This window comes from Meriones unguiculatus, chromosome 1 (genome assembly GCF_030254825.1).
Source record: "Meriones unguiculatus strain TT.TT164.6M chromosome 1, Bangor_MerUng_6.1, whole genome shotgun sequence".
Lineage (NCBI taxonomy): Eukaryota > Metazoa > Chordata > Mammalia > Rodentia > Muridae > Meriones > Meriones unguiculatus.
In genome coordinates, this window is record NC_083349.1 from 155140273 (window position 1) to 155251377 (window position 111105).

Here is a 111105-nt window from a genome sequence, read left to right on the forward strand (position 1 = left end):
CCCTACTGTGGAGGAAGGGCGGGGGGGGGGGGGGGAACAAGGGCGTGTACCTGGCTGCCTTAGGTTGGGCGAAACAGATGTGTAGCAGAGAGGACTAACTGGCCCAGGGAAGGGCTCCCTCCTGATCCATGCTCCCTTCCTCACCCAGCAACCTGAGGGTTTGCAGTGTCAGCTAAGTGTCCGGGCACTGGAGTAGGCGTCGGAGTACCGGGACAAGTACCGGGACCTGCCTCCTGGGCTTCGTGGGATGGTGAGAGGGACAGGTGTCAGCACAGTCAGGTGGAAACGTGTGAGGACTTCCTGCAGCGGATAGTAGAGCTGATTGTCAGAGAAAGGAGAAGAGAGCACAGTATCCAAGGCTGAAAGGCCGTTAAGGAATGGTGCAAGTGGCTGTTCCAGATGGAGGGAGAAGCCTGGGCCATAAGCCTGCAGAGATGAGCAGCTGGTAGAGCCGGCTAGGGTTGAGACAGTAGTTTCTCCGGCTCAGCCTCCAGGTAACACCACCAGGGATCCTCACATTGACAGTGAGACCCCCAAGCTGAGTACCTGGCTGAGCTCTGTCCAAATTCCTCACATAGAAAGCTGCAAGAAAAGCAATGAATGCTTTGGGCTGTTAAGTGTGCAGTTGTTTGTTATAGGGCAACCGAAAATGAATGCAACATCCAGATCCCCGGGGACCTGGAAGCATTAACAGAGTGCTGAGCATATGCTAGGGACTCCGCTAAAGTTTTGCATGCCTTTGGTCTATTAAACCGGTGAAGTGTATTAACTTCTATTGTAGAAGTGTTCTCCTCTCAGCAGAGGTGAGTAGGCCAGCTCATGTCCATCTGCACATGGTCCCAACCAGGCAGCACAAACTATACTCTAAAAACGCCAGCCTGTGGGCCTCTCATGGAGCCTTCCTTCATTTACTGCCAGCTGGATGTGAGCAAGTGTCGTGGAGGCTCCCGAACATCACCCATCACCAGGCAGGGATGAGCCTTAAGGCATCTCAAGACTCATTCTCTGGCTCCATCTTCAGTGAAGAGTCCTACAGGGCTCAAGAAAGACCATGACTCTTTGTTACTTAGAAAAGTTTTATTTAGGGGACATCAGAGCACAGAACTAAAGCACCATTTGCCGCTGTCTACAGACACACAGCTTCTTTAGGTGGACATCGGTATAGGGTGGCAGGTACTTCCCATGGAAGCACCGAGTTCAGTGGTACAATCAGCTTTCAGATGTGTTCTTCACAAGATTCTTTTCTGACACCGTTCTCACATTTGTACTTTGTGGGACGAAAGTGAGGATGAACTTGGTGTTTAAAGTCGTTCTTCATCGGCCCAGTGTTTTTACCAAATGAAACAGAAAAAAAACAACATACATATTTTTCTTAAAAGGTTTCAGAAAAATGTAATCATTAGAAATTTAATTTAGACTCCACCCAGCAGAGGATCTAAGCAGATGCTAATACTCACAGGCAAACAGAGCGCAAGGAGTCTTACGTAAGAGTGGGGAGATAGAAGGACCCAGAAGGGAAGGAGTTCCTTAAGGAGACCAACAGACCCAACAAATCTGGGCCACGGGGGGCCTTTAGAGACTGTTGCACCAACCAAGGACCACGCATGGGGAGGACCTAGACTCCCTGCTCAGATGTAGTCAATGGGCAGCTTAGTCTCTCCCTAGTAAGGAGAGAAGGGGCTGTCTCTGATGTGGACTCTGTTGCCCAATCTTTGATCACTTCCCCCTGGTGGGGGAAGCCTTGCCAGGCCACAGAGGAAGAGGATGCAGGTGGGAGGAGGGCTCCCCCTTTTTGAGAAATAGGGGGGGGAAGGGAGAGGAAGAGATGGAGGGTAGGACCAGGAGAAGATGAGGGAGGGGGCTAAGATCAACATGTAAATAAATTACAAAAAAATAATTTAAATAAAAAAAAGAAATTTAACTTAGCTGGGCACAGTGGCTCGTGCCTTTAATCCCGGCACTAAGAAGACAGGTAGGGCCAAGCGAATCTCTGAGTTTGAGGCCAGCCTGGTCTACGAAGTGAGTTCCAGAACAGCCAGGGCTACACAGAGAAACCTTGTCTCAAAAACAAACAAAAAAAAACCCCTGTCTCAAACACACACACAGACACACATACCACCACCACCACCACCAAAACAAAAAAACTGAAGGAGAGAAATTTAACCTATCCACAGAACACCACTGTACTGAATGCCACTAAAGTGCCATTACGGCGTTTTTAAAAGACCAACTTGTTGTCAAGTGGAGCAGACTGTGTTTGTTTTTCTTCGGAACACTTACCACACTGCAGATTCCTACAGTTTTCTCCTGTGGTTGAGCAATGGAAAAAGTACCACAAGACACAAGAAACTTTGTACTTTCAGGAATCTAAGAACAATTACTGATTAAAATCTACATGCTTCGGTGACAAAGTACTTTACAGCTAAAAAGATCCAGAAACACAATATGTCTAATTTGATTCAGGCAGGAAAACCAACTTTGAATTAGCACCTATTATATTCCACAGCTGATACAATAGCATCTCTGTCAATCTTCTAAAAGAGGTTCCGATGTTCTTGTGAGAAATAAGGCCAAAATGCCAACAGCTGCCCCAAAGGAGCCATTCACCTCGGCGCCCACAGACAAACCATTAATTGGTAATTGCGCATTTTAACCACTGCTCCTTTAAGAGGTTAATTCTGCATTGCTGAGACCAGGACCTTAAGACTCTCACTTCCCCAGTCACTGCCAGACAGCCTTGAACTTACGCTGAACTCGGGAAGTGGTCACGACTCATCCCAGATCAATAGCTAAGAATCTAAGAACCGCCAGTGTGTACAGGGAAAGGCTGTCTGTAACAAGACTCTGTTCTACCAGTCAGTGCAAGGAGCCTTCCCGCTACCCTCTCTGGTGGGGGACCACATGCCTTTTAAATCAGATCCTAAATGCCAACACACTAAGGCTCCCTACTGTTTCCCTTGCTTGCTCACTCAACCCGTGTTTACAGAGCTCGTGGTGTGTCTCAGCCGCTGATTTAAGAGTTGGTGGTACAGCAGCGAATCAAGATTCCTGACCTTTGTAGATCCATTTGTGCTGCTCTGACACATAGATTAAACCAAGCAGGATGTGTATCCTGAAAGGTGCAGCCATTCTTCTTTCAGTGGGGGCTAGTCTTGGAAAGGAAATGTTTACAGATGTTTACACACGTTAAAACATACATGCAAACCAGAGAAGTGGCAGTTTCTAGCCCCTAACAGTACCACTGGAAAGCAGGGTGATGCTCCATAAGTGGTATGTTGTGCCCATCTCCCCCATGCTCCAGAGACACGGAACAGAAGGGAAGATAGGAAGAAGTTAGCCTTGTGACTCCAGGGAAAACAAGATCGATGCTGTTGCCTAGTCTCTCCAGGCCAGAGGCTGGCAACCTGAGTCTGACTCTAGCAAATGAAGGGGTGTAACGGAAAGGCAGCATTCTCTCGGAAGCATGCAAACATGACTCAATTAAGTGAACGTACAGCCAGGTCTCACACTGCAGGCAACAGCTTTCTCATGGGCCAGGTACACTTGGCTCAGCGTGGGGCTTGCTCCTTGGCAAGCACAAGCTACGACAAAATATGCATCTGTAGCTTTAAAAATAGCCTCTATCCCAAGCTTGAGGGCCTCTATGCTGGAGGAGGCCTCCAAGTGTCCCTTGGTAAAACTGCAAATGTACTAGAATTCTGCTTCCAGAAGGATCTGTGCTGCCTCTGCTGCCACACTGCTGTGTCAAACAGCAGTCCAGTAAGGAAAACAAGTCATTTGCCAAGCCTTAAAGCAAGGTCAGTGGCCCCAGAGTGGTCGTTTAGGATGTTTGTAATAAAAGGAGAAGTCCTTACAAAAGCCTTCCTGTCATCTCTCGAGAAGTGCTCCAAGGCAGCAGGTCGGCAAGGGAAGGGTTAACCTCCCAACTGCTGAGCATCAGCCCCTCAGAGTTCTAAATCCACCACGTGCCCACAGGCTGCTCCCTGGAAGGGAAGTAGAGAAGCCAGCTAGGCCCAACGGCTCAAAACCACGGATATTGCTTTATCCAAACCTCTCTAGAGAGGGTTCACGGCTGAAGATGGTCATCTGCCTCCAGGCGAACAGCAGACCCCATAAATCACCAGCCATGGAACTCAGGGCAGCAAATGGGCAGGGGGACCATACGATATGGTTCCTCCCAACACCACAGAGGGTTTCCACCTTTCTGGAAGGGTCTTTATTGTGGGCATTCTATCTTCTCTTAGTGCCTACATACGTCTTTGCTACATTTCGAGGCTCTGATGCCCTCAATATAGGACCTGCCTGCTCATACGTGCCACGGCCAGTACCAAGCGTGATGCCTGGGATGCTGTGGAGTTGTCTTGGAGCTCAGGGTGAGGATGGGAGGGTAAAGTGCAACAGGAACCCAAGCACACTTTCTGACCAGAGGATTACACACGCTTAGGCTCAGACAGTTCCTGATCTTCTAAAATAAAGTAGGAATTTTTACTGCATCAAAGTACATGTTATGGGTAGGCTACAAGAGAGATGAAGCTTTTTGAAAAAAAAAAAAAAAATCCATATCCTAAAAAAAAATATTTTAAAGGTCATTTCGAAGTTTTTTAAAAACAAAACAAAACATAAATACACATTGTGGAGAATGGTAATGGAATGTCTCAGACATGGCAATGTAAAAATATACAGGATCGGTTTCTTAGTTACCGCTTCTCAGCCATACCGTAACTCAACAGAAAGAGACATCATGGACCTGTGCCATGCAGAGCACCCAGTGCACTCCTGATACTTATGTGCGCTTTCCCACTCAGAAACCGCCATAAAATACAACAAAACTGTTTTTTCTGTACATTCCCAAAACACACACAACCACTTATGTAACATCTGACCTCACAAAAAGCAATTAGATTAGGCAAACAATTGTCCCTAAGTTTGGACAAAAGTAAAGCAGGAGCTTCCCGAGGACGTTCCTTTCAACAACACATTAAAGACGGGCAGGTCTGCAGACGAAAGAGTCTCCATTTAAAGTGTGAACACAAAACACGTGCACCTTGTCAGAATGGGGCCAGGGTTAGTGGATTCTAAGTCAGCACACATGTTTATACGGTCAGGCCCATAGCTCACACCTGGAACCCCACACCTGGGGGGCCTGAGGGAGGAAGACTGATGCCATTCTGAGGGGCAGGCTGAGCTACAAAGCGAGACCACATCACAGAGCAAAGCTGCTTATAAAGCAATGCCTGTATCTGTGCTCACCACCCATGTGTATAATTTATTCTGCAATTCTTATCAATGCTAGGATGTTCTTCTCAAATGACCTCAGTCACATAAATTAATGCGCAATTTAAAAAGTTGGGCTTAAACTTAAATAATCTGCCTCCAAATGAATGGCAAGGTTAGTGTTGTGTCCGTTCCATGTTCTGTGCACACTGAGCAGAGGAACCCTCGCTGTGTTAACGTGACTCAATAAAATCCTATCCTCCTATCTCGGGTGTCTAGACAACACCTATCAATCGCCACTACATTCAGGTTTCCCACTGGGCTGTTTCTGAAGCTTTCCTCCTGACAGTCACCATGGTATGAGCTGACACACTTCAGACTCCGCCTCCTCAGCTGGGTTCAGTGGACACTGCCTCAGCCTGCTGTCCTGGCAGAGGGCAAAGGGCAGGGAGCAGTGGTTAGAGGACAACAATTAGCTGAGGCTCACAAGTGACCGCAGAGCTTGCACGTACAAGAGCCAAGACATCAGGTCACACCCAATTTAGGACACTGCCACATGGAGGCCCGCTTCACTGGTAGGCCAGCAGTCAGTAAGGGCACACAGAGGGTATTACTAAATTATATCCTGGCATGTTTATTATTATCTCACCAAACAAAGGATCCCCAACGTGCCTGCTCTCTAGAAGCTCAGTCCAGAATGGTGTCTCTGAGGCTCTAGAACAGCCCTTCAACGAGGACTTGAACTACGCCCACTTACTCATTTCCCTACTTTGTCTTGTGGGGCGTTCCTAATCCATCCTTTCATGACACCGTTGGCCAGTCTCTGACACAGTCTCTATCAGAGACTGAGAGGACACACACCACATCAAAACCAGAAACATCTACTGAAAACCACCTACAGATCCAACAGGGGTGCGTCAGCCACAGAAGCCACAGGCTTGAAATTCCAGAGTGAAACCATTAGCATGACGAATTCAGAAGTCTCTGGCGAGAGTTCTTCTCCCCACTGTTTGCTGTTGTTTCGCTGCTCAGGTCCAAATCTGTCAAAATTAAAAGCATTATTTATAAGGGAGGAATAGTAGGGAGGACTCATACTAACCAACTGTGAGAAGGACTTCTCAGACCCATCATTTTCCCATGTCTACTTCTTAATCTAAAGTGTTAAAAGTTACATCAAGGCAAGAAGCCAATAACTCCCTCTTTTAAAGAAAGAAAGGCAGACAGTGGCCGCTCTCTTGGTTATACATGAGGCCTGCTCCATAGGAGGGAATTCACACCTGGACAGCAAGCATGGTCAAAGCCCACAGCTTTAGAGGAGGACCTACGACTGTTATTTTGCTAAACGGACATGTTGTCAAATTCCCTTCTAAATGTTTATATTCCGATCAGCTGCCCTCAGCCTTGGCCAGAGAGCCTTCCTTGGGGTGGGCAGCAGCCAATGAAGAGACACAGAACTGGTTAAAGTGCTGAGAGCTAGTAAGTGCTGCTGAGCGCTCAGTCCTAAACAGGACATCTATATCCAGGCCCAATCCCCAACTCCAGGCTCAGGAAACATCCATGAAGAGGAGCAAGGGGGCAGGGATTAAAGGCCGGCCTCTGACCATGCCATGAGACTCATGAACTCACTGCAGCCATCATCGCTACACAAGACAAAGCCTATATGGTCAGTCACAAAATATAAAAAAGATATGAAGGTGGGCATGGGATATACCGGGTGCACAGATGTATCAGAGGAAGCTGGATATGGCCAACATACACTGTAAACTGCTGGAGGAAGGTTCAACCACATTTTCAAATGCTGATTTCAGTGCCTTGTCTGGGTACTACCCTGCCATGGGCATTGTTAGGAATGTTGAATTATCCCCTGTAGCCATGTGATGAGAAGGAATGTTCCCCAATTATCCCTGATTGGCTAATAAAGATGCTGAAGCCTATGACTGGGCTGGAAAGAGGTAGGTGGAGTTTTTGGTTCTCCGGCTTGGGTTTGAGAGGGGAGAGGACAAGGGAGAAAGCAGAAGAGGTAGAGGGGAGAGGAAGATGGAGAGAAAGGAGCTGCCATAAGGCAAGATGACAATGAGCATGTGCTTGTAAGAACAGACTGATGGAGCTAAAGCTGCCCAGGAGTCATCTGATTGGCAAATGGTTGGCTTTGTGTGGGTTTTAAAGGTACTAGGATTGGAAAAGCTCAGAATCTGCAAAGCATAGTGCTTCAGCTTAATATAAATCATAGTCTCTCTGTGTCAGGCATTGGGGAACTAGCTGGTCAAATAAAACTAACAATGTAATAATTTACTGTAATGATAAATATAAAGACTAATTTATCTTTGTATAGTAAACATGCATGACATTGTCAAAGAACACATAACATATACTAGAAAGAAGGAAAGTCAGAGAAGGACAAAGAGATGACAGGTATAGAGAGGAGGACAAGACAAAGCAAGGGTACACTAGAAACAGGCTGAGTATGAGACAGCAAACCAGATACAGAGAAAGAACAACTAGAGGCGGCTGAGAGGAAGACAGGGAAAGAAAGCACAGATTCATCCTTCTTGGGAAACTTGGGATAACACCAAGTTGTCCCCGCATTCTTGCAGTCTTGGGCTCCCAAGGACAACCCTAACACAACAGTTCAGGGACAGGCAGGGTAAAGACAGATGACCCAGATGCTGAAAAGGAATGCCCCCACTCAGAGAGCCAACCTACCTTTGAAGTCTACTGGCTGCCTCCCCTGGTCCTCTCCCTTGGTCTCTAAGGACATGGGAACTTTTCCATCCATGATGTCCATCTTAATCATGCCCAGGTTAGTCAGGAGCAGCATGGGGTCGATGCCCTGCCCGTTGCTCTTAATGTTCTCCAGCACCTTTAGACACTTGTATGATTTGAGCTCGCTTATGTTCTCCTCCAGAAAAAGGTTGTAGAGGCTCAAGTCGTTGTAGCCTTCAGACTTGAAATGTAGAACATCAAAGGTGGGTAGGATTTCGTAGACTTTGAGAACATCTGTCTTCTGCCGGAATGGGACAAATAGTGTGTAGATGACCACGGGAGCCAGCAGAGCATACACAAGGAGGTTAATCAAGCTGAGCAGCTGGAAGATGCCGACGGCGATGAGCTTGCACTGGAAGTGATCGGGAATGGTGCTGTCATTTCTCAGGACGCCCGACTTGATATTGCACAGAAACTCATCTGAGAGTGAGGAGAGGCTGAAGTAATAGCTCAAGTACACACATGCTAATAGTATAACCATGAACGTCACCAGCCGGCAGCTAATGTATTTCATGATTAAATGACTAGAGTTCTTCTTTGTTTTCAAGTATTGCTCCACGATTGGGTACTTGAAGTGGCTTTCAGATATCTCCCATAGACTGAAAAACAAGGAAATAAAAATAATTCAGGCCCTTGCCAGTCTCATCAAATGTCAAAGGCATGGACATATTCAACACTGCATCACTGAAAACTCAAACCCATGAACTATAACTTCATTTGGGTACTAGTAAATAAAACAAAAACCTTTCTCCTTTTAACACTTTGAACATTTAAAATATTCTGAGTACTTTGCCTGCATGTGTGCAGTGCCCTCAGGAGTCGGAAGAGGGTGTCAGATCCCCTGGAACTGGAGCTATAGATGTCTGTTAAGCCAACACGTGGATGCTGGGAACCAGGCTCAGGTCTCTACAAGAACAGCAAGTGCCTATAACTGCTGAGTCGTCTCTCCAGGCTCCCTTTTAATATTTTAAAGACAGTCTGACTGATAAAATGTGAATTAATACTTAGTAATTTTTAGGGCAATGCCTGGTACCTACAGCTCAATGTTTGTTAACTAAATTTATCAGATCCAGAAGAGCAGCTGTTGGTTTATTATTGTTGTTTTTCAACAACAATCTCCCACTAAGAATGAAAAATAGTAAAAAATAAAAATAAAATTCAACCCAACTAGAACACATATGCTTTTCTACCAGGGAGGGTTGAGAACGTTCAGTGGACCCAAAGGGCACAGAGGGCCCTGGATCTCCTACAACAGACTGCAGTATGGTGTTTATCCATCATCTAGAAATAAAAGGGTAGAAAAACAGGCAAATAAATGCATTTAGTTAACAGTGCTGCACTCAAATACAATGTCTGAAATTGTGATGGCGAGTTTTATGTCAATCTGACATAACCTAGAGTCACTTTAAGAACGGGAACCTCAATTGAGAAAAGGCTCCCTGCCAGACTGGCCCATGGACAAGCAGCTGTTGCTTTTTTTTTTTTTTTTTTGATTGATGATTGATATGGGAGGCCCAGGTCACTGGGGGCAATGCCAGCCCTGGCCTGCTGGTCCTGGGTGCTGTAAAGAAGTGTGCTGAAGCACCCATTAAGAGAAGCCAGTAAGCAGCACGGCCCCCTGGCTTGAGCTTTAGTTCCTGCCTCGAGGTTCCTGCCCTGCTTGAGTTCTTGCCCTGATTTCTTTCAATAGTGGACTGTAATGTTGAACTGTTAGCTAAAATAAATCCTTTCTTCTTCAAGTTGCTTTTGGCCATGGTGTTTTATCAGAGTGACAAAAAACTCTAAGACAGATATATTGCAGGTATTTTTAGAAATAAGACAGCTATTGCTATTATGGTTACTACTGACAATGACAGAATCAGAGGAAGATGTGAGAAGCCAGGGCCTCCACCTGCTGAGTCCACCTCTCTCATCCTTTCTATACGGTTGGCTGCCTCAGAATCCTCCATGCTTTCCCATTATAGTAGATCAAAGCAAGCAAGCAAGACCTTTGATCTTTCCCCCTATGATAACTGCTCTTCCAAGGATGATACTGGACAGGGAAAGAACACTGACCTGAGGACAGTGTGGTCTGAAAAGAGTAGGGGTTCCTTGTCAGTTGGTGGTCGACACCCTCATTACCCTCTTCCCACTCCTGTCAATCAGCACCCTGGCCAACATAGCAGGAGAAAGGGCAGGGAACTGATCCTAGGGTGACCACAGGCAGCCCTCCGGAGTTCTTACCTTTGCCCCACATTCTCATTCACTCCTGGGGGTCCAGGTCCATCTCTCAGGTCCAAATCCCGAGCGCTCTTGGCAGCCTTGATGGCGCGGTTGTAGACTTTGTCAAGTTCTTCCATGATAAACTTCAAGTCTGAGCAGAGGTGTGGGGCGGCTGCGAAGCGCCAGAACAGCGGGGGCAGGTACAGGAGGATGGCAAACAACAGTAGGATGTAGGGGAAGAACTGCAAAGCAAGAGGCGTCGTGGTCAGCACACCCCCTCACAGCAGCAAGAACAAGCCACCATCAGCTTGCCTGGAAGCTGCTGACTGCCGGAAGCTGCACTTGTCCTCATTTCGGGGACAAATGAGCATTCCCATTCCAACCATGGTGTCCATGGTCTCGCGGACACCAGCTCGCTGCCTGCTGATGACTGCTTTTATCTGACCCAGAGCTGACCCTTTTCCATTCAATAGACACTAATTTGAAGGAACTGGTGACTGCACGTAGACAAATAGTGTTTCCTTCTAATCACAGAACAAGAAAAAAATTAATACGCTCTTCTGTCCATCAGCATGATTCCTCATCAGAGTCCCAATTAAGGAACAGGTAAATGTCAAAGTGGCCTTTGCTGTTTTTTCTCCTTTCATTTATTTCTGGTGTTAAGCTCTAGGTTTTTTTGTTTTGTTTTTTTCTTCTTCGGAATTTGGGAAAATGCCAAAGGAACATTATGAAAAATTCTGGCTTCAGTGGACTGGTAACTATACTGTAAAGCAGTTGGAAAAAGCACCTAAAACCTAGAGTGTGGAGGGAGGGAGAGACCCTCACAGCTGGAACAGACCATCACTCTACAGTTGGACAGTGCCCTGTACAGAAAAGCTTCACCACAGTGACAGAATTACAGGGAGGCACCAGGGATGGTGGACATACAGAGCAAGGCAGACGAGACTCAGTGGTTACCAGAGTGAAGAGCACCTGGAACCCAGTCCAACTAGGAGTTCGGGAACACCTTAGCACTGAGCTCTACTGAAGCGAGGCTTTGTGACTTGGGCTGAGAGGTTATGGAGCCTCTGACCCTCAGTTTCCCCCTTTGAAGTGGTCAAGTGACACAGGCGTCATGAAGATGAAACTGGATCACTTGGGAAAAGATGTCAAACATGGCTAATGCCTGGCCTGTCAAAAGCACTCGAGACCACCAGGAAATACCAACAACAGGGCCTCCTACTTTAGCCCTTCAAATGACCCACAGGCCTGTGGGGATCACTCCTGTTGAAACAGGGAAGGGAAGCTTGGAGTGGTTTCTGGCCCAGATCACAAAGCTGGCAAGTGACTCAGAATACGACCCACAAGCTACAACTCTGCATGCTCTACACAGCATTACATCACAGTGTTCCAGTTCCACAGTTCACTGTAGTGACAACAGGGTCATTCTGACTGGACACACGATCCTCTCCTTAAACATACATAGGAGTAGGCAGGAGTGCCAGACCTGTTGTAGGCATAAGGTTACTGTGTAATTCAAACGCTGATTTCATTAACACCCCCCCCCCCCAATATCTGGTTGCAATCCTTGTTCTGAGAATCTCTGGCCCCACTGTTGTGTAAACACTGCTCCCCAGTTGACCCCTGGTATGCCAATAAAGCAGCTTACAGCCAATTGCTGAGCAGGGGAAAGAATACTGGGCTGCACTTCCGGCCAGCTAGGGGAGGAAGAGTTAGAGGAGGAAATAGGGGATTCAGCATGGGCAGAGGTCCAGGAGACATCAGGAGAGACAGCTCAACAGGAAAGCTACAAAATGCAAAAGTATCTCTGAGATTTACACTGGGGGTGGCGGGAGGCAGACTAGCTTAGAGAGAGCTGCACCCTGACCTCAAGGCCTGAAAGGTGCTGGCCATCAACTTGAAGGAAGAACAGTTGAGACTTGGTTCATCCAGTGTTCCTGGGAGGAGGAGATACGCCCTCCCTTTGCCCGGCTGCAGCAGTCCGCCCAGGATGGCACCTTTGCTTGTGCCTCCCACACAGGCCACTGCTGCCGGCCGCCAAGCTGGAGATACAGGCTGGTTCCCATCAATCTCTCGGAGTCCTCAACCGGCTGTGAGCACAACTGCTGATTCTCAGTGCCCCATGGAGCCGCTCCAACAGGTAGCACGACCACCCTTTCCAACTCCTGGCTGCACCAAACTCACCAAAATGCTGGTGAGTCTCTTTCCAGAGACTCAGGGTCAATGCTTCAACACCCGGGTACCAAGACAGATGGCACTGGACACAAATGGCCTGGCAGCTGACAAATCAAGCTAAGTCTCCAACCAAGGTGTCCTGTAGACCCTGCAGGGCTTTACCCCACAAGCTGGAGGTGGGGGTTACAATTTTTTTAACACCCTCTCTCCAGAGGTCGCCTGTACCCTAGGCTAGTTATCAGCTCAACATGTAGCAGAGGATGACCTTGATCTTCTTGGCTCCACATCTCAAGGGCTGAGTACAGGCCTGATACACCAGCAGAACAACCACTTTTCCTGGGTTCCTTTTCCTTTTGGTTTTGTTTTTCTGATACAGGATCTCACTCTATAGTCCAGGCTAGCCAGGAACTTGAAGAGTCCAACCTGGTCTCAGTCTCCCTGGTGCCGAGATTAACTGGTTTACACTGCTAGCTTTGTGACCTTTCCTTATTCATTCTGTGCCTATGAATATTCTTGTTTTATTTTATTTTTTTGGGGGGGAGGGTTATTAGTGCTTCTCAAAATGCTTCTTAGGGACCTGTTTGGGAAGTTAGATCTAGGGGTAGCAGACTGATAAAATGAACTGAAAAATAAAATTTCTTTTTAAAAGACAAAACAAAGAAACCAAAACACATGGTGCACAGACATGCATGAAGCAAAAGGCATAAAATAAGTAAATTTAAAAAAAAACCAAGAAACTTTGAGTGTGAAACTGTTTGGGAAACACGGCCATGGAACATATAGTTAGCTTTAATGAGGTCATGTAAGTAGGGATAACCCCAAAACTGATGGCTGGTAAAGACAGACCATAGGAGGGAGCCCGGTGAGGGTGAAGGTCACCATCCGAGGACTGGGTGTGTGACACCTCTGTCAGCACTTTAGTCTGTGGATCAAGGAGAGAATGAATCCCCACTATGGAGTTTGTTCTGGTCTGTGGTGGTTTTTACAGACGCTCTGGGGTACACCAAATGTTAGCCTCCCCCCCCCATGCTGTGCACAGCAGGAAGCCCCTGGTGGAGAGTGCGAACAAAACAACAAAGCAGTACAGAGAGCACACAGAGGTGGAAGGCAGGGGGCCTCTGCAGCAGAGGGCAGAAATGATGGTGCTCGTGACAGAGCTGCTCAGAGCAGAGGGACACACGGGAGATGGAAAGGCAGAAGACCCCGAGGACTATAGTGGGCCTGAGACCTACACAGAGATGTGTTGGGAGGTGGGAGGCAGACCTAAAGTCAGAGACACGAGATGCCTCCAGTCAGAAGACCCTGTGGAGATGTGCAGTAACAGCTGAGAGAAAAGGGGGAGTCTGGCTTGTGACTCAGGACCTGAAAGCATAGGCAGACGAAGCCAAGAGTGTGACACTGGAGATCACCCTAGAGAATGGGAGAAGCCAGAGAGAGCACCCACACTGGGGCCCTGTGATATATCAGGGTCAGACAGAGTGAATATTGAAGAGACAGGAAGGTTAGGAAGTAGGAATCGGGCAAAATGAGAGCATCTTGCATTTAGGAACTAGAAACACAGGTGTGAAGGATGTTGGCCCTGGCTGTGGGGTGTTCCATAAAAACTCCCTTAAACAGTTCCCAGTACAGGGAATAGAGAATGGAGGCAATGAATCCTGAGCAGCCTTCAGAATGCAGACAGAAAAGACATTAAGGGGACGATAATTAGGCTTTGCGGCTGGTGGCTTCCGAGCCGTGAGTGGCACCCCAGAGTCCTGGAGAAGACAGCAAACAGAATGTCTGCATGGAAGAAGGAAAGGACTGAGCCAGGAGACACAGAGTTACAAGCAAGGGGCGAAGTTCTGCTTGGGTCTAAATGCTCCCTGTGGTATTGTGCCCTTGTCTGAGAGCACTTTAGGATGCATTCATTCCTCTCTGCTCCTGACTGTGGTTGCGATGCTCCCAGTCCTGTTACCCTGACTTCCCCACAGCGCGGGACCATAACCAGGCACTAGAACCTACACACTGACATAAACCACTTCTCCTGTAGTTTGCTTTTTGTTCAGGTAGTTTATCACAGCAACAGACATGAAACTAAAACAGACATGGATTGCAGGTCTGAGCAGACATCTCCACAATGCCCAGTGATGTGCAGGCACACGCTGTTTAAGGAACACCAGTCTAAATTGGTGGTGCCCACTGAGGACCCCAAGCCAGGCCAGCAGCATCAGAATCTTCCAGATTCTGAGAGAACACTCTCTCTCTCTCTCTCTCTCTCTCTCTCTCTCTCTCTCTCTCTCTCTCTGCATTAACCCCAATGTTAAAAGTTCCACCCCGGCAAGTGTGGCTGGGGCTCGGACCCCTGTGTTTGCACATATTCCAGGTAATGCCAGGGGCTTCTGGTGAACCCACCAACTAAGTCTCTATGACTCTGCTCTGAAAAATATTTTGCCCACTTTGTTAAGTACTTTTTTTTTATTCTGATTTTTCCTCCTTTAAGGGTTCTATTTCAAAGACAAACCCGACCAATCTTTGCCAACACGCTGAATGTGGAGAACATTCAGAAGTCGAGCAGTCTTAGAGCGCCCCCTGCTGGCTTCCTGGATGCATTCCCATGGCCGGCAAAGACTACCTGCTCTTATGGAAACCATCAGCAGTAGAAGAGCAAGGCCAGAGGAAGGGATGAGAGAAGCTAAGTCTTGTCAGCAGGAGGAACGGTACCACCAACAATGCCGGGTCCACAGTGACAGCCACTTAAACATTACACTGAAGAAGGTCTTTGGAGGGATTGGAGTCTCTTGGTTTTACTGGCTTGAACTGAGCCATATTGAAATAAACCCTCTACTCCCTCCCCACAGTGAGCACTGCACCTGCAGAACCAAGCCTGGTTCTATGCGGGGCACAAGCTGGGTGGCTGCCGAAAGCTGAGCACTGGGACCTGAGTGGACCCTGAGCTCGGTGGATGGACAGTGGCCACCGCTTCATAATCTCTATGCAGAGAACCGTAAGATGAACAATTAGAAATTAGGCACGACCAGTCACTGGATACATGTGCCACAGTGACCCACTTAGAAAAAAGTGATTTTAAAAGACTATTAGGGGTTTTGTAAGCTAAAAATCTCCCCACTACTTCTATTTAAAACTATATCAAATCATCCTTTTGCACTGTTATTTAGTATGTAGACTGTACCACTATAAAGTATTTTTACTTCAAGTTTTACATTAAATATGTTTCCACACTTTATTTTTAAAAGGTGAAAAACATTCAGTGTGGGAATACAGGAGCTATGACTACCAATCTGTGCTCAACTCGAAAAGCCGCATCTTTGTTCCTATATGAGTGGATGCTGGGAACCAGACTGAGGTCCTCTGAAGAGCAGAACAAGCTCCTAACCACTGAGCTGTCTTGGTTTCTACGCCCCGCTCACTTCTGGGACTGTCACAAACAAATCCCACACACTGAACAGCTGAGGACAATGTGAGTCTTTCCTGACAGTTCTGTAGGCCAAGATGTTTCCTCCAAAGGCCCTGGGGAGATCCTTCCTTGCCTCTCCCAGCATCCTTGGCCACAAGTGTTTCCACATTGTCTCCACTCTGTGTGTGTCTACATCCAATTTTTCTCCCCAGAGGAGGACACCTGCCATATTAGGTGAGGGCACAGTTGACTCCAGGATGGCTCCTCGTAACCCACCAACTATATCAGTAACAGACGTGTTCAAATAGTCATATTCTAAGGCACAGGGGGTTAACACATTAAGATGGCATTATTATCTTCTAGGTGACAACATTCAACCCACGGCACCACAGCCATGCAGTTCATCTTGGTCTCAATGCCCAGCATAGACCCGGCAGCACTTGGTACTGACAACCTGTTCTTTATTCCTTCAGGAAAGCCCCTCCATTGCAGCTCTGTCTTCTGTGGGTCCCTCTTATTCAACCAACTCTCCAGACTCTGTCATCGTTAGCTTTTGAATGCCAACTTGACACAGCCTTCAGTCATCTGACGGGGGTGTGGGTGGGGGAGCCGCAAATGGGAAACTGCTACTTCGTAACTGTGATTTTGCTACTGTTATACATGTAAACATCTGATATGCAGGATATCTGATATGTGACTCTCCCAAAGGGGTTGTGATCCACAGGTTGAGAACCTACTGTAGCCACTGCCTTAGTGCCTGTTAGTTCAGCACCTTCAGTGTCTTCTCTAGCTGCTCAGTCCAGGGCAGGCACAGGACTCTCACATTACACAGCCTCCCCGGACACAACCTTCCCTCCTGTTACACCCAGCTTATGGCCTCTGTGTACAAAGAAGGCACATTTTCTGAGAAGAAAAGGGCCAGGGTTTTTGTTGTTGTTTTGTTCTTTTTTTCTTTTCTGAGCATCATCATTTCCTCAGCACACACTCTTTACCCACAACACCGGCTGCCACTTCTCCACTAAATCCCTGCTGCCAGGGAATAACAAGTCCAGTAAGCCGGGCTCCACCTGAGAGCAGCTGGGGGATTTAAGGGCTCATGACTCTGTCTGCAAGCCTGTCCTTGGTTTCTGGAAAAACCACACTTTCCCTTTCCTGTCTCGCTTTCTAATTATTCTCTGGCACATTCATTCCACCAAGCGTGCGAACTCTGAGTGTTGGAGATGCCATCTGGGGCCTGCTGCTGCCAAGCATACATCCTAGCACGAGGAGAACCCTCCATTAACATCAGTTAAAAGAAAGTCCGCGTCACTGCAGCTCGAAAACCTCCCTTTGATTCTATTTCCCTGTGACAGCCTCCACATACCTCAACTCTGAGTCTGCTACCCCGGCCGAGTCTGATGGAGACTTCCTCTTGGCCTGACTTTTCTCTGGGTCTTCCTGCATTGTGGTATGTCTGCTGAATGCCGAACACCCTGCCTAAGGCAGAGCACACACCTGAGGCTCTGGATGATGTCCCCTTCCTCCCGGGAGGACTCGGCTTCGCTTTCGGCAGGCAGGCGACCCAGAGACATCATCCAAGCCCAAGTCGTCTCGGAAATGATTCAGACCAGAGCTGTAACCCCTGGGAGGGAACCCCTTACTCCCAAAGAAAGGCTTTCTAGGGTCCTAGCCATGCTCGAGTGTTGACCAGGCAGGTTTCTTCAATTTCTGTCCCCAGTCCTGAGAGCCTGACAAGAGCTCTGCTCAGACACTCAAAGCCACCACAACAAAGGAGCTCAGCACTAGAAAGAGCCGCAGCAGGTCGGCTGAGACACAGACACCCTCCTTCCTCCCTTGACTAGGAACTGGGAGTCTGCAGGCCTGGGTTCTGTTTGTGCAGCCCCAGACGAGTCTATGACCCTGGCCTTGTCTCAAGGCTTCCTCAGTGTTTCCTGTGAAAACCATCTGGAAAAAGATTTTTCTGGAGTCTTTCTTACTCCAGCGGTCTCACAGTGGCTACTGTCCCTGCCAACTCTCGCCTTAAGTAATCCCAGCTACAATCTGAGGCTCAGCCAATGCCAACCCAGAGACTGGTTAGAACCTGGCATTTCCGCAATGACGTTTTAACATGGGCGCAAACTACAGCAACATAGATTTTGATTTACAGAGCTTCTGACCCTCTGCAAGTGTGCCCACTTGTGCTGAAGGTCTTCACAAGGTGATGGACCGACGCATAAAGCCGACAAGGACCCACCCAGCACTCAGGAGGTCTTTTAAGAGAACGCTGGCTGGGTGTACAGAAGCAGTTAGAGTAGCAGAGGGTCTACAGTCAGCTCTCGTGCTGCAGAAAATACAAGTCTGCATTTTCTTCAGTAAAGGAGAGTATCAGAGGATGCAAATGTTCTGGTTGTTTTTTTATGAAAGGCAAAGAAACCAATGAATGAAGGACGGGATAAATCAGAGCCCTGTTTTTTTATGTGCAGAGAAGACCCAAGGTGGCTATCGCCACAGAGAAGACCCACATGTCACATCCTCCCTCACAGACGTCACATCCCTCCTACCAGAGAAGAATGACGGTGTCAAGTCATCACTGAAGAGTGCTCTTCTGTGCACACTGGCTAGCTCCAGCTGCAGTTTCTCAGTCTCTGGTTTCTGTATACCCCACAGTCCCCTGACCTATACCTCTTCTCTCTAATTGAACAGCCTCTTGTGTAGTATCTCTCCTTCCTTTCAGCACATGGACCTACCACAACCCATCCAAGGGCTGTGTACCCAGGATTCACAGCCAGGCTACTGGTGCGTGCTGCAGCAGCACAGTGGCCAGAAGCGACTCAACTATGTCAGTCTTCACTTCTTCTAAGTGTCAAACAAAGGCCCTGGTCAACTCTCTGCAGGGGAATTAAGGACACAAAGGAGACGAAGACGAACATGGTACCTGTCAACGAAGAGCTAAAGTTCAAAGAGCACCCATTTCTTATGTGCTCCACAAAGACGTCTGAGGGGGTCAGTGCTGAGGTTCCTCCTGTGTGGCTGACCTCACACCCTTGCATGGCTGTGGCGGAGGGACGCTGTTGCCTTACCTTGTGCAGCCACAGTGGGAGGTTCCCAGATGTACTCTGCAGGGAGCTCTTTTGCTGCACCGCTGCCCAGCAGTATGAATCCACAAAGGCAGCCTGGCGCCAGGAGAAAGAGCTTGGGGAGAAGCAGCTTATCTGGGTACCTGGGAAGCAAAGCAGAGAGTTCCAGATGAATGAAGCACTCGGGGCCTTCATTCCGCCCCACCTCCTGTCCCCACTGACTCGGACCTGAAGTGTTGCCTGTGTCAAAGCTTCCTGAACTCCACAACATCACGCACCACATGAACACAGGCATCAAAAAAATCTTGACAGTAAAAGGTTTCTGGATATGCAATGACCAAAACTTAGCAAGGCAGGAGGAGCAAGCCAGTAATAATTCCTCCATGGCCTCTGCCTCGGTTCCTGCTTCCAGATTCCTGCTCTAACTTCCATCAGTGACAGACTGTGATGTGGAAATATAAATCAAATGAACCCTTCCCTTCAAGTTGCTCTTGGTCATGTTTATCACTGTCATACAAGGCAAACCGGGAGAGTTACGAACTGCAGTGTTTTAACTAACTGTGCATACAAAGTTTTCTACTTTCATGCAAGCATAAATGGCTATATCACAAAAAAACAAAGGCCAAGTACCATCCTAGTTACACAGAGACCAAGTCAGTATACATCTTTGGGTTGAATTAAGGCAACAAGCACACCCATCCCATTAGTATGTAATTCGCTGCCGTCTTTAATAAGCGGTAAAATTATATATATATACAAGAATGGTGTTAAATAAATGTATAGTACACCTATATATTATATACCTACACACCTGGGTTCTCATAAGAGCCATGAGTGGAAAATGTTTAAGAAGTCAGATCTAGGTTGTGGAGGACCAGGGCAGAGGAGGGGATGATGGTGATGAAGGAACTAAGATGCACATCAGCACATACTAAAACTGAGCACTGTGAAGGTACATCTGGCTGGCAGTGGCCCTAACAGCAGCTTGGACTCCACTGGGGGAAAATTCTAGAAAGAAGTGAAGCTACCGTAAAAACAACAGGGAACAGCAAAAGAACCAGTCAGCATGAACAGAAATGCTGAGTTTAGGAGGCTGAAGGAGAAGGGGTGTCCCATGGGTGGGTGGAATAAAAGAGCAATTCAGTGCAGGTGTGCACAGGTGCACAGTACATGTGTGCATGTAGAGGCCAGAGGTCAACCTTAAATACTCCTCCTCACATTACTTCTTGATAGAAAGTCCTTCAATAGAACTGGGGTTCATAAACTGGACTAGGCTACCAGCCAGCAGGATCTTCTAGCCTCTATATCCCCAACAAGCATGTACCATACCTGGCCTTTTATATAGATTCTGGAAATCTATATAAAAGATAGAGTCAGATTATGCAGCAAGCACTTTCCCCAGTGAGCTTTCTCTGCAGCCCTCAGGAAAAAGGACTTTTTTTTTTTGGTCCCAAGAAAGAGAAGTGTAAAAGAACAATGACCATAGATAACTGGTGGGCCAAGCAGTAATTTTCCATTTCCTTTAAAGAAAAGGAAAAAAATGGCATAAACCAAAGGGTTACCTAAATGGTTTAGATTTAGAAGGCTAATGCCCAAGACAATGAGCCTTCCAACAGAAGATGGATGGAGTTGAGTGAGGATGAGGACAGAAGACCTAAGCCTTCCTTAGGGGTCTGTTGTAAATGTGTCCCTCTGGGAAGGGACTGGAGGATGTGACTTTCTCCACAGCGAAGTGAGAACTGCATCACTCTGCACACACGGGTGTTTTGTGTGCTGGACTCTGAATGGTAGTCACACAACTCACGTGACCTTGGGGTCCAGCAGGGCTGTGCCCCTTGTTTTTATCATGTGTTTATTGGGTTGGGGATGTGTCACAGGCATAGGAATGAGCTGCTGCTCGGTCCCCTTGCCTTCCCCCTCCTCTCTAGTCCCCCTCCAGATGAGGCACACTCTCTCCCACATCCCATGCAGTGTGAGGAGGGCCCAGGGCCTGGGCTCTGCTGCTGTATTTAAACCTCACTCTGCCATTCACTTGGGTGACTCATTGCTGGTAAACCACTTAACCTTCCAAAGCCTGGGTCTCTAATGGGGATGGCATTTACATCAACACTGCACATTGTTGTGTGGACAAGAGAGGGAGGGAGGCAGCAAAGCGGTTACAGTAGTGCCTGGTTCTCACTGGTTGCTCTGTAAGTGCCAGGAAGCAAAGGGCTGACTTTTCCAGCATCGCTTTACAGACTAAAGCACACCCATCATTGTCTCTTGTACTCTATGGAAAGGGGGCAGTGACAGCGAGGTGGACCTCCTTATACCCTAGAATATAAGAGGCCTCCAGGGCCACCTTCCCCTGGGGAGCAGATTATCCATACACTTGTATTAAGAAAAGGAAGCAGTCTGTGGTGTCAGAAGAGTAGACTTTGGAGACGGTGTTGGGTGCATGGTAAAGGCCCTGGGCACCCCATCTTCCTCAGCAGGTGACTTGACACCCAGGCATCAAGAAAGACCTTCACAGTGAGGCTTGGGAGAGACCATCACCAGCCATTGTGAAGCGTCTTACATGAGAAACAGATCTTGCCATCAAGTGAGGGTGTTAAGTATGAGTTGGAGTGGGTAAGACATTTCTGGGTGCCCCTGGCCCCTTTCTCCCATTAAACTCAAGATCTTGCATTTTATAAAACATAGAATCAGAGTGCATGGGTCTCCTCATGCTCTTCCTGCCTCAGTGGAACCCTCCCAACACCTTCACATCACTATCCACCAAGGCTAAGTGTGCAGCTACAATGGAGAAGTAGGGTGAGTAGGCCCCAGGTTCTCCTAAATCTGCTGGTAAGCTCCGTGCTTGGGAACATCTGTCCAAACACTCATGAAAACAGACAGTGCTGTTAAAAGTCCACAGAGGCCTGCCTGGCTCAGAACACATCCTCAGAACACTCATCTCCAGTATTTACGAACATTCTCCCTCAAGCAAACTGCCTCAAGCTCTATGTTGGGAGTTGGGGACCTTTCCCACGGCAGCAGCAGAAACTCTTGAAGAAGAAACACAACTAGACATTTTATAGCAAACATTTTTCAAAAGAGAAAGGAGGAAACTGTGGGCTGGAGACTGAGTACACGCCGAGGTCCTAAGGAAACAGAGAGATGACAGCAGGCAACTGGCACTCGGGAGACACCACAAGCTCCCTCAGCTGTCACCTACTCTAAGGCTCAGTCGTATGGAGAGAAGGAGCCACTTGACCTTTACCCTGGAGGGAACTAAAGCTCAAAGAGGTCCCACCACCTTTCACCATCCTTGCCTCTGGAATCCGTTATTTCAGCAACCCGCCTCTAAAGGAGTCCCCACTAGGGGCTGTTAGGAAAGCATGGCCTCAGCAGATGGTTCCCCCAAGTGGCCAGAGGTGGAAGGCTTTCCGGCAAGGGTTGAAGACATTCCAGCAAATGAAACAGATCAAGGCCCCAGTACTTGGTGTTTTCTGCCTAGCAACCGGAAAGTAACTCAAAGAAGCCCAAAGCCTGATAGAGGAGCAGCACTGGACGGGCACCCAGCATTCAGCCTACATCCCTCCCCTGGTGACGGTCTGACATCAGGGCGGTCAGCCATTGCTGTGGGCTGAGAGGCTTGGAACCTGGGTACTTGGCAAAAGGGCCCCACAAGACTCCAGCACTGTGTCAGCTGAAGGAGAGCACTGCAGTCTCGAGGGCGTGACAGCATTGTTGTGTACCCTGTGCACAGTGGGCATGCCGGGATCTGAATACACAATGTTACTACAGGCTCACGTCCCTAGCTGCTGGTACTATTTTGGGAAGCTCTGGGGTCTTGTGGAGAAGCAGGTCACTAGGGGTTGTGCCTTTGTAGGATGTATCTGGTTCTCTGCCCCTTCCAGTCTCTTTGCGCTTCCTGCCCCATGCTCCCTCAGCCGGAGGCTTTGTAGCCAAGCAGCCTTTGCAACTATGAGCCAAAATACACCCATCCTCCTTCAAGTTGTTCTGAGGGATCTGGGACACTAATTCTTTTGTTTGAGAAAGGATTACTTTAGCACACAAAGGAAAGTGAAGAGTTTCAGGTTTATGCCAAGAAGAAGAAGAACAACAACAAAACCACTTTCTGGCTGGCTGAAATGTAGCGACAGCTGTGGACTTGACACCCACACAGCTGGCAAAATAAGGCAAGATCTTGAAGAAGAAATGTGTGTTTTCTGGGGCTTCACAAAAGAAGTCTCACCTGCTAAGCAGATAACCTGAGCCACAGAGGTCCCTTTACCCCATAAAAGTGCCTCTACCTGGAGCCCAGAGCGTGAACACACCTCCTTGAAGAGCAGCCCAGGGGCCACTACCACTGCCTAGACCCACATTTACTTTGGAAGCAGCACTAGCTCATGAAAAACACAGAGTAACGTAGCCCAAGAAGCAGGCCCAGAGCACAGGGACAAACCGGGAGCCGGCTGAGGTTTCTCAGGGACATTAATGCCAGTTGGGGTTGCCTCCATCCTCCTGCTGAAGGAGAGGCTCTGGTCTACTTCTGCTACTGTCCCCTCTCTTTCTTTAGCTCATACACAATACTGACCTAGAACCAGCAGAAAGGAGCAAGGGCAAGATGAAGAGCGAGGCTGGGTTGTGTCCCATGCCTTCTGACTGACACCCATAGCTCCTCCTGGCTCCCCAAGGGAACGTAAGTTTGCTTGTTATCTGAAAATTAGAAGGCTATAGAAAACAGGCCTCCTAGTGAGCAAATGAGATGCATCAAAACCGTGAATTTAACAAAAATATAAAAACATCAATAGAGAAATCTAGTCAGCCATCGAGAACTTTGAAAAACTGTGGGATTCTAGAAGGTGTCACACCGAACAGGCCACAGGGGGCAGCAGAGGGCTGGGGAAGGACTTGTTTCTTGCTGTTAGCTTTCACCCCCATTCACCCAAGAGAAAAGAGAGACACAAAGACTTCAGGCTAGGGAGAATGGGAAGTCAGACTCCCCATTTTTACCAAAGGATGAGCAAAGAGAAGACATGGGTTACTGGATAAACCTGAGTCTGAGCTGGCAAACTGCAAAAGAGTCTGTTGAGGGGAAAGACACAAGCTGGGGCCACTGTTCTGGGAGGCACAGGAAAAACAATGTGATTATGGTCATAATGCTTATAGCTATTTTCTGCACAGTTTTAAAGTCAACAAAATGTTTTCATTTCACAAAAAATTAGTTACAATTCATTCGCTATAAATTACACACACACACACACACACACACCTATCTCCTATAAGGGATCCCAGCAGATCATAAAACAACCTTCAAAGCACTAAACTTGAAAGCAGCAGCTACCTTTTAAGGATGCCAGGAAAAAAAAAAATGGAAACCATTCTTGTAAACTCCCAAGTTCGACGCAAACAATCATAAAAAAGAACCATGAACACAGTACAGAAAAAAAAAAGATGAGTGCGCAGTTCCTGTGCTAACACATCTCAGGATGACAGAGCAGGCCTGAATCTGCTCTGAATTGGGAGCTTGGGTGCCCGCGGGGTCCTCCTTGGCCACCGGAAAGCTCAGCAAAGCTCCAAGAATCTCACAGTAACTTTTCCTTCCAATCAGGAGCCTGCTCCTCTCCTTGCACCTCTCCAGCCAACTTCTAGCCAAACCCATCTCCAGCTTCAAACACAAGACATTCTGGCAGACACAATTTGCCCACAGCTGCCTTCCCTTTCTCTGTAGGAGCTGACTCCAAAGCATGCACATATCCCATACCCAGAACAGGTGAGAAAACATAAGCACTTTTTAGCACTTTCTGCCGTGCAGATTTAAAATGGAACTGAAGTGATTTTCATGGCAATTAGATGAGGCTAACCCACCAGGACACCTCTGCACGGGCCTGGGCTGCAGAGGCACACGCCTCCGTAACAGCTGCTCTTCGCGTAGACAGGCACTGACACGTCCTGGATCCTTTGCCACCAACTGAACAAAGAGGCAAATAAATGCTCAGCAGCTTGGGGAGACGATGCTCCTTTTGAGACCCACAAACTGGACTAGGCTTAACCAGGGCAGCTGTGCCCCTACAGGGAGAAAAGCAGTATCCTGTGCCTGCTGGGAGCAGGAACCAGGAGTGGTGCCTGAGGTCACTCCCTCAGTCATCATACCAAAGAAAACTTGCATAAAACCTAACATAAACCTGACAGCCCTCCCGGGAATAAAAGTTTGTGACTGGGACCTGAGTAAAAGAAAGGCAAAAGAGAAGCTCAAGGCAAAGAAATATGAAAGATTTTTTTTTTAAGGACTGAATTATTTAAAGTGTTGTCCTCTAAGATAAACTACCTCAGATTCAAAGAATTATTTAGTAATTTGTATCACCGGCACGCAGGACTTTAAAGTGCAAAGGGTATGGTGCTGTATTCATCTCATCCCTTCTTAGATTCAACACTTCATTTTGGTTTTTTCTCCAGACCTAAAGAAAAGTTTCAAGAACATGTCAGTGGCATCCCATTCCATGCTTGGAGTTAAGCACTGCAGCCCTCAGACCTCAAGCCCGCTATCCACATCTGCGCAGCGTGTGCATTCTTCTGCAGCTGAGCCACTTGGTAGCTGCAGGTCTCTATCCCTTTTTGCCAGTACTGTGCATCTTCTAAGAACAAGGGCTTTTCGCAGTCACCAAGCTAAAGTGTGGCAACACGAACTTGAGGAAATAGGCTATCTGTACAAATGTTAGCGTTAACTACCAAGCGGGCACACTGAGGGAGGGACTGCCCAGATCACATTAGCCTGTGGGCATGTCTGGGGGTAGAGCTGTCTCATTAATGATGTAGGAGGGCCCAGTTGACTGAGGGCAGTACCTACCATTCCCTGGACGTGTGGTCCCAGGCTGTGTAAGGAAGCTAGCTGTGTGTGCATCTGGGAGCAAGCCAGTGAGCACTGCTTCTCAGAAGGTTTTTTTTCCTTCAAGACGTAAGATGGGTTCCTGCCCTGACGTTCCTTAGTGACAACTATGACCTGTGAGCTGAAATAAACCCATCCCTCTCCTAAGTTGCTTCTGGCCAGCCAGTGCTCTATCACAGCAACAGAATGGAACTAAGACAGCCTGGGACTAGAAGGGTTTCAGAGCATGTGTACAGAATTTACCAGCTAAGCTCCAAAAATCAGAATTCAGACACACTCCAAAATCTAAACTTTCCAAGCATAATGTTGACGCTCAGAAGTTTCTGATTTTAGAGCCTTTTGCCCTGCAGGTTATCAAATTAAGGTCAATCAACCCGTTTTCAGATTTCCTAAATTACTGTTTACAGCAACAACTTGCTTTTTCTCTAATCAAGACCACATGCTGCATTTAGCTGCCATGCCACCTGATGGTCCCCAGCCTGTCTGTCACCCAGCTAAGCCCAGGCTCTCCATCCAACGCCATGCCCACCTTGACTTGTGCTTGCCTGTTTTTCTGTTTTGGACTTCGGCAGCTTGGGTAGATCACAGGAAAGGGCGGGGCTTTTTCCTTAGGATGCCAGTTTGAGAAGCACAAGATGGCAGCTTCTTGTTAAATGGTGATGTCACCTATGTTCTCATCCTGGGTGCTACCTAGCTCTCACTATGGCAGAAGTGACTTCTCCCCTGTGAAATGCAAAGGGATCTGGGGGGAACCATGGAGACTAAACATTGCATCATGTACACACCATATGCCTCTTCACCTTGCTTCATTCATTACTCTTTGACTTGGAAACAGAGATCACTCACAGTTCAGGGAGGAGGGAAAAGTCACATATGAACGAGTGCACCTCCCATATCACACTGGTATCACCACCACCTCCCCAAGTACAACTGTGATGGCTTGAGTCTAAAATGTTCCCACAGGTTCATTTTAAATACTTACTCCCCAACTACTGATGCTATTTGGGGTGGTAGTAGAATCAGGGTGGGGGTGGTAATAGTAGAAATAAGCCACGAGGGTCAGGCTTCCGGACGTTACAGCCAAGGTCTCTAGTCTAGTCCAAGCCGCTCTCTGTTTCCTTGTCTACCACAGGGAAAGCTGCCACAACCATAGGGTCCCACAACAGACTAAACCTCCTTTGCGCTGGTGGACTGAGATCCCTCTGAAACCGTGAGCCAAGACAAAGCTTTCATCCTTTAAGTCATTTTTGTCAGGTAGTTTGGTCCCAGCAATATAACAGTACCTGATCCATACTGCATCCAATTAAGAAACCTGTGAATTGCTGCCATGATTTCTTCCTTACATGTGAGGCTGAGAGCATTTAGCTGAGCCAGTTGATACTTGGATAGATCATGATTCAAGCCTGAGTGTGTAGTTATATATATTCTCTCCCAACACCCTGGCATCCTAAGAATACATAACCAATAACTGGAGAGGAGAAAAAAACCAGACAGACCTGGGGCTGGATCGTGCCTGTATACTTAGACCCCATTAGAATGAAAGGTTAGCCAATGTACATGAACACATAAGAAGGCCAGAATCAACAACCCAGAAATCCAATCCTGAGCTGAGACCCAAGTTCACAAAAACAGTGTCATTTAAGCCATACAGCTAGGCTGGGCCGATGGCTCAGTGGTTAGGAGTACCTGCTGAGCAAGCATAAGGACCTGTGCTCCAATTCCCAACATCCACATAAAAAGCTGGGCATGACCACATGTGGGCCTATAACCCAGTACTATGGGGGACGGAAGGAGGAAAGCTAGGGCTTGCCTGGCTCCAGGGAATAAGGAAGAGGGTGACAGAGCTTGCCCAATCTCAAGGGAATAAGGAAGTGCTAGAGCAGAACACCTCATGTTCTCCCTTCATGTGTACTCACAGGTGTGCATAAACCACACATACACACATGCCAGAGCCAACAATATTTGTGGCTAGCAGCTGGCACACACAGATCTCATCCAAGCTCCTAGGCCTCTCTGTACAGAGCCAGAAAGGTGGTGGGAAGCGTCTGCCTGGAGCCTGCTTGATAGGAATAGAAACTGGTTTGAATGTCTCAACAGAAACAGGACATATGAGGGCCAGGCAGTAAATCCTTGCAGCAACGCAGACTGGCCAAGCTTCCAGCAGGGAAATGTGTTGGCCCTGGAATGTGTTTGCATTTTTAGAGGGTAGTCCGAGAAGCTGGCACAGACCCACAGTGGGCATGAGAAGTGGACACTGTAAAGGGGAGATGGGGGAAAGTTAAAGCTTACGAATATTGAAGAAATAGATGCTGTAAAGCCAGGGACAACTTTAGTACATGCCTTTAAGAACTAGCTGTTAGAATGGTTGTTGGGAATACAGACTTAATTTACTGGAAGCATTCTGGAAGTCCACTAAATGTGACCACGGGGATGTTAGCATACAGGGAAAAATCAGGTTAGGTAATCCCTGAAGAGAGATTTCTAGAATCACTTTTCTTTACTGTTGCTTAAAACAAACAAAAAATTTAAAAAAAAAAAAACATAAAATGATTATACTCAAGGGGCACTGAGTTTTCTTTTACTTCCTATCAAGTTATATAGCCTAACTTTTTTCATTTATAAAGTTTCATAAATTTTCTAGAGGCATGAAAGGAGTTGTCCACTGTAGGGCTAGCCACACAGTGGGCTCAGTCAGGAATTACCTTACAAGCTCTAGGACCTGAGTTTGATCTCCCAGAACACTTAGATGGTAGTCTGAGTTTGTACTCCAGTGTGGGGAAGGCAGAAACAGGATTCATGGGGCTTACTGTCCAGCCAGCTCAGTCCACTTCTCCAGTTCTAGACCAGTGAGAGAACCCACCTTGTTCTCTGGAGGAAGGGAGGGAGGGAGGGAGGGAGAGAAAGGGGGAGGAAGAAAGGAGGGAGGGAGGGAGAGAAAGGGGGAGGAAGAAAGGAGGGAGGGAAGGAGGCAGGGAAGGAAGGATGAAAAGAAGGAAGGAGGAAAGGAAGGGGAAGGAAGGAAGGAGGGAAGGAAGGAAGAAAGAAAGAACGAAAGAAAGGAGGGAGGGAAGGAAGGAAGGAAGGAAGGAAGGAAGGAAGGAAGGAAGGAAGGAAGGAAGGAAGGAAGAGTAGCTAGGGTTTTTATTTCTGTCAGCATGGAACAGGACATAGGCTTCTTGAGTCGCATGCTGTATTTTCTTCAGTGCACATATGATTAATTCCTCTGTTTAACTGATTATTCACTGGTTTTAACCTTCTAAAATTCTGCAACAAATCCACCACCACGAAGGTGGTCCTTGAGAAATGTGGACCTTATACTTAAAAATGCCTCAGCCCAATGCAAGATTCAGCAGTAGCTAAAGCCATCAGCTCTCCCTGAAAGATGCTGTCTAAACACTAGCTTTTATAATTCCTGATACAAAGAAACCTTTCTGTGGAGAAGCCCTTGAACATCTCCACTCCGTACTGAAAAAGAAAAAAAAAAAAAAAAAAAAAAAGATTATGACCATGCAAAGTAAAAAGAACCTACAATGACTGTCACCATTATGAGGACAGTGTCATGAGACTCCTACAAATCCAAGGACACAGATCACATGGGTTTCGCTAGGCAGATTCAGACACGCAAATGGCAAATGCTGTTCTCAAGGAGTCCTGATATAGAAAAGGGACTCAAGCTTGTATCCAAATAAGGTGTTACCTATGACAAGATCTTGGGCCAACACTACAGAAGCCAGAGCTTGGGGTTCCAGCCTTTCGAGGCTGCGTCTTCATGAGACATCTAAGCACTGCTAGCTCTCAGCAGGCAGCACAGGTTGGACATATCCAAAACTGAGAACAGCAAGAAGAAAAATGATGAACAGCCAAGCACCCCAGCATCTATGTGAACCACAGTTCTCCCTGGGACAGACCGGGGAATGCCTCTCCTAACTAACATCAGTGTCCTCAGGAGAGGTGCCTTCCGGTCACCTTGGACCCACCAGAGGATGTTTCTTGCTGTGGGGAACAAATACCTCAAGTGTGTTCCTACTGACTTTCTGCTCCCACAGTCACTGCAGTGCATGCACTGGGAGGAAATGGAGTTTTCCGGAGAGGAATGAAGCCTTAGGAGTGGGGAGACTGTTGGGAGCAACAGTCCTTGAACTCTCTCTGTCCAAGGCCACGGGAGGAAGAACAGCAGCCAGCGGCCAGTCCTTACTACCCAGTCACATCTCAGCAGAGCCAGGGATCCTGCTGAACACCTGAGTCTAAGTGGGAACCTGAGGGAAGCAGCAGCTGGTGGCTGCCCACGGTTCTCCAGCCCTTCGGAGCAGCTGGCTCCACCGACCACCAGGCCACTGAAAGGCTTCTGTCCTTGCCATTTGGTTCTAGCATTGAACAGGTGCTACCTTCTGGGGCGGTCAGAGGGGGAGGAGGGACAGCCTCCCAGCCAGAGCACAGCCTAGGAGAAGCTGATTAAACCAAGTATGAAGTAGATGTTAACACTGAAAGGAAATCTTTCAAAGCCATTTACTTCCTAATAAATTGTGTACAATAGTTTTACAACTACTGACACGAATGTGTCAGCTGACTAAATGTAAAAAGGAAGTAGGGCTCAGAAGTGAAAGTGCCCCCCAAATACTTTTAGCTTTAAAAAAAAATGTCTGCTGGGCAGTGGTGGCACACACCTTTAATCCCAGCACTCAGGAGGCAGAAGCAGGCACATCTCTGAGTTTGAGGCCAGCCTGGTCTACAGAGTGAGTTCTGGGCCAGCCAAGGCTACATAGAAAAACCCTGTCTCAAAAAAAAATAAATAAATAAAACCTGAACAAACAAAAAAGTTGAAGCAGGTACAGTGTCCCACACCTGTGATCTCAGCACAAGAGCGACGTAGGCAAGAGGACAGGGAATTTGAGACTGACCTAGGCTACATAAAACTGTCTCCAAAATGCCAGAAAAGAGCCAGGTGTGGTGGCGCCTGTCTGTAATCCCAGTAATTGGGAAGGCAGAGGCAGGCAGATCTCTGTGCATTGGAGGCCAGCCTGGTCTACAGAGTGAGTCCAGGACAGCCAAGGCTACATAGAGAAACCTGTCTTAGTCAATCAATCAATCAATCAATCAATGAGCCCTTAACCTGCTGACAGGAACATGGATTCTGAAGGGCTGCAGAAGTACCCCATCTGCTCTCCAAGAGTGGCCTGGCAACCTTGGAAGGGAACAGGGCCCCTTTTCAGAAGGGGGCCATGATGTTCATCTACACTAACACCACTCTGCTGTCTGCCTCTCTAATCTAGTTTCTTGTAAGTGTAGAGGAGTTTCCCGGAGGCTTGTGACAGAAGAGGGTTGAATGACAGCAGATAGCAGCTGTCATTCTGGACAGAATTCTACTAGGGGTTTATACAAACAGAAAACAATGCCACCCAAGCTTCTGAAGTTACTTTTTATAAAAATGTATTATATACCACATATACTGACAGGCAAAGGTCTTAATATTATTTAAGATAAATACTGCTTAAATTTCAAAGTTTTAATGTCTTTTAAAATGGCAATAGATATAAATCATAAACAAAAGCTTTTCTGAGACTCCCAACAAAATCCTGAGTGTTAGGCGTGCATGAGACCAGAGACTCTGAGAGCCACTGCTCCAGAGAAACGCTTGCACAAGAGCAGCACATGCAAGCTTGCCCTGAGCTGATGCACCATGACACAGCAGCTAAACGAGTGAGGAGCAGTCACCTCGAGAAAGCTCTACCCTGCTTAAGAATGTGGGCCCAGGGGGGTGGCTCAGTGGGCAAAGGCATTTGCTGCACAAGCCTGAGGACCCGAGCTGCACAGGGAGAGACTGGAGGTCAAGACAGGGAAAGCTGCCTGGATGCGGCCTAGAGTAGGAAGAGCCTGCCTGAACAAGGTGCACACACATGTACACACACACACAGGGGTTTAGTTTTCCAGTTATGGCTGGATCGTTAACAAACACACCCCAATACACAGACTAAAGCTAACTGTACAGCCTTTGGCAAACTACAGTCAACCTGATTTGTGCAGCTATTTCCTCTGGGCTGAAACCTTTCCTGCTAGAAGGAAATCGGGAGGCAAGGAAGACTCCGATCAAGTAACAAGGCCCCGCCCCAAGAACTATGAACAGTGACCCTCACAGGGAGGCATTTCTTGGAACTTCCTGCAAACTGAGCTGGTGTCCTAGGTACAGTTCTACTGCTGTGAAGAGACACCATGGCCAAAGCAACTTTTATAAAGGAAAGCTTTTCATTGGGGTCTTGCTGGCAATGTTAGAGGGTTAGTCCAGGATCATCATGGCAGGAAGCAGACAGACACAGTCCTGGAGCAGCAGCTGAGACCTTTACATCCTGACCTACAGGCAGCAGGCAGAGAGAGAGAGAGAGAGAGAGAGAGAGAGAGAGAGAGAGAGTATCTGTGTGATGGGACCTAATGTGAGGTTTTGAAATCTCAAAGGCCACTCTAAGTGACACACCTCCTAATCTTTCCCAAACAGTTCCACCAATGAGGGGGAAGGGGGAGCGCCAGGGAGCCATTGTTATTCACACACTACAGGCCAGGCTTTTGCCCCCACCTCACCCTCACCCGCCCCTCCACCCTACTTCACTGCCTTGACACACTGTGAAGAATGAATCTAAGCAGGTGGCAGGCATGCCAAGGGCATCAAGTACCAAGCTTCGGCTTCTGCACTCATGCTTCCCAAATCCCCTGACGATGATATGATATGCATTTAATTGATAAACCAGCATAAGCCGGGGAACAGGACAATCAATAAATCTACACAGAGAACAGTACAAAGAGTCCTAAGACAGATCCACCCATCCAAAGATGACTTTAGGAGAATCACTGTACATCAATGGCCTAGTCTTTGTTAGGGTTTCTATTGCTGTGATAAACACCATGACCAAAACAATCTGGGAAGGAGAGGGTTTATGCGGCTTATACGTCATCACTGTTCATTACTGAAAGAAATCGGGACAAGAACTCAAGCAAGGCAGGAACCTGAAGGCAGGAGCTAATGCAGAGGCCATGGAAGAGTACTGCTTACTGGCTTGCTCCACACAGCCTGCTTGGCCTGTTTTCTTATAGAACCCAGGACCACCAGGCCAAGTGTGGCCCTGCCCAAAATGGGCTGGGCCTCCCCACCACCAATCATTAATTAAGAAAATGTCCTATAGACTTGCCCACAACCTGATTTTATGGAGACATTTTCTCATCTATGGCTACCTCCTCTCCAATGATGTAATGTCAAGTTGGAATAAAACTAGCTAGGCTTCCTAGTAAGTGACAGTGGGGAGATAATCAATAATAGTCTTGTTATCTTACTGAAAGAACCAAACAGACCACGTGGTAAATGTGAAATAAAATCACTGAAGATGCTTAGGAAAAAAAATGGATGGTCACCTGCTATAAGGCTGAGACAGTATTCTAGCAATAATGGAGTTGAAGACATAAAATAAGTTTGGTTTTTTGTTTTTTTTTTGTTTTGTTTTGTTTTGTTTTGTTTTTGTTTGGTTAGCTGCTTTTGAGACAGTTTCTCTGTGTCACCTTGGCTGCCTTGGAACCAGGCTCTGTAGACCAGGCTGGCCTTGAACTCACAGAGAACTGTCTACCTCCACCTCTTGGGTGCTGGGATTAAAAGTGTGAGCCACCACTGCAGTTTCCTTTTTAAAGATCTGTACATTCCTTTATTTATCAATGAGTGTGTGAGGGGTTCTTTCGCGCCCATAAGGAGGTCAGAGTGCAAAAGCAGAAAAATGCATCAACATGCTGAAACTTCCAAGCCTGATACCTGACTCTGCAGGCATCAAGTCTAGACAGGACCCATGGCATGTGTTCTTATACTTGGCTAAAATACAAACTTAGGAATGCAAAGTCATTCTGGGAGATGAGTTCATCTTTCTGGAAATTGATATTGTTCTCATCTTTCCCTTCGGTTCGAAGAGAAGGGGAAATTTTTCAGAGATGATTACAAGCAAAACATATATGTCATAGCTGAAATTTGGAAAGAATTTTAGTGCATGTAACAGGGGGCTGTTCAAATGACCTATGGTTAGCCTACACTATGCTACAGAGGAAGACAGTGAGGGCTGTCAATAGTTCAGAGGTAAAGGCACTTACGCCCCAAGCCTAATGACTCAAGCCTGAAGCCCAGGACCAACCCACAAATTGTTCTCTTATCAACACACATGCACGTGGTGTGGCATGCATGTGCCCACACATGCACAGATACAGACACATTAAATAAATGTACACAAACAAAGCAACAATAATAATAATAATAATAATAAACCCAGTGAGGTGACACTTGTGTTCGGATCCCAAATTCACACTCTCCCAAATGTACCAAGTAGAGAGAACAGGTTACTAAGGCATAGCTGCTGCCTGTTTAATACATACAATGTATACATGCGGCGTCCAGAGGAGGAGGGCAAAGTGCACGGTGTCCACCACAGTTAGCTCTGCACAGTCACAGAGGACTATGAATTTACTACTTCCGCTTCACAGACACAGCCCAGGTCAAACACCAGTGCCAGAGGACCTCTCTCACCCTCTACCCCTCTTCCTGGCTCTTTGATTCTGAGTGTGACCTGAGGGTGTGCTGTTCTGGGGAAAGCTAAGTATTAGTCCAAGCTTAGACACACAGTATCAGTTAGTTATTTGCAGCAACTGAAGGGAGAGCTTTACTTGGCTCACAGTGGGATCCCTCCCCAGGGGAGGCATGGCAACAGACATCTCCACAGCAGTGGCAGCCACTAGCTATATCTCAATGGGCTGAAATCAGACAGGAGAGGGGGTAGAGCATAAACCTTAGGCCTTCCCTAAGGTGTACCCAGCACACGCTGCACAGATTGGGTGCTAGGCGAGGTAAGGGCTGGTAGAGAGGTTGGCACAGACTCCACCTTCTCCATCCCCAGTGGCACGATTTCAACTGTCTTTTGTGCAGTGGGAGAGAGGTATCCACTCCTGTCCCAGAAACAGGAAGACACACAGGGTATATACTCACACATAAGCGGATACTTGACATATCATATATGACAGTTTTTTAAGATGATGGCCTGGGTCCAACCCAGGAGGGCTTCTTTTTTTTTTAATCTTTTAGTAATTATTGACTGCATTTTATTCACTTTGTATCCTGACTGTGGTCCCCCTCCCTCTTCTTCTCCCAACCTTTTTCCATCCTTCCCTCCTTCCCTCTTTCCCTCCCTCCTTTTTCTTCTCCTATGCCAGGAGGGATTCTTTCTGGGTAAACAACAGAAACCTAAACTTTTTTTCAGAAAGCCAGTTTTTGCTTCTCCACAAAGCCGCAACCTCTCTTTCCTTTCTTAACAGTCAAAATGTGTCTAGAACAGCTGGTTAGCTCCAGAACTTCCACCCTGGTAACTATCATACAAAGTTTGCTTGCTTTGCTTTCCCACCAAGGTGCTGCTCTCTGTTGCCATAAGACAGCCCAGCAATTTGTTCTCCAGTAAACTTTTTGGTTTCTTTCTTCTTTCTTTCTTTCTTTCTTTCTTTCTTTCTTTCTTTCTCTCTCTCTCTCTCTCTCTCTCTCTCTTTCTTTCTTTCTTTCCCATGAAGAAAGTTGGGCAACTGCCCAACTGAGTTCTGAGTTCTTATGTTCAGTCCAACAATTTGTACTTGCCTGACTAAACTCTTCAAAATGTGAGCAAGGACTTGGAATTGAGCAGCATATTCCAGCCGCAACTTGCAGAGGGTCTGTACTCTGTAATTGTCATCACCATAGGGTCAGTTAGGACCAGTGAGCAGCCCCAGGTGTCTGCAAACACTACCCAAACCACCTTAACCAGATTAGATTCTCTCAGCTTCTCTAGACTACACCCCTCCTGAGAGAAACCACAACTCACAGGTAGAGTGGGCAAGGCAGGGACCCCTCTGCTCTCTTCGCACTGTAGACGTCACCAGCCCAGACGGCCTGTGTGAGCTGTAGCAGGGGCAGTGGTTAGGGGCACCACAGGATGGTGATTTTAATTAAGGCTTTCATGGACACTAGACTGCAAAGTGCAGAGAGCATTCCTGCCCACCTCCACACGGGTGGCTGCCCCCACCCTAACAAGTCTTCACACCTCTCAGCTGCGCCTCATCCTGCCTCACATGCTGGGAATCCTTCCTCAAAGCTCAACACCAACTCTTCTCGGCCCTGAAGCCCTCACTGTTCCATCTGCCTCATCCCGCAGCAGCCTTACGCGTACAGCCTTTGAACACTAGGAGCCCAGCTTGTAAAATCTTGTTTTAAGGGTGTTCCACAGCCAGCTGCTCTTCTAGGCCATCCCTGAAAGGCAGACTCTAAATGTGGCCTGTTTCTACATTCTGTTGCCAAGCACCAGCAGGTCGCACAACTGGCTCAATAAACACCTGATTGTGCCCGAGTCGGTCACCTGTCAGTCATTCAAAGAATGCTTGTAAAGTGGCTTTGATGTACTGTGCCACAGGGATGGATCAAGAAAAGACTAAGTACCTAGCAGGTGAGATAGCCGCACAAACAGGCTATGTGACAAGAGTATTCCAGACCACAGTGGGAAGGGTAGGACTAGGTCACATGGCCATGCTTGAAGCTGTCAGGTCCTGGCTGTCCTCCCCGGCAGTGTGGTGGCCAAACTGCTTGCTTCATTTAAGTGGCCCCACTACCTCTGCTTGTCTTATTTAAGGTTTCTATTGCTCCGCAAACACCATGACCAAAAGCAACTTGGGAAAGAGAGGGGTTATCAATCATGTCACTGAGGGAAACTCAGGGCAGAAAATCAGGACAGGAACCCGGAGGCAGGAACTGAAGCAGAAGCCATGGAGAAGTGCTGCTTACTGGCTTGCTCCTCTTGGGTTTCTCTTACACCCCAGGACCACCCACCCAGGGGTAGCACTGTCCAGTAACCTGGGCCCTCCCACATCAATTATCAGTCTGATGGGGGCATTTTTTTCAATAGAGGTTCCTTCTTTCCAATAACTCTAGCTTGTGCAAGTTTTCATAAAACTAACCAGCACACTGGGGTTATTATAATTTCTATTCTCATCTTTTTTTCTTTTTTTCTGGTTTGGTTTGCCCTTGATGTCACACAGTTAAACTGCACAAAATCAATCACTGATCTCCTAGGACTTCTGTTGGGTTCATCCCACACACCTGTCTTCCCCTCGAAACTCCTGAGCCCTTCAGAAGGCAAGGGAACCCACCTGAAAGTTCACCTAAGGGCCTGCCAGCCTGGTCCTCATCCTGAGGACCTCATCCCGGTCCTCATCAGAGCCTCATCCTGAAATCATACTGACGCAGGATGTCACAGGTTAGCAGACTAGAATCCAGCTGGATGGCAGACTCCACAGGCAGGGAGAGGACCATGCCTCAGCATCCTTTCCTATTCCCCACAGGGCAGAAGCAGAGCCTTGATGGCTGAGCCCACTCTCCATGGCCCCCAAGATACCTCTCACACAGCACATCCACCTGGAGCCACATAACAGACACAGGAGCCCTTCTGGTTGGGACTTTACAGCAATCATCTCCTTCCTCCCTGCTGGGCCTCTGCCCACACCGGACATCCAAGACTTGCTTCTTCAGCACAGGGACATTTCCTCCCGGGTCTTGAGGCCTGGCACTTGGTTCAGCCCACAGCTAGAAGTCAGAACTATCATCAGGACCCAAGCGACATTGTGGTTTTCCTTTCAGCAGAACTCTCCCTGCCCAAGAACCAGGAAAACCAAAAGCTCACTTCGCACCGTTCCTTCAGCAACTTTCTGCCACACTGACCCGCCATGCCCTTTCCTAACCAAGCCTTACCTCAACTCCAGTTTCCACCAGCCTGCTCATGCAGGTCTACATACACCTTTTGTGTAAGCCCACTCTCTTCTCTACACAGCCTATTAAAATCCAGGCACCAAGGAGCCTCCTATTGTTCACCCCACTCTCGGGACCCCTCATCTTCTTCCTCCACTCATCCCTCACCCACACACAAGACCTCAACTGATGCCCAGCACAGGACATTCACTTGCTCAGATCCTCCCTCTCTCCTCCCCCATCTATTACCTATGTGCCCTCATGGATACACACTGAATGCTATTGTCAGCCAGTCTGTCAATCAATAGCCTCCCAATCCCAAGTGAGTAAGCACCTGCCTTTCTGTGGTGATTTGACCCAGGCCCACATACCCTCAGCCTCTGGAGTACCCATGGAAGCCCGTGCTCGTGGCTGGCACAGCACTTCCAGCTTCCCTCCAGGAAGCAGGTAACTGTCATCTCAAAATGTTGGCAACAGGCTCACCTGGGCTTATCCACACTCCACCCACCCTGGCACAGGCATTCAGCAAGGTCCTGCCTCACCTGCAAATGCTGTTAGTTACTTGCCTGCAATTCACACACTCACTCAGGCTATGAAAGTCAGGACAGCCGGCAAATAAGACCACTCACTCATTCTGCCTCATGGTCTCGCCCCAAACACCAGACTTTGGAATCCCACATATTAAGCCGAAATGAAAATTTATGTGAAGGGGAATAGGTCATTTCCTCATCTTTCATTCATTCATAGCAAGGTCTAGATGGACCTCTCCTACTTCCAAGGGCAGATACTCTCCATCACACAAAACCCTAAGAACTCAAGTATCATTTCAAGGCAAAACAGTGAAACGGTACACTGTACGTGGAACGCTTGTCTTTACAGCGTTCCTGGAGCCACTCAGGAACTTCTTTGGTACGATATTTTATACGACTGCACAATTACTGAGGACAGCGGTAGAAAGAGCCGGGGGGTGGGGAGGCGCACGTCTAAGAGCAACAGGGCTGAATGTAAATTCCAAGCCACCAATATGGGGCGGAGGAGACAAAGGAACTGGAAGATGCCAGGTACGTCAACAGAGGTACCCAGGTCGCGCATAGGCAAATAAGGCTTCAGACACAAAATCTGGTACGGCCGGAGTGGCGAAAATATCCCGGCTGTGTGCACTGAGATCTCCTCTCAGCAGGCCCTGCCAACCCCAGACAATGCCAGCCTAGCCCAGGCTGCTCCCACGCCCCCCCGGGCCTCACCGATGGAGATCTCCTGGGCGAAGGCCAGCGAGATGAGCAGCAGAGGCAGACCCACAGCAATGCACGTGACCATCTTGTCCACCGCCAGCTCCAGCCGCAGCCCCTTGAACTTGGGTTCCGTGGGCTCCTTCAGCAAGAAGTCTGAGAACACGTATTCCGTAGCCAGGTGGGCGATGGCCATGGTCACGGCGCGCCGGGTGCAGCGGGACCAGCAGCCAAAGGCAGGCAGCTAGGACTAGGGGCCGAGTGCTCGCAGTCACCGACAGGGCGCGCGGCTTCCGCTTTCCCTTCCCGGGCTCCCGGGCGGGCCCCGCATCGCACCGCCTCGGCTGCCGCTGCGCCCACTTCGCAGGGTCCGCACGAGAGCCGCAGCTGCCTCGGACCCCCCGAAGCTACGCAGGGCGCACGAGCTCCGGAGCTCCGGCTGCAGCGATCACACCCGGGTGCTCAGCCCCCGCGCGTCCCCGGCGCGCGCGACACCAGGACTCTGGCCTCTCGGGGCGCGCAGGGCAACAACGCGCCGGGAACAAAGCACCCAGCGCCCGCTCTGCACGTTTGGCTCGGGGAACCGAGCTCTTCCGGAACCTACGCGGGAAAACCGGGTTCGGCGAGCAGTTTCCGGAAGCGCGCTGACGCGGGCGGGGGTGGGCGCGGCCGCACCGCGACCCTTGAGTCCGGACAGGGGAAGGATAGCCCCGCCCTGTCTCCCTGAGGACAGCCTCGGCCCTCCCATCCCTATGCCCTCAAGTCTTAACACATAGGATTTCTTTTTTCCCCAATCCTTTCTGCTGGCAGCCCCTTCCCCTGAGCGGGAGCTATCTATCCCCTTTCTAAGCCTCGCCCACCATTGTGTGGGCGTGGATGCAGAAGATGAACCCATCCATGTTTTGTGCACCTCTACAGGCTAGACAAGCGCTCTACCACAGCGCCACACCCCAGGATACAGTCGAGGTTCTGTAAAAACAAAACAAAAACAAGGACCAGCTGGTGCATACAAAGGTCGAGACAATCATGCGGTGTTGACCGAAAGTATGTTGTAGAGGGGGCCCTGCACCTTTCAGAGTTCTGTAATGGGGGATGGGGGATGAGAGCAGTGAGTGGTTTCCGGCCCAGCCCTTTGCGCTTTCCTCTACCTTCCTGTCCAAGGCAGTGGCCAGGGCAGCAGAGGCCTACCAACAGGTGGGCGTATGGTGTTGGGAGCTACAGAGAGCTGCTTCTGAGTACCTCAGTGGAAGTAGATAATGAGGCAATCAAAAAATGCTGGAACCATTTGCTGCAGCCGGCCTTGGAAGGTGAAGGTGCAGAGGATCCTTCTAAGGATGGTCCAAGGGCCACGGGAATCTCTCCACCAGATTAGTCCTCTAAGGGCCATAGAGACCCCCACATTCCTGCACTGGCGAAGCTCCCAGTCAGTCCTTACCGCAAACCTCAGCTGCTGTCTTCTACGTTTCCCTAACCGTTGTTGGCGCTGGCACCCTAGGTAGAAGCCTGGTATTCTATTTTTAGAGTTTCCACCACCCTTGACAGCTGCCCCAACAAATTCTGAATTTTTGTGCTTCTCTTTTCTAAATATGACAGACCTAACAGCTCCCCATCTGCACAGCTAGCAACTAGCAACCAGTTTACCCCACCACCATTTAACTGCTTACCGGAAGTTTTCCTCCAGCCCCACCCGCCCTCCACGGCCATTCTCCAAATGGCTGTGATGTGCTGGGAGATAAAAGTGGTACACAATTACATTAATTAACTTTATTCAAACGATCAATAAATGAATCTCTTTCACCTTGAGTGTTTTTTAAGTGTCCCGGTTTTCACTCCTGTCTATTCCCATCAAGGCAAGTGGTATGGGATTGGGGTAGGGCAGGATAATGGGCCTGGAAGGATGAGTCTGTTTGGGGCAGGCAGAGCTGAGATGAGTATTTTCTAGGAGCCAATAAGTCGCAATGCAGTTGCCCTTCTCTTCCTGACAAGATCAACTCATCCAACAGGGAAAATGGCCCCTTTGGGAACCTTCTCATGACCTCACCCCTAGCTGGAATGAGTCAGTCACTCTGTTGATGCTTCCCTCCCGACTCTAGCATCCAGCTCACTCTGGGGAGTTAATAGTGGGTTGCGTATCAGCTCCGTGGTCACTTAATGGACTTCTGAGGTTCCGGGTTGCGTGCGTCCAGCAGTTTTATAAACTCCCCACCATCCTGGCAGTTCTGTGCATCTGTTAGGACATCAATCAAAGATTAAACTTAATATAGAGACAGCAAAGAGCAGTTGCTGGGGACTGAGAAGAGACACCTGACACCGGTGTGGGGTCAAATATGGAAAGGCAGAGTCAGAGCATGGTCTGGACTCTTTCCAGTAGACAATAGGGAGTGTTGGGAGCGAGACAGCTTAGAGAGTTGTGCCTTAAAACACCCACCTTCCCCTGTGTGTTGAGTAGACTGGTGGGAGAGCTGAGGTGAAGTGGCTTTCAGAGTATACATGAGAATAAAGAAAACCTCAGGCCGATGCCAGACACAAATGGTATCCAAGGGCATGATAGTTGAAGGAGCCATTTTTCTTACTCAAAAAAAAGAAAAAAAAGAAAAAAAAGGAAAAAAAGAAAAAAGAAAAAGAAAAAGAAAAAAAAAAACCAAACCAAACCAAACCAAACAAACAAACAAATAACTGGCCGAGGCCACCATTCTTGGGAGAAAGCCAGAAGGTAAAAGCAGTGAGCCTAGTGCCTAGGTTTGTTTCTTGCTTGCTGTGTGACCAGGGATGTTTCACTAGAGATCCCTAAACCTCAGTCTGTCACCCAAACAAGGATGGTCATATAGGTTCTTCTCAAAGACTGTCCTTAGAATCAAATGGGATACAAGAGGAATGTCATGACACAAACTTGTAATCCCAACACTTGAGAAGGAAAGGCAGGAGGACCAGAGTTCAAGATCATCCATGACTACACAATGGATTCTGAGCAGCCTGGGCTACATGAGACCGTTCCAAATGAGGGGTCCTGAATTGTGTATACACCCTTAGCATTAACAATCTTGGGTCTCTAACAGGTCAAATGAAAGTTTAGGCAACATTGTGTGTGTGTGTGTGTGGTGTGTTTTCAAAATAGACCTTAGATTTTTATTTAAATTATGTCTGTGTAGAAAGCAGAGGTCTATGTCAGGGATGCTATTCTGTCACCTCCCACCTTATTTTTTAAGACAAAGTCTCTCTCTCTCTTTCTCTCTCTCTCTCTCTGAAGCTGGAGCTCATCAGGTCAATAAGTCAAACACAGATTCTCATGTCTGTGGGGAAATCACTTTACCAATTGAGCCATCTCCCAACCCCAGATTTCAACATGATTTTAGTTGATTTCCAGATTTTCAGAAGAAGTGGGCAAATGATTTACAGTTCTTAAATAGCCACTCTATTGCACACAAATTCTTCTCCTATTGTCATCTTGCAATAGAATTGTGTGTTGAATCCAATAATGAATGACTATGGAACCATTTGTGCATGCGTGGTGGGGGACGAACATCATATGCCTTTTGATTTTTAATGACATTGCCTTCTGATAAAAAGGAGCATTGACAAATAAATGGCATCAAGTCCTCCTTGCCCCAATCTCTCCCTAGCTACAGGGTGATCCATGGTGGGGTGTGGCCTTACAGCCAGCCTCCCAAAATTCTGTTTTGCTTGCTTGACATTCTTGGCATCTAATTACAAGATCTTTACTCTTTAATGAGAACAGTCAAAGCCAAAATAGTCAAGCTCGACAGACCAGACTGCCTGAGCTGTGTACATATTTGCATACTCATTGGAGAAATAGTTGCTAAGCAACTGCTGTGCTGTTAGGCCCAAGGACTGCATGACCATCTGCTCTGCAGGTGCAGCAACAAGCGACAGGTCAACAGTTCTCACTTCCAGGGAGCTTCCAGCCGAGCATACAGACAAAACTCAAGCAAACAGGTAAAATGATTACATCCCACGATTAATGTTACAAAGGAGAACAATGGAAACGGGACCTCTTAGAAGTAGGGACTACACTGGAGAAGGCAGTCGAGGGGGATGCATGTCTTAAGGTAAAAACCTGATAAAGGAGTGGGACGCTAGAGAGAGCAAAGAGAAGAAAATGAAAGGCACAGAGAGGAGCGTGTGCAAAGGCCCCAAGGCAAGAACTCCCAGGAGTTCTTGGAGTAGAGAATCCAAGAAGCTGAAGAGGCGGGTGTGGGCCTCCCCAGGCGGGGCCTCACAGACTGGAGTAGAGTCTGGAGCCACTGAAAGTGTATGGAAAGATGTCAGAGTACTCACCAAGAAGTGGCCTGATCAGATTTGGAAGACCACACAACAGATAGCTCTGTGGCCAGTGGATGGAAGGAATGAGAATGGCATTGTGCCGGGAGCTGTTGCAATCACCCTGCCAAACAGGACCTGTGAACCTGCAATCAAAGTCAAGACTGGAGAAAACATTTGAAATTTATTAGCGTACAGATGAACTTCAGTCCCATGGACATAGATGGCTTAAACTGTAGAGAACTGCAAGAGGATGGATAGAGTAAACTCACTTGAGACACATTTCCTCTGCCGCTCAGGAACTCTCAAGTTCAAAATGCATGTCAAGGTGTTGGTAAGGCATCTCAGAAGATCCTACAACAGGATGCATCTGGGCCCTTTCCAGTTTCTCCAGCGGCATGCCTTGCATTTCTTGGCTTGTCGTCTGTCCCCGAAGCCGGGAGGACAGTGTCTTGCATCAGTGCTTTCGTTCAGTCATGCACACCTGCCTTATACTTTATTATCTTATATTTAATATTTTATCACTTTATCTATCTTTTTTTTTTTGAGACACAGTCTGTCTGTGTAGTCCTGGCTGTTCTGGAAATCACTATATGGACCAACCTGGTCTCAAATTCACAGGGATCCTCCTGCCTCTGATTCCCAGGTGCTAGCATTAAAGTCGTGAGCCACCACACCGTACTTTACCATTTAATTTTATTGAAGTGCTGAGGATTGAATACAGAACCTTGTACATTCTAGGCAAGAGCTCTTCCACTGAGCCCCAGCCCCAGCAACTGCTTTTCTTTTATAAGTATATTTATAGTTACATTTAAGGATAGTCCAAGATAAATCTCCCTCATCAACAAGATCCTTAGCTTATCATACACCTTCAGAAACCCTTTCCAGGATCTTCTTCAGAGCTTCTGGGTGAGGGTATAGACTCTTCTGGAGCATCACTTACTATGAAAATAACAAAGGCTCAGTGAGAGAAGGGGGCTTGGCCACAAGCCTGAAAACCTGAGTACAACCCCTGGATCCATGGGTAAACAAGAGAACTGATTGCTGAGAGAATTATCTTCTGATCTCCACATGTGTGCCAGGGCACACTCACACCCTCACACCCTCACACACACATACCAATAAGGATAATAAATTTGTAATTCTTTAAAAGATGAAAGAGCAAAAGAGGGTCCAGTGTCAAGTACTGGGTGTTGCCAACATTTAAAGGTCTGGAGAGGAGCTAGCCAAAGAATGAGAAGAAATAAAAATGGAAAAAGAAGGAAGGCTGGGTAGGGAGTCATGTTGCAGAGCCAGGGAACTTAGCAGGTTGTCCAGAAGGCAGGAACTTCCCCTCAAGACTGAGAGTTAAGTTAGATAAAAGTGGAGAAGCCTCTGGAAACGGTATTGTGGATATCCTCTTGATGATACCTGGTTGGGGTGCCGGGCTGGGCTTACTGACTGGTTGGATGATTTCAAGCCATTGATGTACTTGGGGTCAGATGGTACAGGGGGCAGTGTAGAGGAATTTTAATTCAGAACACGGCTGCTCTGGCAAGAGATCACATCCAAAGACCTTCTAGGTCTGTGTGATCTGGCTGGAATACAAAAATATCTTTAATCCCAGGAGACAGAGGCAAGCAGACCTCTGAGTTCAAGGCAGGTGTGGTATGGAGAAAGTTTCATGTAAATAAAAGCTTAGATCCAGGGTGCTGGTACATGCCTTTACTCCCAAACAACGAAGATAAAGTTAGTTTGTAGAAAGAAGCATCGTGATTGGATGTTTGAGTGGCAGAAAGGTGATGAATTAGAGAAAGATTTGACAGATTAAGGTTTCCCCAACTCTCATGAAAAGACAGAGGAAAGGGAGGCTACTAAGGGGCAATACAGAAAGGAGAGGAGGCGGTTTTTACCAGCACAGTAATAGACAGGTTGCAGATGGAAAACTCAGGTGAAGACCAAATGAGCTAGAAAATGAGAAGGAGCCAGGAAATTAGAGCAGCTTGCTTGAGTTAGTTTAAGGCTAAGAAGAGCAATTCAGAGGCTGAGAGAAAAGCCAGATTGAATAAGTTAGTTGAGAGAGGAGTTTGAGCCAGAACAGCTGAGTTGAACTAGCCAGCTCACAGCTCAGTTAAAACAATAAAAGGTGAGCTTATTAAGCAGTAAGTCTCAGATGCTGAAAACATCCTAGGCCTAAGTTAGATTTTATGAAGGTTAGAAGCTTCCAGGGCTAGGCCTAGATTATCAGACAGAGGCAATAAACCTCCAAGACAACAATTGAGCCAGGTAAATAAAAGTTCCTTTTACAGACCCGGGCACAGTGGTGCACACCTGTAATCCCAGCACTCTGGGAGGCAGAGGCAGGTAGATCTCTGTGAGTTCAAGACCTGCCTGATCTACAGCCAAGGCTACACAGAGAAATCCTATCTCAAAACAACAACAACAAAGTTCCTTTGCAGGGCAGGTGTGGGCAGTTCTTTATATTCTGCCCGAAAGGGAGAGACAGAGTTATGAGTGAAGGAAGATTGCTCCTCTCTCTCTACTTTCAGTGGTGGACATGGCTGGTGATTTACTTGGATCATGGAAGGATGTGGAAGAAAAAAAGAACTCATGAAAGAGGGAATAGGAGTCTTTGAAAAAGCAAAGAGGTGAGGTTCAGAGCCAAGTGAAGACAGCCTGGCCCCACCAGGAGCGAAGCCACCCTCTCCATGATGAGAGAAGGAAACAGTGATTATCTCAGAAGAGTAAGCCAGCGTACGGGAAAGGACCACATGGCAGGGGTCCTATCATAACACGTTTGGGAGCATAGGATTTTGTTCTCTTTAATTGGTACAGTCATAATGGGTAAATATCTAAGATAGTTCTGCGTTAGCCACTGCGTACACACACCCTTTTAATGGCAGGAAATTTTGAGTGAAAACAAACAATGTAAATTGTCGCTTTAGAATATGTGAAACTTTATTAAAAAGAGAAATAGTGAAACAAAACTACTTTGTGGTTTGTTTTCATTTAAAAAAATAAACTAAGTGAAAAAGGAAGCAAAAACTTTTACAACTAAACAATTTTTTTTAACTTACTAAAGCCAAGTCCTAGATGCTCGGCACACTTATTATGCAATTATACAGCCTACCGTGTCTGAACTCCACCGAGCAGATATTTCAGTAAGCTACACAATCACACTGATAGTGGTTATCAGGCTGGAATTCAAAAGCATTTGAGTACCCTGTTTGACAAGGCGTTCAAGCAAACTACAAACAGAACTATTAGTAATTGCATCTGTTATATGTAAGGCTGCAGTTTCTGACAATTTCCCCCCACCAAGAAGATTTTGAAGAAAAAAAAAAAGCATGAAAGATCCCTTCACCAGAGTATTTATTCGGTCCTACTCGTTCACCGGGACAGTCAAGGGACCCACTGTGAAGGCAGTGGTCTAACACCACTTGTCTGGCAACAGCATCCAAGGGCAGCTTGCCCTGAGCTAAAGTAGATTTCCCAGTCTAGTATAAACAATGTTGCTTTTATCAATCTTACATCTAAGGTCTAGGCTGCCAACAGAGAGGATGCCTTGTGTTTGTGAGTCTTGACAGCTATGTTACTAATTTCCAACTCCGATTTAATGGCTTAAAAAGCACCAGGACTCTCCTGTTCTAGCTGCTCTCTCTCCTCTTGAGGCCATATCATTAAAAAGCATAGAATGCAGGATTTTAAGAGACCTTTCTCCTCCCAGTGGTCAGTTGCATTGATGTATGCCTTCTGCCATCCCTCACATGGGGAAACCATAACTTTCACAGAAGACGGAGATGTGGGGAAAATGCCCCCTAATAGAATGAAAAGTCAGGTTCAAGGTTCCAGCGGAGGCTGGGAGTCTCTGCCTTGTGGTAAGGAAGTCAAGCCTGCCCCTCCACTAATTCTAGCCCTCCCACATCCTGAAATAAAAATTCCGTAGTTCATTTTTGAAAATACAGACGTTGCCAAGGAGACAGACGGTAAAAATGTAGGATGAAGTGAATTGTAAACATTCAAGTATTTCTAGAGTTTGAATTAAAAACAGCAGCAATGAAATAAATAACCATATAACTTTGGCTTCTATTACAAACAATGCGCCGGCTCTCTACATTAAAGGGGTGGGGGCAGGAGAGCTACTGGAAGCCTGGGAAAGATTCAGGTGCTCCATTTCCATCAGCACATGCTGACTTGGACATTCCCATGGACTCCTCAGAGACTTGTTTACCCTGGAACAACTGAGAGAACAATTCCACACAGGTGTTGAGCCTCAGCGTGATTCCAGACAGACAGATGTCTGAGGCACGCCAATGTCATCTAGAAGCCCTAGGCTGAGGAAGCGTTGTTTGACTTAAAATCATGAAAACATCTTTCAGACAGTTACCCCTGAGTGATGGTCGGCAGTTCTCAATCCGGTACATTCTCCTTTTTCATGTGTTTTATACCCTGAGAATCAGTCACAGCCAGTTTTTAAAAAATAATAAATAAAGAAAAGCACATTGCTTTGGGTGACATTCCAGAGGCTCAGAAGCCTGATCTAGGATACAGTGTCAAAGTTCCCTTGGTGAACAATGCGTGGGTCCACTTTCCCTTTTAGCCACCGTGCGGCCGGTTGTGGAGCCTGACCCCTTCCTGCAGAGGAAGACCTGTGAACGGTGCACTCACAGAGCATCTGTGGGGAGCCCACAGGACTGGACTTCCCTGTAAGCCATCTGCCTCCTCACAGAGCAGAGTCTGAGGGAGAGAATCATGGTGGCAACCAGGAGGAGGAGTCCCAGGATGAAAAGGATGACCAGGGCTGCCTTGGCCCCTCTTGGCCGCAGATTCTTGCCAAAGAAATAGAGGTCTTCATTGCCGGGTTGTTCTGTAAGAAAGAAAAGTGAGGCATGAGGTACCTGCCTCTCCCCAAAGAGTGAAACACTGGGGCACTCACACAGGATTCAAAGATGTCATTACCCTTGGAAGGCACTGTGGCTGTGTGGGATCCTGCTCCGGAAGGGGACTTGGTAGAATATGGGATCCTGTTGTCTGGACAAAAAATAGATTAAGAATGAGTTGGCTGTTTATAAAAAAAGACCCTTCCATGATACATGAAAGTCATCCTTTACCTTAAGGACCCTTGACCCTTCAGTTCTGACATCTTTCTTGGATTCTTACTGGGCTATTTCACACTAGTATCAGGTACCACCCCTCCATCCTCCCAAGTTCTGCTCATCCACTGAGCTCCCTCCTTAGATTACTGCATCCTAAGCCATGGCTCATGATCCGGATTATCAAACATGCCCTCCTCCAACTGCCTCTGGCCCCTGGAACCTGCACTCGATTTCAGCACATCTTTCTCTGTTCTGATTACATAGCCACGTATTTGACTCTCTTAGTTGACTCTGAGCCCCTTAGGGTTTGTACCTGTGTTTTTCTCATGCCTCCTGTTTTCCAGGTCTACAGGAAGATTGGTGCCATGAGCTGGCATCACTGACAAACAGTACCTATGTTCCTGAGGACAGTGTAGGTGGTCTCCATGCCAGCATGAATGTGGTCAGACACGTGGCAATGCAGAAGCCACGTCCCTGGGTGATCGGCAAACAGCTCAATGGTTTGAAATGTCCCGGGAAAGAGATCATACACATCTTCTCGGTAGGACTTATCTATCTGCAAAAGTCAAAAGATCCAGTCCATGGCTTCTTTTGCTCAGCATGACAAAAAGAAAAGGAAGAGTGAAGAGACAGTAACCAGAAGGGAAATAATGAAGGGGTGGGGGTGGGTGAAATTAATGAAAGCAAGAACAAAATGTAATAGAGATGAAAAAAAGTAAAGCTGGTTTTTAGAACAGGTAGACTTGATAAACTTGTAATGACCAGTGTCTACGATGGCCTCAACAACTATTCTACCCTGATATCATAACCTTCATAGTTCCCTCCTAAGTTGTATATTCCCTGTGTGTGGAATATGTACATGGCAGTAGAGGCACTCCTTTGCAAAACAAAGCTATAAAAGACAGAGCTGATGTGTTAATTCTTCTCTCACTCTCTTTTCTCTTAGATTAGTCCGTCTGCGCTGAGCTGGCTCCCTCGTCTCACCCATGTGATGAGTAAATTAAGCCTGCAGTCAACAGATTCATACGAAAGTGAGCTTGAAGATGGATTCTTGTGGTTCTAGTCAAACCATTGACAAGTACTGGCCCAAATATCTTGATGAGGCCTCATGAGAGACACTAAAGGCAAGCCACCTAGCCCCACCCCTCCAGACTCTTGACCCAGAAAGAACTAGATGGTGTTTATTGTTTGGAGCCAATGACTGACGGAATGACTTGTTATGCAGCAGTAAAGTACTTCAAATCCCCAGACAAATTGACCAAGGGGAGGGAAGGAGAAGGGGGAGGGGCAGAGGGAAAGTCAGAAACTACAGATATTGGGGGGAAAATGAATACCACTAAGATCTTACTATGAAAAACAAATATTACAGCCAAACAGCCCTGCATTCACAGATGACAATTTATAGACTGTAAACAATTTGAAAGGATACAACAATTAAAGACCATTCAGGAAGAAATAGGTGGGGCTAGAGAGATGGAACAGTGGTCAAGACCCACCTGTTCTTGCGGAAGCTCTGAATTCAAATTTCAGCACATTTCATAGGACAGTTCACAACCATCTATGACTCTAGTTCCAGGGGATCTGGTGCCCTCCTCTGACCTCTATGGCCACCAGGCACAGCCATAGTGTACAGACATACATACAGGCAAAAACTCATACACATGAAATAATTTTTTTGAGACAGTATCTCCTTATGTAATTCTGGATGCCTTAAAAACTCACTATGTAGACCAATATGGTCTTGAACTCACAGAAATCCTCCTGCCTCTGCCTCTGGAGTACTGGGATTAAAGATGTGTACCACCACTCCTCCTGGCCCACAAAATAATTTTTTTTTTAAAGAAGTAGGTGACCTGAGCAGTACTGATTCTAAAAAAAATAAACACAGATCATATTAACATTTTCCAAGAAGACCAAATGGCTTCCCTGCCAACTTCTATCAATTATTTAAAGAAGTAAAAGCAATCCTGACCAGACTCTTCTAGAAAATGGAGGCCAAAGAACACGTTCAAAGTCCCTTTATGAACTGACTTCACTCTGATTTAAATTTTAAAAAAACGCTTATTAGTCGACTGTAAAGAAGCTGATCTCAGAAGCTGAGTGTAGAGTGGTGGTCTTCAGAGGCTAAAAGAGAAGGGGAAGCCAGAATGGAGAGTGTTCACCAGTGTTGATGCGCTGGTGGTGTCTTGTTTGGCAGGATGACTGCAGATAATGACCAGCTATTGCATACTTAAAAAGCTAGATGACAGGACTGTGGTGTTTGGAAACAGATGGTCCCACTCTGATTTGCATATTGCTCAATGTGGATATGACTGGGACTACCACACTGTACCTCAGAAATATGCATAATTTATGCTTTCATGCAACAGTTAAAATAAAGCAAAAAGGCACAACATATTTACATGCTTCAGCAAAGAAGATTTAGTGATGGCAGGTGGAAAACTCGTGAAAATGTCCAGAGTAAAGACACAGTTCAAGAGTGTGAGACACAGGCTACAGAGTAAATTGACCCGAAGGTGGGGGCGGGGCATGACACAGAAACAAAACCCCAAGCACAAGAGCTCTAATCTATTTCCTTGGGTAAGGAGACAGTGTGCCGCCTCCTCAAAAACAGCATGCTTACAAACACATTTCCCACATGGCTAGCAATTCTGCACATTTTCCCAAGGAAATAAAGACTTGAGAAAAAAAAAAATGTGTGCATCTGTTTATAATGAGTCTGACCCCGCTCGGAAGACCTCTCATGGTTCTTATTGGAAAAATTAATACTGGACTGCGTCCATACGGGGAACTGCAACTCAGCCACCAAGAGAAACAAAGCTGTGGCACATAGGAGATGCGTGTAACCCAATACCTATGCAGATCAAAACAAGCTGGGCTTGGGACAATGCAGCTTCTACGCGATGTTCAGAATACTGAAACTCTAGAGACCATCGTAATCTAAGACATTTCTTGTTTTTAATTTTTTTAGAATTTAATAATTTACTGTGTGGAGATAGGGTGTGTGTGTGTGTGTGTGTGTGTGTGTGTATGCATATAAATGCCATAGTACATGTATGAAGGTCAGAGGATTGGTTCTCCTTACACTATGGGTTCTGGGGCTCAAATTCAAATTATCAGCCTTACAGGACAAGCACCTTTGCCTGATGAGCCATCTCGAAGGCCTAAGAACAGGGATTTTTTTTTTCTTTGCACTTTGGGAGGCTGGGAGTCCAGATGAAGAGGCCTGCTCCAACAAGGAGCCTTCTTGCTGGACTGTCCTACAGCTAAAGGTACAAGGATAGAATGTGGAGGGCAAGAGGTCGTTTGTAGCCTCAGTAACATAACTGGCATCTCCTTGTCTATGAGGACTCTACCCTGAAACTGGTCACCTGCTGTCAGGCCCCACCTCCCCACAAGATGACACTAGGGATCAAGTCTCCAACCAGTGACTTTGGGGAAACACATTCAGATCATAGCAGAGACAGAAATAGAGCAGTGCTAGCCAAATGTTCAGCCTGGGCACTGGAGTGAGCTGAGGGATGATGGGAAGCTGGGGCTGGGGTGGGTGGTGATGCAGAGTCTCTGCTTTGATTGCTTGCACATTGTTAGTGATTACAAACAACCCAGGATCTTACAGTAAGTGGGATTTTATGCATTGTGAACTAAATCTTCATTTTAAACATACATATGTAGATGAACTTTTTAATGATTTTACCACTTTATTATCTAATATTTAAAATGTGTATGGAAAAAGCCACATTCTGAAAAACTGCTTAATATGTGATGCTCTAATCACGGTTGGCTAACATTTCCTGTGCTTTGAAACACAGACGTTTCAGTAGATTACTGCTGACTCCTGTATTATAGCATGGGACTGGTCCTGCTTCCTCACCCATCAGATTTGGTGATATTCCACACTGCCCTGTAGACAGTACCAGAACCTGAGATGACAGGCCATTTGGACTGTATCCCTGAACATTCATTCATCACGTCTGGGGTGAGGTATGTTCTTTAAACAGCTTGCAAGGCGAGTCAGCTGTGGAGCCGGCACTGCCCTCATGGCAGAAGGTCAAGCAGCGCCCCAGCTCTCTGGGGCAAAAATCAACATGAAGTTGTCCAAGCTGAAGCTCAGAAGATCTCCTTCACTAGCTTCAGCTGTTTTGTTAATGATTCAAAGGGAAGAGGAGAGATGGGAGGGAAGAGACAGGAAGAAGCAAATGAAAGGAGGAGGGAGGAGAAGGAGGGAGGAGAAAGGGAGGGAAGGGAAGGAAGGGAAGGGAGGGAAAAGGAGAGGAAGGAAGGAGGGGAAGAAGGAGGAAGGAGGGGAAAGGAGGGGAAGGAAGGGGAAAAGAGGGGAGGGAAAAAGGAGAAGGAAGGGGAAAGAGAGGAAGAAAGGAAGAGAAGGAAGGGAAAAGGAGGGAAAGGAAGGAGCAGGGAAAGCCCCAAACACCATGGGATCTCCTATCAGTGCTAACAACATACTCCAGGGCAGTCACAATTAATGATCAGACCACTGATGGCAAAACTCTCATCTGAAACTGGTGCATTGCAGAAATCATATGGACATAAACACTGAGAAATACACATCAGCAGAAGGGTGTGGCTACCCTGTTTTACTCTTTAGTATGAGCCCCTCATAAACCTTACAGTCAACCAAGTCCCTTCCTGTAAGACAATGCAGTCAGTCCTGATGAGACCTGATAGAATAGGATCAGATGGAAGGGGAGGAAGACCTCCCCTATCAGTGGACTGGGGGAGGGGCATGGGTGGAGAAGAGGGAGGGAGGATGGGATTGGGAGGGTAAGAGGGAGGGAGCTACAGGTGGGATACAAAGTGAATAAAGTGTAATTAATAAAAGTAAAATATTAAAAAAAGAAAGAGACGCCTTGGGCGCTCACTCGCGGTCTTGCCTGAGCTCTTCCCTCATACTTACTTTGAAGAGGAAGCTCTCTGCATGGTAGTGGATGGTGTGTATGTCCACCTCACTTCCGATTCCAAGCAAGTACCAGTTGGTCATGGTGTCTTCAGTCATTATGAGGCCCGGGAGGTTTCCAAAAATCTTTCCATTAATAGCTAAGAAGATGGAGACACAACACCCTCAGGTCAGTGGAGGACAGGCGCTGCTTACCCAAGGGGCAGAAATGATTTCAAGGTCTAGGCCACCAGCCTTCTTACAGGCCTGACTGACAGAGGGTTCCAGCCTAGCTCACATTTGCTGATAGCCTGCTACTCCAGAATTCAGACAACCAAGATAGCTTTGAATACAGGGATCTAGGAAAGGAACAGCCCAGTTTGTCTCTCAGAGCTACATCTCAAGTATCGGTGTGCCTATTCGTTTATTCCGCATGCCTCTTTTGGAAGGAGTCAGTGTGCTGGTGACAAGTCAGACCTAAATTTATTCCATTCTACACATGAGTAAACTAAGACACAAAGAATCTAGCACATGTATGTGTGTGTAAAATATATGTGTATGTAATGGGTAAACCAAATATATATATATATATATGTACATATGTACACACACATATATAGATATATAGATATATAGATAGATGTGTGTCCGGATAGATAGGTAGGTAGGTAGATAGATAGATAGATAGATAGATAGATAGATAGATAGATAGATAGATAGATGTGTGCTGAATCAATTTGACTCTGTGTCCATTGTGTTCTTAATGATTTGCTTTCTAAGAACTACAATAAGCCCAAGTGAGCTCTCTAAAAAGAGAGCTTCAGGTAGGCTGGACAGGCCTCACAATGACCTACTTCCTACTAAATTTTCACTCTGTGCATTGTGGCATAACCATGTAAGTTCCATTGCTGAAAACTGAGGACATACTAAGAAACCCCCGAAATGGGTAAGAAAGGGCATGTGAATGGGTATCCAGCCACTGTGTTCTTATCCACATAAACCTTGCTTTGTGACCCACAGCAAGGCCTATCTTTAAAGGTGCCTCTTGGTGAGAGAGTGTGGGTGTGTCCATGCAAACACATCACTCCTGCTCAAACTATCAAAAGGCAAGCCTCCTTAAACGGTACCCAATCCTGTAACATACACACATTAAAAATAAAAGTCTTGAGTGATATTTCATGCGCCAGAGAATTAAACCAAACCTTTAGTTTTGACCACGCGGAAGCTGTGATGGATTCACATTCAAACTTAGTAAGTGACAATTTGGTCTTTAAAACAAAATTACTTCACAGCTTAAAGGTCTCAGCATTCAACAATAGCTGTCCCTAAACAATTGGCCCAAAGCCACAGCAGCTAGGCTGGTTCACCCAGGAAAGGACTTTACAGGGCTTTCTCTAGGCATTCCTGGGAGGAGAGAAGGGCTCAGGGGAGTGGGGTGGGGTCCATCCAGGGGCCTGTCTCACCAATAGTCCTCCCTTTAAGCACCCTGCATACCATGCATTTTGTTGCTCTCTTCGAAATCATCAGTGTGCTTGAAACCCCGGGGATCTTTATTGAGATACTTCTTAATATTGTCATCCAGATACCACGATTCGTTCTCATCAAACACCAGGAACAACAGAGCAAATTCATAGTCAACATCACTTCGCCTTCCCTTTTCATTCAATATCCCTTCTCGGCATGTGATCAGAGGCCCCATCAAACCGCTGTATGTATCCTGAAAGGGAAATGTAGCCAAGTTCAGTGAGTGACATCCCATCTCACCTGCCACGTCCCAGTGTAGACACTGCCTCTGGTCTGGCTCATTCCACCATCAGTTGTAATTTGTATATCACAACTACTCAATGTATCTGAGATGCATAGTTGAATAAACAAATATATTTCCCATGCTTATCATATGCAAATGTTACTTTTTCAGATGATTGGTGTGCTCATCTCATAAACTCTAGAACGTTGATTCACAATATTTAATATGCCACAAAGAGGGAGGTGAAGATAGCTGCTCACTTTAAAAATGATTACATTTTACATAGGATATGATTCTGGGCTGGACTTTGTTATATGACATACGATTAAACACTACTGTAGTTTCACATACCAAAGGCACAAGGCTCAACGTCATCAATGAGTCTTTGCTTTTTATTTCTCAGACTACTTAAGACCTAAAGATTCCATAGTTTTGCTTCAGCTTGGGATGTGCTTCTAGCCCCGAGCTCTGGCAGTCCTCTAACATGAACAGATCGGCAGATGACAAGGGATGGCTCAGCCAGTAAAGGCACCTGCCACCAAGCCTAATGACCCAAGTTTTATCCCTGGGACCCACCCAGTGGAAGGAGCGAACTGACTTCTTCGCTGTCCTCTGACCTTTACACGTATGTTGTGGCACGCACACGAGCTTATGCACACACACCTGACTGTAATTAAAAGCAAAAGATTTTCCAACTCCCCAAATCATAAACAAATTCTACTGTGGGACACCTATTTATTTCCTTTCAAACTGGCATAGTCTCCTGTGATTCAAATTATCTTGGAAATTAAATAGTTTCTTTTTTTATATTCTCATACCAGCATTTAACAAACTTAAAATAGTTATAAAGCATTCTATACCATGTTGTGTGGTTTTGTTTTTGTTTCTTGTTTTGTGGGTCATCCTGCCTCTGCTAGAGCCATGGATGTATGAAACTGGATCTGGCCAGTGGACCATAGTCTGAGAAGGCAGACCCCTTTCACATGCACCCACCAGAATAGGGGTGGCTTCAATAGCCACCTTGTTAAACACCCTCGTTCCTTCCTCTGCCTTACTCACCTTCACAAAGTTTGCCGTGGAATAGTACACCCACGGGATACAGTTGGGATCAGAGGGCCCAGGACCTGATCTCCTGGGGACATTCCATCTGTAAGTTTTTATTTCTCCTAAAATTAAAGAGAAAATTGAAATTGGTGATTAGACTTACCTGAAGAAATACAAGCAGATCTTTACATATGCTAGTCAGTGGAGATGATTTCTCATGTGTCAATCTCTTTCTTATTAAACTCAGAGCTTGACTCCTACAGTTTCAAATGGATAGGGTTTATCCATGTGATTTCAGATTCCTGCCTTCCCTTATTTTTCCTGTTTCTGCTGTCAACTAGCATTCAGGATGTAAGGATGTGTGTCACAGTCCACTGTTTATCCTGCCTGAATTTTGTGTGTCCTCCCAGCCTATCCTTTGTCACACTTTGTCCTCAAGGATCTCAGTCTTTGCCTCTGGTACCATGGTGACGATCACTGACTGCCAACATGGAGGATGGTGAATCACCTAGGAGGCAGGCTGCCAGGCACACCTGTGAGGGATTGTGTGGATTAGTTAGCTTTTGAGTGAATCCATGAGGGAACACCTTGCTAGGCTAACTGAGGCAGGAAGACCCAGGGTAACACTGGGCTGGGATCCTGGATAGAATGAAAAGGAGAAGGCAAGCTCAGGACCAGCATTCATCTCTCTCTACTTCCTGACTCAGTGTGGCCCACCACCTCACTTTCCCAGAACGTGAATTCCCAGACCTAGAACTGTGAGCCAGAGTTAACTCTCCCTTCCTATTTTACCAAGAAACAGGAAAAGGAACTGACTAGCACGTGTGAGAGTCGCCAGGGACCATTGTAACTGCTTTTCCTTGATCCTCCTCTTTCCCCAGTCCTCCCCACAGGCAGAATTTGTGAGGCTGGGATTTGAGCACCAATGTTTTGAAAGCTTCTCACGTGGGATGGTGCAATGCAGTTAGTGCCAGAGTAAAAGAGACCTAATTCCAAATCTCTACCCTAGGATACTTTTTTTATTTTTTTCAAGGGGGGGGATCTTGCTATAGAACCTATGCAGTCCCCAAACTCACAGTTCTCTTGCCTCAGCTTCCCAGCAACTCAGCATGTACTGCCACATCTCGCTGGAGCTTTCTATTTAAATTGATGTTTGAAAAACCACTAAACTTCTATCGTTTCCTTACTGGTAAATTAGGTTAGTCTTCATGTTTGGGGATTTTTGTAAGGATTGGTTGAAATCATGTAATTAATTCATGGGGCAGTACTACACTCCGAGTAGTCAATAAATGGTGGGGTTTTTTGTTTGTTTGCGTTTGTGTTTTTGGTTTCTGAAGCAGAGTGTCCGAATGTAGCACTGAGCAAAAATTAAAAATAGGACATAGACGGGAATGCAGCTCCTCAGTCACACGTTTTTTGATACAAACAACAAAACCCACTGTAAAGGCTGCTTTGGCTAAGTCAACAACTTTTGTTTTCTGAGCGATAACTCAAACAAGCACATTAACAGCTAAAGAACCAGGCTTTACGGAAGTCTCAAACCTGTGACCTTTGACTCTAACCTTATCGGTACCCCTCCTTAAACCCGAACAGCACACCATAAACCACCTCCAGTTTCCCTTTCAGTTCTTTACAGTTAGGGAACTAAAATACATCATTTCAAACTGAATCTAAACTTCGATTAATCTTTGAACCTGGCTGGCAAAATTACATCATTTGGACAATGTGACATCAGAAGCTATAAAACCGTATTCACAGCTATGGTTAAGATACTTCGAATGCCATTCTATCTCTGGAGAAGCCCACCCCCAATGCCTTGGCTGTGTGTGGTCCTCTTCGTAACACATGCCAATTTTGCTTCATGCTGATCATGAAACCCTCTCCTATGCAGAAGGCACGATCCCTGCTGCTCTCACAGGGAGACTTCTGGAAAGACTTCCTTGAGTGGCATAGGCTTCAATGCCATGTAGAGGTAAGAGGTCAACAGACAGGGTGCATCTCTCACTGTTGCTGACAGACTACTTGGCCTCAGACTTGAGGACGCTCACCTGACCCTCCTGAGCACTCATATTATAGGCACACGTCACACCCAGTTGGCTTTTCCATGCTTTAATAACAAGCATACACACCCTATGAGTAGGCACCATATCTCACCCTGAGTCAATACAGTCATATTAACTAGCACGATAGCCACATTGAAGAAGATCCAACTAAAAGCTCTAAGTCACTACTTCTGTGAACTATGTACATCTTGTTTCCATCCGATCAAAAGAATAAACCTTTGCCTTCGTGTGTGCACACAAAGGGGAAACAGAAGGGATGTTTTGCTGTAACGTCACTTTTTTTTTTCCTGATGTAACAGTGGGTAGAAATACAACTTTAGGTGTGATTTCTACAGTGTCTCCTTGGAGCCCCTTTGCCTTGTGAATGACTAGACAAACAGCTGGTATTTAACTTCAGAAAGGCAAGTGGCTGCAGGTGTGGTGGTATTTAAATTAGAATAATCTGTTGTTTGCCGAAGGGCAATGCAAAGCTGTTCAGTAAATGTTGAATGGATGGCAGTGGAGGGCTGAATGAGGAAAGCCTCCCAGAGGATTCTGCAGTTAAACCCTTAGCGACACCATGGGGAGAGGGTGGTAATGGACCTTTTAGGAGATGCACCCTTGCTAGTACATCACTGTGGGTGGGCCTTGACAGTTCGCAACCCTGCCCCACTTTCAGTTTGCTCTGCCTGCCTCTGTATTTGCATTTGAAGATGAGCGTTCTCAGCCTCCTACTCCAGTGGCCTGATGCCATCCCTCCTCCAACATTATGGCTCTCATCCATCTGGAACTGTGAGCCCAACAAAACTCTTCCTTCTATGAGTCGCCCTGGTCATAGCATTCCAGCACAGCAAGAAAAAGAAGCTAATGCGACGGTTTGATTTAAAAAGACAAAATTATTGGGTCTTCTTACTTTTCATTTTTTAAAAAATGTATTTATTATTATTGTATCTGTGTATATGTGCATGATGATGACAGTGTGTGTGTGTGTGTGTGTGTGTGTGTGTGTATGTGTGTGTGTGTGCAGGTGGTGTGTGTCATGTATGCACAGGGTCAGAAGACAACATTCAGGAGTTCTCGCCTTCACTTTGTGTAGGCTTCGACCCTCTGGCTATCTCTGCTGTGAGACATACTTGAGGCCAGATGGCCTGTGAGACGCTGGCTGATTCTCCTGGCCCCGCCTCCCATCCCACCATCAGGAGTGCCTGGGTTACAGATGCATACCACTGCATCCCCTGCTCACGTGAGTTCCAGGACTGAGCTCAGGTTATCGGGCTCGCACTCAAAGCAAAGACTCAACAGACGCCTCACTGAGGAAGGCACCCATAGCGCAAAAATGTAACTAAAAGATAATCAACATCGTATGTCATGGGGGCACTGCAAATTAAAGTAATGGGTTGCTGCCACCATATACCTGTTGGAATAACCAAAGTCTAAAACAGAAAAACAAAAACTGGTGAGGATATTCGACAAAAAGGTCCTCTTATTCCAGGTGGGAACACAAAACAGTAGAGCCACCTCTAAAGACAGTTGATAGTTCCTTTAAAAACTGCCACATCCTCACCACACCATCCAGTGACTGTGTTCCTTAATATGTACTCAAAGGAGTTGCATATTATGACCATATAAAAACCTTCACGGGAATATTTCAAGAAAACTCTCCACCATTTTGAACTTATCTTGTATCACTTCTGTTAGTACAGAGATTGCTCCTCTTGTCTCCCTTTTCCCTCCTCAACTCATTTTAGTCAATTCAGAGAAATGTGTGGTGAAGAGGTCAGGTCCTGAAGTCAAACAAACAGGGTTTACATCACCATTCATCCAGGGCCTGGCCTAGACATTTGCTGTCCTCTGCCTTCATCATTTGTTAAATTAGAGGACTATACATATTTCATCAGCTGTAAGGGTAAAACTTTCCCATTGAAACATATCTGGTTAGGATGCATCTTTAAATTTGTAACGTTATAGTTTAATTGACAGTGTGTTTCCTTTTCTTGTTTTAGTAACAGATAAAACAACAGTGGACACTAAAATTAACTACTTCAGACCTGATAAAATAATGTCTGCACTGTTAGATTGTTATATGGATGGATTAAGATTTTTTTTTGTTGTTTCTTTTTTATTTCAGATGTAGAACATGATCTCTGACACAAGGTAATACTCAGTGTGTGTTTGCATTGGTTGTGGAGTGGAGGAGCCATGTGTCTTGGGGAACTGGGCTGGAGCAAGAGTGAGGTTGAGGCATGTCCAAACCCTGAAAATCTCATCTTGAGAACAGCAGGAGTCGGACCTTCCCTCTCTGCCCTGGGCTGGCATACGTAGGTTTACACCTCTCACCTCTGCCAACCTTGAGGTGGACACATAGACTGGTGGCCAGGTTAAACTTCCTCTCTCCTTATAAGGCCATGTCCAGCAGGCACTCGAAATTCCTCTTCATGCAAACGAGGCATTCCCAGCACCTTAGCCCTTGCCAACGACATACACTCACCCCAAAGCCTCTAACCACTCCCCAGAGGTATAAATAGACTCTGTTCCAACTACGTGGGCTGCTCAAAGCCTGCCTCCTGAGAAGTCTGTTTCTCATGCATTCACCGGAGCCTGATGTCTCCACTTCCCATCCCCATCCTGGGATCCACCAGTTGTGGTCTGAGGTCACAGGTGCAGGAGTGGGCCAAGAGTGGTAATGGGTGTTTCTGACTACCCTGTGAGGTCTGTGGCAGGGCCCTATTTCCAGTATGGGGTCACTAGATAAATAGGGAGCTCACACCCCCAGAGACTAGGTAGAGGGACACTGGAGGACAGTTTCTCCAGGCCCTCGGAGGCCAGAAGGGGAGAGCCTGGTGTCCTCATCGGGATGGAGCAGACTTTCGGTGTGACTTACCTGGCTTTGTGACAGGCACTTCGAGGCGCTTCCCACTGTCAGAATCCTCCACGCCCTGAGCTGCGATGGAGTAGGGCCGGCTGGCTTTGTTTTTAAAGATGATGAGAATGGAGTCCCCCACCTCCGCGTGGATCATTGGGCCTAAAGGCCAAGCACAGAACATCACAAAGATCGTGTCATCCTTGGCTGTCTGACCAACCTGAGTTCAAATTCTTCCTCCTTCCTCTAACAGGAGGCCTTGGGTGAATCGTATAATCAGAATCTCAATTTCCTCATATGTAGAATGGGCTCACTAAGACTGCTACCATAGGACTGTTAGGTAGCATTGTATGTGTATTATAGAGTTTAGTTCTGTCCACCAACCAAGTATTCAATGAATGCTTAACTTCTTACTGCTAAAGAGCAACAGAGTTCTGGTTGCCATCTGTGGTCCATTGGATGAGAAGTGTCCCCCATAGTCTTGGGCATTTGAATACTTGGTAGCGCTGACTGGGAGGTTTAGCTGGTAGCCTAGGTATATCAGTAGAGATGGACGTTGAGATTAAAATCTTCAAACCATTTCTAGTTTGCTCCCTGTTTTGGGCTTGCTCTAAAAGATGTGAGCTCTCAGCTTCCTGCTCTTACTGCCATGCCTGCTGCCTGCTCCAGGCCTTTCCTGCTGTGACGAACTCTTATCTCTCTGGGACCATGGCCCAGATAAACTCTTCCTTCTGTAAGTTGCCTTGGTCATGCTTTTTCACTGCAACTGAAAAATAACTAATGCAAAAACCTGTACGAAACCTTAAGGAACCTAAAATTGCTCTTGATCGGGTCAATAAATCTGTTACTAGTAATGAAGCTCCCATGGAATGGTGGGTGGTAAAGGGATTATGGTAGCACAGTCGTGCCACTAATGCATGTCAAGTGCCGAGACTCAGTATGTGGCTGTTGTGAATGTTGGTTTAAACACAACTTGGCGCACCTGAGAAGAGTCTTAATGATGGATTGTCTACACAGGCAGACCTGTGGGCTTGTCTTGATTCTCTTAACTGATATAAGAAGACCCAGCCAGAATGTGGACGGCCTTGGGGCCCTGGGCTGTCTGAGAGTAGAGAAAGCTAGCTGAGCAGTAAGCAGGATCTATTCCTCTCCACCATTGACTGCAGATGATGTGACCAGCTGTCTCCAGCTCCTGCTACTGTGACTTCTCTATCATAAGAGGCTGTAGCCCGGAACATAAAGCCTTTCTCCTCTTGGTTGGTTTTGTTTTGTTTTTATGACAGCAACAGAAATGATACTAGATCAGATGCCTTGAGCACACACGTGCTCTCTGGCCTCTCCTGTGCACACTTTCCTTCGGGGAGCAGCTGGCTTCTGTCTGTCCATGCAGATGACCGAGAGAGGTTGTGCCAGCCTTTCTCATGCCAAGAGTCTCTTGCTTTGCAGTGCTAGGAAGCACCCCAACAAGATAGAGTGTGGGGCCCACCATCATCTTCACGAGGCACAGGTTTGTGGTGGAGACCCCCTCTGTAGAAGTATCCCCCACCTGCTCACTGTTTCCCTCCTCAGCGCTCAGTGTGTCCTACACTCAGCCAGAGATATGCCCTCAGATGGTCAGGGGTGTGGGAACACCCATTCACCTGCCGCTGAAGCGAGCCCACAAGCCCAGCTTTGACTCTGAGAAACATGGTTAAAGTCATTAATAACATTTAAATTTTATTAAACTATAAAAAACAAAAGAAAAGAAAGAAAGTGCTGTGAATTTAAGCAGTAGGTGTGGACATAGTTCAGACAGTTCACATGCATTAGAGTCACCATTTGCTACTGTCTACCACTCCACTGCAGGAGCCTTGCTGTACTGGTTTTAAAAGGGTGCCTACAGCTGGTGGTGCAGTGTGATGGTGGACAGAGGTGGACCTGCCACATGCCCGCTGAGTTTCTGGGAGTCCAGGCCACTCTAAGTTGCAGATGCCCGAGAGGGCCTCACTCTCCACTGGAAGATGGCTGCCTCTCACGTAAGTCATTTCTGTTCCTCATCAAGCTAGGCTCTTTGAGAGCATGCCCAGCCGCCTCAGCTAGCCCAACCCTTTCCTTTGAAGCTCTGTGCACACTCACGGCTCCAAGAGTGACTCACGGATTACTCGAGTGGAGTGACAAACAAGCTGGTGAGTCAACGGAACACGGAGGCGTGGGGGAGGGAGACGTGTAATCATTAACAGGCTATTGTCACATCACTCGCTGTAATATTGAAGATATGGTGTCACTCAAACTCACAAAGCTACCTGTGGTTTACAAAGCAGAAAAATATTTCTGAAGTCCTTTAAGTTAGCTTTCTGCCTTAAAAAAAAAAAAATCTTCTTTTCAAGTGGGTGGGTCAAGTGACTCCCAGGTGAGGAGAAAGTGGGGAAGGAAAGCAGGAAGGACTTTTTTGATGGCCAGCCTCACAACTGAGGCATCAGCCAGCATAGAGTCCAGGCATAGACCTAGTCAGTTCTGCTGCCCAGGGCTCAGGTCAAAACCTGCCATTCTTGGCACCCACCTCACACAAGGGGGTGCCTTTTTTCTGACAGTAGGTTTTATAGTGTGTTCTATGTCACTGTGCTCATGTGACAGGACCTTGAGGGGGTCCCCACAGCCACTTTGCCTCATGTCCTGACTCATCAAACTGTTTAAAAGGAAAATCTCTCAGCTCAATAGAGAGGCTGGAAAGAGTATGAGACACAAGAGTTCTGATCACAGGGATCCTGTGGTGTGTGTGAGAAGCAAAGATTGGAATGGGGGGGGGGGGGTGAGGAGCACACTTAGGGCTGACAGTGCCCGGATGAAACATGCCATACCCAGGAGTTGCAGGTGCTCCTCTTGAGGGGGCCGCGCTTTAATCTCCACAAATTCTCCGTTTGTGTATTCCCTGTAAACCACCTTCCTGTACTGAGAGCCAATCCAGTTCTCAGTGTGGTTCATGAATATATCTCCATGTCTGCAAAGAAGAAGCATTAGAAATCAAGGTTGTCTGAAGGCGGGAAGACCGTGAGTGCCTCTGTTATCTGGGGTGCTCTGGGTTGATACTCCCCAACCCCTAGGAGGTGGGACCAGGGTCTCCCCAGGAAGATAGCCTTTGCACCACTTCTGAGGCAGGATTAGGAGTCAGTACCTCAGAGCTCCTCATGTCCTCACGAGAGCAACCTCACACAGACCCATGGCCACGTTAGGGAGCTATCGCTGTCACCTGCTGCAGGGCTCTAAACTGGGCTAACCTCAGAGAATCCTGATGAGCAACATAGGCTGCGGTTCTCAGGCTGGCACTAGGTGCACGCACACACACATTCATACACACACTTCACAGTGAACACACACACACACGCACACATGCTTCACAGCTCTGAAACCCTCCAGCTCTCCCGGCTGTCATTCTGTATACCTTGCAGGCACTCTTCCACTCTGAAGACCCCCAAGCCTGCAGGGTCCGTATCTACTGTGAATGTAGCTGTGTACAAATGTGACATTCTTGTTATTTTTATGTTCTAGAGACCCACCCAGACAGTGGGTTGTATGTGTACCTGTTTAAAGCCACGTTAAGATGTGGGTGATGTGTTAATACTGACCTCCGCTCCCAGCACTGTACTGGGCCTGAGTGATGCCTCTCTGGTTCTTTTATTTCCTCCATCAACACATCCCAGCACTGTTGTGCTTGGGAACATGAGACAGGGCTTCCGCACGCCTGCTCTTTCTAACAGTGGAATACATAAAGCACACAAATGCAAAAGCTATGGCTAGGAGTGGGGTAAGACAGATTTTAACAAGTAGGCACCCTTGTAAGTTCATGTGAAAAATAAGGACCAGCTCTGTGTGTCTGTCACCAAGCTAGGTCACAAGAGATGGAGAAGAAAAAACTCAGAAACAGCGGGGTACAGAGACACAGCTATATATAACCCTAGCTACTTGGAAGGTTGACACAGAAGAACGCTAGTTCAACACCAGACTGGGCTCCACAGTGAGCTATTCATTCCCGGGGGGGGGGGAGGGGAATCACTTTCCTTTCTAAAACAGGGTGAATCTAATGTCCTTCACTTCTCCCAAGTTAACCACTGGCATTCTGATCTCAAAAGCTCTCCCTGCCACCTATCAATTGCCTTCCTGCACTGAACTCCGCAGACAGAGGGATCTGCTCTAAGTCCGACCCTCTCTTCCTTGTGGGAAGCCTTTTATGATTTCCACGGCAAACCTACCTGGTTTGACTCAGACCCTGCATTATCTGTCTTTCCTGAATCTGTCTATGATCCTGAATCTGACTGTGGTCGTTGCACTCCTGAGACACATTGGTCATCCTAAGCATTTGCTCTCCTGAGTATGGTGAGCCCTCCACCCGTCCTGTCTTTGGGCATGTTGGTTGTTCTGCCAAGAACTATTTTCCTCTTCTTCCACTGTCTTACTCTCCACATCTCATCTCGAAGACTGTTTCCTCCAGGGAGCTTTCTTGAACCATCCCCCTCCCCTACAGGGGGCTGTGTGTTCTCCTGTGGGTTCTCACTAGCCTCCCCTCGTCAGAGACTGCTGCCCTCCCTGCAGGTTCCAGCATTGTCCTGGGGGACCGTATATTCAGTGAGGGAAAGCCCTGGTCTGTGCTCTACACTGTTTCACCAGCAGCTCGCACAGCAGACATTCAGCAGTTACATGTGCACCTCTGACTTGACTCCATTTATTGCAGGAGAGTCTACTTTATGATCTGAGGGTCTTAGCTGTGCTCTGTTCACTATTTCCCAGCTCTCCTCTGCTGCAAAAAGCACACATCAATTGCTATATAGACCTTATCAAACCTAATGCTAGGAAGATGCTGGCTGAGTGAGCAAAGTGTGCTGTGAGGCTACTATGACGAATACTTTATAAACGTCCTAGCAGAAGCCTGGTGTATAATTATTGCTCAGTAGATGTTCATTATGATGATTCTAGGGATTGCTAAATCATACACATACTCGTCTTCAAGCCCAGAGTGTTAGCACCATAACTTCAATTTTCTACAGCAATTTAATCTAGTTTTTTTTTCTTTTTTTCTTTTTTTTTTTTTTTTTTCAGATTTGCTTTTGTTGCACAAATCTGATGTCCACATTGTGAGGATTGGGTCCATGTGTTGCCTTTCAGGAATCCTGATGCCTTCCCAGCAAACTGAAGAAACCTCCAACAAAGAAATTCAGGTGCCAAAGTGGTGCAGAGGGTCTGTGCTGGTCGGGAGAATAAATATCTCAGAGGTGACTTGAACCAGAAAGTGGGTCAAAATAATAGCCTTGGGGCAAAATCAGATGCATAAGCCCGAGGTGTAGACTATACACTTGCAAGCTTCTCCAGAGGCTGATGCAGGGGGACCAGAAACGGAATTTCAACCTGGATAACTTAATGAGACCCTGTTTCAAACAAGCAGCTGCTTGTATAGCTGAAGGAGGCCTCTAATCCCAGACTGATCCTCAGTACTGAAAATAAGAAAGAATCGTAGGTGCAAAAGCTGGTGTGTGGAGGGCATTGGTCTGTCAGCTCCTGTCTATGGAGACGCTGTGGCCGCGCACTAGAAGGGCGTGCACATGCCATGCTGTGTGTGTCTAGGGGTGGTGTCAGAGGACAACTTCCGGGAGTTGGTCCTCTCCCTCCATTGTGCGATGTGGAGACCAAGCACAGGTCATCAGGCTTGGACAAGCCCCCTTACCTACTGAGCCATTTTGCTGCCCCTGGGCTGCTCATAAAACCGATAAAACTACAGCATTTCGTACACTTTGACTGTGTGGCAACATCCTTATCCCACCTCACTTTTGCTGACTTAAGGTCACTAACCAGAGCAGTGGGGAACTAATCCCTTTTAGCCTTCTTCCCCACTAGCCCCTCCTGGTTTTGCAGGCCGTTTAGCCCAGAGTCCCAAAGCTGTACTTTCCTCTTGTTCACATGACAGAGGGACAGGAGCTTCACACACAAGGTGAAGTGAAGGCTGTTCACTTTATGCACTCTGAGCTAAGGCTGCAGGCGAAAGAACTTAGTGAAATAATTGTTTTAGAGAAGGCCAAATTAGTCTTCATCTTCTGCAGAGAGAACAGCAGTGTTGAACCTGGACTGGCAACACAAGTTGCCTCAAAGATGTGTGTCTAGATTAACAAACTATGAGTGAATAATTGAGTAGGTGGTTTGTTTCTGTTTGTTTGTTTGTTTGTTTAATGCTCTTACCTTCAGGGCAAACCTCCATAGTTACTTTATTCCTGCCCCCCCCTGCCCCACTTATCCCTAAGGTGGCAATGCTTCAATAGCTCTTCCTCAGAACAGTGGTTGTTCAGTAAGAGAGCAACTGATGTGTTGAGCTTAAGGAAAGCATTGTGTAGCGATGTCTGTGACTGCAGACATGAAGGATTTGTAAGGGATGGGTGGTCAGGACAGTGTAGGATAGGTGCTTCTCACCGTTGCTGTGGTCTCACTCTTCCTTTAAACACTTCCATCTGAGTTCTCATTCAAAAGCCCATCCATCCATCCATCCATCCATCCATCCATCCATCCATCCATCCTCCTCAGCCACGAGGTAGACCCATCACAGCTAGGTGACTAGGGGAGGGGCAGGAATCCACCGTGGGGGCCCTCAGGATGACCTCTGACCTATTTTCAGGTGAGGCGACAGAAGCGTCTCTAATTTTCTGTGCTCATAAGGAAAAATTCTCTGCCTGCTGAACTATGCACGTAAAGCCCGGCCACTTGGTTTCCACGGGTGCTAAGGCCCACAGAGCATGCGCATTCCCACCGAAGAGCCGTGGCTTCGCCCATGGTACCTTTCCCCTCCTGCGTCCAAGTGCTGCTTTTCGAACTCCCAGTTTTTGTTAGGGGCATAATCCCATTCTACCTCTTCAGCGGCGATGAAAAAGGTTCTTAGCATCCCGTAAGGCGGCTCAGAAGGGTCCCTGTTGCCACAGCTGCTGACCTCATAGATCTGACCCATGCCTCTCACGAAGTGGTGCAAGGTGGAACAGAACACCTTGAAAATACCTGAGGAGAGAAGGCTTGGTGTCGCGCCCACAACTTGACGTTTCTGGTGGCGGTGATCTTGCTAAACTTACACGTTCTATTCCATCATCAGTAACCAGTAAGGTAGACTTTTCGATTACCTATCTCACGGTATTTTTTAAAGCAGAGCTTATGAGGAATAAGTTGCTTTTTTTTGTTTTTGACTATACCTTTTTAAGAGGGGAAAATACTACATAAAATTCATTTGTAGTAGGGGAAAATCAGAATATTGTTACCAAGAAAGGGCTTTCGCTGGCTCATCCGTGTTAACACACGCCTGCTTACAGCCAGTCACTCCTGGAAAATTACTGATCTTTACCGCTCTCACAGCCCTGCCCAGTTTACAGGGAACTAATTACCTGTGAGATGAAAGAGCTAGACAGCGCTCAAATTAGGCCACGGTTAGGGATTCTGCCCTGAAGGATTTCGTAAATTATAAAGCAAGTACGCACGAAAGTCAAATGGATTATTTCACTATAGCCTTGAGCCAGGGAAGGCTCCTGTGTATTATGCTGATGGAAAGGAAAAAATAAAAATAAAAGGAAAAGACCGACTGTACTTCTCTATAGAGTATCAACAGTGATGTCTGACAGAAATTTATATAATTTAAAAACTGAATTTCTAGATGTGTTGACACATGTGTATGTTTAGAATATATATCTATATTCTAATTAAACTCACCATAAAATGAAATCATTGAAGATATCAGCTCTCAGTGAAATTTCTGGCTCAGTCTCCCCATTCTCTAACAGACTGTTCTTGGAGCCAAATACTGGCGTGCCTGTCCATAACCACCCATAACGCACAGGGAACTCCACTCCCTGCACTTGTAGCTCCTGTCTGAATGCTGACTGTCATTTCTGCATGAGCAAAGCCAGATAGTTCAAGGGTTCACTGAGCTCGCTTTGAACAGAATCCCAATAAAGCATAGCAAATACAAAGGTATTCTTAGTATTACAGACCTAGGAAGGTCTTTGTAAAACCACAGAGAAGACCTCTCTCTACACCGGCCTGTATCTGGTTAAAGCACGATCAAGAATTCATTGTGGCCACTCAACAGTGGAGCCATTGTCTTCTCCAGAGCAAAGGAAGCAGTGTGAGCTGCTACCTACCACTGGCTCTACCCCCTTCTCTCTTTCTGTGTGTGTGCATGTATGTATACAGGCTTGCACATGGAGGCCAACCTGGGATATCATTCCTTAGGAGCACATGGGTTTTTTTTTTGTTTTTTTTTTTTTTTTGAGATAGTCTTTGGCCTGAGACCCAGAAATTAGGCTAGTCTGGATGGCCAGTGTGCCTCAGAGAAGATTATAAATACATACAGATTTTTTTGATTACCTATTAAAGCAGCTAAGTCATTTTATTTTTCAAAATTGAAAATGGAAAATTAAATTAAAAAAATGAAAATGAAAATTTTCATATAATATATTCTAATTATGGTTCCTCTCACCCAGCTCCTCCCAGGCTTGCTAACTCCCCACCCACACAAATCCCCGCCTTTTCTTTCTCTTATTAGAATACAAACAGGCAGAAGAAGAAGAAGAAGAAGAAGAAGAAGAAGAAGGAGGAAAGAAAGAAAAATAATAACAGACAAACCAGAACAGTATGAAACAAACTAACTAATAGAAGAAAAGGGGCCAAAGAAAAAGCATAAGAGACACATAGATGCATAGATACACATATTCAGATACAGAGATTCCAGAAAAACACAAAACTAGAAACCATTATATATATATATGTGTGTGTGTGTGTGTGTGTGTGTGTGTGTGTGTGTAAAACACTGTATAATAAAAATGAGAATAACGCCCAGACAAAGCATTATGAAACCAAGTGCATACAATACCTACAGAGCTTTCACATTGGTTCTGGGGATTGAACTCAGGTCCTGATGCTTACACAGCCAGCACTTCACTGACTGAACCATCTCTCCAGACCTCTACCGACTTTTCAGTTATTCTTTGCAAGTCACAGTTCAGGGACTGGAAATGTTAAAATAACCAGGCTTTTTTGCCAGTCACAGATTTATGTTCACTGCCAAACACAGCCAGAAATCATCACTAGGATGAAGGTCCTTCGAAGCCATGGGACATATGAGTAATGATAAAGCACTGGAGTAGGAGACTGGATTGCTATGCGTGTGCCAGCCAGCCCGGTCTTTGCATCCCTGTGTCTGTGGATTGGAATGGTTTAGTTGTTCTCGGTCTCTGCTCCTTTTTGGTGTATGTTTGAAAACCAGCATCGTGTTCAGAGCAAAGCCCTTGGATTGGATGATTTACAGCCAATCAAGTATGTTAATGCAGATGGGTGGAACACTGTAGGAGCATTCCAAGATAAAGAGTACAGGGCTTCTGTTTGCAGGAAGCTCTTAGGAAAAGGTTTTGAAGCCTTAGCCTCAAGTTCTTAACTGATCACTCGGATTCCATCCAGATCGCCCTGAAATATGCTGTGATTCCAGAGTGAGGTCAAGAAGTTGAAAGCTCATTATAAGATAAGATGTCCATCGGGTACTCATCTCAGAGAGCATTGCTATGTGCTCTTGTTAAGACTGATGAAGAAGTTGAAAAGGAAGCATATTGAATGCCCTTCACAGTGGCCATCCTCGCTGGCAAGTAGCATATGTTCTTATGTTTCTTGCTAATTTTTGTGAAAATGTCCCAGTGGTCTCTTTAGTTTGGAATCTCTAAGGGAAGAGGTTCCAGGAACAATATGGACTCCAATCCCAATGCAGCTTGCCTTCTGGAGAAAGCAAGGATGCTCAACAGACTCAAAATAAAGAAGTCCTCAAATAACTCATCCCCAAACCACCATCCAACCCCAGGGAAAGGAGAGCAGGACACAGTGACAGCTATATCCACAGCCTAAAGCATCCACCAGGCTATCCATGCCAGGTATATGCCTCGAAGAAGGAGGCATAACCTCAGCCATGTTTGAACTTAATGAGAACAAGAGTATCTCTCTGGAGATGAATGAACATATTCACCTAGTATTTGTGAGGATTCACCCCAGATTCATGGGGATTCACCCGAGGCTCACATGAACTTATTGTGGGTTCATCTGGATGCACCTAGGGATCATCTGGGTTCTCCTGGGCTTATCTGGGTTTACCTGGACTCCTCAAGCATTCATGTGGGTTAACCTGAGGTTTTCATGGATTCCTCTAGGTTCATGTGGCTTCCCCAAGATGCGTATGAATTTGCCTAAGGTTTGTGTGGTATGTAGACAAAATTACATGCAAAGGACTCCCAGCTCTGCATTTTGGTTAACAACTCCTCTACCTTTTATGCTACATGTTTGCACTAAAATAGCCAGCAATTTGATTTGAATCAAAACTATATGTGTTTCTAGAGTCTTAGAAGTACCAGTTTTTTCCTGGAGGAGGATTTTATGAGGACAAGATGGGGTCTGAGCATGTAGGATGGCCCTGCTAGGTTTACCTGCATGGTCTGGCTGCATGAATGCCGTTGTGGCCATATGCGGAAACAGAGCCAGGGAGTCCCGATGAGTGCCTCGTAGGTGGATGGTGTTGCCTTGAAAATAAACTCCATGCATGTCTGTGTCGGTGCCCATTCCAATCAAGTGCCAGGAAACTCTGTCCTTCTTGCACATGCTTAGACCTGGCTGGCTGCCATACATGTATCCATTAATAGCTGAATGGAAAGGAGAAGATACTGAGTATCCGTTGTAATTCTGTACTCATGGGAAAAACACCATCTCAGAGAGTGATTATAAGTGTGCTTGTGGCAGAATCTCAAGACTGTGAACTGTACATAAGATCCTTGTTACTAGAGAATGAACACTATTGGGAAAAAAACACAAGGCAGCTAGAATTAACAATAAATCTGAAAATACACAAACATTACAAAACACATTAAAAGTAGCAGCACATTTTCTAAGACCATAATTCCAAGAATCACTAAGGAATAAATCAGGTGGTTTTTTTGTTTTGTTTTTTTTTTTTTGGGTTTTTTTTTGTTCGTTTGTTTGTTTGTTTTGTTTTGTTTTGTTTGCAAGTTCTTTTCACAACAAAACTGTCAGATAACACATTGGGGTGCTTTCTAGTTAACGGTTTACCTCTGCATGTCACAGGAGCATCATCCTCGTAAGAATGCCATTTGAGGAGATTGGAGAGATGGCTCAGTGGTTAAGAGTGCTGGTTCCTCGGCCAGAGGACCAAGAATCAATTCCCAGCGCCCACATGGTAGCTCAACCATCTGTAACTCTGGTTCAAGGGGATCTGACTCCCTCCTCTGGCTTCCATAGGCCACATGGTGCATATGCAAACATGCAAGCAAAACACCCTTACACATAATAAAATAATAACAATAATTTTTCAAACAAATTAATATCAATTGACTTCACCATCTTTCCGTATTTCTCCCGAAAATGATTAATGCAAAACCAATTTTCTTTGAGGTTATTATCTAGTTATCTCCTTGTCAAGTGATTTTCTCAGTTGTTAACTCATTAAATTCAATTCATTTGATTCAGACAGACTCCCACGTGCATTTGCTTCTAGACATTATCAGGCGTTCATTTACTGAGTTCATAGATTCTGAGCAAATCGGAAGAGTTTCAATAAATTGGCACTGCATTTGCAGATATCATCGGAGACGAATATATTTTGAAAGGTTAGAACTTGAGTAAACAAGCTTGCTGTAATGATTATGTCCGCTCTCTTACCCCAACGAGATAACTGAAAAGTCTGTGGGTTACGTGAGTATGAAGACTGTGATGGTAATTTTCACTGATGACTTAACCAGTTTAGAATCACCTAGGAGACATTCCTCTAGCTGCATCTGTGAGGACATCTTCAGAAAGATTTACTGAGAGAGGAATGCCCATTCTGGACTGAATAAAAAGAAGAAAGCACCCTAGGGCCAGCATCCTTCCCCCCTCTCCTCTCTCCCTCCCTTTTCCTCCCTCCTCTTCCCCTCCCACCTCTCCCTCCGACCTCCATCACCTCTCTCTCCCTCCTTCTATCCTCTCTGCTTCCTGACACTGAATACAATTTGATGAGATGCCTCATGCTCCTGACTCCATGCCTTCCTCACCATGATAGATGGTACACTCAACTGCTGAGCCAAAATAAACCCTTCCTCCCTTAAGCTGCTTTTGTCAGGAATTTTGTCAGCAGAAACAAAACAAAACAAAAATGCAGCAGCAAGGAAGTAACTAATAAAATTAACAAAATGACCCCATGCTTTCAGAGTAACCCGTTAATTTTGCCTTGTCTATCAATCCCAGTCCATCAGTGGTAGGTCTCTAGAACAATGCCTTGGGGATGGTTTTGAAACATTGCATCCTGATTCAGTACGGATGAATGGTTTCACTGAACAGCAGTGTAAACAGGTGAGCTCATGTACCTATGACTCACACTTGGTATCTGACTCCCACCTAAGGCCAAAAGCAGGACAAAATAGCTATTACACACATGGATGGTCTTCTGGTGAAAAAAAAAATCTTTTTATTTCTGTGTCTGTCAGCCAAACCAGTGATGCTTACCAGGTATATTTAAATTTAGGATTGTTAGTAGAAAGCCCTGGAGATTATTTTAAAAAAAAAACATATTTTTAAATGACATTGGTAATATTTTTATCAGTAAACTATCTAAATCTTGTCTGCAGTATTTGAGAGATTATTACCACACTTGGGTATGTTTGAAGAAAATCTTTTCTGACTGTAAGGGTGTATTTAATGCTTCTATTTCTAGACTTTTCATTCATTCATTCATTCATGCATTCACCAAATACCATTTGAATATAGCTTATAAAATACACACAGCCCATGACAGGGCAACATATGAAGCCTTTTACCCTTAAAATTTTGGTTTTCCCCCTTCCTTGCTATGCAAGCAAGACTGGAACTAAAACCTAGTTTAGTTATAGCAAAGCTCTCTTGAAAGCTGATACTGCTTCCTGTATTCCACAGGTCCAAGTTGGGGATTTGTTGGACATGAGCAATGGGGATCATGGGAGTTTGTGGCCTGATTGCTGAGGGTTATTGTAAGTTTGGACTTTAGGAATTTCCTGAGCTAGAGAGGGATTTGGGAGCCTAGTTTATTCATTCGTCTATGTTGTTTCAAAAGGTAACAAATGTTAGGCTTGGAACTGAAAGGAGGGCTCTCGCAGCCTCTCACAAGTACTGAGGCGCTGCAGTATGTTACCAAGTGGGGCAGCTGCTTGCTCGTGGCGTTCTGTGTCTGGCCTCTTGCTTACTGCTTGGCTGCATGAGGCAACGTGGCTGACAAAAATAACCTTTATGCTAATCACAGATAATCACTGGGTGGCTTACTATTATGATATAAACAGAAACTGAGATAGAATTAATAAGTTCTCCCAAATTAAGGTAAGTGGGAACCACTAGTGTTTGGTGAATTAATCCTTGCAGCAGCTGCTCATTCTAGTTGATTAGATCTACTTAGGCATGTGTGCTTATTCTCTTTATCTCCTGTTATCAGACTGGACGTGGGAACTTCATCGGCCATTTTCCACGCTTTGTATCACCTGTGTTCTTTGTTACTTTAAACTCTGTGTTGCTTTGTCTAAGGATGGCATGATGTTTTAGAAGTGTCAGGTTCACAGTAGCTCTGGGAGCTCATGAACCTGAAGGCAGAAAATGCTTTACCTCCTGATCAGGATCAGGAGCAATACCAAAGACATCAAAGTTAGGCAGGCTCAAGACCATTTCCCAGCTGCATGCAGCCCAGCCTTTCGTACCATGCATCCGGTTAGATTTCACAAACTCCTTGTCTTCTTTGTCGACACTGAAGGGATGCCAAGCAAACTTTTGGATGTTTTCATCAAGATACCCGCTGAAATTCTCATCAAAGACTGTGAACAGTAGGTAAAATTCCTTGTCTATTCCTTTCTAAAAAAATAAATAAATAAATAAATAAAATGAAGAAACAAAGACATACAACAAAGCTTGAATTAGTTCTAAAATTCACGCAAAGTCATCAACATTAGCCATAGAATTACTCATCATTTCATAAATCAGGACGTTGAGTATGCCCTGTCTTTTGTTGTCCATCTGTCTCTAACATGTCTGCTATCCGAGCCACTCTATTCTGTTGCTTGGCTATCTCTAAATGACATGATGTAGGCTCTGTGTCCCTCTCTCTACCCACCTGTTCTTCCTGTAGTCTACATATTTCTGTAATTGTGTCTAGAGAAAGACAGAAGGAGGGGATGAGAAGAGGAAGATGGAAGAAGTTGGGAAAGGGAAATAGGAAGAGAGGTAGGAAAGAAGGAATGAGACAGAACATGGAATTTGGGGGTTTAATTGAATGGTTATGTGGAGGGCAAGGATGGTCAGAAACTAGCCTAATGTTACCTGACTGAACTCCATGACACTCCTTCACCTCTGGGAGAGATAGTGACAACTAACTGGAAAAAAAAAATCTCTCTCTAAGCCTCTCCCTTTCTACCTACCTAGAAGAATCCTGAGCAGGTTTCAAGCTACAGAGAGACTGGCGTATTTTCTCTGCTACCTCTTACACTAATGACTTTATCTGGAGCCAAATGGTTGTGTCTCTCTGCTAAATATCAGATACTTTATTGTTTTTTTTTTTTTCTTGTTGCCTGTTTTCATGAATTTTGAGTAAGCAGTATTACTATGAAATAATATTTGGCTTAGCAACATCCTCTGCAGACTCTTAGGAGCTTCTCAAAGTTTTCATTGAGTAGATACAACAGAAAAAATGAAAATGAGAACCATTTTGCCAGTAGTTCTTGGCACGTAACCTCTTTGGCTCAGAATTTGCCACCACAGTGGGGAGCAGGTCGGTGTATGGGAGAGGGAGAGTTGGATGCCAAGTCCCGTGTCCAGTGACCTTCAAACTCACTAGGAATAGTTCCCTGAGTCTCCCTCGGTGTCTCTGAGCCTCAGTTTCTCCACCTTTAAAATACAAACAACACACTGCAACTGCCTTGTTGCTGTTGAGGCACAGAGCACATGCTCACTGAGTTATGCATGCACACCTTTCCAAGGTTACTTCCTCGTAGAAAGAATTGACCATCTGAGAGAGACCAAGATGTCTTCTGTCCTTAAAGCCTAGAGAGACAGTCCTTGAGTCCACACACAACAGGTCCATACAACACCAGATACTGTAAGATATAGCACTTAAATGAGCTGACTTGCTGTTTCTCATCATGGTGAAATGGGTGGTTGAGTGCACAGATTTTCTGCTTTTCATAAATGAGCTCAAATTTCATAGGTGCTGCTTAAAATCCTATGCTTTGTCCCATCTATCAGGGTAACCACCCAAGCCTCAGAGTTGAGACTTACAAACAGCCTATCTACATGCCTCCTCTTCCTGTTGGCCATCATGATTGATTTCCTATAACTTATAGCAACCATCAGCTTTGGCACAGGCTGGAATCACAGGAAGATCCTGATTAAACTGATCTGGAGCATTTGGATAAAGGATGCTGAAAATGTTCACAGATGGGCCCAAGTCTGAGAAACCTCACTCAGCAAGAAAGATCCCAATCACACACCCATATAGATCTCTGAAGATTCCAGAATCAAGGCAACATACAGGCAAGGAAGCCGGGCAAATATCAACCACACCACAAGCAGAAATGCTAAGATCCTGTGTCAGCATCTTACATTTTCAAAGCTTAAACAAGCTCTCATGACCATAAAAGTCAAAAGTTGCAGAAAAAAAGAGACACTGCTTTATTACCGGCTGTCGCTGCTTCATCTCCAGCCACACTGGGGGTCCCTCCCACCTATAGCCCTGGGAAGAGTGAGGTGGCCCTGTTGGCCTACCTGTGTCCCATCAGCATTGAGGCTTCCCTTTTTACAGACCAACAACGGCCCCACAAGGCCAGCACTGGTGTCCTTGATTGGCTGGACTGCTGAGAAGTAAAGATAGGTCAGGCAGGGGGGATCTTCGTCTGTCGGACTGACGCTTTCGGGCACCGTCCACCTGTAGGTGAAGGTTTCCCCTGGCTTGACATGAGCCCCTGGTTTCAGAAATCCTGAGGATGCAAAAGAAACAGTTTCACACAGCCAAGAACATTAAAGCTTGCCTGGCTGGTTCTCCATCCCTGGGTAGCTCTCTCTGATGATATATTTTATGAAAAAAAGTTGTTTTTTTTTCTTACAAATTTGATCCTGATATTCCCTGGACCTCATATGCTACTTTATGAGATAGAAGCTGAAATCGAAGTGTTTCCTTCATTGTAGATTGTATCCTATTTTGTATTCATGCCATGTTTAGCCAATATTAAGAGGATAATATGTTCCATTCACACAACTGAACCCAAGTCTGTAAGGTACCACCAAATATCTTCTATGTGAAATGTATCATATTCAGTCTTGCAGAAGATACCCTGAAAAGTTAAGCAAGATTCATATTGTTGGGGGCTGGAGAGAGGGCTCCGCAGTTAAGAGCATGTACTGCTCTTGCTGAGGACCTGGGTTCAGTTTCCAGCACCCATATCAGGTGGCTCACAACTGCCTGTAACTCCAGCTCCAGGAGATCCGATGCCCTCTTCTGGCTTCAGTAGGGACCAGTATTCATGCATGCACACATAAATAAGAATTTAAAAATAAATCGTTAATACAGAACCCTAACTTTAACAAGCTTGAAATCCGGGGTGCAAGTGTAGCAAGTAAACTGACAACAAAAGTCAGAGCATGTATGCAAGCGCCCAAGGTTCAGAGCTGGGAACAGGCAGCCCAGAATTGAAACTATGACTCCCACTCCTGGATGCTTAGCTCTCAGTCTGTGCTGCCAAGGGCACCCTGGTCTCTCCCACTCAGGAAAAGCTACAAGCTTGCTCTGCACTTGACTTTTGCTCTTCAAAAAGTTGCCCAGTGAGTTTTCTGACTAGAAAAGTGGGAAGTGTAAACATTCTTGCTTTCTGCAGTGTTTCCTGTGAACTGTCCCCACCCACCCCAGTTACTCTGAGCATCTTGAATTGAGGGTGAGGATAACAGGCAGCCGGTACAATGAGCACAGGAGATAGGGTGAGGGTCTGAGGGAGCATCGCCCTCCTCTGTTCTGCTTGAGCCCTTCACCATCACTGTAAAGCCTACTCTCCATGGGGTCTGGCTTCATAGTAGATGACAAAGAGTTATCCCTAGTGGCCATGCTGTCTAGTGCAGAGATGGAACATGTACCAAAACACTGGAGTTTCCCATGAGCAGCATCAGCACTGTAAGGATAGTTCCTGCTGCCCCTGTGTGGGCAGAGAGCCTGTGCTCCCTGCTCTGTGAGGCACAGAGGCTGTAGATTTTTAGCTCACAATACTTATTTTTTAATAAATATCTGCTGGTGGATACAATCAGAGACCACATGTGAGATGTTTATGTCAACTACATGGTGAGATCAGATTTTCCCCTCAGCTCTCACCAGCAGAATTTCCTGAAACTCACAGCAGACATGCTCTCCATGTTGGAGAACTGGAAGCGACTATAGAATAGATCTTTTTTTGTCACTGAGGGGAAAAGACAGAAACTAACGTTTCCTAAGAGATGACTTCGGGATTAGCCCAGGCTAATGCTTTCAGTCCAGTCCAAAGCCCTGTGACGTTGTTGTTAGTATCTAAACGGATAGGAAAGAGGAACAACATTCACGGGATTTAAATAATCACTTAGAATTGGGAAAGGAAGGGCCTAGGGACTTAAGCCAAATTTGTCTCCTTGTGTGTATGGTAGACACACTTGCTCTTTCTTATAGGGGAATGCATATGTGGGTATATTCATTGGAAGGTCAGAGGTCAACTTTGGACATCTTCCTCTATCACTCTTCACCTTACTTTTTGAGACAGGGTCTCTCCTTGAACATGTAACTCACTGATTTCTACACACTGGCCACCAAATGAACTTAAAGGGATCTTTTCACATATATACACACACACACCAATTCTGGGGTGATAGACAGGCATCATATTGCTCCTAGCTTTTACACAGGTCCTGGGGATCCAACCTCAGGACCTCATGCTTGCACAGCAAACACTGTACCCACTAAGCCATCACCTCTGTCTCTTTCTTAGTCCTTCCCTCACTCATCCAATGTCCTTCGTAAGCTGGGTTGAGACTTACCATCTACATTTGGAGCTGCATCAGATGCCTTGTCATAGAACACACCGTGGGGTAAAATGCTGTAGACCTTGTCAGCTTTGTTGGCAAAGGTCACTAGCAGGGTGTCACCCACCTCTGCCTTGATGACTGGACCTGGGAAGCAAGAGAAGAGGATGAAAAGAGATGGAGAGGTGAATCAGAGCAGAAGAGTTGCTCTGCAGACATCTGCCCCCAGGTGAGCACACCCCTTCAGGACACAGGTACCAAGGATTCCAAGATGGGCTTCTGTGTCAGAGGGCATCTTTCTTCTACTGAAAGTAGCATCAACATACTCCGTGTACCGAGCCTTCCAGTATCTCCCTCCTATTCTGTTTCCAGCTTGTGTGAAGTACACCGAGGAGTCACTGTAGGAAGAAGACATGGGAATCTGAGAAGACATGAGACCCATCTCTCAGATTCAGATTCAGTCATCATGGAACTCACCACCCACCTCCCCAGCAAAGCCAGCATAAGCTTCAGCACAATGCCTAGGGATCACCTAGGATCACCACCAGCCTGAGAGCTGGTTCTCAAGCCCATTTCCCTCTTCGCCTTTGCACCCCATTCCCCAGAGTCCCCACAAAGAAACCACAGGAAAATTCCTCATTTACCAGCAATGAGGTTCCAGAACAGTGTCCTAAAACGCAATAAAGAGATAACTGGTTTTCCTGTAGAGCAAAAATCCTTGTAGCTCTCACTGATCCGATGAAGAGGTTTTGTACGTGGCAAACTCCGCCACGTGATTGACATGACTGAGATATGGAGACTGAGGCATGATGACCAGTCAATCACATAGCTCAACCCATGGAGAAGTGTCTATAAACTATATGGCTGAAACCCCTAGTTTTAAGATGGTGTGGTACAGTGATATTGCTTCTGACTCATGCTAGCTCTGTATGCTCTTACTACCCATGACTCTAAGTCACAAGAGTTCACAGCTACTTTTAAAAAAAAAAATCAACTTGAAAACAGGCAAGAGCAATGGCTGCTTTTCCAGAGGACTCAGGTTTGGCTCCCACCACCCACACGGTGGCTCACAACTATCTGTAACTCCAGTTCCAGGGCATCTGACACCATCTTCTGACCTTCACAGGCATCAGGCTTACACATGGTGCACAGACATACATAGAGTCAAAATACCTATACACATAAAATAAAATTCTTTTTTTTTATGTCAACTTGAAAAATACTATAGCTGTAGAAGACCAAAGACTCACGACTAGGGAGGTGGGGATTTCAGTTAAGAGGCAACGCTAGACTTGGGTTTCGGAGGAAACATAGCATTTAGTTGGACGAAGAGGAAAAAGACAGAAAGGCTGTGTCGCTGACATGAGAGTGCCAATAGACTGTGATCTTATCTCCATCCAGAGCCCTGTCTTTTTCCCTGTCTGTTACGGCTCCACCCACGCATTCTGTAGCTCAGTGCTTAAAATGGCCCTGACCACTGTTTGCACAGAGGAGGTGCTCAGGAAGTGTTTGATTAAAAAAAAAAAAAAAAAAAGGAATGAATGAGTTGATAAATAAGTGAAGGATTATGAATAAGTAAATTAATGAATCTGTGAATGAATGAATAGTGAATGACTGAATGAGAGAACGAGTAAGTGAATAAGCGGATAATGAATGGATGAGTATATCAGAGGGGAAATGACTCTGTGAGTGAGTAAATGAATGAATGAATGAATCAGTGAGTAAATGTATCTATGAGTGAGTGAATTAATAAATTGATTGAATGAGTGAGTGGGAGTGAGTTAGTGAGTGAATAAATGTTTCTGGAGTTTTGATCTAGCCACCCATCACAAATAGCTGCTCTCCCAGTCCTCAGCAGAGCTCACAATAAGAATTCTAGCAGCGATGACGTCATGATGTCCACCACCAGAGAGATGCAGTGAGATCATAGGGAAAAGCCTGCTGCACACTGCTCTGGAGAGGGACCCAGAAGCACCAACAGCTCTCACCTGCCAGACGCATTCAGGGGAAATCCAGTGAACTTATCATAGCCTTGGGGCCCGTAGTCCCACAGGACCTTCTCCGCTGCTATGAAGTAGTGCCTCTGCTGACCCTGCATCTTTGGGTGAGGGACATTGGTCCTGCAGTTGCCCACATTGTACTGCCCCAGCATGCCAGCTGCAGAGGAAGGAGACACACAAACCACAGCATGGGTAAAGCGCCCAGGAGAAACAGACAGCTTTGACTTCGTCAGCATTGGAAACTTTTATACAGAAAATCAGATGATAAACAGAGTTAGCAAGAAAGGATAAATGGGGGGGAGGGTTAATATATTTAAATGCAATAAACATTGAAAATTAAAAATTCATCAGTTTAAACATATAAAGAAAAGAAGTAAGTCCCCAATAGGAAATGGTTGGGGGCAGAAATGGGTTGTTCAGAAAAGAAATAACACCACCCAGTAAACAAATGGAAAATTCTCTTAGTGGTGATTATGCAGCACCATTGTTCACTGATAGGGCTGATAAGATCTAAGAGTCACAATTCCCACCCAGCCTTGTCAGACAGATGCAGGGCGGATGCGCTGTGGGCAGATGAGTAGCAGTGCTAACAGGGAACAATCCACTTCCCATCTGGGAATCCCAAATCCAGAAATGTCAGGAAACCTATCTGTAAGATGCTACAGCGATCGAGAGAGCGAGCAGGAGTGTTATGGAAGGCATCAGTATTGACACAGTCACTCTGTGCTCACCAACACGGAAACACTGCTGAAATACAGCCATGAGTAGAAGAGTAAGCTGCAGGGAAGTGGAAATGGACCAGCTTCACTTCAGAAAGTATACAGGGACTCTAGATGGGACTATTGGTTTTAAAAACCAAATTACAGGGGCTGGAGAGATGGCTCAGCGGTTAAGAGCACTTGCTGCTCTTGCAGAGGCCCCGGTTTTGAGTCCCAGTCCCCACCCAGTGGCCCATGACTGTCCCTAACTTCAGTAGTGAGTGGCACACCATGCGGAATTTATGTCGCACACTTTGTAAATGTCTACTAGTTTCTAAATTCCTTTAAGGTTTCAGATTGATCTTAAGAACACCATAGGAAACATCTGGGGAGAATGCTAAACGCACACTGTGTTTTGCAGAGGCTAAATAATCAAGTAAATGCAATGCATATGGAACCTGCTGAAGAGAAGCAGGGACTGTGGTGGAACCGCCCATCATCTAGCCTCTCCACACCGGTCTCCATCCATCTTACCTTGCAGGTGGTCACTGACTTGGCAGGTTATCATCCATTTCCCAGGATTCTCCACTATCATTTCTGTTGTTAGGAAGGTGGCTGGAAACAGGTTGACAACATCTGCCCTGTGCCCTCTGGTGATGAAGGTGTTACCATAAAAATAGATGGAATGGATGTCTATCTCATTCCCCATCCCAAACAGGTGCCAGGACACAGATTCGCCAACACACATCTCAGGCTCGGGGAAGTTTCCAAAAAGAAATCCATTGAGGGCTGCAAACACAAACACACCAGTGAAAGACACTCCCCTGCAGATGCGAGCAGTTCTGAAGCAGGGCAACCTGTACGGGCCATTGCTACAATGTTTTCCTGCAGCAATCACCAATCTGAAAAAAATCTTACTATTAAAAGTGCTGAGAATAAGGGACTGTGAGTGCTCAGCCCTAAACGGGACACCTTTATCCACCCTCCTTTGAAAAGGCCCAGGAAACACTGTGATTGGGGGTGGAAGCGGGGAAGAACCTAAGAGTGACAGGATGGGCGGGGTGCTGTGAAGTACTGTCTTCTAGACGTGGCCTGCTGGTTGCACTCATGAACTCACAGCATCTGGGGCTCCTCATACAAGATTAATCCAGTTAAAAATGCCAGCACAAATAAGGTAGGCTTATCTATGTCTGAGGTGGAACTGGCAGTGGACGGCTGCTGAGGGAGGAAGAGTCACTTTTCTTTGGGAGTATGGTCATCAAGGGTTGCCCATGGCCCAGTGGGTGGCTGTGGTATGCTCATGCACATATGGGCAGCGTTAACTGGAGGCAGTAGGTTAAAAATAAATAAATTTTAAAAGGAAGACACGATGTTGGGATGGAGATATGATGGAGATCCTTGGAGCAGGGAGTAGGGTGGATATGGCCAAGATATATCGTATACACGTATGAAAATTTCAAAGAATAAATTAAAACATTACTTGGGGGCTAGAGGAATGGTTCAGCACTTAGGAGCACTTGCTGTTCTTGCAGCAGACCTGATTTGATTCCCAGCACCCTCAGTTGTGTATCACACTAGTTCCAGGGGATTCAATGTATCCTTCTGGCCTCCTGAGGTACCAGGCATAGACAAACATGCGTGCGAAATACATATACATTAAAAAAAAAAAAGACGAAACTATTGTTCCGAACAAAATGGCTCAGACAGCACCCTTATTCTAAGTCATTTTAGTAAATTTAAATTGATTGATCAATAAATCTTACATTGATTTAACACCTTTTGTATATCAGTGTGTTTTGTTTTTTTTTTTTCAAGTGATTTCTTCTATAATTGGCACGTCTCCTTTGCTGCCATTGATTGTGTGCAAACTCCTGCATCTGTATACAGGCTGCTTTTTATTCTGAAAGTTAGCTTTGCTTAAAAAATTCATTTCTTCTGGGGGACGATCTCATTACAAAAGAATAACTCCTGAATGGTAGGAGGGATTTCATGGGCAGTGAGTCCTGAAACACTATCTGTGGTTTTCCCAGTGTTTGGGGTTTCATCCTGTTCTGAAGAGCAGCGATAAAACTAGTGCCAGCAATCACTTCCACTCAGGTCCTGTTCACCTCCCTCTTTCTGTTTTCTTTGCTTCCTGTCCTTCTCTTTTCCTTCTCTCCTTTCTTCCCTTCTAAAACATTTGCCAAGTACCACTACTTGCCAGATTGCTGAAGCATCACCAGAAAGAAGATGGCAGGTGTGTGATATAAGACAGAATGTGTGTGGTGACTGACAGCCCAGCCTGGATGTGTATATAGGTAAAGGCAGCGAAGTGGAAATGTTTTTCCAGTGAACTTCCTTGCTCAGGCTCTCTCAGGAAGTTCTCTGGTACAGATTATTCCCTGGCCTGAGTTTGCCATTAACGGTCTTGACCTCAGACTCTTCATCTGCAAAATTCAGGCATCACTCACTGCAACTTTCTCTTTTATGATTGAAGATCTTGTGTCCGATGAATGCTCACTGAATCTTGGTGATTTAAAGAATGCCCAGAAGACAGTAAGTTCACAAGTATGTGTTTAAACTCCACACACTGCATAGTTCTGAAAGTTTGACAAACACATGGACACTAGTTGCTGGATATGTTATGTGGTGAAATTTTATTCTCCCTCCTAGCAGTCTATATGTTATAATCTGGCAGTCTAAATGTTATAATCAGGAAGGAACCTTCCCGGTTGTTTTCTCTCTGTTTTCTATACCACTGTCTTGTCTGTCCTACTTAATGCAGCTTGTGTATATGGCCTTGTCCTTTCTCAGATTGTTGGAGTTCGAAGTATATTATGTCTTATAACCGTCATCCAAATATACCCATCTTGCAGAATGAGGTGCAGGGTTTCCACCTGCTTTGCTTCCCTGAAGTACCCCATCATGCAGAAAGCCCCTCATGGCACACACTCACCATGCATCTTGTTGCTCCTCTGGAAAACAGCATCGGTTTTGTCCACAGAAGTCGGGTCCGTGCAGAAATGCCTGATGTTTTCATCCAGGTACCAGCTCTGGTTCTCATCCACAAGAGTGAACATGATAACAAACTCTCGGTCCACATCAGTCCTTGTCCCTGAGTACCTGTCCAGTACACCTTTCAGAAACATCAGGAGAGTGGGAAAAAGCAGAGGTGAACTAAACCCAAGTGAGGCCCCTCTCCTGCCACCAGTGTTCAGAAAGCTTGACGGAGATAAGCAAGGATAACCTGAATCCTGCAACATTTAAGAGATGCCAGCTCTGGTGCACATGACACAACTGTAGCAAAGTCACACACAATGCAGAAAGCTTGAGCACTAAGAACACAGAGGCCTGGCTGCTCCCTGAGGAGCAGCTAGAGACAGTGCAGACACATGAAATCGAAAAGAGCAAACCGAAGGTGTCACTGGTCACTTGACAAGACTGTTCACTTTCCTACATGCAGTTATATGGAATTCTGTTTTTATTAAGTGAATTCCAGAACCCTGCTGTGGTTTGTAAAGAGTACCTGAATTGTCTGCTCTGATGTGAGGTCAGCACGACCTTCCATGTTGCCAAAAAAAAGATCAGTGGAAGAGTTACATTCTACTTGAAGCAAGGAAGGTAATGAAGCAAGACCTCAATCTTATACACACTTTCAACACACACATTGCCTGGGAAGAAACTTTGGGGGTGGGGAGACTGCCTACCTTCCTTACACACCAGCAGGGGTCCAATTAGCCCCGAGCAGATATCCTTAGGGGCATCAATGTGGGAGTGGTACACCCAGGTCAGGCAGTTGGCATCAGCTGGAGCAGGTGCATATTCCTCCCTCACTGGCCAGACATAGGTGTAGTTTTTGCCAGGAGGGACCATGTCATCATCTTTGTTCCTTCCAGATGTCCCATCTGGGTATAAGGCTCCTTTTATCCAAAAGAAAATGAAAGATGACATTAAAACCCACAGGTTTTGTGCTGTAGGGAAGGGGGCACGACTTTGAAACCAAACATAAATGAATTTAAATGTGTTTGCTGTGGAACTTGAGGTGACACCCGCTGAGTTCTTAGTAGCCTGGTTTTCACTGGTATGGCTGTGATGGTGAGATCTAGCCCACAAAGACAGAAGGACTCAGCGAGGGAATGCATACAGAGTGCTTCTCCCAGAAACACGGTCTTCCTAATAAAGATGCTGATGATCCTGCTGTTCCAGTCTGAAGGGTTTCATTTCTCCTCACTTGCCATTATCTTGAGATGGGACAGGCAAGCAGTGGAGGAAATGATGAGCACCACTTGGGAACCTATTCCAGATTCATTGCCCAAGTGGGTACCACAAAAGATGAGAAGGGAGGGTTGGGATTTCTCCCGGCTTCCGGAGATGTTATCATCTCAGGGACAGACTGCAGTATGTACTATGGACACATGGACAGCTGGAGAATAAAGCGAAGTAATGTGAGGAATGTAGTTTTGGATCAGAATACACAAGAAGAGCTGGTCAGCCGTATAGCAGGTAAGGTGTGTAAAGCTGCCCTGTGCTACATTTCTTAATCCTTTTAAAAATTAACTTATTCACCTTACATCCCGATTGTAGCCCTTCCTTCCTCTCCTTCCAGTCCTACCCTCCTTCCCTCTTCTCCCTTCTCCCTTCCATTATTTCTTAGAAAAGGGGAACCCCTCCCACCAACCACCTTATCAAGTTGCCTCAGGACTGAACACGACTTCTTCCCCTGTGGCCTGGCAAGGCAGCCCTGCCAGGGTGGAGTGATCAAAAAGCCTGTGCTACATTTTATCCCTAGGATCCTGGCATGGAATTTTTCAGTTAAGGAAAGTCCATTGCACAAAACAGTGTGACAAGGTATGCAAAAGGCGAGTGACCAGCCTGAGTCCAGGATCATCATCAGATGATAACGGGTCAGGTTCATAATGGAGATGGACTCAACGGACCCCGAAGGACCAGGAATTTAGGGCTTTCCCTGCAAAGAACTTTCCCTGTTACTGAACGGTAAGGAGGACTATTGCAGATAGGGAATGAGATGGACATAGACATGCTCCAGGTCTACCGCTATCACTCACACATTCAGTTCATTCATCAACATAAATTGGATATAAACCACATGCTAATGAATGGGATTCATATTACAAGTCAAATTCAAATAAGGTGGCAACCCTAAGGAAATATGATCTAAGTTTTCTTGACAAATTTTACCATAAAATGTAATTTGATGTTTGGAGAAGGATGCAAGAAGAAAACAATTAAATCTACTGTATGCCAAGGACATAGAGTGGTCCTGAGGGCTGAACCCAGGACATGAAGCATGCTAGGCAAGTGCTGTATCTCAGAGCTACAACCTCAGACAACATCTATTCTTCAGCGCAACCCAATCTCGTACATACTAATGTCTGTTTCATAATGTCTTTCCACTTGGCTGAGTCAGATTTCAATTTATGTCTGACTTTCTAAGAAAATTACTGAGAAGAGAGTCTATGGACCTCTTTTATACTTATTCATTCAACTAAATTTCTTTTCCAATACCAACTTTCAACAACTATATGCTACATAACACTTAAAGATAAAAGCCAGAAGTATCCGTTGATAAGGACAGTGAAATTTTTCATAAAAAAGCAAGAAATAATTTTATTAGTTAGATCCTGTCAGGAATAAGGTTGTATTTGGGTTATACTGTTAGATATAGACTTGGTGCATATTAGGGTAATATAAATAAGTTATATCATTTCTTTTTTCTGTAAAAGAAAACAACAATTGTTAGTGAGAGGTTTTGGGAGAAAAAATTGTGTAAGAGGCGATCATATTTACACTATTCAGTAATGTAATACTTCACATTTTCTGTGTTTTCAAGAATAGATGCAAAAACAGTTTCTCTTTTTCAAAGAGAGACTCTGTATTGTCCTTCAATGGGAAGTGGAGATATTTAGACACAGCTGTGGCTGCTTTTACTCTGAGTTAAACCACTGTGATTTATTACTTTTAACTTGATAAATGATTTAATTTTACAAAGGAATAAAGTAAAGGAAGAAGAAATCCAAAAAGCTCTTCTCCATCGACTATGACCCAGAGTCATTTTAAAGAATGACCCAGAGTCATTTTAAAGAACTCCTGGGGCAGCCTTGCAAGGGCAGCACGGGCAGGGTGGCCTGTCCCTAGCGGCCTCCTGCAGCGACTTGTTATCTTCCTTGCCTTTCTTCTTCAGTCAGTCCTTTCATCTCTCCCTGCCGTTCATCATGAGAACTCCTCAAAATACAAAGCTGGCTCCATCTTCCTGTGCCCAGCACAGCTGCCCTTCATGACTGTACCCCTCAGCACAGCACCATCTACCTGGCAACCAGTCACCTTGGCCTTAACACACCTGAACTTCATGCCTGCGCTCTGTGCTGACACCTTTCTATGTGGCATTTCTGATGTAAATTTTCCCAAACAGAGCCTTTCCCAGGGTATGTTATCACCTGTCAAGCCTGCTCTTTAGCCAGCCTCCTGCATTAAAAGCCATGTCAGGCCACAGAGGAAGAGGATGCAGGCAGTCCTGGGGAGACTTGATAGGCTGGAGTCAGTTGGTAGGGGAGGAGGGCTCCCCCTTTCTGAGGACTAGGGGAGGAGGATAGAGGGGGAAGAGGGAGGGAGGGTGGGGCCGGGAGAAGATGAGGGAGGGGCTACGATCGGGATGTAAAATGAATCAATTAAAAACAAGTAAGCCAACATTCAAAGCCACACGTCTGATATAAAGGGCTAATTTTCCCTGCCTTTGCTTCCTTCCTCCTCAGTTTCTGCACTGGTTCTCACAAGCCATCCACGAGGCCCCTCGCAATCACAGCCCTCTTGACAGTCATTTCCCAGCTGGCTTTCCTGCATTTTTGTCTCTCTGATCAGAGTTATCTTTTTATCTCAGTTGCAATGCTATTGCTCCCCACAACCTGAGTGCAGAGATGACGTCAAATGTATCCACGCGGACCTCTGCAATCGGCACAACCTGGCTCAAGCAGCTGTGAACCACTTGAACCATCAAGTCAGTTCTCCTGTATTCAGAGCAAGAACAGCAAAGCCACTGAAATTAGACAGCCTGGAATTAAACCCTGCCTCTATCATGTCTTAGCTAGAGGGTCTGGCAATCTCCTTTTTCTAAAAAGAATTTCACACTTTAAAATGATGAAACTTAACAAATACCTACCACATAACGCTACGCAAGCTTATGTGACATAACATCTAAAAGAGCCTGTCACTGTGCCTGGAATATGTAACTATTCAAAAAAAAAAAAAAAAAAAAACAAACATTGCCTGTTGCTTAGTCATAACATTGCTCAAATTTTAAAATGTATGTATAAATGCGCAGCAGATATAGTATGCATGTAACAGCTTTCACGTCAGATTGTAAGAGCCAGAGACTAGGGTTTCTTTTCACTCATGACTGTACCCACAGGATCTATACTGTTAGATTTAAGCTTGACAATAGTTCATCCATTTTAGCTTATAACCTTAATTTGATCTAATGTTCCTTGCCCTAACCAAATTGTTCTAGCTTGGAAGCTCCCCAACACCAGGCCCTCTGGTCTTGGAAGTTCCCTAGACTCCTATGACTTTACACCTGGCTTAAAGGTCAGAGAGCACTGCTTTGTCTAGATAGCTAAAATGTTGTGAATGCATCTGTTTGTGGTTTTTCCCTTTAAAAGCCAGCAGAAATCACCAGGTCATAGTTTGGCTTCTGAGTCCTGGATGCATCCCTAATTAATCAATCTTGGGGTGTACGGTCAATAAACCATCCATTTCGACGGAGACTGGTGTGGCTATCCCTGAACCCCAACAATACCAGTACCTGCTATGAGGGCTACTCAACAGTCTGCTGGAGAAAGAACGAGTCTACGCCATTGCTTTATAGTATCTTTTCCCAAAGCCCTGAAAGTACGATGCATGGTTGGATTTACACATGGATAGACAACAGGAGGCAGGTGTGAGGAGAGTTAATAGGTGTGGGACTTGTCTTGAAGCGTTGGCTGGGATCCCTGTTCTTATGTGATTATGTAACACGTGGATAGGAATCACAGTTCCTTAATTCTAAATTCACTATGTGAGCTTTGTTGTGATGGGGACTTTCTGGTGACTGTCACTGAAACGGAGGGGCTAAAGCCCCACAGAAATGCTTAGAGCCAGTTTTCAAGAGGAAGGCTATCATTCAAGGTCCAAATTTAAGTATGAGGATAAAGTAGGAAGCGATGCTGGTCCGATGCACTGATCAGCCTCCACGCTGCTTTCCCTGCCCTCTCCCTGGAAGAACATCTAAGGAGGTGCTGACTGTGTGGTTGGCCGTTGTTGCAGTCCTGCTCTCTAGAAGTGCCTGGTTCACAGTGAACATGACTGGCGTTAAGCATAGGCCTCCAGACTACAGAGCCCTGTGAAGAAAAGGGGCTTCCTCTCAGTGGGCCTTCTGATGGTTTTCCTCAGCCTCTGCTCTCTCTTAGCAGCTGGCAACTGACTGGGGCTCCATACTGGAAGGTTCGTCTGACAACCTCCACTGGCATCTTTGGAGAACTAGATCCTCCTTGTTCACAAGGCAAGGATTCTTATGTGAGCTGCAATAGTTACCACAAGGTCCCTGGAGAGCTGCGCCTGCTGTGTTTAACTGTTCTGGTCACAAGGTCTTAACTGAGAAAGATGAAGAAATCAACATTATAATACCTATAGCATCATTTAGTCAACATCTCAGACTGATACATTTTTCTTTGTATATTAGTTATAAACAGTTCAAATGTTAATATGCAAGTAATGACATATGTAGTATTTAAATGTTTACCTGTAACCGTAATTCAGTCAAAAAACTGTATTTTAAAGGAATAAGTAACATTGGTATTAAAATCACTACACTGGGACTGGAGAGATGGTTCCACGGTTAAGAGCACTGGCTGCTCTTACCAAGGACCTAGGTTCACTTCCCAGTACTGAATGGTGGCTCACAGCTGTCTGTAACTCTTGTTCCAATGAATCTAATTACCTCTCTGGCCTTTGCTGGCACCAAGTATGCAAATGATGCACGGACATACCCAATGGCAAAATACTCGTACATGTTTAAAAGAAAGTAATATCTGCAATTCTCAAAGGCACTACATTAAGGGATTTGGCCAAAAGGAGTATTGTGTTCTTACCGTCACATCACGTTCAAGAAAGTATTGTACTAAAGTTTAACTTTAGCACATTCGGGTTGTCCGCAAAGACCTGTGAACCGTGAACTGCTGAGTGATAAGTAGAAACCATGGTGTCCTACGGACTCTACTGCACATTCTTGCTTTTGCAGAATGACCCCAGTCCAGCTGCCTGTCATCGCCTGGACCGTCAGTTTTGCTGCAGGTCTCAACTCTGTGTCCCCTACTCTTTATCACTTCGAATGATGGGTTTAATTGTAGCATCTATGGTTGATTTGGGAGTACCTTGAAAAAATCAGCCCTAATGAAGGCAAATCTACTTCATTGGACTGGAAATAGAAGAACTTAAATATTTGCTCTTTTTATTTTTATTTTTTTTTCTGAAAGTACCAAGTAAAAAACAAAGTGTTCAGAGCACTTTGTAGAACATCCACGACCTAATGTCTTTCACACCCAACAGCAGCATCTTGTATTTCTACTCCTTAGCATCTTGTCCTTATCCATCATACAGCGTGATTTTGTTTCTAATGAGGCAGACTTAAAGTCTATTAAACGAAGTTTGTTTGTTTAGCCCAGACTTAAGCACGGGAGCATAGTTCACAGACCAGCACTCAGAGAAAGAATGAGACTATGTGGGAGTGTGCTTTGTCAAGGTGATGATTTTGAAGGCTACCTTTTTGAAGATGTACAGGTTAAAGCCCAAGAAAACATAAGAAAACAAAATATTCTATGTGCATGCAGACACAAAAATTGTTAGCAAATTAGCAGATCAAACCCATCAGTATTTAGACATTTAAGACGTTTAGTATTTCATGACCAAATAAGATTCGGTCATAAATATCAAAGTTGCAAAACAATTAATGCAAACATATAAATAGATTCGAGGGAAAATATCACAGTTACCTCAAAAGAAGCAGAAATGCATATAATGACATCGAGGACTCACATGAAAAACTCTCAGCCACCTGGGAATAGAAGAAGACTTCTTCCTAACTCAATAAAAGGCAATTAAGAAATCCCCACAGCTAATATCATGTTTGATTGAAAGGAAAGCCAACTGCTTTCTTTCCAAAACTGAGAACAAGACAAGAAATGTCCATTCTTGCCACTACAATTATTAAATATTATCCTGAAGTTTTGCCAGTTTAATAAGTAAAATAAAGGTAAGGTGATCTTTACTCATGGTGATACTACATTTTCAAATTACAGGGACCTACTGCCCACTAACAAGCAAGTTCACTCAGGCAGGAAGACACAAGACCAACACACAACATCAACTCTGGTTTTTTTCTTTACCAACAAACCATCCAAAACCACGAAAACGGCTCTCCTCACAGCACTATCAACAACTAAGATGTTTGGGGGTTTAGCAAGAGAAACTCACAGTGTGGACACAAAACTGAAGTGCCACAGGGAGCTGACGAGGCTCCAAACTCCTGGTCATTTACAGATGACATCAAGACATCAAGTCACAAGTTTTCATTTTATATGGACCTTTTTATTTATGTATTTTAAAATTAGCATATAATGCAATGGCTTCATTGTGGCATTTGCGCACACATACACACACATTGTTGTCATTATTCTTCCTTTACTCACTGTTCTGTCCCCTGTCCCCTACTTGTCTTTTCCTCCTCCCAAAGAACCCCCTCTGCTTTCATGTCAATCAGATTCCATCACCCTCTTTTCTCTCCTCTCTCCATTAAGATCTCTTCTTCCCTCTCATATGTCCCTTCCTAAATTTATAATCCACACACACATACACACATGGGATAAATCTCACTTGGTCATGGAATGGTCAAAGCCGGGAGCCAAAGCTATTTACTGAAGCCAAAGCCAATTAATGAGCCAAAGCCATTTAGTGGAGCCAATGCCAATTAGTGGAAAAGTTACCAACAGCTGCACTAGGACCCTAGGTCATGGGTGGTAGATTTATGTGAGAACATCTGCTCGTTAGTCTTGGAGCATCCTTGAGACATCTTAAGGAAACGTTCTTACGGTATCTTGCAGGTGCGGTATCTCAAACCATAAAGCACTCTTGCTATCTTCTGCAGCAGTAAACAAGCCTTCCCCTTTTTTTTGCCTTCTCCCTATATAGTTGTGCAAAAATTTCTAATAAACGAGGTTTTGATCAGACAAACAGACTTAGCCTCATTCTTTGTGTCTCTTTGACCTACTTCATTCTTTCCACCCCCACCCTTTAGGAACCCATTGAAGTCCTGTGGGTCGGGACAGGTCAATATTTTAAATATTGCTGGATTTGAATTGCTGACAATTTTTGTGCCTAGGATCCACATAGGAGGGATTTTTTTCTATTTTGACTATACATACACACACATATATAGTGCATGTCTGTAGCCTAGGTTAGCCTCAGATTCACGTACCCAAGGATGGCTTTGAACTCCTGGTCCTCTTGCCTCTAGGATTACAGGTGTGCACCACACTTATGAGATGCTAGAAATTAAACAGTGCTTTGTGCATGCAAGGCAAGCACCCTGTCGACTGAGCTATGCCCCTAGTCGTGTGTATGGTCTGTGTGAAAGCCAGTGTTCATTATCAACTTGATAGAATTTAGGGAGACATGCTTATGAACATGAAGGGTGGCTTAAAAAATATAACCCCCATTGATTCATGTATTGGAATGCTTGGTCCAAAGGGAGTGGCCCTATTAGGAGGTGTGTCCTTGTTGGAGTAGGTGTGTCCTTGTTGGAGGAAGTGTGCCACTGTGGGGGCGGGCTTTGATGTCTCCTATGCTCAAACTACACCCAGTGTGGCACACGGTCTCCTGCTGCCTTCGGATCCAGACGTAGAACTCTCAGCTCCATTTCCAGCCCCATGTCTGTGTGCACTCTGTCATGCTTCCCACCACGACAACAATGGACTAAACCTCTGAGCTGTAAGCCAGCCCTAATTTAATGTTTTCCTTTGTAAGAGTTGCCATGGTCACTGTGTCTCTTCACAGCAGTGGGTTAACTGAGGTACCTTTAGGTGGGTGGCACCATTTCACCGCAGACCTGAAGTGACCCCTAACGTCAGAGGCTTGCTCTCCTGAGCAAAGCTGATGACCCCTCTGGTGGATCTAAGAGGTAGAGACTACAAGAAGGTCTTCAGGTCACTGGCGGGGACCCAATTCTTTCCTTCTCTTGCCTGTGAAGTGAGTGGTTTTACCAGGCCGTGTGATCCTCATCAGGATGTGCAGCTTCCCCGTGGGCCCAGCAGCTCTGAGGCCAATAGATCATGACTGAACCTCCCAAACTGGGAGCCAAAATAAATCTGTTCTTTCTTCTTAGTGGTTGGTTCATATTAGGAATTTGTTACCATGATAAAAAAATCTTAACACAGTTACAGAAATACATACTTCTGACATCTGGAAAATCTTTGTGTCTCAAAAGTCTAGCACAAAACCGCTTCATTAGTTAACAAGCAATCAAGAAACTTGCCAGCCAAGAAGAAAGACAGGAACGTGCACAAAGAAAGCCCTCCCAAACAGCAGCTGAGACAGGCAGCACTGAGAAAGTCACCCCACCGCCCGCGCTGTGGCTGCAGGTAGCTGCAAGCTGCCTTCAGCCAGTGTTTCCCAGGCACTACTGAAGGGCACGTAGGAAAGCCAGCGAGCTTCAGGGGCCATGGTGGGCTCAGAGCCCTGTTCACTGTCAACGTAAAGAAGAGAAAGGAAGCTGGGGCGAAGCTCGGCCGGTAGAGCGCGCCTCTGGTACGCGTGGAGCTTTGAGTCAGTCCTCAGCACCACACATGCCAGGCGTGCTGTCGCCCACGTGTAATCCCAGCCTCGGGAGTGGAGGCAGCAAGTCCAGAAGTTCGAGGTCAGCCTCGGCCTGTCTCAAAAAAAAAAGAAAGAAAAAAAAAAGCAAGAAAAGGGGGAAAATAAAGAAGAGAAAAGGAAAGAGGAGAGAAGGGGAGAAAGGAGAGGGAGAGAAGTGTTAGCGCCAGTGTACGCTTTGCATCCTGGGCGGTGTCCATCAGAGTGATCTGCGTCATGGAAGAGAAGCAAGGCGCGGTGACAGAGAAGGGAGAATCACCTTCTGAATCCTTGTCGTAGAAGACGCCGTGAGGATGCAAAGAGAAAGGTCTGGAAGCGAAGTTCTTCAGGTGGATAACAATCACGTCGCCCACTTCCGCTCTCAGGATGGGACCCAGGAACCCCAGCCAGGGGGGCTTGGGGATCTCCGTGGAATAGCTCCCATCTGTGAAGTGTCTGTACACGGCCTTCTTGTAGATGCCGCCTATCCTGTTGGGCCCTCGTTCGAGAAATAGGGTCGCAAGTCTGGAAGCAACAGGGAAAATGTTTTCAGTTGCAATTCAAGGAGTAGCCTTCGTAGCTTGCCCTTAAAGGGTCGTCGAATGCTTGCTACCATTTCTAATTTGGTGTTCACATAATAAGCCGTGGCCTCTGTGGACTCGGCAAGAGTATTTTTAACTTGCCAGTGTGAAAATGACAAGTCAAAAGGCATAAGCAGTGCTCACAGCCAAACTGAAAGAAGAGCAAAGTGTGCTGAAGCCGAATTGTCCACTCACCCCTTCCAGGCCATTGTGTGTGTGTGTGTGTGTGTGTGTGTGTGTTTGTCTATGTGCACATATGTGCACATTTGTAGGGAGGCCAGAGTCAGATCTCAGGTAGCTTTCTCAGCTGCTAGCCACATTGTTTTCTGAGACAGGATCTCTTGCTTTAACATAAAACTTGGTGATTTAAACGGGCTGCCTGGTAGTTAACCCTGTCATCTGCCAGTTCGCACCTCAAGTACTAGAATTACAAACGGAGCCACTAGTGAGGTAAGGACTATGACTGAGCCATCTCCCCGTCCCTCTCCTCCAGCTCCTGTTCAGCTCACACCTAACCCTAACCCTAACCCTCAAGTGTCCCCGGTGCTGTGCAGGTACGAAGGGACTCTAATTGAGGGACAATAAAATACTGGACAAAGCAGTGAGGCTATTCTTTGAGAATTTTGAGTGTGTATTCAATGTATTTTGATTTGTATTTCACCCCCAGACATCCTAACTCCTCCCAGGTCCAACCCTACCCTCAGCCCACTTCCAAAGTCATGTCCCCTTAAAAAACTGTTAAAACTTGACAAGGCCATTCTGTGCAGCCTACACACTCTCGGGTGTGGGACCGTCTGCTGGAGCATGCTGACTACCAGAGGCCACAACCCTTAGAGAAAAACACTCCCTCCCTCCCTCAGCAGCCGTCAGCTGTCGATAGTGCTTCAGTTGCAGGAGAGCGTGCCTGAGGCCTTCCCGCTTCGAGCCAGAATGTTAACCGGCTTGATCTTGTGCAAGTCTTTTACAGGCAACCACAGCGGCTGTGCATTCACAAGTTGGCACCTCTGTCATACCCAGATGACACAGTTAAACACTGGTCCTCCCAACCTGTGGCTCTCACAGCGTTTCCATCCCCTCCTCCATGATGCTCCCTGAGCTCTGTGTGTGTGTGTGTGTGTGTGTGTGTGTGTGTGCATTCTTGAGTATGTGTGAGTATGTGTATGTGCATGTGTGTGCGTTTGTGTGTGTGCATGTCTGTGCATGTGTGTATGCATGCATGTGTGTGTCTTGTGTATTTGTGTGTGTGCATGTCTGTACATGTGTGTATGTATGCATGTGTGTGTCTTGTGTATTTGTGTGTGTGCATGTCTGTGCATGTGTATATGCATGCATGTGTGTCTTGTGTATTTGTGTGTGTGTATGTATATGTGTGTCTGCATTTGTGCATGTGAACATGTGGGGGGGGTGATGCACATATTTATGGCTGACGCTCCATAGACACTTGTTCTCTACATTTTGGTCACTGTGTGTTTCTCCATTAGCCACCAGCATTGCACAATGGAACTTCTCTGATGAGGTCTGAGAGCTCAGGCAAAACTTTCCTAAAAATAAGGAGAGTTCAAAGAAGGAGCATGCAGATGAGGAGGGAAAACACAGGAAGAGACTCACAAGCTGTGGAAAGAGGGAACAATGGGGAGGGAGAGGTGTGAGCAGCAGGTGAGAAGAGGGTTACACACTGGGTAGCGGCCTGAGAGGCTGAGTCCTTGAGGCTGCATATAAGTGGTTAGGTGGTTAGTGATGGAAAACCTTCAACTCCAGTTTGAAGAACTTACCGTTTCCTAGGAAGCACAGACTCATAGCATGATGGACATAGTAATCGAGTTTTAAGGAGTCTGCTTACGACAGTGGTATGGACAGTTTAGAGGAGGCACCCCTGTCCACAACGAGGGGTGGACAGGCAGTTAGGAGAGAGGAAGAAGGAAAAGAAGGAACCGAGATTCTAGCACTGGATGCTACAGCTGCCCTCCTGGGACCTCAGGGTGAAGGGAAGACTATGCTTAAAGCTTGGAGCACTGGCTCAGATCACTTGTCAGAGGCCATGGTAGCTTCTCCACCTCATACTGTGTCTTTATGTGGAACCTGGAACTTGGACCCCAGCAGCACTGCCCTCACCCCACCCCCAAGTCCTCCATCCTCCATCCTCCCATCCCTCCATGCCTGCACACCAGCTCTGGATCCACCCCCAGCTCTACCGTTTCTAGTCACAGATGTGTTCGCTGGGTGCAAGAGGTCAAGTCCAGCCAGGGACACAGTCCTGAAATGGGTGTGCATTCAACATACACCACTGTGACAATTCTTGGACTCAGTACTCGAGATCAGAGAGGAGACGGTCCCTTACTTGAAGGAGCTCCATTTTGGGAGGGTGACTTGGGAGAACACAGATTGTGAACTGAGCAGAAGAGGTAAGGAGAGGTTTTTTTACACAAAGTGGGGTGTGAAATAAGCTTGTCTTATTTCGGAACTTATCTCGAGGGGAATTCAGAAAAGAGGAGCCTCGGAGGCCAAGGAGAATGGAAGGCTGCCGTGGACAGTTCTTCCTGTGGAGACCCACACTCCATTCTCTGGTCAAAGAACACATATTCCATGTTCTCTTGTATGTTTTGGAGGGGATGCCAGAGACAGAGCAGAGGACACAGCCTACCCCGTGAGCACATCCTACTCCCCTATACATCATCATCACATGGGGCTTGTGACCCACACCTGGCCCACCCTAACCACAGTGTCCAGGGACAGCCACGGACTGGCCAGTTGGTTTAGTCTGAGAGAATCTAGGAACCTGTGAAAGATCATCTACAAAGTTCACACTTGAAAAGAGTGCCTGAAATCAAGTTAGCAAAACACTGACATGTCTTAAGTGAGTTTATGGCTTTGGGTTAGGCCACATTTACAGCTCTCCTGGCCACAGGCTGGACCCACCTGGTAGAGCTTTTGATACCAGTTAACTAACCCCAGAATCTGCCTGAATGCTCTCTGCTCTCTACTCTCTCTCTAGTTGCTTAGCCTTTGCTATAAAACCCATAAGGCCCTTAGCCAGAATTCCCTACATTCCTTTTCTGCTCAGTGGCAGAGCCACGCACCATGTTTCTCCTGAGAAAGAGAGAGTTCCTTAAGCCAAGATAAAGTCTTTAGCCATATTTAATTGTGTCCACACAGTGGGACAGGCCCCTGAAGACACAAGGGCACTTTGCATGAAGACTAGGGGAAGCCCCTGTCTGTGCTGCTCCAATGACCTCCCAGCACGTCCGTCCCACATGTCAGTCCTGGAGCCTGAAGACCATTCTGTTGGCTTCTAAGAACAGACTGAGGACATAGTGCATACAAGGTCCTGGCCTGGATGCTTAGGGTACCGGAGTAGGGTCCCTGGATGAGGGTGTTGGGGGACATGGGGAAGAGACTCTGATGCTGGCCTAGAAGACAAGGCAGAAAGGAGGTAGTGATGAGCATGCCAAGTGTCGTGTCAAGGTCATGGGTCAGGGGTCACTTTAGGGAAGCAAAAGCAGATTTATTTGGAAGGTGAAGTATGGGGAGACACAGGTGCTGGCTGAAAGCAAGTAGGCAGAACATCTGCAAATAAGTGTCTTTGGAGGGTCTCATCCGGGATGTTTGGCCAGACTTATCTCAAAATGACAATTTGGGGCAGACTCCCCTCTCCAGCTTCTCACCATCATATTGGACCATACTTCTTTGTCCTGTTTGCTTTCTGCCCACTAGCCACCTCTGGATACTCAGGACACCCATGCAGCTGCTCAAACCTCTGCTCAACCTCAGGCTTGCTATGGGAAGTTATTCCATAGCATCGGCCCACTGAGCCCCCCACTCTCAATGGCCCAGGTGTGGCACACATCTGCCTGGCCTGGTGTAGTTTTAACACCTGAGCAGAATTTCTACCTCCTTTTACTTCACTGTTATCTGGTTCCAGTTCCTCCCCGACCCTTGTCCATGCACAGCTCTGTTCAAGCAGACGGCGCTTCGTTGCTGGAGCCACAGCAGGTCTGATGTCAGTGAAGTTAAGTAATGCATTCCATCAGCTTCACCAAGACTCAACAACTAAAGGAAATTCAGGCTTCGTTTTCATTTTCTTTTGAAGGAATTGTTAAATATCAGTACAGCGTTGACTAGCTGCAAGCTCCCAACAGTCTTGATTCTCAACAGTGGCTTTGTCCACCTTACAGGTGTCTTGGGGAGATGCTGCTACAGGTCAGCATGTGCAGTAGCCAGGAACCCCTCCTCTGGTGAGCAAAGATGTCCTCTTAGAAGGCAGGAGATTTAGACAGACAGAGGAGAAGACACCTGAGTGAAGCCCAGGATGCAGAGGCTTGGTCTGAGTGGCTGAAGTCCCCTTCCAGGAAACCAGCCCCCATTTCCTTCCTTGCCTGGTTTCCTTTCTCTCTGCTCCAAGTTTCCATCATCTTCGCTGTTCTTGGCACACAGCACATCTGTCCAAATTGCACCCACAGGCTCATGTGTTTGAACATTCGGCCCCCAGCTGGTGGTACTATATGGAGACTGATGAACCTTTTGGATGTGGGGCTTATCTGGCAGACAGACATTGGAACTTGTGGGAACAGGGTTCAACAGGATGAAATAAGTCACAGCCAGCTTCTGCCTCCACCTCTTCCCTGCACTGATGGGCAATATCCCTTAAATGGTGAATCCAAGTAAATGCTCCCTCTTTTTTTATGTTGTTTTTTGTTTGTTTGTTTTTGTCTTATTTTTCTGTGTCAAAAATTTTCCAAGTATCTTTCAAGGTCAGTTCAAAGTCTTCCTTTAAAAATAAAAAGGATTTATGTGTTTTATTTTATGTGACAGTATTTTGCCTTCATGTTTGGTTCCACAGAGGTCAGAAGAGGGTATCTGGAACTGAAGCTATGGATGGCTGTTGGTAATGGGAATCCAACCCAGGTCCTCTGTAACCTGCTCTTAACTGCTGAGCCATCACTTCAGCCTCCCTTCTCTCTACATTTGGTAGCAGCATATTACCCCAGGAACAGCATTTTACCCCAAGAACAGCATTCTACCTCAGGAACAGCATTTTTCAAAACATGCTTTCTCTGTTCTTGGCCGGTAAGCTTATCAAAGACAAATAGCTTTTCTATTCCTAACTCCCTCTAACTTCCTAATGCCCAGTTTTCTACTGCAAATGTCCTAGAAGCTTTTCTGCTTGCTTAGGGACCTAAAGCAAACTAGCAAACAAAATTTCTCTGAATTTGCCCACAAATTGGCAAGTTGGAGATGGGAGAGTACCACAAGCTACATTTGCAGAATAGCTTGGGTTGTCGGGCTTGAGCATAAATATTCTCCAGATATTTAAGAATGGCAAGGGTAATTTTGTCTTCTGCTTCATATCTGAGTGGCTAGTAGGAGTCATGACTGAGGTGCATCATATGGGAAAATGGGGAGGAGGTCACACAGGTGTCTGCTCTGGAGTTGCTCTTTGCCTGTGCTCAGGCCAGACAGGAGGCAGCACTGTGCTTCAGGATCTTTGAGTGTGACTTGTCTACATATAGGTGACATAATGCCTGGCACACAGTTGAATTTTTCTCCTGAATATCTAGGGAAGAATCTTTCCATGCTCATTTAATAGGTGCCCCTGCTAATCAAAAGACACAGGCATTATCCCATGATGCTCAGCTCCAGGGTACAGTTTGTGGTCATCACATCTCAAAAACCCAACATATGCTGTTACTGGCTTCAGTTTTCTGGGTCTGCCTGTCAAAGCCTGCTGGCCTTTCTGTCAGTTACAAACAGGAGCAAAATTAAAAAGAAAAACATTTAAACAGAGTCTAACAGGACATGAAAGGCAAACTAAAGCAATGGACCAGTAGGACAGTTAGCAAGAAAAGGTGCTGCTAAGCCTGATGACTAGGGTTTGACCCTGGGAACCTACATATTGGAAATGCAAAACTGATTCTCACAAGTTGTCTTCTGACCATCAGATGAATACTGTGACAAACATACACACATGTGTGTGTGCATACATACACACACATACACAATTATTAATTACTTTAATTTTAACACATGATTATTCCTTCCTCTTCCTAACACATGGAAGTGCCAGCCTGTCCTGAAGCATCTAATATGACCACAAGCTTGGGTCAAACTCACCCAGCACTAAGCCTGTTCTAATGAAGCCAGCCTCAGCCTCGAGGCAGAAGAACCTTCTTGGGTCCTCAACTGAGTCCTCTGAGGGATCAGAGCAGCAAAGAGCCCCAGAACATCACTGGGGATCTAGATGTACCATGGAGCCAGGAGGCTATGACTCCTGGAAATGACTTCTTCTTCAGGCTGAGAGACTGTTCATGGCTGAGAAAAGGCCTTTGATGGAGTTAAGAGAAAGGTCAAGGAGCCCCAAGGGTTGTGTCCTTTTAATAACAAGCAGCCGCTAAAACCTACTCCAGGGGAGACTGGTGTGTGGACCTCAGGGCGAGCTCCTTTCCACTCAGGTGAAGGGAGGTGTAGAGCTGCTTCCACACCGTGCTGCCCTCTCTGCTCAGTGGTCAGTCTCTCCTTCAAGAGAGAGCTGGACACATGCCTTTGCAGATGTCAGCTGGTTGAGGCCCAAACCCCTCACCTGCCCAGGCACTGCCTCGCTGTTCTCCCCTGGACACTAGGATGTGCCAACCCTGCCCGCCCTTGATGCTAACTAAGCCAGTCAGGAAAGCTCCCATGATGATGGCAGAAACAATGGGTTCAGAACCTCCATGGAGGAAGCAGAGCCTGCCCAGAGAAGAGTGCGCATCCTAGGAGCCACAGGGCCAAACCCCCAAAGCAGCAACCTGGGTCTGGCTTCCAATCTATACAATAGGACCAGCAACGCTTGCTTGCAAAGTAGAGAATGGTTGTGACAGTGAAAGTCTAGAAGACAGATGTGTTCCTTAGCTGGTGCCTGGGTAAAGACCAGGGTGATAAATTTATATCACGTTGTGTGTGGGGGGTGGGGGGACGGTTCCAGTGCTGAATTGTCACCAAAATACCAACAACAGCACATTTCAGAGCAACATATGAAACCTCCACTGGAGTGTTTTAACAATTTACACGTGAGTACACTGACGAAAACATCTGAAAGTCACAAGAGTACTATCATGGGTGACTGACAGAGTCCACAGGCGAGAATGGGAGATAGGATTGCTTACCCATCACACTGAGAATGTTTATTCTTTATGAGCTCACTTTCACAGCTAAAAATAGCAAAACTATAAAAATGTAAAAACAGTTTACTTAGAAAAGAAGGTCCAGGCTGTATGGTTACACCCTAGTGTTGGCACCTTGGATTCCCATGGCCAGACTTTAGATTTGTTTTGTGTAGACAAAGACCACATTTCCTCAATGCACTTACAGCACTTCTTTGGGGCGCTTTGGTTTATCTCACGGTGTGTGTGTGTGTGTGTGTGTGTGTGTGTGTGTGTGGTGGGGGGTTCCTGTTAAGCAGCAGGTCATTAGTGCTCTTAATTAAGCAGGCTCTTAGAGGAAGGAATGAGTCACCCATGAGCTGCCTGGTAGCACCAGTGTGGGCAGAACTGCCTGCTACCGAGCGGCACTGGGTCACCCAGAAGGGCAGTGACAACCATGCTGCTATGTCCCTACGCTCAGACTGAAGGATAAAAGCCACAAGGAGGCTGTGCAAAGGTCCTGGCCATTCCAACAGGCTTTGATGGAAGATCCTCCACACTTCTCCACCCTGTCTCCCAGCACACACAGGAGAGCACATGCTCATGCAGCCCTCTGCACTCTGCTGTTTCTAGAAGGTCCTGACCACCACCAGAGTCTTTCCCCATCACCCTTAGGATCACAGATGCAACCATGATTGGCCTGACAAAACCATGAAATGAGAGGAAATAGCACACCACAGGGAGGAAGCAGGGCCAGCTTCCCACGGCAGGGCAGCGTGCTCACATAGCTCATCACTGAGTGACACAGTGGTTTGTTTTGCAAAGTCTTAGATGTGTATCAGCCCTGTCCCTAGACGGTTGTCAGTCACCCCAGGGAAGGGGTTGGGCTTTCTATAGCAGTTGTTCTCTGATGTCACCCAGGCACTGTCTGCATTGGCATCACTAGGAACACTTGTCCTATTTCTGGGCCACTGAATCAGACTTCCTGGCAAAGCTATGGCATCCATGTTTTCTCCAGTCTTACCAAATTCTTTCGGCAGAACTTTCCAGAGCTTGCCTGTCTGCCTCTTGGTGCAAATGTCCTGATCCTACACTAAGTTTTTACACTAGGCTCGCAGCATCCAGGGTGTGTGTGGCCCAAAGCATTTCTGCATAAGGGCATGTATCATAAGACCCTCTGTTCTTCGGCTGCCAGGAGGACTTCTGTGAGGGGTGACAGCTCAAGATCAAAGCAGCCAAGACTTCCAGGTTCCGGGGCAAAGGCTGTCCCTGGAGCTCATTGCCCTCTGTGAACTTGAGGGGCTGTGATGAGAAACCCTTGAAATATGAAGGCTGTCGCTGGCCCTTGTCACCTGGCCTATAGTGAAAACTTGATTCTGGTGTCTAGGCAAAGTTAGAAATGACCCTTGTCCTTAGTATAAAACAAAATCTGTAGTGAAATGTTTCTTTTTTGTTGTTTTGTTTTGCTTTGGATTTTGTGTGTGTGTGTGTGTGTGTGTGTATGTGTGTGTGTGTATTTCAAGATAGAGTCTCACTGTGTATCGCTGTCTTTCCTGAAACTCACCCTGACCAGGCTGGTCTCAAAGTCAGAGATTTACTTGCCTCTGCTTCTGAGTGCTAGGATTAAAGGCATGCGCCTGCCTGCTTATAGTGAACTATTTAATTGAAAAATATTGAAAGTGAAAAACAAATGAGACTATTTCAAAAAACAAGAATAAATTTTAAAACAGTATTTTTAAAAGACATTCAAAATGGTGGAGGAGGAAAAAGAAGAAAGAAAAAAAGCAAGATGGTGCTAGAAATAAGACATCTGCCAGCAAATGTCTGTGAATATCCAGTATGTGTTTGAAGTCACAGGACGGAGGCCCCACTGCTGTGAGTTCTAGAAGGCAATTCTTCTGAAGAAGAGGCTCATGGGAGCTGAGCAGAGGAAGCAGCTGCTGACTCAGGAGAAAGACTTCTGTTTCTCCTGTGTGGTCCAGAAGTTCCCCACTAGCAACTGTCTGAAAGCCAAGGTGGGGATTTCACCTGACACCGCCAAGGGGTCATACTGTGATGGAAATGCCGACCTCAAAAAATCACTAAGATTGGCGGTAGTCAGAAACCATTTAGTGGTGCTAAGGTGGGCTTTCAGGCTACAGCCTGTGAGATTCGTGGCTCACAAGGTGTGTGCACTCCACCAGGAAATCCATCCCCTACATGTTTTGGCTTTATTTTCCCATCACTTATCATGGAGCAAATGATGTTTGGAACTATAAATGGAGACCAAGGCATGCACTCTCTGTCCCTGTACTCAAGTGACAACAGTTACTACATTTACATTTGACTGGGAAACCTACACATTGGTAAATGATGACACACGTGGTATCAATGCCAGTTATGCTTTACAAAGCCTGAGTGTCGGAGGCAGGTGAATACGGGTGACATTAGTGGCAAACTAATGTCAGCAGAACATGTAACCAGAGCAGATGTGAGGCTCTTATAGCCACAAGAAGGACACAGCGTCATCTAAGCCTGAAAAGGATGCTACTCACGAAAAAAGGAAAACAGGTCTATATCAGGACAACGAACACTAGGCAAAGAGGGTGGAGGCAGATTCCACCTTAGAACTAGGAAGCCACGCCTTCCCTAATTAGATGGGTAATTTTTAAAAGTCATCTGAGTTATGCATTCCCATATAATTCTTTATTACAACTCCTGTAGTTCCACCTAAAGCTTGGGTCCTACTTTGTCTCACTTGATTTTCACAGAAGCCCCTCAGAATGCACAGAATTTATGTTTAAAACATTTATGATGCAGCTTCCTTAGATTGAAAAGGGAACATGGCCATGTGAATCTTTCTCTTTCCAGTCTCTAGAAGTCCTAGAGATAAAAGAGTGACCATTTCTTATGAAAATGGAGGTCCAGATTGGAGAGAAGTGGTCACAAGCTAAGGAACACAAGACACCTTCAAAAGTCCAAGAGGCAAGGAACGCTCTCTCTTAGGTCCCACAAAGAATGTGCCTTTTATTTTGGACTTGTGGCCTCCAGAACTAGGAGAGAGTAAATTGCTGGTGTTTGAATCCACCTAGTTCATAGCCATTTGGTCACAGGCATGGGAAACCAACACACCCCCAAGTATTGTTAGGCCCATATTTCTGAAGAGAAAAATGAAGTAATGCTGGGAAAGTCTACCTATACTTACTGATCCCCCTGACCAGGGTCGGATGGGTCAGGTATGACATGCAGAGCTTAGAGCACAGGAAGGATGCTGAGACTCTTACCTGTCACATTGTGTCTTCTCCAGATCTCAGCAGCCCTGCTATGGAGGCAGTAAGAGGGAGAAGGGACTAGGAAGATGTCACTGACTGCTGGGAGATAGAGGTAACAGGGGACCCCATTTTCTTCATAGCAGAATTTAATTCCATCAAGAAAGCACATACTAAATGACCTAATTTTCCAGTCTCCTGTGAGTATCCAGAGGTGTAGCAGAATTGGCTGGGTGGGATTTCATTTTTTCCTCTGTTCAGGGGATTGAACTTGAGGCATACCAGAAAAGCACCCTATCATAGAGCTAGATTCCAAGATGGTTGGGTGAGTTCTCCATGATAGTCCTTTAAATGCTGGTGCATCATGAATATCCTTGAAGAAGGAAACTTCATGCTAAGGATGGTTGGGCCAAAATTACACACTGCCTATAAATCTCCATCATGCAGTCTATCTACCAACTTTAGGCTGCTCACATCTGGACAGCTTTATATCAAATACAAAATTCTAATTTGTTCAACCCACTCTTTGGGGGGAAACAAACTGCTTGCCAGTATAAGATATAACAGCAGCTCCAAGCTATTCATGGTTTTTAGAACTATTGTATGGTGTGGTGTGGTATAGTATGGTGTGGTGTGTATGTGTGTGTATGGGGGGGGGAGGGAGAGAGAGAGTATATATGGGGGGCAATTATCACAAACCTCCACTTCACTTGAGAACCATGTCATACAGAAAGCCAGCTGGCCCTTTAAGCTTCCAGGAGTTCACTTGTGTCCACTTCCCATCTCACAGCAGGAGTGCTGGGATTTCAGATGCGCACTACATCTGGCTTCTGTGGGTTCTGGGGATTGAACCTCATGTCTTCATGCTTACACATCAAGTATTTTAGCCACAGAACCATTTCTCCAGTCCAAATTCACAACTGATGGTCTTAGTTGCTGTTCCTCTAAGACCAAGCACTAATGAAATGAAACCCTTCCCTTTGTTCTAGACCTTAGGCGGGCCTCTCTGTCACCTCCCTGCACCTCCCTGATCCTCCTAACAGCCTTTCCTCCAGACAGATGCCTCTTGTAGGCCCTCTGACTAGAGACTACTCAAACTTTGTCCTACCGGTAGGCTGCTGTGGTGATGGTGAGGTGAACTTTCTCTACTACCCACCTCCAACATTGGGGCTTTGACAGACACCAACCAAAATCAGGATCAGGGGCATCTCACATCCATAGGCAGCCCTGCATTCCACTGGGAAGAAGCTGCACATACAGGACTCGCCTAATGACATCTGTGGCAAAAACTCTGCCTTTAACTAAGATGACCCACTCAGCTCCATTAAAGACCAGGCTTTACCACTGAAGCACAGTCACGCCTTAATTAAGTTCTTTATGAGCCCCAGCAGGCCTGGCATGGATGGATCAAAATGCTGACACCAATCCCAGGCAAATCAAAGGAGCCTGGTGTCCCCATTCCACCCAGTGAAGAGGGAGAGGAGTACACAGCGCCAACGCCTCTAAATGGAACACACTTCTGAAATCTTATCCTTTCTAGGAAAGCAGTGACTGATACTCTCAGTCATATTTTTGAACACTATGACCAAGCAAAGGCATCACATTGGGAAGTTAAATTGCACCATCCAGCTGTTAGAATTTCAGCAAAATAATTTCCACTTATTTCCCATCTCATCTTCTGTAGAAACCCAAGGATCTCCATTCTGTTGAGTTTTGGGTTCCATGTGTCTTTGTATTCCTGAAACTTTGAGGCTCACTCTCTTATCTCCTATTACTTTTTCCTTTTCAACCTCTCTTATCCAAAGGAAGAGCAGCAACATAGATAAAGTGGTGTGCTTTGGCTTCAGAGACTCAGAGTGTCTGGCTTCTGCCCTGTACCACATGTGATATGGCCACAGACGAGGCTCTGGGTGGTGAGAGGGGTTAAGAGGTTGGGCCTTTCCCCTCTGACCTCCTGGAGCTCTGACTCTGGCTTTAGAGATAAGTTGTGTACCTCAGTCAAGCACATAGTGATAGAGAAGGAAGAACAACAGCACATCACTGGTAAGAGGACCCCAGTCTAGTTTCACATGATGTTCATGTGAGGTTGGGGATGCATTTAGCTCTCCTCCTTAGCCACATCTGAAAAAACAACAGCTAATGTGGCATGTTTAACACCACACAGCAAATTGAAGTAGCAAAATCTAGAAGTCAAGTCTAGATTCTTTTTCAAGATTGTTCCCCTCTGATGGAACATCGGCCTCATGGCTCCCTGGGTCTGAAATTCTGAACATTTGTCTGAGTGCCCCCAAACAATGGCCTGCCAGGAAGGAGTCTGTCTTTCCCAATAAAGTGACTTGTTTTTGCTTTGAAGATACAAATAAATGGCCTTTCACTCTCTCTCTCTCTCTCTCTCTCTCTCTCTCCCATTTGATATTGCCACTGAAAAGATTCTGTGGAAAGAAAGGTTATTCAATATATGTAAGCCTTCTCCTCTGTCATCTCGATGGTGGGCCTTCTCCTCTGTCATCTCAATGGTGGGCCTTCTCCTCTGTCATCTCAATGGTGGGCCTTCTCCTCTGTCATCTCAATGGTGGGCCTTCTCCTCTGTCATCTCAATGGTGGGCCTTCTCCTCTATCATCTCAGTAGTGGGCCTTCTCTTCTGTCATCTCAATGATGGGTGTTTTCCTCTGTTGTCTCAATGGTGGAACTTCTCTTCTGTTGTCATGGTGCTTGAGTGACTCCAGAGTGTGTACAATGGGCTCATCTATGTCCCCCCTCCCCATCGTGGCCTTGTCACATGCAGCTGTGTATGTACGGGAGACTACAATCAAGTCTGCCAACTACAAAAATACTCCTGACTCTCCCTGAGCCACCTGCCATGGCCTAAAACTCTCCAGTAAATACCCTCATGGGTTAATCTGCATTCCCCTTTCAAGGAACAGCCACAGCTCTTCACAAACATGTCCCTCTGTAAAAAGAAAAGCCTTGGAACCCAGTTATCATCAATGCGACATCACCGTGTGCCAAGTGCTTCCAAAGCTAGGTACATACACACGGAGCTAAAACTGATGTGAGGTGGATCCATTCAAATCTGGGCCGCAGAAACGGTCTCCATACGTCTAGTTTCTTTTTCACCCAAGAATTCCCATCCATGGGACTGCCCTTTAGTAAAAGCACCTTATTCTTGCTGAGTGGGGTCCACAGAGAGACCCCCCTTTTCTTTTTTATACAGTTTTGTATAAGCAGCAATTTAGTCTTGAGTATTTAAGACTCATGTGAGAGTCAGTTTGGTCACTGACCATTCAGGATCATTTTCAACTTTTCTCTGAGAAGAAGGCAGGTGAGATTAAATACACCCTTGATTAAAAAAAAACAAAAAACTAAGACTTTTCTAGAAAGTTCATGCCACTGAGGCTCTTCCTTCCTTCAAAGCTGAGTTTAGCTCAAGGAAATGCTCAAGATTTCCAAGAATTAGGTTGCATGGAAAGAGAACACATGGACCCTGGGACCCAAGCCAGGTGTTAGGTGAGGTCATTTGCCAGGTAAACCACACCAAGCATTCAACATCAGAGCCTCCTTCCTCATTGGAAAAAAATGGGAATAATAACATCTATGGGCAGAAGTGGACTTAAGAGTCCCTAACACAAGTCCTGGGGGGGGGGGGAAAGCCACAGCTATCCCGGCCACATCACCTTCCAAGTACATATTCTGAACCTTTTAATGTCCTATGGCCGTTCACGCTAGGCATTTTCCAGCGACCTCTCTCTGGCAGCAAAGCTCTAACTTCAGAGATCACTCTGGAAGTTCGGGTACTATTTAATGACTTGTTCATGTATTAAAGATGACTACCATGATGGACAGAAGTTGGAGGACAAGAATGTATCAAGTACTTTCCTTGGAAATAACTCAGCAAAAAAACTTTTCAATGAGAAGCTCAAAAAAAAAAAAAAAAAAAAAAAAAAAAAACTCTTTGGCCACCAAATTAGCAGGATCCTCATTTTTTTTTAAAAAAAAAGAAAATAGGACATGACTGCCATCATTGTGTTAGAAAGGAAGGAAGCTGAATATCAAAGCCAGCTGGATCTTAGGTCTTCCTTCTAGACAGAGAGGACTGACTTGAAAAGATATACTGGCAGACCCCAAGCCATTCCTAAATTTGAGAAAATAAGCTCATTTTTAGGAAACAAATAGTAGCTGTTGAATATAATGGTCTGTGTATATCAAGAAAGGAGCATAAATTCAGTTGTCAGATCTAATGTGTTCTGAGAACCACACAGTTGAAAACACATCATCACAGCTTCCAGAGCCAGCAGTTGGCTTCAAGGGTAGACCATGGAAGAGGTAAGACTCCTGAGATGGACGCTCAGCCCTGGAAGGGAGGGATGCTGTCTGCTAAAAGCCAGAGACACTCCAGCACCACCTTCCCCAACTGTGCCATGAGCTCTAGTTCTGAGAAGGCATTGCACTTTGGGATGAAGGGATCGAGACTGGAACAAGCAGCTCGGGAAATGAAGACCCATTTCTGAGTAGACCCAAAGGAAACTCTTCAGACATGAGTAGCACTTCTGCTGTAACCGCCCCTGTTTTACATCTGACACCACAAAAGAAAAGCAAGGCCTCATACAGCACAGTTAGTACACCACAGTCCCCAAACACAACTAAGAAAACAGCTTTGACACTTAGTTCTTGAATGGTCTCAAATTTTCACAACTTCGCCTTTGTTTTTCTTCTTAACAGAGTCCCAAACTCCCCTAGAAGCCACCAAGGAAAAGCCACTCTTCAAAACACCTGGTTGACATGTCTCCACAGTCAAGAGTAACAGATGGCTCGGTGAATATGGAGTGATGGGAATTTCTCTCACAAGTTCAAGATCCACCTAGGTTGGGGATCCTCAGGCAGAGGTGAAACCTGCCTTTCCACCTCAGTCAGGCCACCTCCACCATAGCCACCTAAGGAATACAACCTCCCTAATCCAGAGCTGAAAAGAGGTCAAACTGGGGAGTCTGCGAGGACCCCGAGTTCACTCACTTGTCTTCGGAGAAACTCTTCCCAGTAATAACATCCTTCCCTTGAGGCACATAGTTCCAGTATTCTTCCAAAATCCCAATGTAGTATGTTCTGGTGACTGCACCAGCCAGTCCAAACAGACTCAGGAACGTGAGAAGGATGCAGCCAGCCGGCTGCTTCTGAGACATTTGTAGATGTAACTCTGACAGGCAGCCTGCCAGGGAGTTAACCTGGTGATCCCTCCCCCTCTCTCAGAGCGAGTTATAAATAAGGAATGGACTGGACTGGCCCCTCCTCCTTAGGTGGCTTGGGGTTGGGACACAGGCTGACAACTTGTGCAAGCAGACCTCCCTCAGTGGGAGAGTTGCCATGACGACAAACTTGCCAGACATCCAAGAGATGCCTTATTCATATACTGCCCAAGCTAAACGGGCCTGTTTCTGAGAGGTTTTGGTACTCTGCTCTAACATGAGTCATTTGTCTTTCCCAGGAACATCAGGGAAACAACCTGAGCTGATGGGTTCTCCCCCACCTCTCCGGCTTTCCTCCACACCTGTTACAGAGCTTTGTACAATTGGAAAAGTGGGTTGGCCAGAGTGGACCACCGGGAAATATTCCAAGTATAGAAAAAGGTCTTGTCTCTGTTGGGATGGCAGAAAGGATGATGTAAGACCTTCCAGCTTGTTTTATGAGGCTACAGGAAACACTCCTGTCAAAAGCATAAAGCTCCTAATAGCACAATAAAACCCACCACCACCCCAACATCTTACTCGTCTCCCCCAAATACTCTCAGATCCCACTAGCAAAGTCAAGGGACTTGGCTGCCCAGGTCAACCAAGGGCTTAGACACTTACACCCCTAAATCAATCATCTTTTATCAAGATAAATGACAGTGTCAGAGGAGGAGGACCCCTCCAGGCCACAGAGATAAAATTCAGTAGCAG

At 46.1% G+C, this 111105-nt stretch overlaps 2 protein-coding genes and 1 long non-coding RNA gene across 4 annotated transcripts; all 3 read right to left on the reverse strand.

Moving 5' to 3' along the window:
- Positions 1–1058: 1058 nt before the first annotated feature.
- Panx1 (pannexin 1) lies at positions 1059–39440 on the reverse strand. Of its 2 annotated transcripts, XR_009586770.1 has the most exons (6): positions 38672–39440; positions 18808–18947; positions 10201–10421; positions 7918–8576; positions 6114–6254; positions 1059–1312 (listed from the first exon to the last, which is right to left on the reverse strand). XR_009586770.1 is itself a non-coding variant. In XM_060369551.1 (5 exons), exons 1-5 carry the CDS (start codon positions 38850–38852, stop codon positions 6175–6177), a joined length of 1281 nt encoding a protein of 426 aa, XP_060225534.1. In that variant the 5' UTR covers positions 38853–39440; the 3' UTR covers positions 1059–6174. The 2 variants fall into 2 exon arrangements, 1 of the variants encoding a protein (XP_060225534.1); XM_060369551.1 differs by having other exon boundaries at positions 1059–6254.
- Positions 39441–40405: 965 nt separating this feature from the next.
- On the reverse strand, positions 40406–43078 carry LOC132648371 (uncharacterized). Its single transcript, XR_009586771.1, has 2 exons — positions 42953–43078; positions 40406–40883 (listed from the first exon to the last, which is right to left on the reverse strand). It is a non-coding gene; the product is annotated as an uncharacterized LOC132648371 (long non-coding RNA).
- A 3943-nt stretch (positions 43079–47021) lies between these two features.
- On the reverse strand, positions 47022–110349 carry Hephl1 (hephaestin like 1). The gene is made up of 20 exons (XM_021635175.2): positions 110183–110349; positions 94511–94755; positions 85044–85256; positions 84293–84472; positions 81892–82146; positions 80648–80816; positions 78918–79057; positions 78675–78806; positions 76392–76603; positions 74336–74486; positions 71054–71266; positions 67388–67601; positions 63434–63573; positions 60618–60758; positions 55710–55816; positions 54398–54620; positions 52925–53064; positions 48403–48565; positions 47873–47944; positions 47022–47780 (listed from the first exon to the last, which is right to left on the reverse strand). Exons 1-20 carry the CDS (start codon positions 110347–110349, stop codon positions 47578–47580), a joined length of 3480 nt encoding a protein of 1159 aa, XP_021490850.1. The 3' UTR covers positions 47022–47577.
- Between the last annotated feature and the right edge of the window lie 756 nt (positions 110350–111105).

Bases quoted from the DNA above. Each gene is read 5' to 3' on its own strand.
- Hephl1 (XM_021635175.2), bottom strand. From the start codon at position 110,349: ATGTCTCAGAAGCAGCCGGCTGGCTGCATCCTTCTCACGTTCCTGAGT. The intron at 80,817-81,891 runs GTAAGATGGATG...CTTCCTCTGCAG, and splicing joins AGTCAGTGACCACCTGCAAG to CTGGCATGCTGGGGCAGTAC. The intron at 63,574-67,387 runs GTACCATGGGCG...TCTTCTTTGCAG, and splicing joins TTGGACGCAGGAGGGGAAAG to ACATGGAGATATATTCATGA.
- Panx1 (XM_060369551.1), bottom strand. From the start codon at position 38,852: ATGGCCATCGCCCACCTGGCTACGGAATACGTGTTCTCAGACTTCTTG. The intron at 8,577-10,200 runs GTAAGAACTCCG...CTTGTTTTTCAG, and splicing joins AATGAGAATGTGGGGCAAAG to TCTATGGGAGATATCTGAAA. The intron at 6,255-7,917 runs GTAGGTTGGCTC...TAATTTTGACAG, and splicing joins GCAGCCAGTAGACTTCAAAG to ATTTGGACCTGAGCAGCGAA.